The following is a 144,179-nucleotide window of genomic DNA, read 5'->3' as shown; positions in this document are numbered from 1 at the left end:
TCACCCCCGTCCATAGGAAGGAATTCAGCAGAATGAGGAATATGTGTTGCATCTGGGAAAATGGAATGTGAAAAGCAATGAACTAAAGGACAATGAGATGCTTATTCTCCAAAGCAACAGGAGCAGGAAAGCATTCCAAGTCCAAATAAATAATGACTATTTTAATGGAGTAGGTGACAGTAGTGTATTGCAATTTTTAAAGAACAAAGGACACAGCCCTGGAAGACCCAGAAGCATGGCTCACTCTACCATGACATAAGATACTGAGAGTCTCTGGAAGGATGCTTCCATCACATGTGTAAATCTAGCCCTAATGCAAATTCTCCGTACTTAAAGTGAATAATAGGTACTATATGGGCCAAATTTGGATAAAGCCAGGAATTGACACAAGGACATGTGCTTGGTGATGGCTCTATTTGATGGAACACAGCTCATTCCTCCTTCTGAGTTCGTGAAGGAAAACAATACAGTGCCTAAGCTTGCAGGCATAGATTCCAGAATGCCTAGGATCAAATCTCAGTCCTACCTTTTATTAGTTGTCTGACCTTAGGAAAGCTGTTTAGACATATTGTTCCTCACCATCTTACTGGAAAATGGTATGATGATAACAGTAAGTTGTTAAAGGGCTCCTATGAAGACTAACACTACTAATACACGCAAAGCTCACAGAAGGGCTAGGATTTATTAAATGAACATGTAACAAATGATAGAAATTCCTAGGACTGTAAGATTGAGGATTGGTTATTTACAGAGGAATTTCTAAAACTGTATGGACTAAATATTTTTGTATTAGAACAACAGAGTAAATACAGATCACAGACTCTTTCTACCCAAACACCTAACTCTGACATCCATGACCACAACAAAACATTAGCAGCAACTACAAAGAGAGGCACATTCATTCCATAAATGTTAAAAAAGATACACAAGATTCTAGATAATCAGGGCATGTCTCCTTTCTACCAGCGAGAAGCTGTTCTGGCAGAAAAGAAAAAAAAAATTACGTCCCAAAGTCTCACTAATATGCCCAAATGGGGTGAAAAGTCAATGTGATATGTGGGTCTTTTTTATCATCTAACTGTGGAGACAGTGAAATGATTTGCTGGGGGGGAAAAACCCACAAAAATGGAAGAATTGAACAAACAGGCTGACTTGGCTGTTGGGAATGAAAACTCTAGGTCATCTCACAAAATCAGGGAAAGGATCTTAAGTGTAAGTGTAACATTTCCCCTCTACGTGGCAAGAGACCCTTGACTAGAGATATTGTAAAACCCAGAATGGAAATGTCAGCAAAATTTCAGAAGAGAAAGAAGAGCCCAGATATTCCACCAAAGTCTTCACTCCCTTGAAATGTGCTCTTCTAATATGCCACAAATAAAGTAACTAGTTACCTGCTTTCAAGAGCCACGGAATGGTGATCCTCCTAAACAGCCTTTATGCCCAGATCTCATTTCTACTTTGTCATACCTATTATATTTAATTAGAAACACTGTTTGGTTGTTGTGGATAGATTTCCCCAGCAAATATAAGATGAACAGCACTGCAGAGCCCATCATGTTCAAAATCGTCCTTATGATATCTTAGGTGGAGAGCCTCCAGAGAAAAGAAAGGTAGGAAAGTTGTCTTAACTCTAATCCAGCTGGACTGTTTTTTTCTTTTTCTTTCTTTTTTTTTTTTTTTTTTTGCTAACACAATTGCTCCAGATGGTCTGGGCTTTTGTTTTAGTTGCTGTACCCAGTGACTGCTCCAAAGCCAGGGTATGGGGAGGAGTTAGCATCAGTACCTCCTAATTCTGCACCCTTGTAACAGCGAGGTAGAGAAGAAAGTGCAAGATCAATGAGTGACTACCTGTGAGGTCAAGGTACTTGGGGAAGATGGGAGGTCAGAGCATTAAGGATGAGGTACTTCGAGGAGTCAAGTGCAGCATGAGGCTTTGTGCCCCACGAGGGAAGCGGGGACATACTACTGAGCCTGGAATTCTGCTCCTGTCAGTCACGGACCTCCCACTCCATATGCCCAATTTAGAGTTACAAGAAGCTACAGGGAGTCTTGCTGTTCACAGAGGACTGGAGGCAAGCATGGGCCAGAAGTTTCATTGTGCAAGTTATTTTAGGTCACGGGCCACAATGATATAGCAAGGAGTTCAGAAGATATCCTGACAAGTCCAATCTGTTTCTTCATCAACTTTGATATTGGCTGTGTCCCTCAGGCACTAAAGGAAGCAGACTTTGTTCTCTGCCAGCACTTGCTTTGCCGAAAGCCAAGAGAGGAGATGAAAGTCAGACTCAGCAGAAACCGTGAGTCGATGCAACGTTTGAGCTTTCGATCATTCTCACCTTGACTCCTAGCACCCAGCCTGCCTCTCCAGGCCCGTTGCCACACCTTTCTTCATCAGGGCCAACCTTCCAGTGAGAAGCAAGGACCTGGACATCCCGTTCAGCCCTGAGAATAAGAGTCTGCTGATTGAAGCTCATGGACCTCTGCTCTTCAGAAAAGACTGCAGCTCATCCCCTCACCATTCCCAGGGCAGACACCCCCACAAAGCCTCCAGGTCTCCCACCTGCTGTCATTCGACTTACATATCCTTCAAGAACCAACTCACTTCAGGCATCTTCTGCACCTTGGAGGCAGGCAGCCATGTGTTCAGATTTTGGCTCCATCCACTTCTTCACTGTGAAACTTTGGGCAGGTCACTCAGCCTTTCTGAGCGCACTGTAAGACATGGACCCACAGTGTCGCCTCGTAAGGTTGCTCTGAGAATTACATATGAACATGTGTGCATGGTGCCCACAGGCTTGCTTCATCTTGATGTGTGTGATCCTTCAATTATTCATATCATCTGTTGTTAAAGGTGAAACCTGCAGGTCAGGAAGGATTTTAGTTCTTTAAATTATTCAAAAGAGGACAGTTTCTTATATCAGCCAAGGCGAGAGTATGTTCCTTTTTATTAGTAGTATCATCACTATTAAAATAGCCTTAAAACTATTTAATAAATGTTTTTATTATTACACTTAATCTTTTCAACAGCTTTGTAGTAGGTGTTTTGGTTATCTGTTGAAATTATCCCCAAACTTAGCAGCTTAACACAACAACTAATTTCATAGACCTTATGAATGTGTGGCCAAGGAATATGAACAGGGCTTAGCAGGGCAATTCTCCTGCTCCATGTGGCATCAGCTGAGGTCACTTGGGGTGGTGCCAGGATAATTTGAAGAATCCAAGATGGCTTCATTCACATGTCTGGTATGTTGGGATGGCTGAAAGAATGAGCTCTGCTGGGATAGTTGATTGAAACACCGACAGATGGCCTCTCCAGCTTGGTAGTTCCAGCACAGTTCGACTTCATAAATGGCAGCTCAGGACTCCCCGCAAGCCAGGAGGTAGAAGCTGCCAGTCCTCGAAGGCCTGTGCCCAGAAACTGGCAGAGAGTCACTTCTACCATATTTTATCAGTCAAAGCAGCCTCAGGGCCTACTTAGATTCAAGGGGAGGGGACAGAGACTTCACCTCTCGATGGGAGGAGTGTTAAAAGTATTTGTGGTCCTTTTTAATCTACTATTAGGTGGTATTATTAATTATTATCATAATTATTTTGCAAATACAGCCCCAGCCCAAGTATCATAGTAGCTGACTGACTTGCCCAAGACCACACACTACAGGTGAAAGAATGAATCAGGATGTCCAGCCCTCATGCCTGCTCTCAAGTCTTAACCAGTCATTTGCTTGCTCTCTTTCACACTCCCTCTTACACACACACACACACACACACACACACACACACTCCAGCAGAGCTGGAAATGAATGCTCATTCAAGCAGTTCTGTTACCTTCATGGAGGAGCGCTGTGGGAATTGTAATGGCAATCAGTTCCCCCGCTGCAATTGAAAAGTTGGTTAATGTATTGGCACTAATACAGCACCTCTTCCCATCACAGCAGAATTGGCTGTTACTGTTATAGTTGGATTATGGCCACTTCTCCCTCCTTTGCAAAATTTAAGTCTGTGATGTTCTCGTCAAGGGAAATGATGATGGAGTTACAGCAGGCCCGTGATTAAATTTGCTCGGCAACAATCCGTAAATAACCTACACATTCCATTTGCCGGCTTTGATTTGGTCCCTAACTTGTACAAAGGGCTGACTTCCAGGTATTGCAATGGAAAATGAGCTGGGGTGTGGGCAGGGAGCCATGGTGGCAGGGGGAGGAGAGGGAAAGTCTATGTGGGAGCCAAACTGGTGTGGAAACTTCAAAGCGAAGCGATAAGCAGACAGGCATCTTAAGAAACCTCAAGAAAAAAATTTGAAGCAGTCAGCCTCTCTCTTGCCCTTTTCAACTGTCTACTACAAATCTCTTCCCTCCTCTCGCCATGCTCCACCTGTGGCAGGTGGGCTGGGACAGCTCACTTCGATTCTGCTGGAGTCTGATCGTGGAATAAAGCTTCTGCTCTCCCTCACTGCAGGTGATTTCAGTGGAGGGAAGACAGGATGAAGGATGCCATTTTCTCTGGATAATAAGACTCCATTATTGTATGACAAGGAGTCTCCTCAATTTTGGTCCTCTCCTTGTATGGAGGCCCCAGACTGTTCAAACTTTAAGGAAATGCACTGTGCCCTTCCTCTAAATGCTACCAAATGGATACTGGTGATGAGATGGAGGGTGAGGGAACAAAAAAGCTAGACTAGAAAAAGCAATGTAGGCTCTCCAAAATGCATTGCCAGGAAAGGTCTACCAGGCAGCACAGGTTCAATTCTTTCTGTAAAATAACGGTGGAAAAAGAAACAAGGACTTCATGAAATCCCTCCATGCACAATCTCAAAAAAGCTCGTTGTCTTCTTCTGGCCCTTTGTCATTTCAAGGAAAGTAAATTGAGATGAGCATGCTTTAAAAAAAAAAAAAACAACAAAACAGCTTTATTGAGATATACTGTTCTATTCCATACCATAAGAGTCACCTGTTTAAGTACACAGTTTAACAATCTTTAATAAACTCACAGATTTGTGCAACCATCTAATTTTAGAACGTTGCTCTCACCTCAGAAAGGGCCCTTGTGTCTACTTGCAGTCACTCCCCATTCATACCTCTAGCTTCAGGCAGTAACTAATGTACTTTTTGTCTCTCTATATTTGGGTTTTCTGGACATTTCCTATAAATGATGTCATACAATGTGTGACATCTTGCAGCCGGCTTCTCTCACTTAGCTGTTTTTCAGATACAGTATCAGAGGATGTATTAGTATTTTATTCCTTTTTATTGCAGACAGTATTCCATTATATGGATAGACCACATTTTGTTTACCCGTTCACCAGCCGATGGACGTTTGGGTTGCTCCACTTTTGAGCTATTCTGAACAATGCTGCTATGAACATTCATGTGCAAGGCTTTGTGTAGACATGAGTTTTTATTTCTCTTGAGTAGATACCCAGGACCGGAACTGCTGGGTGATATAAAATATGTCTGTTTACATTTTAAGAAACTGCCAAACTATTTTCCAAAATGGCTGTACCATTTTACATTCCTAGTAGCAATATATGAGGGTTCAAATTTCTCTACATCCCTACCAATAACTGTTATCGTCTGACTTTTCTATTATGGCCACTTTTTTATATGTGAAGTGGCATTGCACTGTACAGTAAAGATTGTTAAGATTTTCAAGCAAATACTTCTAATAATACTGCCATAAATGAAGAAGATGGAAGATTTTCACATTTCAATGAAAACATCTGTCTCCACATTGCCTAATTTGTTGGCATATAATTGCCCATAATATTCTATAATTGTTTGTATTTCTTCAGTGTTGGTTGTGATCTCTCCTCTTTCATTTATGATTTTACTTATTTAGGTCCTTTCCCTTTTCTTTTTGATAAGTCTGGCTAGGGGTTTATTGATCTTATTCTTTCAACGAACCAGATTCTAGTTTTGTTGGTCTGTTCTACTGGGGTTTTTAAAATTTCTATGTCATTGATTTCTGCTCTAATCTTTATTATTTCTCTTCTTTGGGCTTTATTTGCTATTCTCTTTCCGGCTCCTTTTAGGTGTATTTACTTTATTTGGTATTTATTTGCTTTTCCCAACTCCTTTAGATGTAAGGTTATGTTGTGTATTTGAAACTTTTTTTCGTTCTTGAGAAAGGCCTGTATTGCTATATACCTCCTTCTTAGGACCACTTTTGCTGCATCCCAAAGGTTTTGATGGGTTAAGTAGGTGACGGGTATTAAGGAGGGCACTTGACAGAAGGAGTGTGGGGTGTTATATGTAACTGATGAATCACTAAATTCTACCTCTGAAACTAATACACCATATATTAAATTGAATTTAAATAAAAAATGTTTTAAAAACATCTGATCTCTTCTCTAGAAATTTAGAGACTCAAAGTAGAATTTCACTAACTTTGTCTGGGGGTTAATTCCGGTTTCATTAGCAAATAGGTCCAATCGTCTCAAAGACTTATGCTTATGAGTAGACTGAGATTTTATTTCTGGTGTTCATGGAACATGTTAAACAAATAACCTTTGTCCATTGTTGAAAAGATGTCTCATATATATGGGAGATGCTGCAATATCTCCTACTATTTCCTCTCAACATGTCCATGACCCCTTGATCTTATTTTCTCACATCTTATACAACTCTGACAGTAGGCAGAGTCCCATGCTGGGTAACCAGTGTTCGTTCAGAAAATATTGCAGCAGGCTGTAGAAATGCTATAAATTTGATACCCAAAGATAGGATCCTAATGAATAAAGACAGCATTCTCATAATAGGAAATCATTAATTAGGAAACTGACTGGGAAAGAGCGATAAAGCTGACCAGCAATAATGAAGATAGGAAGGGTTGATTTTGAGCAGACTCCTGAACAGAGGCACAAATTTAATCAGCTGACCTCACACTGGTAGGATGGAAACAAAAGCTCATTTTTGATGAACACACAGCAAGAAAACTAGTGAATGACATAAGAGTCTTATGATCAGCAATACTCATCTACATAACAAATATTTCAATGCATCTTGTCAATTTAGGGCAACCAACTGTCCCAGTTTGCCTCGGGCTATGGGGTTTTCCACAATGCAAGACATACAGTGCTAAACCAGAATTCCAGACAAGTTGTGGTGGCTGGTCACCCTACTTGTCATCAAACATGGAGATCTGTAAGGAAGGCAGATTAGAAATTTGGTAGAAAATTTTACTAGCTGGGAGTCAGGGTGTCTGAAGTTTAGTTTTTTGTTTTGTTTTGTTTTTGTTGTTTTTCTCTCCTAGTAATTGCCTCTGACTTACGAAGTAGCTTGGCCCCTCTGGCCTACGGGGTATGACATGGGAGATCTCAAAGATCTTTTCTAGCTCTGAGATTTTAAAATTCTTCAGATGTGTATGACTATAACTGTTTTCCTTTGCTGATCTGTAATCCACAGCCAGCAGAGTCAGGAAAAACGATAATTAGGTATAGGAATTGGACATTCGGAATCAGAATTTTGCCACTACTGGCACTTTAAGGATATTAATTAATAAATAGTCCGTGGTGTCCCATGGCTAATTCTACCTCTTATAACTCTATAAGAGTGAATAACATTATGCTATTAAGATATCAAATATGAACTTTTTTCTGGTTCTAGAATTTCTCAAAAAACCCAAGTTTTTTTCTAATCCTAAGAGACTAAAGCTTTCATCATATCTGGCTTTAATTCCAGAACACAGCACAGTACCTGGACTGGTGTAAGAGTCTAAAAAGTATTTGTTGAATTAAAATGGACAAATCTTTGATATTATTTTAAAGTTAATATGCCCCGAATAGCTGGGGAAGTTTTTCTTATTTTCTCATCTTTTCATTTTTACAAAGGTTAGGATAATAGTAACTGACACTGGACTTATAAGCATTAAATGGGAAAATGTATATAAAAACATTTTGTAAATAATAAAATATACAAATGTACCCCCTTAATATATCCTACTAAAAAAAGAGAGAGACACTGAGTTGGTAGACATTGGACTATGCAGTCATTCAAGACTCAATGATTTATATAGATGTTCAGTAGAGCTCTGAATTTCCATTCTGAGAACCACAGTTTTTAGAGTTTATAAAAATCTGATTATTTGAATGTATATGTGTGCAAAATTAAGATTAAAGAAATAAAATGCTGATATGGCTTAATTCCATCTAAACCCACAACTTTAAGACATAAAATGAAATTAATTCAAAACAATAATAACTCCAAGTAAAAACAAGAAGCAAACAAATACACATACAGGGACATACAGCCACTGTCACCACCACCCACCAATAATTGCGCAGGAAGGAATCGGATCCAAACTTGAAAATCAATTCAGGAGATTAGTTCTCTAATTTTTAAGGCAAATGTCACCTATTTTGTTATGAACCCAGAGTTTCTCAACCTCTGCACTACTGAGATTTCAGCTGGGTTATTCTGTGTTGAGGGGGCTGCCTGTGCATTTTAAGACATTTAGCAGCATCCACGATCCCCACGCACTACATGCCAGTGACAGCCACTCCCAAACCGCCTACACCACATCGTGATGAACACAAAACACCGCCGGCCCTTGCCAAATATCTCTTGTTGGGAGAGGAGGGTGGCAAAATCACCCCAGCTGAGAACCATAGATCTAACCCAAGGGTCTACGAACCAGCTTGGAGAAATATAATAGGTAAGACACTGAGATACTTATCTAAGAATTACATTGTGACCATTCTGTAACAGTTTACACACTTACCTACAATTATTACTCATCATAAAATAATGTCATTTTTGCCCTTAAACAAAATTGAGACTTTCTGCCTACCCTACTCCTATCCCTTGGAAATAATGTTGTTTCTTTGACCCTTCGTCTCTCTTGTAGTTCAAATGCAGCTTTGTTTACCAAAGTCACATTTGAAAAGGCATCCATCTGTAACAAGCAGTCAGGCCTTTTGGTAATGTTTGCTATTTCAAAAGGTTTAACTTGTCAAATCTTAAAAACATCTCTGATATGGAAACTCTCCATCATTGTGTGTTAGTTCATTCATTCCAATGAAGCTTCTACCAATAAGGTGACACGTGTTCCTTGCAATAAATGAAAAGCACATGTTTTTGTTTTCAGTGTGTTTGATAAAGTATATCATGAGAAACTGAGGCAAGCTTGTTTCAAGAGCTTCTCCAAAGCAATGAGAATTAGTGGAAGCAAACATTTCCTGAAACATCATGAAGATTTGTGGCTTCTCCTCCAATATACTCTCTCCTTCCAATGCATAATTGGTTGATGTCCATTTACCAGAAGGAGCTCAATGAACTTATTAGAGATAGGAGACCTCTGAAGTATCATAGAGCTTCATCTTCACCTAGCCAACTATATACTAGACAACTCCTCTTAAACATCTTGTTTCTACATCTCAACCCAACCAAAATGAAGTGATCATTTGCACCCTCCCCCAAAAAAAGCCTTGCCTCTTTCCTGAATTATCTGATTGTGCCCCTTATTTCTTCCCACCTAAGGTGGAAACCTTAGATTTGTACAGACCTAGTGTATTTCTCAGATGCATCTTTGTCTTCCCATTCCCTGCCATGAACTTAGTCCAGGCCTCATATTCAGTTTCTGTAATGTTGCAAAGAATTAACAGTGTCTTGTTATAAGCTGAGTTGTCTCCCTGATAAATTCATATGTGGAAGGCATTTAAAACCATGTGACCCAGAATGTGACTTTATTTGGAGACAGGGGCTTAAAAGAGGTGATTAAGTTGAAATGAGGCTGTTAGTAATGGCTCTAATTCAATAGGACGGGTGTCCTTATAAAAAGGGGCGAGGACACACAGAGGATAGGCCGTGTAAGGACACAGAGAGAAGGCAGCCCTCTATAAGCCAAGGAGAGGGGTCTCAGAAGAAACAAAACTTGCCAACACTTTGATCTTGGACATCTAGCCTCTAGAATGATGAAAAATAAATTTTGTGGTTTAAGCCATCTTTGGAAAATACAACTGAGAAGCATATGCAATCACATCTACCATCCACATCCATGGACAACTTAGAGGCACACCAACAACTCCACCATGTGGCCACGCTTCTCCGGGTATCAGCTCTTGTACACACTCTCCAACCACACTCATGGGTCTCCACGTGCTTCCATGACTCTAGAGTTCAGGTTCCATTTCACTTCCTGTGAGGGTATTCCCCATTGTTCACCTTTTGAACATTTATTTCTTTTTATTTATTTATTTGAGAGAGACAGAGAGAGCACTAGAGGGTGTAGGGTCAGAGAGAAAAGCAGACCCCCCCCCCGCCCCGAGTAGGAAGCCCAATGCGGGACTTGATCCTAGGACCCCAGGATCATGACCTGAGCCGAAGGCAGTCGCTTCACTGAGCCACCCAGGAGGCCTTGAACATTTACTTCTATTTCTAAGTCCAACCCCTGCCATTTTTTTGATGAAAAATTTTGAACGTTCCCCAATATGGAAAACCACTCCCACTCTTACATGTTTCCATCACTGTACTTCATTTGTCCCAGCACCCATGATACCTCACTGTACTTTGTTTTTATGTGACTGTACCACTGGCTGGTGAGCTCCTTAACATCAGGGGTTGTGTTTTATTCATCTCTACATTCTCTTGTGCTCACTTAATCTGTTTAAAGCACCAGAATGAATGAAAGAATGCATGAGTAAATGAACACATAGCCTTGGGCTAAGTGAGGGATAAAAGTATTTCTGGTAAATATCTACAGAAAATTATTCTGACACTGATCAGAAGGGTCTTCACACTTGTAAAGTACAAGAGGCTACAAGAAAGGCTATGTTAATAAGTGGGTTTAATCCATCACTAGGATAAAGGAAATACCAAAATTAGGAATGTCATCCCAGGTGCCTGATATATTCAGACATACTTTCATTCTTTGATCATAGCAAAATGGGAATTTCAAGACATCCAGAAAAAGTGACCAACTGAAGTGGTTTTTATTAGCCCTTCATTACAGCTCTCTGTCAAAGGAGAATTTCTTTTAACATCCAAGCAAACCTGGAAACCGAGGCTGATTTAACTTACTTGACCCTGGGTGTGAACAGAGAAGGGGCTATTTTTAAGATGAGCTTGCTGGGCATAACAGAGATTCTGCTTCAAAGTGGAGAGGGGAGGGTGCCTGGATGGCTCAGTCGTTAAGCGTCTGCCTTCAGCTCAGGGCGTGATCCCAGAGTCCTGGGATCGAGCCCCGCATCAGGCTCCTTGCTCTGCTGGGAGCCTGCTTCTTCCTCTCCCACTCTCCCTGCTTGTGTTCCCTCTCTCGCTGGCTGTATCTCTGTCAAATAAATAAATAAAATCTTAAAACAAAACAAAACAAAACAAACAAAAAAAAACAACGAAGTGGAGAGGGTATTCTCAACATTCTTAGTGCCCTCCCTTGGGCATGAACTGTAACATCCTGCCATAACATTATTACCTCACTGGGAGCTCTGATTTAAAAAAAAAAAAAAAAAAAAAAACTTTGTAAAATGGGATTTTTCATGGGAATTTCATAAACGTGGCATGTTCCTTTCTCCCTTCACTATTTATAATTTACATTCTTGGAACCAGGCCCACACGTCTTAGTGAACATAATACTCAGATTATTTTCATATTCTTAAGAAAAATGAAAAGTGATACTGTTACATGGCAAAGTTAAAAGGCCTCCTGGGCAAACAAATCCCCTGGTTTCCTGGTGTCTCACTTCCTGTGTACACGCTGAAGGCAGCTCCACCAGGTAGTGGGGTGATGACTTGACATAAAACTATGTGCTCCCGGGGCGCCTGGGTGGCACAGCGGTTAAGCATCTGCCTTCGGCTCAGGGCGTGATCCTGGCGTTATGGGATCGAGCCCCACATCAGGCTCCTCCGCTATGAGCCTGCTTCTTCCTCTCCCACTCCCCTGCTTGTGTTCCCTCTCTCGCTGGCTGTCTCTGTCTCTGTCAAATAAATAAATAAAATCTTAAAAAAAAAAAAAAAAACAAAAAAAAAACTATGTGCTCCCATTGCCCTCACCCCATCTTTCTCTCCACCATTCAAGCCGCAAAGGTAGCTTTATAGAGGGACTGCACTCTGAGGGAGAACACATATACCACCCAGGACCAAGAGTCAGTTAAATGACTGAATAGAGTTTTCAAAACCATAGCATATAAAGTCTGAAGGGTTTGTGCTTTAGATGGCCAACCACCTGGCTTTATTAAGAGAAAAGTGGAGTCATGGCTTCTCACAGTTTTCACAGGTTTCTTTTTTAAGGTGGGGAGAGGGAGAGAGAGAGAGGGAGAGAGGGAATCCTAAGCAGCTCCACACCCAGTGCAGAGCCTAATGCGAGGCTCGATCTCAGGACTCTGAGATCATGACTTGAGCTGAAATCAAGAGTCGGATGCTTAACCTACTGAGCCACACAGGTGCCCCCAAAAGTTTTAAATATTAATAACCAAGCTTAGAAGACTCAACAGGGTTCACGTTAAGAACTAGAGAGCCAAGGGGTGCCTGGGTGGCACAGCGGTTAAGCGTCTGCCTTCGGCTCAGGGCGTGATCCCGGCGCTGCGGGATCGAGCCCCACATCAGGCTCCTCTGCTATGAGCCTGCTTCTCCCTCTCCCACTCCCCCTGCTGTGTTCCTCTCTCGGTGGCTGTCTCTATCTCTGTTGAATAAATAAATAAAATCTTAAAAAAAAAAAAAAACTAGAGAGCCAAGAAGAATGCACCATGAATGAAGCAATTTACCTTCCCCCACCTCAAAAGGAAATAATGTGTAACCAGCAGGCAAGGAAGAAAAAAAAAAAAAAAAAGACTCAGATGGCGAGACCGGAACAAAGAGGCTGGTGCTTGTCTTAAGAGCTCCCCACCAACTCTACCCCAATTCTTCTTAGACATATAAACAAAGGATGGCAGAACTGGAGGGATATCCAGTGTGGGACTGGGGGAATCTCAGAGCAGCAGAGTTACTACTGTACCTCTGAGAATATCCCTGAGATGTGCATGCGGCCAGGGGCAACTGGGCACAGGGAGAGATGTGGTCATGGCTAAGGGAAGTGCTCCAGCAGATTAGCTTGAAGAAAAGCTCCACACAGTCCCTCACACCCCCACAGAGGCACAGAACAGCAGCTGAGTATCCCCCAGACTTCCAAAGGACTCATAAGGCAGACTCTGAGGATCACAAATAGAAACATTCTGGTTTTGAACTCAAGATGCAGAGCTTGTGGGCCTCATGACCAGAGACTATGGCAGGAACCTCAGTCAGAGTCCAGGGAGATCAAGCCACCTATTCTGGAAGCTAATGGGGTCAAAGCAGTGTGAGAAGCAACCAGACTCTAGTTTTTCAATGTCCCCTGGGAAAACTGAGCATTTCTTAAGAGACAGGAAACTGAGTAGAAGGGTAAACTTTCAATTTAACTAAATATTTGCATTAAAGATACAAGGTTTTAAAGCAAAACTATCTGAGTTTCCTTGAAAGGAATAGATGGTTTTCTAATAAGTATATACATGTTAACACTTGAAAGCAAATGTAGACTAGAAAAGAAATATGTGCCTGTTTGCACATATGGGTTGGTACCGTTAAAAAAAAAAAAGTCTGTATACATATGGGCAGTGAGAGGAAGTTATCATGATCTTAATCAATTTTCACCAAAAATGTCCTAATGAACGGACCCCTAGTATTGACATATCCTCAACAAAAGCCACTGCAAGGAAGCCTAACAGGTAGCCATCATGTTCTCTTGGGATCTGACTTCCTGACTCAGCGTAGACCCCAGTGTTGTTTCTACTACCCCTCTATCCATAAATCCATCTATTATTAGGGCTGAAAGTAATCTAGGAACCTAACCAAGTGCCATTATTGGGGCCAGTGCTCTAAACACTGAGATGAACGAGAAAACAACAATGTCCTCAGACACCTCAACAGTCCCTAGCAGCCACACACCCATACCAAGTGTTGACGATGTGGAGCAACTGGAACCCTCACTCACCACTGGCAGGAGTATAAATAGCAAGCACTCTGGATATCTGTTTGGCAATATTTACACAAGATGAGCTTATCGAAACCCTACGACCCAGCAGTATATACTCCCAAGTATATACCCAACAGAAATATGTATATATGTTTCTTCAAAAGATCCATACGAGAACGTTCAAAGTAGCCCTGCTTGTAGGAGCCAAAACAGCCTAATGACCCACTGAGAATGGATAATTACATAATCGCATAGTGGAAAAATATACAACAATGAAGATGAATACATAAATATGATAATTATGCATGGTTCTTACAATGTTGGGTATAAGAGGCCAGACTCATAAAAGGGCACGAGTATGAGTGCATTCTTAGAAAGTACACAAGAGGCAAAATGAAGCTAGAGACAGAAGAATGACTACTCTCGGTGGGGAGTAGAGATGTGAAGAGGTCATGAGAGTGGCTTCCGGGCAGTTATTTCTTGAACTTACAGTTTTACGTAGGTGTGTGTTCAGTCTGAAAAATTCGTGGGTTGTAGGTTTATGATATGCATACTTTTCTGTTTGTATGAGATAATATAATACTTTACATTGTGTCGTATATTTCATTGTGCTGTATATTAATACTTATTATATTCCAGCAAAAAGTTTATAAAAATTAAAATTCCCAAAACAAATTACAAATCAGCGGAGGATCCCAAATCCATTTCCATCATTTATTAATGCAGAAACCAAGTTTGCTTTTTCCTGAGATTTCCACAGCTTCCAACTGAAACTGTCAAAGTTCTCTACAGCCAGCTGCATGAATACACAAAGGTTCTCAGAAGCAAAAATAGGTAGGTGTTGTCAGAATACTCATAGCGCGCTTCCTACCATCCCTTTTACTGACAAAAAAAAAAGAAAAAAGAACATATTTTTGAGAACCCCACACTGAAATTTCCCCCTTTCCATCTTAACTGCTCCAAAATCACAATCTTAAAAAGCATCATTTCAGAGAGAGACAGTCGTACAAGCAGGTGCCATTTCTAATTCCTCATGGCTACCGTCGGCACTGAGGGCTGAGAGAGAAAAGCAGTGATGAGAGCATTCTTTCCACCATTTCATATTCATGGAATTTGTTGTTACTTAACTTTTCACAAATCATTAGGCTGAAGTACCTCTCCATTTTTCCCCCAAATAGTGTCATTTGACCTGGTATCCAGCTTAATACAGCCTCTGCTTTTGAATTGATTTCCTTACAAGTGGCAATCTCTAATAGGGTCATGTCGAGAAGCAGCCCTACTGCATGCTACCTACTGCACGTTACCGTGATGAGGGTAATTTCAAATGGCATTCAATCAAAAAATCTGAAAGTTTTATTAGTGAGGTTGGGGGCTTTCTCTTGTTCAGACGAGGCTCACTGCAGCTCGACTTCGATTTTCAACTGAGATTTCAAAGGATGGAATTTTTTAAACTGTGCACGTACTCAATGTCTACGTTGCCTTACAGATCAAAGAGTTGGCTGTGTTTTTAGAATATTGAATGCAAATTCCTTGTCTTCATCCAAATAAGTACAATAGCTCACTTGGCATTTAATCATCAATATGGAGGATCTCTAAATGTGTGAGAAAAATTACATATTAAACCATGAGGATCAGAATGTGTGTCTTGATGGAAAACAACACTATCCTTGGATTACTGTTAAAAATATGTGCCCGTATTTTAGTTACCGCACATCCCCTTTTTCCAGGATAGAACTACTTGTGTGAGACATGAGTCCCAGAAAAGAATGTTGGGGACTGGGATGGAATTGCTTGCCTTTTCCAACCTTTTGGCAGCTAAAAGGATGATGGGCAGACTCCTGGCTTAACAGGAGAATATGCTGAAATAAATAAACTACAATGCCTTGGTTGAGGTAGTGGGGGAGATGATGGCATATATCTGCTTTTTTTGAGTGCAAAAAAACACTCAACCAAGTACCGGCCGACACTTCTCAAAAAAAATATTCATGACCCTGAATATTCCAGACAAAAACAAAAAGGATATAAAATTGGGATTAAGTCATTTTTCTGGAATGAGGTATTTTAAAGGACCCTCTGAGAAGTGGGAGTCATTCTGACGGAAGTGTCACGGTATTAGATTTAGTCTCTTTGTGTCTTTACCACTCAGGTGAGCCAACACCAAGCCAGGCTGAGAATTCCTACCAGAATTCAAGACAATAATCCAGATTTCTAATGGTCTTGCTTCTACCGTCAATTTTTTTTAGAGAAAGAGACAAGAAAGGAGGAGGGCATCATACAACCCCACTGTAACCTCTACTGGATTCCTACTACAGTTTTTATGCTCCTTGGAGAGTCTGCCAATCTTCCACTCTCCCTTCCTGTGAGCTAATCCACATACGGCCAAGGCTGTGGCTCATCTCAACTTTGGACTTCATTGCTCAGACATCCACACATATTTGTTGTTCTAGTTCTTTTTATTATAAAAGGTACTAAATGGAATCATTACAAGTTGAATAACTGGTGGAAGGAGAGAGATTTTCCCTATTTTCAACAAACAAAACACTGATTATTATTTTGGTACCTGCCTTTCCATTCTTCTTTCACAGGCATATATAATATAGCAATTATATAAATTATATAAAAATTTACCCAATAATCAAATATATTTGACAGCATTTCTAGACTATGCAATGATCTGGAAGATCAATACTGAAATCTCAATGATGACCTCTAAATTTTTTGGTATGGTATTATAATATATCCGAAACCCTTACTCTTTAATGAGCCTAGAGTCATTGGCTAGCATGTCTTGGTATAAAACATCTCCATGGACCTTTCCTATCAACTGAAATTCAAGAAACAGGTAGACACTAAAACAAAGGAGCTCTAAAAGGCAAGGTCAAGCAGTATGAGACAGCCTCTCCCTCTGTCCGCCCTGCCACTTTCCTCCCTTCCACAAAAAAGGATAATACTGGACCATGAATATTCAATTTTCCTTTCCAGGAAATTTATTCATTCCTGAATTTTGAGCACATACTGTTCTGATCCTGATTTCCTCGATCTTCCTAACCTACCTTTGCTTTTCCCACAAAGGCCCAAATCACAAAAATAAACGAGGGCGAGGACAGAAAAGAAAAAGGATAAAAAATACAAGAAGGTAAGGGGAAATGATCAATACTGAGAGAATCCAGCCTAGAATCTTCTGAGTCCTGGGGAAACCTTTCTGTGTGTTGAAGAATAAAATTACACTCATTTATCTAACTAGGTCGTGTATTAACGAAAAAGGAGTATATATCCTCAAACAACTGGACTGAGCCAGCAGCTCATTTTCTAGCTTGTGTTTTTTAATTGAAAATTATTATTAGTATCACTTGATTTACTTTTACTGTTCATAAACAACATCATGGAAAAGCTCAGATTTGAACAGTTAATGGAAATAATTAAAGAATGACTTCAGATTTTTTTTTAATTGCCTGCACCCTATTAAGCAAGTAGTGATATTATGAAATATTGGAGTCTATCACTGCTGTTTGTTTAATAGACCATGCCTCCATTTTGTTTTATTGTTAAACAGAACACTTTGACTTTCAGAGAGAAGAGATTTTCACAAATGCTATTACAAATGCTTTGTGAAGAGAGGTTATTTGCAGCTGCCAAACCAAAAGTTTGGCTCAGAGACTCAGTCAAACGTGCCTTAAAGAACTTAAGTACTGCCACTGCACAAGCATGGCACGAGTCTCTGGATGGAAATCCCTTCAAAAGATGAATTTTAAAATCAGTAAGTTTAGTTGTGTAGTGGAAATGAAGAAAATTTGTTCAGGGTCAAATATGAGTTTTTCAAAATGATATGTCATGAGTTAAATAACTCTAAGCCCAATTTTAACATATTCCTTATTCTCAGGGCACTTCCTCAATACAAAGATGCCAAGTTCTGAGACATGGGGGATCCAGTGCTTTGTTAAAATCGTGGCCTTGTCATGAACAGATGCCATGTGATTTTCACAGTACTGTGTAGAAGGAAAGATCACGATGCCTCTTGCAGGGAGTCCATCAGCCATTAATCTCTAGCCAAAGAGTCTCCCCCTCCCTTCTAAGCACCCACTGTAATATTCAAACACACTGCATAACAAATTTCACAATACACTGTTACTCAGATTACTTCTTTTCAAAGCACAAATACATGCTTATAAATACCCATTCATTATTTACATACATTTTTTACATCATGCCTTCTTCAATGTACAGACTATGTGAAAGCTCAACGTATCTAGATATTTCTTCACATATTCTTTCATAAAGCCAAGAAATAAATATCATGACCAACATGATGAAACCTTGAGGTCAACTGATTGTTTCCAGACTTCATAGCAAAACCATGACAGAACTGACCTTGCCTTAAATCTGCCAATCCTATGCCATCAGAGGGGGCCTACCACAAGAGCTTAGGTTAAGTGATAGGTTGTATTTCTCCTACATACTCGTCAGTGACTCCCCACCCTCCATAGCCCATTCTCATGCCCACAATAAAGAGAATGGGCAATATTATGTGCCCGTTGTGCACCAGGTATTTTTTCCATATTGTATCCCACTAAAACTTCAAAACAACTCCATGAGGTAGAAAGTATGATCCTCATCTTATAAGTGAAATAACTGAGCCTAAGTGTAATACGATTTAATATGATAAAAATTATTAGTCAAGGGCAAGCCTCTCAGGCCCCCTCCCTCTTTGGGAGCTTTGTACTATCACTTTACTATCACTCAATAAACCTTGTTTTGCTGCCCACCAAAAAAAAAAAAAAAAAAAAATACTAGGCAAGAACTCACATATTTATTAGCCTAAATTCAAAACCTGCATTCCTTCACCAGACTACAGAAAGAGATTTAATATCTCTATTTTTCCAAAGAAGTGTTTATAACACTTTCCAAATTACTCATGATAGATACCATGATGCCATATGGAAATTTCCTGTGAAGGTGCATTCACATTTGCTTTCATGGCCTCAAGCTTTAGGATACATTTGTTCTCATGAGAAAGAAAAGGTCTCTGTAGGTTGGTGTTAGGGATTTGGATATGTTAATCATAGAACTCTTATTCTTTCTCTTCTAAATATTCTAACCAATTAATAAGATGATTAAAATACAGTATATATTTTATATATAGTGCCATCTTGGTTATTCTTCTGTATACTCAAATAGTTGTCTATCCATCCTCCATTCTCCTCTCCTTTCTTCCTAACAGGACCCCCCAGTTTTGTTCATGACTCCTTTGCACTGCCTCAGAAGGAAAAGCAGACTCAACCATTCAAGGATTAGTTGTAAATCAGAGAGTTAAGTCACCCTTTGCTAATGATTGCTTAAGGAATGTTCATGAGGTACAACTACAGTCACTAAGACCTCTCTTGTGAAAGAAATATTTTCCACTGTAAGAACAAAGGCAGGAAAATAGGGAAAGCACAAATGGTTCCCCTGCTGCATACTTCACCAGGACATTAAGAAAAAACATTAGATGTACTCAATATTTTTATTTAACTATAATTACATGAGGAGAGAGAGAAAGAGAATGAGGAGAGCACATGTGCACACATGCTTGGCTTATTTATCAGTTAGAATCAATCACTCTCTTTAAGTGCTTTTCTTCCAAAGACATTTCCTTTAAATTAATGGCTCTTTGAGCATTGCTTGCATAAAGTCCGAGAGGAAAATTAGGGGCCCCTGAAAAATAAATCTCTTTCCTTCCACACATGATGAGCCTTCTATTGAAATCCACAGTCTTCACATCACCTGGCTGTATGGTCCCCTTCATTGAGGCTTCAGTACTTTGCAGAAGTCAGTTTTCTAAACTGACCTCTGCTGAGCCTGGTATTAAGGTAAACTAGGGCTCAGATAAGGCTCCAAATGCTTTTAGGGGTAAGTGCTGGTTATGAGCCATAAGAAATCAGAGATTGTTTCTTCCTACTCCAATGGGAATGTGTGACTGCTAATTAAATAGAGGTCAACAATTCAGGATATAGAGCTAAGGCACAAGAGGCCCAGAATGGGAACTTCCTGAGATAGGAAAGGAAACACTTCACAGGGTCAAGGAAACAGGAGATGCCTTTGGAAAAATCACTTGGGTTTGCCAACATCGAAGGCAGAAAAGGAGTATGCAAAATTAGACTTCAAATTACCTGAATCACAGTCCCAGGTCCACCATCTGCCGGCTGTAGAACTTGGGTACATTAATTTTTCTGACCCTTGGTTCTGCTCATGTTAATTAGGCTTATCAATATTCAGCAGAATTCTTGAAAGAGTCTCCTTCAAGTTCAGTTTCATCTTATCCTTTTCTTTCTCTGTCTCTATATCATTGGCCTTGTGCTTACGTTCTCTTCAAACTTGTCATCTGGACCAGGACTCCCATAGCTTTATGGGCCACTACCCACTGGCTGTCCCTAAGCCTTGGGAAGTCAGATATGGTAATAACAGTGCCACAAACAATATTCATGTTCTGCTTTAGTGTACAAAATGTATACATAGGCATTCTCATTTTGTCTTCATAAAAATCCCATCAGATGAATAGTGTTAAGACTCCCACTTAGCAGATGATGAAAAGGAGATTCAGAATGTTTAAGCTGAATTTAAGCTAATTTTCCCAAAACCACTAAGTTACGAAAAGGCCAATCTGATAAAAACCAAGTCTGTGTGACAAAACTCCTGTATGCTTCACGGGAGCCTCGAAGTTAAGAGAACCATTACCAGAGGAAGGTTCTGCAGTAGATGCTGCTGGTGTCCTGTCCGGATTTGCTCTCTGTAGCTGGCTGCTCTTGTGAGAACTGGCTGAAACAGCGCATAAACAAACTTGACCTGGGAACTGGCCTCTGCCAAAGCCAGGTACCTCCCACCACAACATACCTGCGAGGTTAGGTCTTCTTTCCCAGGGCCAGCCAATAGCCCATGAGAGACAGAGTCTGAGGTTCAAATTCCTGTCCCCATGTATGAAGAAGGGACTATTCTGTGGTGTTACTTATACTCCAGAGCTCCCTGTGCAATTACACTGAGGCTAGCCTTCAAGTGAACTCACATCTTTGCCTAGCTCCTTTCCCTACCCTATCCTGCTTGGCTCACTCCCTCACAGGCTTCCCCTGAGAGCACCCCCTCATAAGCCAAACTGCACAACTCAGGATCTGCTGTGAGGGAACCCAATCTCAGGCAAGAATGGTCTCTGTCTTGGGGCGCCTAGGTGATTTGGTCAGTTGGGCCTCTGACTCTTGATTTTGGCTCAGGTCATGATCTCAGGGTGGTGGGAGGGGGGCCTTTTCCTTCCCCGCTGCCCCTCCCTCCCCACTCTGTCTCTCTAAAAATAAAAATAAAAAAAAAGAGTGGCGTCCATCTTTACAGTACCTGGTATTATATCCTGACTCCACTACTTATTAACTGTGATCTTGGAAAAATTACGTAACTACCCTAAGCCTCAGTTTCCCATTTGAAAATAAAGATAATGGTAGGATCTACCTCATAGGATTACTGGCAGTCTACACTGTACTAACCAATGAAAAGAGCATCTCTCCACGCCTGGTAGGTAATAAGCACTTCATAAGTGTTTGCTGCTATTTACTGTGTTAATCGTCACTATTGTAATTTCTACACAATCCCCCATCCACACTAGCCCATCAGAAATAAAAGCTCCCCAGCTCAACCAGGCTGCTGACTGAAGAAAGAACATACACAGAAGAGCAGCACAGAAAATGGTGGCAGCCAGTGGATTGCAATAAAAAGGGGATAAAGAGAATTATACACTTGAAGAAACATCTAGACTTCCTAATTCTGCTCATTCGAATCCATTTAACAGACATCTATGGAGTGCAATGTGCCAGAAACTGTGGTAGGTTCTAGACATCCAAGAAGGGAATCTATTTCTCTCTTGACAAGCTGACACTAAAAAAGGTATCAAATGAAAGAAAGCCAACCACAAAGTAGGTGAGTAAAGCTGTATTTGTTGTCTTACTAAGGACTACAGCCTGGGAGCCAGTATTTCAGCTTGCTCTCAAAGAACGCCTGTAAAGCTTTTTAGCTATAGGAGATTACCTAAACAAAAATGGGGAAAGGGGTATACCTGCTTGCAAGCAGTTCTCCAAATACTTGCAGTCACGGGTGTAATTTGTTAGAGTTGTAAAAATTAGGGTTTACTGATTTCCACATAGATGTGAGAAAGGTCATCTGAATACATTATGTTTCTATCATATCTGATTGTTCAAAAATATCACCTGCAGGCCTCTGCTTAACTGGTTTTCTGGTTTTTCTTGTTTTTGATATGTCCTTGAGGTCACTTGAGACGATCACAGAAAGCTGACATCAGTCACCTACTGCAGTTTTAGAGCACAAAGGGGAGAAGGGTTTTCATTTTGTGATGCAACTGTAATCCCCTCAAGTGTCGGATACATGAATGTATAAATGTTGGCTATTAAGTCATAATACATTTGAAAGTCTCAGATAATCGTCTAAGAAGTGAAATAAACAGGCGTGGGGATAAATCTAGTTGTAATGTAATTACGTTAGTTACATAAGCTTTTAATGGATATTTTTAAGTACTAATACTTATAAAATTTTTGCTTTTAGCAAATTAGGTATCATTTGAACACACTGGCTGGTGCCTAATAAGAATTAGAATTATATTTGGCTTGCTATATAAGTAAATATCTTGTTACATGCCCGTTTAATGCTTGTGAAAACCATTCCAAACAATCTCTTTAGAATAAGAGTCTAATTACACATTTATCATTAAAATTACAATGAGCTAATTGCCTTAGAGATATCTTTATCTCTCTTGCAGCTTGCTTAATCCTAATGCATGTTTTCAATAATCATTTGTTACTTAACTAACTAATTAACAAACAATACCTGTTGTATGGAAAATCCTAAATTAAACACTGGAGGCTCTTTAATTGAATGCTCAATAACCCAATATAGTCCTTAATATTAGAACCTTTAAATATTGCAAAGATTCTATTGAATCACATATTAGTTTGCTCCTGTTATCTTTGGGGCTTAATTGGTAGAAACAGGGCAGTTGATAATACACAAGGGGCAGCCAGCACAGCAAGGCTCTGATGAAACAGAAAATAGCCATTAACAGCTGCTGAGCAGCTGCCAGAGTTGGCCAGCCACACCAAACAGCACCAAAGGCCGGCGTGCATTCAGATTACAAATGCCCTTGACTGTGAAATCAAGCAGCACAGCACAGTTTGGAAGATAAGCACATACAGGACCAAATGTTAACAATCCCTGACACAAAGCAGATACTCCTATATCTTGGGCCCCTATACTCCACTCTGCGGTGCTTTGAACTCACCTAGAGGGCAGTGTCCTCTTTTCTAGGTATAGTATTTGCGGATACACTCAAAAGTATCCTTTTGTGTCATACCCCCTCACAGTCTTTTCCAAGTCTCCAGTCTAGCCCGCTCTGATTTAACTTAAAAATGTTGCTGGTGGGGTGCCTGGGTGGCTCAGTCAGTTAGGTGTCTGACTCTCAGTTTCAGCTCAGGTCATGGTCTCAGGGTCGTGGGATCGAGCCCTGTGTTGGGATCCATGCTGGGCGTGGAGCCTGCTTAAGATTCTCTCCTTCTGGGGCGCCTGGGTAGCGCAGTCGTTAAAGCGTCTGCTTTCGGCTCAGGGCGTGATCCCGGCGTTTCGGGATCAAGTCCCACATCGGGCTCCTCTGCTAGGAGCCTGCTTCTTCCTCTCTCATTCGCCTGCTCTGTTCCCTCTCTCGCTGGCTGTCTCTCTTTCACATAAATAAATAAAATCTTTAAAAAAAAAAAAAAAAAGATTCTCTCCTTCTGCCCCTCCCCCCCCTCAAAAAAGAAAGGAAGGGAGGGAGGAAGGAAGAGAGAGAAAGAGGGCAGGGAGGAAGGGGAGGGAGGAAGGGAGGGAGGAAGAAAAAAAAGAAAGAAAAGATAAATGCTGCTAGAAAGAACTTTCTAAAATGCAAATCTAATTATTGACTTCCCATTAATGATTTCCCACATTTTCTAAGGATCACTTTCAAGCCTCCTTGATGTTTGTAGCGCTCTAAATTCTAATCCCTGGTTTCCTATTGATTCCCTGATATCTCCAGCTACCTCTCCCTATACCTTACGCTCCGTTAATATTTACTATGTACCATTACCTAAAGTTTTCATGCTCATCTACTCTGTACATTCTCTGCTCATCTCCCCAGCTGCCCTAGTCATCATTCAAGGGTGCATCTTTCAAAGAATTACCGGCTCTTGAAACCTGCAATCAGAATTAAAACTCTTTGCATGTTTCCTATATTATCTCCACTATATAGTGCATACTAAAGAATACTGTGATTATTTGTATGTGTTATCTCCTAACTTAGGCTATGGAGTAAGAATTAAATAATTAAAAGCATAGACTATAGGCCTAGGAAATATAGGCTCAAATTTCTGTTTCATTGTTGTGTAAATTTAGAGGCAATACTTAATTCCTCCTATCCTCAGTTTTCACATCTGTAATACAGAGAGAAAAACTGCTCCTCTTTTATAAGGTTATTGTGAGAATTACATGGCATAATCATATAAAGTGCCAATAGCAATGACAAATGATAAATCACTCTGAGTCCATGTTAATGTTATCATATACATTTAATATTATACTTCTTATGCCTAATATACCTTATGGCATATTCTATGTTTATGCATTCAGTATACATTGTATGTGTTGTTAAAAGACTAGATGTATAACTGATTGCATTAATAAATCATTGTATGGATGATTAAAATAGAGAAACACTTTGGGGTAATATAGAAATTTACCTTTTTTTTTGGTTTTTATTTTATGTGATGGTCTAAAATCCTCTTTATTCCTTCTTCATGGCCTTTAATTGATTATGCAACCTATAGTTTTTACTGTTATTGTGAATGAGATATTTTCCCCAGAATAAAGGGAATAAATTATAAAACATTATTGGTCTGGCATAAATTTATTTCTATTACATCTTCAAACCAATTACGAGACTAACTGGTAATAACACACTCCCACTGATGCTAATTTTCCTCAAATTCATCTATAAGTTCAATGTTCTTCCAATCAAAATCTCAACAGGGACTGACACGTTGATTTTATTTTTTCTATTGAGGTACAATTGACATGCAACATTATATTAGTTTCAGGTGTACAACATAATGATTTGATATTTGTATATACTGCAAAACCATCAACACAGTAAGTCTACAGATCCTCCTCGACTCATGATGGGGTTACATCCTCATAAATCCATTGTAAATTGAAAATATCATTAAGTTGAAAATGCATTTAATTCACCTAACCTACCAAATATCAGAGCTAAGCCTACCTTACCTTAAACATCCTCAGACTGCTTATATTAGCCTACAGTTGGATAAATCATCCAGCACAAAGCCTATTTCATAATAAAATGTGGACTATCTCATATAATTTACTGCATACTATAGAAAGTGAAAAACAGAATGGTTGTATGGGTACAGAATGGCAGTAGACATATCAGTTGTTTACACTCATGGTCCCCTGGTTGACTGGGAGCTGCAGCTGTCCCTGCCTAGGGTCAAGAGAGGATCAGAGGAGGACTTCTGGAGAAGATGGCAGAGTAGGAGGACCCTCAACTCAGCTCCTCCCATGGATACAACTCGATAACGCTCCCATCAGAGCGAACAACCTAGAAAAGGACCCGAAGCTTGGCTGAACAAACTTCACAACTAAATGTAGAGAAGAGGCCACATCAAAATGGGTAGGAAGGGTGAGGACTAGACGGGAACCTAAAACTAATCTCAGAGTGACCTGAGGGACTTCCCCAGGAACAAAGGAGCTGGCAGGCACCATTTCCCTCCCCCACCCCACATTAACACACAGCTACCTGCCGGAACTAGTGCGGTGCCGGCACTCACTACCTGACTTGCTTACACCACACCCCAGCCCCTTCTGCAGCCAGGCCTGCCTCAGTACCCTCAGTGCCATGCTGTGGAACCCTTCCCCCAAAAGACCCACTCAAACCTTCCCAACACTGTGTCTCCCAACCTCCTGCAGAGGACATGGGAGCTGCCTGTATGCCTGTATATGCTTTGTGGAGCAGCCCCTACCGGCCCTGATCTCCACAATGGCTGCAGGCCCCCTTTGGAGGAGGACCAGCACCACCTAGTTAAAAGTGCACAGCCTCCCATTAATTTCAAGAGCAAGAGATATAGCTGACTTCCCCAACACACAGAAACAGACACAGAGAATTAGGCAAAATGAGAAGACAGAGGAACTTGTCACAAATGAAAGAACAGGGCAAAACCATAGCAAGAGATCTAAAGGAAACAGATACAAACAACATGCCTGATAGAGAATTTAAAGTAATGATCATAAAGATACTCACTGGACTTGAGAAAAGAGTAGAGAACATCAGTGAGACCCTTAACACAGAGATAAGAAAGAACCAACCAGAGATGAAAAACACAATAAATCAAATTAAAAATACACTTGATGGAATAAATAGGAGGATGGAAGAAGCAGTGGAATAAATTAATGAACTAGAAGACAGAGTAATGGAAAGTAATCAAACTGAACAATTAGAAAAAAAAGAATTATGCAAAATGAGTAGAGAGTTAGGAAACTCAGATACTCGATCAAACACAATAGCATTTGCATTACAGAGATCCCAGAAGGAGAGAGAGAAAAAGGGGCAGAAGATTTATTTAAAAAAATAATAGCTGAAAACTTCCCTGATCTAGGGTAGGAAGCAGAAATCGTGATTCACGAAGCACAGAGATCCCCCAACAAAATCAACCAAAGTAGATCCACACGAAGACAGATAGCATTTAAAATGGCAAAAAGTAGTGATAACGAACAAACTCTAAAAACAACAAGAGAAAAGAAGACAGTTACATACAAGAGAAACTCCATAGGGCTATCAGTGGACTTTTGAGCAGAAACTTTGCAAGCCAGAAAGAAAAAGGCAGGCATGATATATACAAAGTGTTGAATGGGAAAAATCTGCAGCCAAGGATATTCTATCCAATAAGGCTATCATTCAGGATAGAAGGAGAGATAGAGTTTCTCAGACAAACGAAAAGTAAAGGAGTTCATGATTAATAATCTAGGAATATTAAAGGGAACTCTGAGTGGAAAGGAAAGACCATATGTGAAAGTATAAATAGTAAAAAAAACACAAAAGCACTAAAAGTAAGTATTTCTGTAAAAATCAGTCAAGGTATTCATGAAATAAAATATGACACCATACACCTAAAACATGGTGGGAAGGAGTAAAGAATGGGTTTGAATGTAAGCAACCATCAGCTTAATATAGACTGATTTACACAGAAGATGTTATATACAAACCGAACAGTACCACAAATCAAAACCACTAATAGATATACAAAGAATATAGAGAAAGGAGTCCAAGTATATCATTAAAGAAAACCAGCAAACCATGAGAGAGAGAAAGAAAAGGATCAGGAAAAAAAAAAAAACTACAAAAATAGCCATAAAACAAGTAATAAAATGGCAATAAATACTTATCTATCAATAATTATCCTGAATGTATGGGGCACCTGGGTGGCTCAGTTGGTTAAATGTCTGCCTTCGGCTCAGGTCATGATCCCAGGGTCCCGGGATCAAGTCCCAAGTTGGGCTCCAGCCCCAAGTCAAGCTCCCTGCTCAGTGGGGAGCCTGCTTCTCTCTTTGCCCCCTGCTCATGCTCTCTCTCTTGCTAGATCTCTGACGATAACATCACACCAACAAGAAAAAGATAAAAACCATGATTATTTCATTTTTCTCCAAAAAGCATTTGATATAGTACCACATCCTTTCACGATAAAAGCCCTCAACAAAGTAGGTTTAGAGGGAACATACCTCAACATAATAAAGGCCATATATGAAAAACCCACAGCGAGCATCACACTCAATGGGGAAAAACTGAAAGTTTTCCCCCTAAGGTCAAGAACAAGATAGGGATGTCCACTCTCACCACTTCTATTCAATATAGTACTCGTAGTCCTAGCCACAGCAATCAGCCATAGCAAAAGAAATAAAAGGCATCCAAATTGGTACAGAAGAAGTAAAACTTTTCACTATTTGCAGATGACATGATACTATACACAAAAAAACCTGAAAGACACCACCAAAAAAACTACTAGAACTGATAAATGAATTCAGTAAAGTCACAAGATATAAAATCAATGTGCAGAAATCTGTGCGTTTCTATACACTAATAATGAAGCAGCAGAAAGATAAATTAAGGAAACAATCCCATTTACAACTGCACCAAAAAGAATAAACTATCTAGGAATAAACCCAGCCAAAGAGGTGAAAGAAAACTGTAGGGGTGCCTGGGTGGCTCAGTCGTTAAGCATCTGCCTTCAGCTCAGGGCATGATCCTGGCATTATGGGATCGAGCCCCACATCAGGCTCCTCCACTGGGAGCCTGCTTCTTCCTCTCCCACTCCCCCTGCTTGTGTTCCCTCTCTCGCTGGCTGTCTCTCTGTCAAATAAACAAATAATATCTTTTAAAAAAAAAAAAAGAAAACTGTAAAACACTGATGAAAAAACAAATGTTGCTAAAATGTCTATACTACTCAGAGCAATCTACAGATATAATGCAATCCTTGTCAAAATACCAAGCATTTTTCACAGAACTAGAAAAAAAAATCTAAAATTTATATGGAACTACAGAAGACTCTGAATAGCCAAAGAAATTTTGAAAAAAGAAAAGCAAAGCTGGAGGTATCAGAATTCCAGACTTCAAGTTATATTACAAAGCTGTAGTAATCAAAATGGTATGGTACTGACTGGCACAAAAACAGACACATGGATCAAGAGAACAGAATAGAAAACCCAGAAATAAACCCATAGTTATATGGTCAAGTAATCTTCAACAAGGCAGGAAAGAATATCCAAGGGGAAAAAGACAGTCTCTTCAACACGTGGTGTTGGGAAAACTGGACAGCAATGGGCAAAAGAAACTGGACCACTTTCTTACACCACACACAAAAGGATTAAAGACCTTAATGCAAGACCTGAAACCATAAAAATCCTAGAAGAGAGCATAGACAGTATTTTCTCTGACATTGGCCATAGCAACATTTTTCTAGAAATGTCTCCTGGGGAAAGGGAAATAAAAACAGAAATAAGCTATTGAGACTACATTAAAATTAAAAGCTTCTGCACAATGAAGGAAGCCATCAACAAAACTAAAAGGCAACCTACTAAATGGAAGAAGATATTTGCAAATGACATATCTGATAAAGGGTTAGTATCCAAAATACATAAGGAACTTCTACAACTCAACACCCAAAAAACAAATATCCAGTTGAAAAATGGGCAGAAAACATGAACAGACATTCCTCCAAAGAAGACATCAGATGGCCAACAGATACATGAAAAGATGGTCAATATCTCTCGTCATCAGGGAAATGCAAATCAAAACTATGATGGGATATCACCTCACACCTGTCAGAATGACTGAAATCAACAAACGTTGCTGAGGATGTGGAGAAAAAGGAACCCTCATACACTGTTGGTGGGAATGCAAACTGGTGCAGCCACTGTGGAATGCAGTATGGTGGTTCCTCAAAATATTAAAAATAGAACTACGCTGTAATCCAGTAATCACACTACTGGATACTTACCCAAAAAATACAAAAACACTAATTCAAAGGGATACATGCACCACTATGTTTATAGCAACAGTATTCACAATATCTAAATTACAGAAGCAGCCCAAGCGTCCATTGACAGATGAATGGATGAAGAAGTGATATGGAATATTATTAAGACATTTTAAAAAAAGAATGAAATCTTGCCATCTGCATCAACATGAATGGAGCTAGAAAGTATTATGCTAAGCACAATAGGTCAGTCAGGGAAAGACCAATACTCTATGATTTCATTCGTATGTGGAGTTTAAGAAACAAAACAAATAAGCAGATGGGGAAAAAAGAGAGACAAATCAAAAAACAGACTCTTAAATCTAGGGAACTTAGGTTGGGGGCAGGGGGAGTCAGAGGATGGGAGAAATAGTGATGGGGATTAGGGAGTACACTTGTGATGAGCACTGGGTGATGTGCGAAATTGTTGAATCACTACATCGTACACCTGAAATTATTCAAAGAAACAAAAGTCTCAGTTATATCAATAAGATATACCATATCATACCAATGTCCATTATAGTGGTTATGTTAGCAGAAAAAAATGGAAATGATCTTGACTGGCAAAAATAAATCATGACAAATAATAGAAAATGGGATATTATGTAGCCATTAAAATACTGTAAACAGATTTGTTGCTGTGGGACAAAGCTCCAGATATGTTAACTAGAAAATCAGGTTGAAAAACAGTATTTTGATTAAAGACGTATATAATATGTGCACAGGAAAAGTGTCTAGAAAGCTATACCCCGAAATAGTAACAGTGAATATCTCTAGGTGATCTGGGTACTGAGATTGACAATTTCATTTCAACCTTTTGGTTATTTATAGTTTCTGTAGTAAACACACACTGCTCATGTAATTTAAAAAAAAAAAAGTGGGATCATTTGGCATATCATTAGCTCAGAAAAAGACCAAAATTCAAAATTCAAAGTACAGTTTTTACTGAACGTGTACTGCTTTCACACCATCATAAAGTCGAAAAATTGTAAGTTAAAGCATCTTTAAGTTGGGAAGTATCTGTAGTTAACATCCATCACCTTACATAGTTACAAATTTTTTTGTCTGTGATAATAAATTTTAAGAGCAACTATGTTAGCAACTTTCAAATATGCAACACTGTATTAGTAACTGTCATCACCATGTTCTACACAGCATTGCTAATACTTATTTATAATTTTTTTTCAGATTTTATTTACTTGAGAGAGAGCAAGTGAGAGAGCATGAGCAGGGGAGGAGGGAAGGAGCAGAGGGAGAGGAAGAAGCAGTTTCCCGCTGACCAGGAAACCCAATGCAGGGCTGGATTCCAAGATCCCTGATCATGACCTAAGCTGAAAGCAGATGTTTAACCGACTGAGCCATCCAGACGCCCCACGAATACTCATTTATAAATTTGTACCTTTCGACCCTCTTCATCCATTTCACCTCCCTCCATCAACTCCACCACCACCACCTCTGGCAACCACATACAGAAGTTTTTATGTATACTTGAAATTATGTCTTGCAGCAAAGGGATCAGAACGTTTCAATGTGGCCATAGTGAGAGATCCATAACCATAAAGGAAATCAATAGAGAGGAAGAGGGGAGTTCAATGTTAAAATTTTCTAAAAAATAGAATGTATTTAAAAATCAAATGGGTTTCCTACTCTTCCCTTTATTTCATGTTTAAGCACAGACTGAACAATAACGTTGGAGTAGTATAAAGTCTTAGGACTGGATTATGTGACACCAAATGTCCCTATGTCTTTATAATTCTGTGACTCAATTTAAAAGTTCCTAGGTACCCCATGTTTTACAATAGTGCCTGTGTTCACTCTTATATAGGAGGTAGCATTCACTCATCCCCTGCACCATTCAATGTCCAAATTTATTAAAACATGGCTAAGGTTCCAATGAACCTCTTTTTAAGTGTTGTCAGTGACTCATTTCAATGAGCAGTAGCTATTACAACAGTAAAGTTACACACCGTCCTCGCATTGTTGGTAAATAAGAAACCCTGGGGAACAGTCTGGACTTTTTGACTTTGTAAAACGAGCACAAGAAATGGTGTATATTAAGACAATGATTTAGGTCCATCTCTTTCCTTGCAAAACAATTTCAGTGTCCGTTTTCAAGTTTTGATATTGTTACTTACATTTTGGGGTTGGTTTTTTGTTTTTCTTCCAGGAAGTGAAACTCAGAGTTTCCCAAGTTTGGGACAACAATAATTGGATATAACTTCCCCATGGTTACACTGAAGCATTAGAAAGTTAATAGCTTAGAAAATATTATCAGTTGGGGTGCGCCTGGGTGGCACAGCGGTTAAGCGTCTGCCTTCGGCTCAGGGCGTGATCCCGGCATTATGGGATCGAGCCCCACATCAGGCTCCTCCGCTATGAGCCTGCTTCTTCTCCCACTCCCCCTGCTTGTGTTCCCTCTCTCGCTGGCTGTCTCTATCTCTGTCGAATAAATAAATAAAATCTTTAAAAAAAAAAAAAAAGAAAATATTATCAGTTGGAAATATCATACTTGGAAAGTGATATACACAGTAAATGAAAATCATCTACCCCACCTTAAAAGCTTTAGGGAAGACAGAGTTCTGAGAAATGGCTGTCCTTAGGGGCTCCTCCCAGGAAGCTCCATGTCTCAATCTGACGCTCACTACTTTGTATTTATTCTATCTATAAGACAAATGCTGAAGTCATCAACTTTCGAAGGAAAGAAGCACCAGCTTCCCTCCCTCCCAATAGCTCAACACTCATTTATAAAAATAAAAGCTCCATAGATAGTCTGAACTTGCTTCAAATGTACATTGTGCTCCGAAGTTTTGCTGCAAATGTTCATAATTTATCTGTCAGAAGTTGTGAAAGACATCACTATGATTCCAATCAAAGAATTTCCTTTTGCTTGTGTTTAGAATGATTTCCCCTAGTTTCAATAATGTTTTTGTTAAATCACATAGGGTGAGAAATAATAATAGGATATCGCTTAATTGAATATGTCATTGTGACAGGAGGTACAATACTCCATTTAAAACACAACGGTGCTTGCCGGCTACCAAGCTAGATTGATTGTCCTCATTATGTACGTAGTCTCCACTTCCCTTTGCCCGCTCCACCCTCGCCAGCACCCCAGCTTCACTGAGCTGCTGAAATCCTGTGTTTCAAATTAGCCGTGAACTTCCCATTCTTCAGCCTTGCTGCACTCAAACTGTTGGTACTATTTCAAACACCAAGAGACTGGACAGAATTCTGAAAACTCACATTGAAAGCTATTTTTTTAAATAATTTAGCATAAGGATCACAGCCTTTTCACCAAAGTAGCAATTAAGTCATCACTACTGCTGGCCCCATAAAAATTGATTGGGCCTGTTTTTATCACCCAAACCTTCTAAACTGCTTTCCTGTACAATCTGACACCAAAGTCAGAAATCACACAGTGAAAACTAGTACCAAGAAAAGAGAAAAGGTGTCATTAAGTAAGAGTCGTATTTTTTAATATGTTCCACTGATATTAACCCTGCAGAAAATGACCAGGCGTGAAATGTTTCAGGTACCGATGTAATTATCATTGCTAAAGATCTTTGTCCAATCAAACCATCTTTTTCCTATTTAACTGAGAAAGATATACTAACTTGTACCTCAGGGACATCTCATTTTTCAGGACAGCTCAGCTGGAAAGACCTTTCCTTGCCTATTTTTAAAAATCCTTAATTTGCTTATGAGCAATATTTATATACACCAGCCTCTCCAACATGTCATATCTCCCATCTCCCAATGCTTCCCTTTCCTCCTCTCCCATGAATGTCTCTGTCCCATCATGTAACAAACTTCCCCTGGAAAACCTGCTTATTATCCTGGCAGGTATTTTGCTCTTTTTATTTCATGGCTGCAGCTCTCTGGGGGGTTTTTTGTTTGGGTTTTTTTTGTTGTTGTTGTTTTTCCGTTCCATGGTTTTCAAAGAGCAGTCAGCAAAGAACATCAGCTGAGGCAGGCCTCAGCTGGCCCTCACGCTTGGGTAACTTCCAGGGACAGCTCCAAGTCTGGCCTGACATTTACAGACACTTAATTCTCTTGCAGGGCTAATGCAGGTAGGGGAAGATGAGGTGCTGGGTACGAGACTGTTTACAATAGTTAAAGACTTGCATTTTGCCCCTGAGAAAGTCAGACAGGCCCACCTTGGTTGAGGAGACCTCCAAAAAGAGCAGCTATCACTTAGTTGAGCACCAAGATACGTCAGGTATTGTTGTTGCTTTTTTACCTCTGTTTTATCTTTTGGTCCTTATTACAACCCTGCAAAGTATCTATCGTTAGCCCCATATTTCAGATCGGGATGCTGAGACTCACATTCCCAAAGACTCCAAAACAGGAGGAAGTGATTTCTAATCATCTATACACATCAGCGTTTTCAAAGTTTGATGACCATAGGAACCCCTGGGGAATCTTGTTGAACTGCATTTGAAGGACTGACGTGGAGCCTGAGATCGCGCATCTCTAACAAGCTCCCATTGATGCCTTGCTGCTGGTCCCTGGGCCACGCTGTGGCTTAGCAAGTGTAGGTTTTATTTTTTTTAATGAAGGGAAGCCTTCAGAGATGAATACGAGAAGACCCGTGCAAGGATGCCATGCACTGGCTCTGTGGGCACATAAAATCTTGAATCTATGATGCCAAACAAGGTATAGGCAGGTTGTGCCGGGAATGATGCCAGCATCCATGTCCGACAGGCAATTTGCTCTCTGCCAGCAAGTTCTTTGGCAGAAGTATGAAATGCACATTTTTTTCTGGCCAGAATTTGAGATTTTTTTTTCTCCCTATTTTGTCCCAGTGAATGTCTTACAAGTGCCTTTTCTGCTTATAGATAACTCAATGTCTTTAAAGGAGTTGTTATATAAAGATGCTACAACAGAGAGAGAGCTGCCCTTGAATTCAAAAGACCTGGTGTCACTCCCATTTATGGCATTTTCTAGTTAGTGATACGTATGAGCACTAAACCCCTCTTGAATCAGTTTCTTCATTTATAAAGTAGGGAATAAAACCCTTATTTCACTCAGTGGTGGGGTTAAGGACACTTTTGGAATTGTTACAAAGTAGTGAGTAACGAGCAGTGGGCCACACCGGCACAACCCCCTCAGAAAACAGTTCGGCAGGATCTACTAAAGCTAAACCTATGCCCCGTGCCTGAGGGATGCCCCAAGAGCCTCCCCCCATGTCTGTTCTCAAAGAAAATGGGAAGCTAATACCTACGAGAACCTTCACAGATGCTTCTCTCGCAGCAGCCAAAATGACAGAAACAACCCCAAGTCCACCAGGATCTGAACGTGTGGATAAATGGTCACATGGTCCCTTAACTGCCCCCCAGCAGTAAGACAGAGCACTCTGCCTCTATGAGCAGCAACGTGGATAAATTTCGTGCAAAAACTCAAGCAAAAGAAGCCTTGCACAGAAGAGTACATACTCTTTGACTCCATTTATAGAAAGTTTAAGAACACACAGGGCCAATCCATGTTGATAGAAGTCATCTGAATTGGAAATGGGGGTGAGTATGGATGGAGAAGGACACAGAAAACCCTGTGAGGTGTTGGAAACGTTCTCCATCTTGATTTGCACGGTGGTTACCAGGGTGCACACCTGTGTCAAGTCAACTGAGTGGATGTTTATGATTTGTACATGCTAGTGTACATTCACCACCAAGGGGAGGGCCCAGGCTCACACAACGCTGTCTACAGAGAATTTATAATAGTGACACTGTAGGTCTTCTTTTCATTAATCATCATGTCCCTGGAATTCTAAACATTGCCAGGGATAAAATACTTCTTCTTATTGGGGCCAGACAGCTCTCACTGCCCTGTTTCGACACATCGCTGGGCTCCTTACCACAGGCAGGCAACTTTAACAATGAGTTGGGGGGGGGGGAGGCCAAACATGTATGGACTGACGATGAATGTGTCATCAGCCACACTAACTTTGCACATGTGAAGTGCAATGAAAAAAAGAGTAAGTAACACTGACTTACAGAGTTATAATCATTGGAAGAGATTAGATGTGCTTTTAAACAATGGAATGTTTAGGGGCGCCTGGGTGGCTCAGTCGGTTAAGTGTCTGCCTTTGGCTTAGGTCATGATCTCAGGGTCCTGGGATCGAGCCCCAGGTCGGGCTCCCTGCTCAGCGGGGAGTCTGCTTCTCTCCCTCTTCCTCTGCCCCCTCCCCTGCTTGTGCTCTCTCTTTCAAATAAATAAAATCTTTTAAAAACATGAAATATTTATAGATGTTCCAAAAACCAGGGAATTAAAGTTGCACTGGCATTTTATAAATGCCTCATAAACCAGCCACTTTCTGTTGTTACTGTTGTTGTTTTTTTAAATTCTGGGCACAATGAGCAGATTCGGGAAGGACTGTGTCCAGTGAAAGCCTTCACCCAAATGCCCTGCTTCATCTACACGTCCGGTCTCATGTGAGGGACAAGCCATGGAGCCCCAACCCCTAAATACTTCACCTTTACTGTACAAACAACTCCAACAGATGCTCTGGGGACACAAAAGCAAAAGAGATTTGGGGAAGAGGAGGTAGGCGATTTGGTTTCTGGGGTGCTACTGGCAGACTAACAAAAGCAGACACGTACTGAGGGCTAATTGTGAGTGTGGGTTGACCCAAACCTTGAAGCACCCTCTATGCCAAGGATCCTTCTTAGCCCCATTTACAGCTGAGGAAATTGCAAGAGGTAAAGTAATGAGTAACCTTCCCAAAGTCTCATGACTGGTGAGTGGGGAAGGCGGGGCTCGCATGCGGACAGTCTGACTCCAGAATCTCTTCCACTTCACTACTAGGTAGATCCCAAGTCTTCAGGCAGATGCAACACACACTTGCACAAACCGACTACTTTTGGAGTCGGACCTAATTTCACAGATCCACTCACACTCCATGTTCTTGCATCGAATTCCTGTATTCTGGGGGAGCGAGAAGGTGTTCAATTCTGGGACAAAATCAGTGAAAGTTTTGACTAAGGGTCCTCAATACTTTGCATTTGCAAAAAGATTAAACATTTTGTCAGCACAAGTGAATGAACTGGAAGACTGGACAACACCAAACATAGCCTCAATAGTTATAACATAATGAATTATTTAACACTGTCTCCATGTTTATGGAACTATTCACAGCCGTGACATCATTTGTATGTGGTTACTCTATAGGCCTGGCCACTCAACGCTTCCTAAATTGGTCATCATCCACACAGGACACAGTTTAACAAGAGAAGCCCGTCCACTGGAGTGGGTAGGTGTAGTGACTTTGAGAGAATGCTGGATTTAAATCTGGCCTCTTCTACTTACTAGCTGTATGACCTCACAGGAACTTAACCTCTCTGTTCTTCAATTTCCATATCTGCACAACACACGTAATTTTGACAATGTCTCCATGGGGACATGAGAATTAAGTAACTGATATTTTTTTTCAGTAACTGGTATTTTTAAAACATTTCCAAATGCCTGGCACATGGTAAGCAATATCTTTTTTTCAATAAATGCTGTACTATATGTACCATTTTCACTGGTACCAGCTCTGATATGATGCTATTCATCTACTACTTTTAATAAATTATGCCCCATTCCACATAATCGACGTAATCCAATGACAATCTCCTCAAATCAACATTTTCATGTGACAGAATAGATACCACAGCAACAGTATTAAAACTTAGGAAAAAATAATTTTATACACTTATCAAAATTTCATAGCATACCAGTGAAGGTTGTGGTGCCCAGCTGAGAGGACGATTCACAGGCCCACAGGCCCACACTGGAGCATGTAGGGAAGATGCTGGTGATACGTCGCACTGGCACCTCCCCTCCCCATGTCTGGTGGCCTGTCTGCACTGTGTTAACTGCTCAGTCCTACTGAATTTCAGCTCTTTCTTACAAATGCCATATATCTGTGCAATACTATTTCTACTTTACCCAAGACACACACCCTAGAGGTTTCTCAGTCCTTCTCAACATATCCCCCCGTCCTACTGAACACCATGGGTTCATCCGAGAAATGTCTCCTGAGTCTGAGCCCTCCCCTGCATTCCTGAAGGTACGTTTTGCTTTCGTCATGCCTCTCTCTCTTTTCCTTGTCTATTTTACCTCATTGCCTCACTATTAACCATGTGAGGACGGTTAATAAGGATGTGGACCATCCTCCACATTATCCACCAGTTAATTCCTTGTTTCAAAAAAATCTTATCACCAGACTCCCTATTAATGTCCAGTTTCCTCATTCACTAGTTCTTCCATTCATTCATTAAGTAAACATTTATTGAGTACCTACTGTGTGCCAGATATTACACAAGCCTTGGTGGTAAAATGGATGCAGACATGGCTTTGAGGTCACCCAAGGCCTCTCATAATCTGTGTGCCTCACTGGTGGTGTTCCTGAGGATGCCCAGGCCACAGCCAAGTCCTCACTGGAAACTTCACGCATCTTCTTTCCTCTGCTCAGAATTCACTTCCATTTCATCTTTATCTGGTGAACTCCTACTCTTCCTTCGGGAACAAAATTTTCTCTGAAGCATTCCTCAGCTAATGAGGCAGAAATCAGATCCTCTTCTTCTTTCTCCCCATAGCATACCTGGGCGATCTTACTACTGATTTTGCCTGAAGCACTGTAATCATTCGTCTGGGCGTTGGGAGAGCCCATCGTCCAGGTACTGTCATCTTTCATTTTTCTCCCCGTCATTCTGAATGGCAGTTCCCAACTAACATATGGAAAAGAGAAAGCAAATTACCACGTCGTTACTGTAGGCAATATGAGTACTATGTTGAAGATGGTGGATACCCATCTCCTAGAGAATGGGACTTCTGAAGCTAGATGTCATTTCAGATATGGGAACATGTGGCCCCTCCCCTTCCAGCTTCCTGAGGAGCCCTTAGTCTGGTAACTGGAAAATATTCCCGAGGCTTCACTTAAAGTAGCCAGTCTCTATGGAGAATGGGGTGGGGAGCAACCCAGAAGTCAGAAAGGGGTAGCCACTCTACGTAATATTCTGTGGTATAAACAGGGAGACTCGGGGAAATGAGCAACAGTATGAAGCCATGTCCATTTTCTCCAACCAGGCAGCCACATGTGGTACAAGCCAGGGAGACTCCCATTGGCCAAGCCACATAGCAAATAGTCACGGATCAACACATTCAAAGAATGTAATTAGGTCCTCTAACAACCAGGCCTCATTTTTATGTGGGGGAAAAAATGCCACAGAAAGAAAGCAGAGCAAAGCACAGAAAAAGACAACTCTAACTATAGGCTTCTCTGAAACCACAAGCTGTCACTATAAACATCAACCATCCTGGTTCTGGAAATCTTTCCAGGTCCAGGTGACTAATATATTTAAAAAAGAGAAACTAGTAAGCTCTCAGCTAAGGAGGAGAAGGAGAAGGAGAGGAGGAGGGAGAATAAACACTAATTCATCAACTCGAAAAGAACAGAGCCTGTACACCAGGCCCCTAGCTGCTCGTCACCTAGCTCTCTCCAATCTTGGTTCTTCGCATCTAGCCTCCTTTTCCCTCAAAAAACAACATAATAAAGGCGGGGGGACAATGTGTTGGTGGCTAATGCAGCCTTGGGGGGGGGGAATAAAAGTTTACCCTTCTAAATGCAGTTTAAGTCCCCACACAGCAATAAAAAAGCCCTACTTTGACAAAATGCAATGAATGCATGTGTGCTCCGGTGGCATTTTCTACCAGCCACGAAAGGCAAGTGGAGGGGCTCAACTGGGCTGCCTCTGAGTTCTTCCTCGTGCAACCAAAAGGAAGAAGGTGGACAGCACCTGCTACCCACCCCAGCTTTGCCCTGTGGTATAAAAAAGCTGGGGACTAGAGAAAGGCATTCCTGAGAATAGCAAATCCTCTTCTGGGTTCACCTCTGCCCCAACCGCCACTCCCCTTCCCCTTGATTCCCAAACATGGGCTCATGCCCCTGAGCCGCGCCCTGACCCTGCTCCCCAAAGGAACAGCCGAACTGCCCTGACCCAGTCTCTTCGCAGAAGCCATCAGAGGGAGCACGCCTAAGTATGAGTGGGCTACGGAGGGCTGGGGGCGAGAAAGGGCGACCGGGTTCAAAAGTAAAGTCATGGGAAATAATGAGACTGTTCCGCCCAGCTCCCAGCCAGCCAGGGGAGCAGACTGCCCTTTCAAATTGGGTGTCCCAGCTCAGGCAGCCGAAATAACTGGTCACGGAGCGCTGCAAGCAAATTGCTTTGACAAGGCTGTTACTGTTGTAAGGGTTCAAGGGTGCCGGCCACTAGGTCAGCGGCTGCCAATCAAGCGGACAGAAAAAGCCGCTCATTGAGCCTGTGATTTCCACCTAGGCCGCAATTATCCCTGACTATTCCTGTACCTCAGCAGCGCCTCTGATTAAACCTGCCTCCCTTTTACATCTCTTTCAGAGTGCGCTTCACACACTAATTAGTTGCCGGCTCTCCACTGAGATGTCAGACCCTCCGTCAATTTATCTCTATTTCAGCCTGCTCAGAGTGACTTCCCCAGTTATCAAAATTTAATCATGCCTTCAAAAATGTTGAAAAGTGGTCATTAGAGGCAAAAGGCCACAGGATACAATATTCATTTTTCTCTATCTTCCAGCCATCCAGCTGGCATCTATAATGGATATCCTGGGGGCTGTGAGAACACGTTGATTTATGCAACCCCGGCCCTGCTCTCACCGTGCTCCAGCAGGCTGTGTGAGAGAACAGGTTTTAACAAGGTCTGAGGTGGGAGGACATTAATCACGGCGGCATTGTATGTGGAAAAGGGTGCTGTGTAGTCGAAGAACCCCCTACAGTAGGGCAGTTAGATTTTTTTTCTTACCACCTTCTCAGTGATAAAAGAGAGTTTGACAATTGATTAGACCTTTCTGTAACCTTGCAGCCCTGGGAAATGATGAGAGAGAGAAAAGAGGAAGAGAATGATTCTCATACCGACGGTTTTAAATGTGCAATAACTTTATGATTCTTGACTGAGACTGGCTATCAAAATCAGTCCCAACTCAATACCATCTAAAAAAGAAGATCATTCTTGGAATAAGAGCCCTTTTGGCCGGATGTGTCAGAGCCAATCACAGGCACTGGGGTCCCGCGGTGACTGCTGGCCGCCTCATACGGTGGTTCTGATAAAAATCACATCTGATAAATTCACCTCTGCCTGCCTGCTTGGCTGGAAAGAAGGTTTTAGTCCAAAATCAACAGTGATGAACTGAAATCTATCAGCAACTGGGAAGTGCTTTCCACCCTCCCTCCATCTTGTTTCAGAGCTACGCACTTCATTCTGTGGCTTCTCCTTTCTCCTTCCCGTGTTGTTCCCCAGCCCAAGGAAGGGTAGGGGGGACACTGGGCCGCGTCCCTCTGGCTGCAGTGACAGCAGAACACATCTTTGCCCGGTGTCCCTGCTCCCCCGATACCTTCTGATCTTTAATACCCACAGCCCCTCTCCGGGCTTGTCCCGGCCCCTGCTGCTGAAAGCAACGTCTCCTGTCACACAGAACATGCAAGGTGATTTTTCTTTTTATTCATTGCTGAAATGTCTTATGTTAACACTTCTTTTGATCTTCATTCCAGTCATTCTTTGATGCATGTGGCGGAGGGAGAAATGGTCAAATAAAAAGCCTTTAGATAAGAAACTCACCAAGGTCCCTTGTTGCATGATAGAAATGGGCCAGAGTGAGGATTTCACTGTAAGCCTTTCATACCCACCTTTATGTTCTTACCCTCTCTCCTAAGGCCCACTCTTCCATGTTCTGAAGCCCAAAATGACCTTCTTTCTTACTTCTCTGGGAATTCAGCCTACGTCTAGAACCGAGAGGGGGCAGCCACATTGAGAATATCAGAGGTGTGCCCTGACCTCAGCGTTAAACCCAGAGAAGCAAGGGAATTTCTTCTGTTTATGTTGGAGTGACAGGGAAGGTGATTCATCTGAAATGATACATAATTGCAAAGCTCATGCCCCAGCCAGATTTCTCCCACCGCCATTCTCCTCCGGAGGAGGATCGGGCTTATGGTCAAACCCAGAAACAGGCCAGACGAGGAAAGAGGGAGGCAAAAAGGAAGGAAGTGAGGTGTTGTTTCACTTAGTTTGCTGATTTCCCACCCCCAATATCGGCTGTCCCATTATGGAATACACTCCAGATACAAGGTCAAGAACACAGACCTGGTAACAATCGCTTAGAATACAGGAAGTGGCAAGAAAGGATTGCACATATTACCTTGAAATGGCACTTTTATCGACAGTGGATCCTGGCACCATTGTTTTCTGAACGCAATCACGATGAGCCCTATGCCACTCCAGCCAGATAATGTTAGCAAGCTTGGAGCCTATCCTGCGTTAGACTTCACTTTCCAAACTACAACTGCATCCCTCCAGGCACTCTATCTTACATTTTTAATCCTGTATCAACATGGACCCATTGGCCGTAACACAAGGTATCTGTCCTTGCTACTTGTGTTTCTCCCAGACCTTGAGAACATACCCCAGTGCTGGATAGTGTGGCAAGCACTTGATCTGGACACACCCCTAACACTAAGAAAGGGAAACATACAAATAAAGTTATAAACACCTATGCCCCCCACCCATCGATAAATGACCAGAATGATTGGCTGAATGACGTACTACGTTACTATGTGAAAGTACAGATTCTCTCAAGCTTGTGAATCCAATGAGACCTGAATGGACAGAATGGCATCATGGAGTAAAATGGAACGATGTTGCCATCACAGTCCTATAGAAAAATGGAGAACATTTTACCTTGTCTGCAGTGTTTGCCATAAGAAAGCACAAATTTGTAAATTCAAATGCATATAAAGGGAAGTTTTTTGGTAACAGTATCTGATTCTATATACTTTACCAAGAAGCATGTTTCTTGGACTATTTTACTGCCTCAGCACTTTAAAGATATGAAAAATAACCTACCTTCCCCAAATTTGTTTAATATTATTTAGAGCAGGAGTACTTAACCTAAGGTCCACAGATGCCCTCTCTCCTGCCAAGAGGTCCTTGGATATAATTCAGAGGGTCTGAGAATTTGGGTGAAAAAGTATTACTTCATTTTCAGTACCCTCCAGCTCTAAGTGTTTCATTCAATTATAAATATAGACCACAGAGCACACTAGTATTGGCAGAATGTGAGTGTGTGTTTATTTTTTTGCATCTCATGGTGCACATCGGTGCGAGAATGATCAGAAGCTCATTATAAGTCTCATTATCCAAATATTGAATGTTTTTCATGAGATCTATGGTATGGCTGGCAAAAACAAAACAAAAAAACAAACACACACAAAGCATAATAACTAGGTGGCCACATAATTTATCGTCTAAGCCAGGACACTTTGAAAGTGACAGAGACACTATTAATAACTATGACGGACAACAGTTGTAAACTGGAATTGTCCCCCAATGAGCCACATTAACATTAATTTAATTTCATGTAATATTAATAACATTTTGCCTATTTCCATCTTTAAGCCATTCAGACAAGTCTACGCAACCTAAAATATATTATGAGAAGTGAAAAAAGTCCACTGATGAGCCCTGCAGAGCTCACATGTGAATAAGTCTTGTTGCAGAATTCCAGATCTGAGTTATGTGGAGTCAAGAATACAGAGCACAGTATCTATGTCTCAGGCTTCAGTAGCTGAACTTTAATCTACACCAGCTTAACAAATCTAAGCCCTCGATTGAGAGGAAGGTACACAGGATATTTTTTAATACCTGGCAACAATGATTCTTTAATAATGGCTTACATAAAATAATTCTGGTATGCCATTTTTGATCACCATTATGCATATAAACAAGTAAGACTCTTTAAGATTTCACGGCTATTACATTAACATCCTTCTTCCATCAGCTCACTGTTAGCAAGAAATATTCCCCAATAAGTCATATAATTAATCAAATAGGACAAAGCTATTTTTATGTCATAAATTTGATGTTCCATTACTCTCGATTCTGGGTATGAAAAAGGCTAAGAAAAAAGTAGGCAACACTGGGGAATAGAGTTACAATATACTCAGCCCACCAGCCAACAAATCGTTTTATAACACACAAATAATTTAATAGTAGAATAGCAAAGGGATTTTCACTGCATATTCTTTATCCCTACCCAGTTTGCTGGGTAGCTCCATTCCCAGCTCACCACTTCTGGCCTACATGCATTCCTGTATGCCTTTGGCTACTCCATGTCAGCACCTAAGGAATCACTAGAAGTGCTTATGCAATACATACGTTGTCACCTGCCAAGGATGTAAAAGAAATGGAAAATCCAGCTAGATGACTGCTAAGGTTCCTTGAAATTTGAAGATTTCATAATTTTGAATTCAATATAACAAATATGGCCATAAAAATATCTTAATGTTTCAATATCCAATTCCAGACTGTTAGATTAGCCATGACATTGGGTTAACTATGTCAATGCTTCCACCTAACAGTGGTTTTTATTAGGTGTATCTCTCTTATGGAATCTGTAAGTTGAAGGGGATACATCAGAAGACTCCTGACACCATCCCAAGCAGTACTTACTCTACAATCTAAAAATACTGAGCTTTCAAAATAAAAGAGGAATAAGTCATTGAAAAAAAAAGTATGCAGTAAAAGCCATGATTCTGTATTAATTACAGGAAGGTGAAAACAGAATGTTTTCCAGAGTTTTAGGAATGTCCACATCCAGAAAGATGCAATACGTACACTTTTCCATATGATCCCAACAAGTACAACTAAGAACACTGGACAGTATATATAAAACAAACATAGAAAGACTCTGGAAATTGGAGAGAAGAAAATAAACTGGCCAGGAACCTCAGTGTCCCAATAACAACATGATGGTGAGTTCCCTGGGTTTTCTTTTGCCTCATATATTTTAGACTTGGGGCAGAAGTCAGCAACCAGAAATGCCAAAGAGATCAAACAAAAAAGTCCCAATGAGAACCAGCTGTCTCCATCCAAAAGACCAGAAAAAGGGCATCCTAATGAGACAAACACATTTTTAGACAAGAATCATTTTGCATCAGCCAAACAACAAAGAAAAAACTGTACTTCCATCCTCACCCACACTCCAAATGAGAAGCTACATTTCCACCCTCAAGAGGCTGGGTGTCCCAACACTCCCACCAGGATAGTTTCAGAGAAGATAAGTAGGGAGCTGGGACTTTCATCCCTGCCAACTGGTAACAAGCTCCTCCCTCCCCACCATAGTCCTGGTGCAGACCACATGGAGATCCTGAAGTCCACCTCCATCAAGACTCCTGACCACTTCTCCATTGAGGTGGTATCAGAAGAGGCCTACCAGAGAACTAGAACTTTCCCCACCTCAAGACAGTAAAGAGACCAGCTTCCATCACAGTATCTCTAGAGACCACATGAGACACTGAATCCCATTCCTGCCTAGCAGAAACAAGGACACCCCTCTTCTGAATTAAGGGACAATGAGTAGGGAATTTAGACTTCTATCTCCACCTAGAAGTAACAAAGTGGTGCCTCTGTTTCCTCTGCCAAAGCAGTGTCAGAGAAAACTAACTCAAACAAAAGGCTTAAAAAATAAGATCCCAAGTTCTCATAATGTGAAACTATCCAGATTTTAATAAAAAACTACTGACTATACCAAAAAGATCTCAAACTGAATGAAAAAACGATGAATGCATCCCAACACTGAGAAGACAGAGATGGTACAATTATTGAATAAAAATTCTACAGTAACCATGATAAAATGGTCTAACAAGAAATTACAAGGAAAAAAATAGAAAGTCTCAACAAAGAAATAGAAACTATCAGCAAAGAAGTAAAAGATATAAAGAACCAAATGGAAATTTTAATTATTTATTTATTTTTTACCAAATGGAAATTTTAGAACTAAAAAATACAATAATCAAAATAAAAATCTCGGTGGATGGGCTGAAGGACAGAATTCAGGGGATGAGAAGAAAACTGTTGAACTGGAAGATAGAAAACAAGAAACTGCCCAATCTAAACAGCAGACAATACACTGGAAAAAAGTGAATAGAGCCTCAGGTACCTGTAGGACGTTAGCAAAAGATCTAATATTTATGTCACCAAGTCTCAGGAGAGTAAAAAAGGGGCAAGACTGAAAAAGTACTCAAATAAATAATAGCTAAAAACTTCCCAAATCTGGCAAAAAACATAAATCTAGATTCTAGAAGGTGACTGAACCTAAACAGGGTAAATCCAAAGAAAGCCATGCCAAGATATCATAATTAAACTTCTGAAAACTAAAGAGAGTGAAAAAAGTCGTGAAAGTAGCCAGCGAAAACCGACTTCTTACATACAAGGGAAACAATTTTTTTTAAAGATTTATTTATTTATTTTGAAGAAAGAGAAAGCATGTGATCAGGGGGAGGGGCAGAGGGAGGGGGAAAGGAAAAGAATATCAAGCAGACTGCCTGCTGAGCATGGATCCCAACACAGGGCTCGAACTTATGACCTGAGATCATGACCTGAGCTGAAATCAAGAGCCAGACACTCAACCAACTGAGCCACCCAGGCACTCTGGTGAAACAATTTTAGCATAATATCTGACCACAGAGGCCAGAAGGAAGGGGCATGATATTTTCCGAGTACTAAAAGAACAAAAACTGTCAACCCAGAACCTCATACTAGCAAAAATTTCAACAAATTGACCAACCTCTAGCAAGACTGACCAAAAAAAGAGAAGACACAAATTAACAGTATCAAGAATGAAACAGGGATATCACTAACAGACCCTCCAGACATCAAAAAGATACAAGAATGCTATGAATTACTCTACATACATAAACTTGATAATTAAGATAAAATGGACAAACCTTTTATAAAATATAATTTTTTACAACTCACCCAAAATGAAATAATTTGAATAGCACTACAGCTATTAAAATTTTAATAATTCAGAATTTTAAAACTCCCAAAACAGAAATCCCAAGCCCAGATGGCTTCACTAGAGTTTTCTACCAAACATTTAAAGAAGAATGAACACCAATTATTAAATTTATCTTTCTGAAATTAGAAGAGGAGGGAACGCATTCCAATTAATTTTATGAAGGTAAAAATATCCCGATATCAAAACTACATAGAGTACAAAAAAGAAAGCTATAGGTCAATATCCCTCATCAATAAACACATAAGAATTGGTAACAAAGTACTAGCAAATTGCATTCTACAAAACACAAAAATAATTATATACCATGACCAAGTCGCATTCATTCCAGGAATGTGAAGTTGATTCAATATTCAAAAATCAACCAATATAATGCATCACACTAAGAGGTTAAAGAAAAAAAATCACATGATCATAATCATTAACGCAGATAAAGCACTTGGCAAAATTTCAGTCATGATAAAAACCCAGAAAAATAGGTAGAAGAGAATTTCCTACAATTTGATAAAAGAGCATCTACTAGGGGCGCCTGGGTGGCCTAGTCGTTAAGCGTCTGCCTTCGGCTCAGGGCGTGATCCCAGCGTTCTGGGATCGAGCCCCACATCAGGCTCCTCCGCTAGGAGCCTGCTTCTTCCTCTCCCACTCCCCCTGCCTGTGTTCCCTCTCTCCCTGGCTGTCTCTCTCTCTGTCAAATAAATAAATAAAATCTTTAAAAAAAAAAAAAAGAGCATCTACTAACACCTACAACTAACATTTGACTTCATGGTGAAAGACTGAATGATTTCTCCCTAAGGCCAAGAACAAGGCTTATTTAACATATGCTGGGAGTTTTAGCCAGTGACATAAAGCAAAAAAGGAAATAAATGACAAAAAGATGACAAAGGAAGAAGTAAAACTGTCCTAATTTCCAGATGACATGATCGTGTAGGTAGAGAATCCCAAGGAATACAATAAACAATACAAGTAAAACAACAAACAATAAAACTCTTAAAACTAATAAGTGAGTTCAGCAGGGTCACAGAACACAAGATAAACATGCAAAAATCAATTTCATTTCTATATACTAAAAATGAGCATATCGACAGTGAAATTAAAAATTCAATACCATTTATAATCACTCACAAAAATAAAATATTAAGGTGTAAATCTAATGCAACATGTACAGAACTTATACACTAAAAACTACGTAATACAGCTGAAAGAAATCAAACCAATAAAATGGAGAAACAGCATGTTCATGGATTGGAAGAATCCACAAAGTAAAGATGTCGATTTGCCTCAAAATGACATTGAAGCAATGCCTATTAAAACCCCAGTAAGACTGTTATATGTGTGTGCATACATATATACATATATGTATATGATACGTGTATGTATTTATGATATACACACACATACACACATAATTATCCTAAAATTTATGTGGAAAGGCAATTTAAATATAAAAAAACGATTTTGAAAAAGAAGAACAAGAAGGGGAGGTGGGGGAAATCAGTCTACCTGATTTCAAGACTTATGATACAACTACAGTGATCAAGACTATGTAGTACCAGCAGAGGGACAGACAAAAACTCAATGGAAAAGAACAGAGAACCTAGAAATACACTCACACAAATATGCTCAACTGATTTTGACAAAGGTGCAAAACCATACAATAGAGAAAAAAACAGCCTTTTCAACAAATGGTACTGGCCCAATTGGACATCCACAGGCAAAAGAAATGAACCTCTATCTAAGCCTCACATCTTATTAAATATTAAGTTAAAATAAGTCATAAACTTAAATGTAAAACTGTAAAACTTTTTTAAGAATAGGAGAAAATTTTCAGGATACAAGGCTAGGCAAAGAGTTCTCAGACTTCACACCAAAAACACAAAAGGAAAATTTGATAAATAGATATCACTATCAATATTTTCATTGTAATATTGAACTATATTTTGTGAAATGTTACCATTGGGGGAAACTGGGTAAAAATTACATGGGATTACTCTGTATTATGTCTTTCAACTGCATGTGAATCTACAATTATCTCAAAATAAAAAATAAATTTTAAAACTGTCAGCCAGAAAAATAAACAAAGACTATCATTTAAGCTATAATTAGATTTTTAAAAATAGCTTCAAATCAATTAGAAGAAATGGTTATGACATTAAATTTACTTTAAAACTTGTTTCTATGTAATTTCTCTTAAATTGAATGAGCTAAACCTCTAATCCTAGCTACAAGAGAATAGCTTATAGCAGACCAACAATCCTGCTGAAATATAGACAATTTAGATTTTTTTTAAAAAATCTATTTGAAATAATTATAGAGCCTCTGAAAAAGCCAGAATTTATGGCATCAAATCCTAGGGATAGAGAATTATTAATAGAGAAAAGTCAAATTTTCTGCATACCCCTTTTCTTTTTGGAGTATCTGCTCATTTTTGGGTCAGTCAAGGTGTTGAGAAGCCAGGTGAACCTTATGCCATCTCATACAGCAAAGAGACAAAAAATGGAGTTCAGAAATACCAAGGTAGGAAGGGTTTCAGCACCCAAGATCTTGAAAAGAAGGCAAATGCAGAAATGTGAGCTGGACACTCAAGTTTCCCCTTGAGATACTAGTCTAATAAGCTACACAAAGCCAGAGGCTAAGAACCCGAGTAGAAATTAGTTTAAAAACACTGCAGAGTTTGAGGCAGTCTTATAGTATTTAGGATACAAAATTAGAAGCCCAAGATCTATTAAAGAGATGAAGATGTTATCCCGGTTGGGAAGCCAGGAGAGCTCTACCATAGAGGTGATGACAAACTCAAAATAGATTGAGTCTTAAAAAGACTGAAAATCACCCTCAGGTCAGCTCAGTTTCTACTTTGACCAAGATGGTCTGCCCTCTACTGCTTACAGGAAGACTGAATAAATCTTACTCAAAGGAAAGAATATTACCCAGACCTTCCACATTTTTCATAAGTGATGCCATGTATTCAATTAAAAACACTTATTGGCATAGCAAGAAAGAAAATAGAGGGAAAAACAGAAATGGGCTTACAAGTAATGGGTATACTGGAGTTATCAGATAAAGATGTTAAAATAATTATTGTCAAAGAAAAAAATGGCAAAATGGAAAATCAGAAAACCAAAATCCATAAGAAAAAGTTAAATGGAATTCCCCAATTTAAAAATACAATAATTGGAATTAAGGAGATCACAAAAGATAGCTTGAAAAGCAGGACTGGACCCAGCAGAAGAGAAAATAGTTAATTGGAATGATTTGAGCAAATAATATTCAGACTGAAGCATTAAGAATCACAAGAATGGGAAGTACAGAAAAGAGTATATGTATGACACTGTGTTAAAAATCTCACATATGTATAATTAGAGTCCCAAAAGCAGAGGAAAGAGAGAATACTGTCTTTTTTTTTTATTTAAGATTTTATTTATTTGAGAGAGAGAGAGAGAGAGCACAAGCAAGGGGCAGAAGGAGAGGGAGAAGCAGGCTCCCCGCCGAGCACACAGCCCGATGTGGGGCTCGATCCCAGGACTCTGGGATCATGACCTGAGCTGAAGGCAGACACTTAGCCAACTGAGCCACCCAGGCACCCCCAGAATAAAATATAAAGAGATTAAAATTTGAGTAATTTCCAAAACCGATGAAAGACATCAAGCCACATGTTTAAGAAATGCTAGCAGGATAAATACAAAGAACACCTTATCTGGGCTCATCATAATCAAACAGCTAAAAACTAAACTAAACTAAAGACAAAAGCAAAAGGAAGCAGAAAAGAAGACATTATCACTAAAAAAATAAGAATTCTGCCACCCTAGAATTTTAAACTCAGTAAAAAATTCTTCAGAGGTGAAAGACAAAGACATTTCCAGACCAAAAGAAACCAGGAGATTCACATTAAAGGAAATGTAAAGGAAACTGTTCTAGTAGAAGGGAAATTAGACAAAGAGATGCAGTAAGAAATAAGATACAAAAGAGTATGTTATGTGGATGAATCTAAATATTTTTTAAATCAATAATATCTTGAAGGATTTAAAATGTAAGCAAAATTTAAAAGTATGACAACAGTAAGTCAGGAAGGGGGTTAACTGAGGCGTATTATTTTTAAAACAGGGCCACAAATCTTCTGATGCTCCTTCATCAAGAGCTATCCACTATCCCCTTATTTTGAGTCTGAATGGACTTGAGGTTTCTTAAACCACTAGGAGTGTGGCCAAAGAGACAATATGTGACTTTCAAGGCTAGGTCATAAATGGCCATGCAACTTCCACCTTGCCGTCTTGTTCTTTAAGCCCTGAGTCACCATATAAAAAGTTAACTCTTTGGCCACCATGCTGAAGAGACCGCATAGAGGGCCTATGATGAATAATCGCAGCAAGTCCATCCTTCAGCCTTCTCAGCCCAGACACCAAACTTGTGAGTGAAGAAGCCATCTGTTCAGGTCACCCCAGCCATTCAAGTCATCCCAGGTGAGGATCCAGATATCACGGAGCAGAGACAAGCCATCCTCACTGTGCCTTTTCAAAATTCCTAACTCAGAGAATCCAGGAACCTAGCCAATTGGTTATTGTTTAATGCTACTAAATTTTAGGGTACTTTGTTACAGGGCAAAGATAACAAGAACAGAGAGATCAAGTCATGTAATGTCCTAGAACTGTATGAGAAATAGTAAGAGAACTAACTTATATTAGATTCTGATAAATTAAGGATGCATCTTGGAGTTTTTAGGTAATCTTTAAAAATATGGGGAAAGTATGTATAATTAAGTCACATACGCAAATATTGCTCATTCACTCAACATAAACTGCATATGCTACTTAGGTTTGGGTTTTCAAGTTTCTTGGGAGAAAGGAGTGCAATATTTTAGAGAAACTGTCAGTATCTTTACCTGTACTACATCCATATCTGTCACCATCACCCGGCACACACACTCTTTCACCCTGCAAACTGTAACAGGCATGGGTGACAGAAGGGGGGTGGAAAGCCCCAATGGCCAATGCATTTTTGTTTAGATCCTATAGAAACATAAGATCCTAAAATAAATACTGGAAAATCTCTTTCCAGTTTTAACTCTAACAAAGGAGAAAGCTTCACATATTGAAACCGAGTTCTAGTGTCATCTCTGCCACTATTCAGCTATGTGACCTGGAATTGGAGAAAAAAAAAAAATCACTTAAAATGTAAGATTTGGCTTTCAAGAAAGGAGAATTTTAAAACTAAAAGAGATGAACTTTTCCAACCCATTATACAATGCAAACCATAAAATAAAGGGGTTGCACAAGATCATCTTTAAACCTCTCCAGATTTTAAAATTCAGTAGGAAAACATTTGCCTTTGCAACGAATATAGGTTCTAGTCCATAGACATAAAGCCCTGAGAATAGTTAAGTACTTAAACAAAAAGAGCTTTTTTCCCCTTCTACCAATTACTCTCTTATTCCTCTACATTTCTCTCCTCTACCCCACAACTACAGATATGTATGAAAGCTATAATTTTCATTAAAAGACTCATGCAGATTCATAGCCGAAGTTACACAGATTCCAAAATTAAAGTGCAAACAGACAATTAACCCACAAAATAGAGCTCATACAGTATTTGTTTCTAGTTTCTAGTTATATGTCAGCAAAATGAAAATGTGGCAATGCTGCATAGTATCTGCTTGAAAGAAATTTGGTACAAGAAAGAGCACTCCTACATCTCATTCGTTTCACCCAAAGCACAGAAGATATGCAGATTCAAAGCTATAAAATATCCAGGGTAGACTAAGGGCAGGTGGGCACTATGAATACTGAAGAAAGAGTACAACCATCTGGATAAGTGACATTCTTTGAAAATGTGCAACTCAACATAACAAAACATCAAAGGGTCTCCTGGTCTCTGTTTCCTACAATGTGTGAAAATAATCGCAGACGGCAACAGGAGCTGTGAGGCAGGAGGACCTTGCGTGGAAGACAGACTGAGGACCTACTGGATGATTCTTGAACCTCCTGCCCATAAGGAGGGTATAAAAATCGTCAGGATATGTAGAGAGGGTGAGTGGTTCTGTGACAAGTGAACTCCATGAGCAAATACTGAATTAGGGAACAGCCTTATTTTCATCGGTTGTTGGGGACAGAACCAAAACAACAACAACAACAAAAACAAAAATGAGACTTCCTCATGGACTAGATGTGGGTCCCTGAATGGAATAAAGTTGGGTTGGGTTGTTTTAGAGTCAGTACAAAGAAGACTGCTTAAGTGGAATCTCAGAGGATGGAAGCCAAAGAATTTCTAAGGGCTATGGCAAGAGCAGGCAGCCAGAGAGAAGAGAGATAGAGCAATAAAACAGTGATAACATACCTCAGCAACTGGGACCAGGATGTCCCTCACTATACTCAGGAAAGCAAAGATTTCACTGTTTCATTTTTTAGTTCCAGGGAATTTTTATTATGAATATTATAAATAACTTGGTGTATATGAATAATATGAAAAAGTAGAAGAAACTAGTCTTAGACATGTTTTTTCTTTAAGGATTGGTGACTTCTTAATAATTTTCTTCAATGTATGTCAGTGAATCAATTGACAGTACCATGTACACCAACCATAGGTCGAAAGTTACGTAGGCTTTGAAGATGCTACAAGGGAAGTACGGGATATTTGTTGTGCTCAAAGAGCTGTTCATCTATTTCAGAAATCATTGCTTAACAATATGCTGGTCTTGCCACGTGAGGATAAGGCACTGACCACTCAGTGTCCTTTCTCCAGTTGCTACAATGGCTTTGTCTTTAGACGTCCTCTGTGGATCATCTGGTCCACCCTAGGAATCAGAAGGATGCACTGTACAAAGATGAGCTGGAATTGGCCAAACCCTGTGGCCACAGGTTCAAATAGGACAGGAACCCTTCACCCACACAGGGGTAATATGCTATAGAGAAATCAGGATCCATGAAAGTCTGCCCTTGAATTCTTCCTGAGAGGAAGGATCATGTGTATTGATAACATGATCTGTTCTGACTATACACATATTTTATTAAAAGACCATTTTATCTACAGGGTATCAATTTTAGCTACAGAAAAATAAGTCAGTTGGAGCACTGCCTACCTACGTAACTCCTCAGTGCTAGTATGCAGTGTTTCCCAGTTTGCGGCTTCTGCATTTATTGTCTCCAAATAAGGGAACTGTGTCAATACTTTCATTTTCATTAAGTGAATGGGCTAGAATTCACTGGTCAAACACGGTGACACCTGGTTACGATCACTGTGTTTTATATCTATACAATGGAAAATGTGTCTCAGTTTCAATATTAGTTCCACTGCTTATATTTCTCGGACCCAATGGTCTGGACTATTTTTCCTCTTCTCTCCACCACAAGAAATAGAGTTCAAAAAAGCAGGTGAACACAAAAGTCCACTGTGGAGTGCACATAGTGGGTATTCAGTTAATGCTTGCTGAACTGTGAGAAGCACCGTATTAGCATACAAACTCAATCCATATAGTAAATGTGATTTACACCCTACACCTAGGAGTGAACAAATTCATTTTTGATTCTCCATTTGCTTGTGATGAGCAAGTGATTCTACGTGTATTTTTATCAGGCTGATGGTTTCCTGTCAGAGGTACAAAAGAACGGCCTACGTGGACGTAGCCCACAGTTTACTGAGGTCCTAGATATGCCGTGGGTGACCAAAAACAAAGCAGTCTTCCCTATTTAGAAACCCTGTGCACCTGTAAAATAAGGTCAGTTTGTAGAAGTGGAAGGCTTTTTTGAAAGGACCTCAATAAGCCACAACATCAGTTACAGCACGAGTCAGATTGTGCTCTTCACACACACAGTGACGTTACAACAGGAAACTTGCGACTTGAGCTTACCTAGAATAAAAACATTTTATTTGGGCTTGGGTTACGATTGGTTTTGAGCTACGACCCCGCAGACAGAAACGGCCAGGTGCACAGGTCAGACACACGGCACTCCCGTCCTCCTCTACGGGGTTGGAAATTGGTGGAGTATCTTCTGGGTAAACAGAAAGAGAAGGATGCCGCTTTGACGCCTATCCGTTTCCCAAGGGACATCAAAAGACACTCGAGTCATGGCCAGAGAGACAGGATAACCGTGTCACCTGCCACAAAGGATACTCTTGAGAAAGAGTGAAAATAAGCCACGTGCTCTGAAGTAATCCGCAGACGGCAGAATTACAGCCCTGCTATATTTATACACATGGGTACAGTTTTCATACACTATTATGGTCTCATATTATATATCTTTAAATCATCCTGCAAAAGTTTCTGCCTCGGCCTAATGCTGGCTCTAATTTAGGATGAACAACTACTCTCATAAAGAAAAACTGCGGCCGCTGCTGTTTATTAGGCTGCAGAAAGGTCTCGCTGACTAATGTCCCAGGATTAAATGAATGTGGAATAATAAGAGCTGATTTATTTGTGCTCTGCTAGGATAAAGCTGCCACTGATTTTACAAGAAACGATTCATCTGAGGCCCGCTATAGCTGGTAAATTGTGCCTGTTGCTGAAATTAGTCTCCAGGCCTTCGCGTAATCTACAGTGTGAAGTAGCAGGGTGGTAATAAAGCCATTGTGGGCACTTGGTTTATTTAAAAGGTCCCCCCCTTTTATCCGTATCTTCGGGGATTCTAAAAGTCAACCTTCTGAGATCACTTTTGGAAATTCACCTGTCCCTTACCCACACACTGCACTTCTAAGCTGCGGAATTTAAAGCCAGAATTAAAAGTATATAGCCCCCAATAAATAAACACCGGAGCAGTTCTATCTCTCACTGCAGATTTTTCTTTCTGGCCCAGCACACAAGGACAGCATTTCTCAGGCTCTGAGCAAGTACATGGTGGCCATCGAAGGCGGCAGGCCCAGGACGAAAAGGGACTACTGTTACCTCTCTAAAATGTGTTTGGATTTTCTGCAGTCCAAGACCATAACCCCCCCCCCCAAATTTGCTGATGGCAATTTTATGCAGGGCCTTGGTGTGGGCACCTCCGTGAAAGGAAGCATTAAAACAAACCAATGGAAAAGTCTAGCAAAACAAGGTGCAGTTGCTGGAGCCACAGCACCACGAATGCTAGAGAGGTGTTTGGAGAGAATAGTGACAACCCTAGGTCCCCTCTCGAATAAAAGCTTTACATATTTTGTATGAAATGAAGAAAAAAATCGTATTTTAGACACTGCTGTATAACTTCTTCTGGCTCACTGTAGTTATTCAATTGTCCAACTGAAAAATCAAGCAGTATATTAACTTAAGAACCAATCAAAACAGCAATTGCTTCCCTGGAGAACAGCTTCCTCTGTGTTATAATTAACAGTACTATCAGAAATCATCTTCGAGTTGCTCTTCATTCTATCTGACTTTGTCAGATTGTTTATGGCAGCATGACACTCTGCACGCTTTATCATCAAGATGATGAAAACAATAATAAAAACAACACCAATAATAAGAGTGACCCTAAGAGTGCCTACTCAGTGCCTGGCATTTTCCCAAGCACTCTGTGCAAGCCCAGCTCCTTAGACCTTCGTAACAATCTTATTGGAAGAGGGATTATTCCCATTTGCAAAGGAAGAGATTGAGGCACAAGAAGCTAGGAAATGTGTCCATGGTTTCCCAGCTGGTAAGTGGCAGGAACAGGATTTGAACCTGGTGGGCCTGACTCTCAAGTCAGTGCTTCTAACCATTAGGCTACAAAAAACCCCAAAGTATGGAAAACATAAGCATGTGTGGCTTAATGGGGTTTCTGAAGACTTGTTTATTCTGGCAAGGGCCAGGAAATCTCATGGTCTTTATGCAATGCCAACAGAATATGGAACAGAGTGTATTTTAATACTCACCCTACCAAAGTGAGTACCATTGTATCTAATTCTGATTCTCCTGATTTCACTTTCTCTGGTTGCCAAATTGTCCTCTGGCTTTCCCTCTCTACTTCCTTTCTCCAAAATCTTCTTTGATGAGAAACGGGATTCTCGCCTGTCTTAACTTCCCCACCATCTTTCCTAACTGACCTTTCTCTTCCCACAATTGCTCACTTGATGCCATAATCCAGAACCCAGTCGTGTGAGGTTTTCATAATTACTGAAAGGCACTGGCTCAGTAATGCACTGAATGACTTGCCTGAGGAGAATGAGGAGGTTGGAAAAAAACCCGCAGGCCAATCCTGGTTTGTGGGTACATCCGCTCACCTGTTCTGATGCCTTGACTCAAGTTGCCATGTTCCAGCAAAGAAAGATCAGCCAATATCTCCTCTAGCTACAGAGTTTTCCCTTCTTGGATTAGCATGCACATTGGCCTCAAAGTAATTTTCTCCAAGGCACAGAATAAATTTATCCTTATCCTTCATGGGTGAGATAGTCTATTAATTTTATGGTGCTTCATTCTGGTTTGTGTGAAACGCTGCAATTTCATTACCAGCTTTGGAAGGATGGGATCAGGGGAACAAGTGGAATCCACTTAAAGGTGGCTCGGAAGTTTGGCCTGGGATTTACTTGTCACTAGTGTGGGTGCAGAGTGTTTGCTGTGCTTGGTGACATTCTCCCTAACACCAGCTCAGACTTCCGTGGATAACACTTCCCACCCACTGCAGAACTGGTCTCCTGGCTTTGGTTACTGTGACCAAGCTAGAAGTTAGTAGGACTTTTGTATCCACTGTTGCCTTTTTTGTCACCAACTCTCTGTACTTATTCATAAACAAAGGTTGTGTTTCCAAGACCCAGTTTCCCCCTAACCCTTCTCCTGAATTTCAGATTCTCAATATAAACATTTCAGTCTTAGGTGACGGCTACTGCCTAGGTCCTTGCTACTCAAAATGTGGCCCTCAAATTAGCAGCACTGGCATGGACTTTGTTAGAAATGCCCAATCCAAGGCCCCATCTTACCCCTGGTAACTCAGAAGATGCATTTTTTTTTAAGGTTTTATTTATTTATTTGAGACAGAGGAAAAGAGTACAAGTGGGGGAAGGGGCAGAGGGAGAGAGAGAAGCACATTCCCTGCTGAGCAGGGAGCCCAATGCCGGGCTCAATCCCAGGACCCTGGGATCGTGACCTGAGCCGAAGGCAGATACTTAACGACTGAGCCACCCAGGCGCCCCAGAAGATGCATTTTAACAAGATCTCCAGGTGATGCATAGGCACAGAGTTTGAGAAGCACAGGTGGAAGTAACAGGAAGTTTTAGGTCCCTAATAAGAGATGGAGCAAGCCAGAGCTTTAGATAAGCAACAATGACCCTGTTTTGTAGGACCAAGCCTTTGACTTGGAAATATTCAGGTTTTCCCAACGCTGCAGGCAGCACAGAAAGAGCAGACTGCTTTCAGAAGTGTTATCACCAGAATTTCAGGAAGTCTGCCATGGAAGAAGGAAAAGGAAAGAAAGGGGGTATTATACTCTATAAAAATCTCTTCTAAGGGTACCAACTTCCACTTCACAAAGCTGTTTTTTAAATCAATGGGGATAATAATTTAAAAGAGCAAGACAACCCCTCAGTTTTCTCCCTTGCATCACTGCAAGTATGTAACATGTGAGTTCTCTGAAGCCCGCCTCCATCCTAGTGAGGAGGGGGGGGCATGCACTCCAACCACACAACCCACCACTCATGAGATTGTGAAGAGTTCCTGAGATTCTGGCCACTTCACCAAAAGAAAAATCTATGAACACAGTCCTTTCTCCCTCTCTTTCTCTCCCTCTCTCTCTCTCTCTCTCTCTCTCAAAAGAAAAATCTATGAACACAGTCCTTTCTCCCTCTCTTTCTCTCCCTCTCTCTCTCTCTCTCTCTTTTAAAAGAGCCATAGGCACAATTGCTTAAATTTCTCTTAATTTTGTATTTCTTCTGGATCTTTCATCTTGTTATAATTTGACCATCTTTCTTAAAAGATGACTTTTTAAAAGTCTTTTTAAAAAAGACTTCTTAAAAGTCTAAAAGACTAACTTTAAGCTAGTGCACTTCTAAGTTTCTCACTTAGCTATTCCAGTCTTTTAAGCAAAACCTCCTAAAGATGTTATGCAAAAAAAAAATATGCTATGATTCAAGAAAGTCACAAGGCTTTCATACAGTCAGAACTAAGCAAAAGATGAGTGCTTTCTTTAAGGTTGGTTCTAGGGTCAATCTATTGAGTCACAGTATGCTACAGTATAAAAGTTTGTCTTGACGCCTACAAGCCAGAAAATATATTAGATAACCATACTTATTCAGGATTTTTATAACCCGTCTTGAAAACTAATCCAGAGCTAAGATGTAATCCTAATATAGTCGACATTCAATTTATTTTAAAAGTTTACCGAGTGTTACACATGGATGGCTCTATACTTATTTTGTTCTTAATAATAAAGCATAGCTGTTACAATATTTGCAATAAGACAGACCTCCTCTCTCACTCCCACCCTTCCAACGTACCACCTCCCTGACTCTGAGCCAGTTACAGGAGAAGCTTGTTTGCCAACAAAATAAGGGCTGGGCGTTGATCAGTTAAATAAAAGAAAACTTGGATTCAAGCAGGAAATATATTTTGAAATTATAACTTAAGTGTTTTCTTCCATCTTATCTCAAATAAATAAATGAAAATTCAGTTTGTCTTTATCATAGAGCAAAGCCCCATTTCTTGGAATAAGAATCCACAGACTGGAATTAGTCACTGATTTTCCTGCATAAATCATATCCATAGTGCATAATCTATAATTTTCAACTCCCGAATTTGGTACAGAACTTAACATTTGGTAATCAAGCTGAATGCAGGAAATTTCTATATTTTAATATAGTTTTTAACATATTTTCTCACATCTAACATAATAATGATGTTTTAGCTGCTCATATGTAGACACTCTAAAGTTTCCAAAGAAATAATAGCCATATCTTTGCATGCTAACAGTTCATCCTTCTGAATATTACTTAATTGAATGATAATCACTATCAATACCGCCTCTAGACACATGAATGGGGACCCATGTTCTGGGCCAAACTTCAGAAGTCCACATTTTGGTCCTATTCTTGCCATGTTCCCCTCAATGACGCCAAAGTGACATACCCATTCAAAGACTACTTTCCCCTTTCAAAACCATGTTCCGGGGCACCTGGGTAGTTCAGTGGGTTAAGCGTCCAACTCTTGATCTCAGCTCAGGTCTTGATCTCAGGGTCATGAGTTCAAGCCCCACATGTGGCTCCATGACCAGCATGGAGTCTACTTAAAACAACAACAACAAAACAACAATTATAAAAACATGTTCCGGGTACAAGATCCCTGAAATTCCCTGGCCCCTCAATAGCACGAACAAAGTTTAGATGTAAACGAAGTGTGGAAACACTGGGTAAGGTGTTCATGTACTACATGAGATCGCTTGTGGTAGGAGACCAATTTGAGGTTAGAAGAAATGGTGAAAGGCTGCAGGGCAAGCTGGAGAGGATGGGACCTCTTTGCACTGCCACGTTTTGCATGGAACACCAAAGATTTTGAGAACTGGAAATTTAAACTTGGCCTTCCAAATCATTATCAAGATTTATTCATTGCAGAAAGAGGACAGAACATACTTTAAGAGTCTGTTAACCTAAATTATCTCTAAATATTCAGACCCAAGGGATATGGGCCTCCACTGAGAATCCTGTTCATGAACCCATCGATGTTAGGGTCAGGCCTAATTACAAGAAGATACATAAATAATTTGGAAAGCATACACAGCTGACTCTTGGCAGACCCACACTCAGCTGGTGGGAGCATGGTGACCAGAGCACATCCTACAGCATCCTCCTTGCCACAGACGTTTGGAAGCATTTGGCACCTCTGTGTGCTCTACAGATAAAAGAGAGAGTACAGACTGATCCAGAAAGGATGTTAGTGGCAGTTGTTTAAAAGCGTTTCTACCATACTGAACTTCACTAAGCCTTAGTCTTGGATCTGTGAAATAAGAATCATCATGTCTAACACATAGGCTTTCCATGAGGAATAAGTATGTCAATCTATAGAGTGCTTAAAATGAGGGCCACACACATAATACCCAGTAACAAGCACACTTTTCCTAGTTATAGTATTAATGGTAATATCAAATAATTACATAACACTTAGTACGTGCCCTTGAGATTCCCCTACCATCCCAGTTGAAGCACAGAGAAGGTTATGTAACTTGCTCTAAGTACACAGAATAGGTAAATGGTGGAGCCGGAACCCAAGCCAAGGTATTCTGGCTCCAGAATGTGCTCTTTGGTGAATTTCTATGTTACTTGGAAAGGATCATCTTCTCTATATTTACACATCCTTAAAAGGGTATTGTATTTTAGCTGAGCCTATTAGAAAAACATGCTGCCTATATCAAACGGATCAGTTATGTGGAGTAAGTGCTTCATAAACTTTCAAGTGTTACAGCATACATGGTGAAGATAAAGACATTTCCCAACCTCTTCCTAGACCGCAACCTTCTGTGGGTCATACAATTTATAAAAGATGACATTTAACTTCTAAGTCATTATGACATCAGGGATATTTCTGGCCATTGTTTTTACATACATCAGTTATTTTACGTTTACATTATGGGTGTGTGTTTCTTTTTCAATTCCTAAGTGAGCAATTCTACTTCTATCACTGGAATTCTAACTTGTTCATTTCTGCCATCTTTTCACATTTATTATGGAAATTTTTGAGTTGCTTACTACCCCCCACCTAAGTCAAGGTTATCAAAGAATTTACAGGGCATCCTGATATTCCCAAATATAAGAGAACTCCGAATAACTCACAGATTTCCCAAGACACTGTAGCTCACGTACGTACCCCCAAACTAGGCATGGACTGAGACAATAATGAAAAAATCTTCACCCCACTGAAAGGTAAGTGACAAGAAAACAGCAGCATCATTAAATGAATTTTCACTATAAATATCGAAATCAGAGATTTCAAATTTATCGCTCCGGAGATGAAATCAGTATAGGCTAGCTAGCCCACACTGTTTCAAACTCTCGCCATCATTTAAAAATCAGCACATTTTACATAAAAACCCAGATTTCCAATTTCTCTTTAAAACTGGAAAATCTGTTCACACCCAACCCAGATTTCCACATGGCAAGCAAGGCTAGAGTGGAATGGTCACATGAATCCTCCTGTTCCCCACAGTCACCACCATTCCCTATATAGAGTCTTATGCCTTCTGGTTCAGTTATTTAATTCTCTACCCGGACCGTAGGGATTTGAGCATAAAACTCCTAATCTTGATGGTCTGGTGCAGGACAGATAAAATTAAAGTTTGATGTTTCAAGAAACTCTTCATCACCTCAATGTAGAGGCTAGCCAAGATTTACTGATGATCAAATTATGATCAAATTATGGGAGTTAAAGTCAGATTTAATTGCACCAACCTCACTGCCCTTTCTCCTTCTTAAGTCACAGGGTTTTTCTACTAGATCATGGCAATAAGTTATATGAATCTGGCAAGATTTATTCTTAACATTGATTGTTTCAATACAACTCATTCTTGCGGAGCTCCCAAGCCATTACTGTATTTTTCCAATTCAGTAAGTTAAGGTGATGTGTGATGATTTTAAGAGTTGCCCAGAGCCGTCAGAGTGAACACACTCTTCCTTTGCATGATCCTAGTAATTCAAGTGAGTTACTTCCATCATTATTCCAGTGTTTGAAACAGATTTTACACAAGTGAACAAAACTCAACCAAATTTTTCATGACTAAGGTTTATTTGCATTGTAAATTATTTAAGAGACTACAAAATCTGAACAAATGGGAGCTGTGTCTTTATAATAGCAATACAGAGCTAATGTAAAACATGGTATTTTATTCTATGTTCATTAGTCAGATTCATAAACCTATTAATAATGTAAATCCTTAGAATCACGAGGTTCTAGTCCCAGCTCTAAAATTATATTTAAGTCACTTAACAGAACAAAGTCTTGGGTGGGAATTCTCTGACAGGAATTTTAGCCTGTGGAATGGACTCCTTTTATAACTACATGATATAATACATGGTACTCTATATTGAGATACAATGTACTATAATTTCTTGGGGTATAAAAATAAAGAGAATATAAAAGAGTGAGACAAAGTTGTATAAGAAAGCATTTTAAGGTTTTTCTCCTCTAAACAGCCTTCTCTTTGGTCAAGAGACAATTAAAAACCCATCTCTCAGGTTTTCACGAAATCATTTAAATAGGCCACTTATTACTATCACTAATTCCGGTCAAAGTCTGCCCCAAATGCTGAGCAAAACATGTTACCAGTGATATGCTTTTAGTCTTGAAGATGTCAAAACAACTAATGCATTCAGTTCTCTGATTCAGTTTGGTTTCATCGAAACGGCTGTCAACAGAGCCCAGCCTGACCTTCTGCGGAAAGAGCAAGGTGACTAGCTGCATTCCCTATCATTTTACCAAGGAAATGGATGGGGGCAGGGGGGGTGGGGGTGGGATTAGATCTGCTTTACCATTAGGAAGTGAGTTTGGCAAGGGAAGGTTGAAAAACAACCCACTAATTTTCACTCCATTTCAAGACACTAAATAAACCATCAAATGACCAAGTAGGAAGGTAAAAGCCTCAGTCACACCCAGAGAACACCTGCTGCTTATCCACCTTGTCCCAGCTACAGTTGATTTTGTATCTCTTTCCTGTGCACACCTACCCACCCTGCAGGGCATCAGCTCCTTAGAAAAGGTCCATCTGCCTTGAGAATATGCCAGAGTAACAATTTCTAAAAATGCAGACCTTCACTCCAGGCTTATATTCAACTATGAAGTGGAACCAAATGAAGAAAATAGGGCTCTGCCAAGGCCAATTGGGCTTATTTTCATACCTAAATATGCCTCCAGAGTTCTTCTCATAACACACATGGCCATTAAGCCCTGGGAGTCTTTTACTGCACTTTAGAATGTTGATCACACAGCCTTTGGTTTTGTGTAAGGTAAAATAACCTGCCTGGATGGATAAAATAGACCTGATGACCTAAGGGAGAATATTCATTTGGAAGAAGGGACAGCCTGGAATTCAACGACCCTTGTGCTCACTGTTGCCTGATGAACTTAAGAGAGTAAAAATGCAAAAATAAGTATAAATAAATACAAATCTACATCTCGCACTCAGCAAAGGACCAGCCTCCCCCATGCCTTCCAATGTACGACAATAAATGGTAACAAAGAGATGAAATCAATTAAAACATGATGCTGGAAATAAAATTAGGTCTGGAAAGAGGAAAGTTGCTAGGTACAGGGCAGGCTACACTGCTACAGTAAAAAGATCCCCAAAATACAATGGCTTAATCAATAAGAAGGCTTCTTTCTTTCTCATACAGCAGTTCAGAGGTGGGCAGTCAGCCTTAGGTAGCAAGAGTCATCCTCAATACATAGCTTCTATTCCTGGGTCCATAGTGACTGTTTCGGAAAGTTGTCATCTTTTCCAATTTGCATGACAGAAAGGGAAGCAGACGTTAGAGAACTTCCTAGTAACATGACTAGAAGTTGCACCCATCACTTCTGCTCACATCCCATCTGCTCACTTCTGCTAGAGCTTAATACGTGGTATTATACCTAGCTGCAAGAGACACATGCCACCACTGGTAGTCATTAACTCTTAATTATATCCAAAAATAACTTTGTGAGGGAGGATCTGTATCCATCAGTCTAGGCGGGGCTTTAGTCTCTAGCTGAGCCAAGATAGGATGGTGGGAATTCTACTACCAAAAGTTTAAAGGGAAAATGGTTATTGGGAGTTATTATCGGTGCCTGTTATACCAATAAAGACTCCGATTCCTACAGTCCCTTCTCTAATTTCCTAAAGGCTTACTGATATGTTAGCATACAGTCAATAGTCAAGAGCAATAAAGATTCCCAAAAGGGCGGGGGTGGGGGGGAGAGAAAGGTGAAACTAGGCAGGGCTCCCATATCAAGTAAGATAAAGCCCAATTTCCACTCCATGAAAATACAAGGTTTTATTATTTATTAAAAATAAATAAAGAGAAAACAAGTCAGCAAGACCAAAATTTCAACAAAAGACAATGATTAGATATCATAATGAAGAGGGGAGAAAATTTACAGCAGCACTTTGACATGCAGAAGAGACATACGCTAACAGAGCCTGCTCAGTGGACCCTGCAGAAGTCATGAGTGTTACTTGCCAATTATTCTCAATTCCCCCATTTGGAGCAAAAGTAGATTTACCCAGTGGCTCCTTAGCAATTGGGAGGAACCACGTGACCACTTTTGGCCAGTGAGACCTAAGCAGAAAGGACAGGCCTCATAGGAATATGAGATCGTGGTTCTTCAACGGGACCCAGACTCAGGACCATGTAGAGCTTGCCCGTGGCAGCAGGACAGCTGACCTCAGCGGGCATGAAGTAAGACAGACAGAGATATAAACCCGTGCCGCTTAAGACACTGGGATTTGGGGCTTGTACGTTACCTGCGAGAAACCTCCCCCATCCTGGAGGGGGGAAAGCCCTCCCTCACACAGATCCTTTTTGCATTTAATGAATATTTAAGAACTGCCCACAGTGGTGCCAGGTGCTCCACTCACTTCATCTCCTGCACAGATGAGGAACCTGAGGCAGCAGGTGGATGGTGAATCTGAGATCTGAACTCTGACTCCATGCCTAGCTCTCATTCCACTACACCCACAACTTCACTTATTCAACCGCCAAATCCTTTTTAATCAATCTTGGACCACCACATTTAGGCTCCAGGAAGGAAAAAAAAAATCTCCGCTTCCCAGTATTCCTGTGCATTAGAGACATTTCCTTCTCCAAATTGGCACATACTAGCAACATCTAACCTTTTAAAATCGCTCTCCTCAGAGAGCACAGGAAGAGTTCAAAAGTAGGAGTTAAAAGAACAATTTTCCTTTTAGTAATGTCTTTTCCTCCCAGACAAGAGCAACAAAGGCGGCAATCTGAATGATCGGCCCTCCTGGACTCCTTATTAGCTGTCCTGGCACAGGCTTGCCGCGCCTTGCCACTGTCACTATAGAAGCACTCGTTTCTCCATTATGTGGCTGAGCAGGTGCCGGATGCAAAGCTGGACGGTGACCCAATTTACTGTGCTGCAACAACAGAACAGCACCCCAGCTGGAGAGAAGACATTTCAGCCTTGCTCTTTTCAAAGATATTTGTATAGATAAATGGAAGTTTATGCGGGCACAAAGAGAATATATTGTCCTCCCGACGCACATGTGTAACTTCGATTCTGCCAGCAGTCATCATCATAATAACTGGGGTTTATAGGAGGTTCTTTATCCAGAAGGATCGCAAAGAGCTTCACAAAAACTTCACAAATTGTAGGTAAAAAGCCTTCTTTCAGATCCGCGTGGAGAATCTCATCGCTAATATTCTGCTTTTCCAGCACGACGCCTCCAGATGTCAATGAGAGATTACCCACACGTCAGGAGAATGGAATAATGGAGTCAAAACCGGCCATGGTGCCAAGAAGAGGGGGAATTTTGCCCCCAAGACATAAACTAACAATGTCCCTGCCCACCTTGGGGACTGGAAATGACAGCTGCTTAACAGCCACCCACAAGCATGGCACACACGGCTCAACGTTGAGTCAAAAACAACATTGCTGCACCCACCGGAAAACTTCACAGGGAGTTTAGGACAAAGAATTGGAATTTGGCCTCCCTCCTCTTGCTAGATGTGCCACAAGCTCACTCATTCCAGATTTAATAACGTGTACAGACTGAGCTGGGATAAAAACCAACAACTCGACTATGAAGCAATTCCTGAAACAAAACAGCTTCAGTAATGACTGAATGGGGGGCTTCTTGGTGGATGGTTATGATCTGACTTCTGGTTTCCTGCAAGCCCAACAACTCTGGCTTAAGTTGGAGGGAATTCAAATTAAATCTGGAATTTCTGCCTAAAGAATGGTCACTTTCTTCTGATGCGCTTTGAAGAAACTCAGATTGAGTTGGATCATGCCTTTGTTCAACTTTATGAGGAAGCTAATATATTATCCCCATTTTCTAGACGCAGAAACCGAGGCTCATGCTCACACGGCTGGTAAATGACAGAGTCAAGATTCAAACTGAGTTCCTCTGACCCAAGCCTAGGATATTGATGACTTTAAGTGTCATGGCAAAATATATGTATCATGATACATACTAAATATGCATATTTTTTGTGAAAGTGATATGAAAGATTTGGTATATATTTTTAAAACCATGCAGTCCCTTTGAGGTACAACTATATTTTATTAGGTACATGTTTGTAGTCTTTATAGGTTTTATTTCATACCATGTGAGTCTCCATGTTTAACCACAAATTGGCAAGTCTTTACAAAAAGACTGATATGGTCTGGGTTATGACAAAATTACATCAGGAAATTTTAAATCTTGTAAGTAAAGCTATTTAAGTTCTACATTAAATAATATAAAAACGAGATAGTAAAAACTGTATATCAGAGCCTATACGAAAAGAAATAAATTGGATGGACTGTAATGAAAATACTAACATCCTTAGCCACTTAGAGGATCAAGCAATCAGCCTAGAATGGAAAAGTTGGGATGTAAAACTTGAGCTGGACCTTGAAGAATGAATAAAAGGTAGAGCTGTTGTTGCTTAGGCTATGCTGCTGGCTCTGGCTCCCTGGCCGGTCTACCTGTATGTCCATCTGGCTGTCACCTGGCTTCCCCCTTCTGTCTTCTCACCAAGCCCTGCTCTTGCCTGCAAAGACCAACCAACGCTGCTGTGAGCAGGGGACAATCCAGAGCAGCACAAAGGTAACCTAAATGCCTTTTTCTAATCATGTTTAATTAAATATAATTAACTCTTTCTATCTAAAAGAGAAAGATCCAAGCATTTAAAATGCTCTGTTAAAACCCTGCACTGACTTCCATTTCAAGATGGCCACCTGACAATCCTTGGCTGAAATGCTTGCCTACCCCCTTATAAATTATCAATGAGGTGACCAAAGAGATACAAATATAATGGAAGATAACCTGCTTCTGTTTTGAAACCCATATGGCAGATATTTGAACTGGAAGAAGGCTTCTTAATCACAGCACCAATGACAAAAATACAGAGACAAAGAAAGAGAGATACACGCACAACTCTCTTAGAAGTAAAGGGTCAGCTACACACTTGCTCCAAACATGCGCACTGAAATTTTGTGAGGGCATTACTCTCACAAAACAGCAGGCCTGAATCTCCAAAGCAAATAACCACTGAGAGAAAATCCAAATCTTTATAGAAAACTAGTGTTCAAGAACAGTACTATTCCTACATCCAAACCTTTTGATGTGAACCAAGCCCAAACTAGGTAAGAGGGATTGTTTGTTCAACATTATCTAAGAGCGTTGTCCCTTTGGACCTTCAGCCTGATCCGTTCTTCTCAGCCAACCTCGGAAGAGATTTGAGCTATACAGTTATTAGGCTGTGGAATCAGTCTTGCTGTTTTAAGCGATTAATGTCCTCTTTGCCTGAGAGAATCTGGAACCCTTGGAGGACACAGAGCTCTAACCTATTCCCACTGTCTGTCCAGTTGTCCAGTTAGGACGACTGCCATTATTGCTATGGTCCAACAGATCTCCACAGAAATGTTAGTTCTCCCATTACAGACTGAAGATTTGTGCCTCACTTGCCACCCCACCAAATTCATATATTCAAGCCCTAACCCTCCTGTGTGGTGGGCTATATTTGGAGATTGGGGCCTGAAAGGAGGTAACTGAAGTTAAATGAGGTCATGTGGGTGGGGCCCTAATCTGATAGGATTAGTGTCCTTATAAGAAGAAACACCAGATCACTCACTCTCGCTCCCTTCTCCATCAGGTGAGGAAAAGGGGAGAAGAAGGCCATCTGCAAGCCAGAAAGAGAGCTCTCAGCATGAAATGAATCAGCCATAACCTTGACCTTGGACTTTCCTAACTCCAGAACTTCATGAAAAGTTTCTGTTATTGAGCCACTTCGTCTACCATATTTTGTTATGGCAGACTGAGCTAAGACATCTTCTTGAAACTTGTTTTAGTATAGTTGACACGAAATGCTACTTTCATTTCAGGTATTGCCTTGAAACCTAACTCCTGGTAGGTTGTCCCAAAGCCTGATCCTTGTGCCCCATGTCCCCAGCTGTATGGTTATAGAGAATTTGCTGGACACACTGGAACCATAAATTTCCTTAAGCCTCTCTTATTGTACTGTCACCATCTGAAACACATGCAGACATGGCCTCCCAGCCAAACAGTCCCATTTACACCATTCCCATCACCATCACCTTCGAAACCATCTGTTTGGGTTCCAAACCAAGTATGGGTTTTCTAGGCCCTCAAACTCTGCAACCAGAACTTCTGGACTCTCAACCCTGAAGCCTAATCCTACAGTTTTGTCTGTTTCTCTAAACCTCAACTGTAAAACCCATGTCCTCTGATTTTCTTCCTCCTCTAGCCTGGGGCACTGAGGCCCAAGCATGGATTGAATCAAAATGTTCAAGTTTGGAAAATTATCCCCTTTTTTAGCCTTGATATAAGAACTAATCTGATTATCAAACCTTATTTCACTTCTCCATGGATGAGACTGAGAATTTTATCTCTTTGGTTGGAGAAAAAAAGGAAGGGGTATGCAGTGGATACTTTGGTGGACACCCTTGGAGTACTCCTTCCAGATAACTCGTGGCCAGGCACTACTTCCAGAACACTTGGGAATGCTGGTCCTAATGGCCCCCAGCTGAGCCACCTTCTGAGAACTGTCCTTCCCTGAAGAAAATCCCCACATTCAAGGTCAATGCCCTCCCTGGGGAAGCCTGCATTTACAGGTGGATAAGGTTCGTCTCCTTGCCTTAAAGTGGCATAAATCTGAAGAGCCATCCCAGCTCCACAGCTCCTTGTGGGATTGGCTTAAGTCTTTGTTGAGACTGCATCTCATTTCAACTCTTCCCTCTGCCCAATCTTATTTTTTTCACTCACCCACAACTGTAATCCTGAAGGTGTCCCCAGCAAACCTCTGCAGAAAATTGGATATTAGAGTGTTTCCTATGGAATCCAACCTAAGCAAGGTAAGTGAACAATTAACACATTCCTGGTGGTATAAATTTTCATTTAGGATATTCCAAAGCAGAGTTCTCAAAATTCTTTCCTCTTTGCTCAACAGTTCATTGATAAGAATTGCATTCCATGCCCTTCTTTACACGAATCTCTGGCACTAGATCTGCAGAGTTCAGAATTAAACTCCAATTCTTCATGGTCAGCTGAGGTCAACTGAACTTATGGGTGGCCCTTAAGTAAGTCTATTATGAAATGCACTGCCTTGTACAAAGCACTCAATAAGTATTCTCTTTTCTCACACACACACAATTAGGATATGTTTGTTTCTTTCTTTCTCTTTCTTTCTTTCTATCCATCCACCCATCCATCCATCCATCTAGCAATCTCTACACCCAACATGGGGCTTGAACTCACAACCCTGAGATCAAGAGTCACATGCTCTACTGACTAAACCAGACAGGTGCCCCCAAGGTTATGTATTTCTTGTTCCACCAGCCTTCTGCTTCATTTATTCATTCAACAATAATATGACACCTACTATGTGCGAGGAACTACATTTGTCAGAAACCATGGAAGTACCAAAAATCTGTCACAAACCAGAGCACTCTCTCCAGAAGACTCAATGCCATCCTGGACCAATGTAGAAATATTCTGTGTCCATTTAGGATGAGACCGGCTCCAGGTTGGATACTACGTGAGAGGTAAAGGAGTGTAAGACAGAATATGCCCTCAGAGTACCAGCTGGCTGGGGAGAGAAGGTATTCAGAAGGCGATGTACGCCCAGCACTAGATGAATGCTTGGTCAATAAGTGCGACGGTATTCAAAGGGTGGTTGGAATAACAAGAGGACAGTCCTGGGAAGTCTGCAGTGATAAAATGTCACTTCTCAAAAGTGGTCTGGGCACAAACTGAACATTTCAGGGCTAACTTCTCACTCAGCGTCTCTCTTTTATTTTCTGCAAAGAAATCTCTTTTTTAAAATCTTCCACGCAGAAGTAACTTTTGTATTTTTCCCATTAGGAAGACCGTGCAGACTTCAGATATTAAACATTAACCTCACACATAATGAAACCTCAAAATTGGATCTCTAGGAAATTTCTCACATTTGCAAGTCTTGTGAAGGAAACGTTCATTTGCATGGCAGGACTGTCAACTTATGCTCTAGGAAATTTTTGTTTTTAATCATAATTTTGTTAGACTTGAAAAGAAATCAGCTCGACTGGTGAAGTGATACTCTGATTATTATACACATGCACAAAACAATCACTATTAGAAACTCCTTACCTGAAAAGTTGGGGTTCAAATTAAAATCATTTGACCCACTTGAGAAATATATTAAATGGGCTTTGATTGTCTGCATTATACAGTGGGCAAAGTTCTCATGATGCCCAAACGAGTAAGAAATGACTGCAGCCCTTTCCACGGCCAAAACTACTGATAGGAGACACCTACTGGTGGTTTCTAGAAATTACAACTGCTGGATTACAACAAAAATCTCAGGATGACTGGCTTGCTCTAGGTCAACAGGCAATGGTGAGTTTTCCGTGGATGCAGAGTTTGAATTGATTCCTCGGTTAAAAAAGCTAGGGTACAGGGGCGCCTGGGTGGGCGGTTAAGCGTCTGCCTTCGGCTCAGGGCATGATCCCAGCGTTATGGGATCGAGCCCCGCATCAGGCTCCTCCGCTATGAGCCTGCTTCTTCCTCTCCCACTCCCCCTGCTTGTGTTCCCTCTCTCGCTGGCTGCCTCTATCTGTGTTAAATAAATAAATAAAATCTTAAAAAAAAAAAAGTTAGGGTACAATCTTGTCCATTTCTCTAAAACTGGAAGTGTAATGTAACAATTTCAATTTCTCCACCATTTGAATAAAAGGAAAAATAAAGTAGACATTTCAAAATACATTCCATTGCTCAGGACTAACAAAAAAAATTGTTCAGCAATGATGTTACTCTTCCTGAGGATCAGCATTTGGGTTAGGTTCACCATAAAAATGTAAATTCGAGACTTGGAACCAGCTGTAAGAATATCCTCACTAGAACTATCGTAAACTTTCATTTTCCACCTGTGATTTGTGAAAGATATCCATTCTCTTTGCACCTGATTTTCACGTTGGGTTGTGCCTCTGCACAGCTTTAAAGTCATATGTGGCACTGGTGGTTGGTCATCTGCTGCACTTTTCATCAACGGTAATCTCATTTTTTTCCCATTCCTGAGTGTTTTCCATTTCAGCGTCCTATTAAAACTCATGCTTTATTGAGTTTATTGGAATATCTGAAACTACACCGAAGATACTCATTCGAATATCTAAACCCCATCTCTCATGAATAGCTCCTCTAAAGAAAATGGAGTCAACCAAGTGAAACATGTGGCATATCCAGACAGGAATGCTCTAGAACACCAGAATCTTGACTTCAATTTTCAGGTGAGATGGTCTGAACTAAGCTCATGCTAGAGAATAAACAGTTTGCAGTTGGCTAAGATAGTTAGCTTAAGTTCAGATACTTAGTGAAGCTTGTGTTTATCTGCCTGTGAACCATATAAATAAGTAAGCATGGGTCTCACTCTGTTCTCACCAAGAAATTAGAAAACCTCCTTATATGGTCTTAATGAGATCCAGGTCATCTTCTAGAAACATCTTCCAGGTTCGGTATCATCTACTGATTCCCTTCTGTACCTGGTACTCTACACTAGAATAATGGCTTCCTTATATTAAGGATTACATTCATGCCAGGGAAATTACTAGTATTTGTCTTCGATTGTCATAAGTCGGGATTTAAGTGTGGACTCTACCTGCTTTGGTACTGTGGTTAAGTCATTAATGTTTCTAATTTGCGAACACACAGTTGTATGTAATATATAAACTGACTGCCTTTTCTTCAGTACAATACTCTACAAAGACACTTGCAACATTTGTCTCATTATCCCTGGCAGCTTTTCCCACCACTGGGCCTACATATGTACTGCAGTCAGAAAGGAGGCACCTTCTAAATGGACTCCATCAGCACCTGTCAAAGTCTCCCTCACTGTGCAGATACCAAGTCTCCGTTCTGTCTTCTCTTGTCACATGACAGGGGCATCCCCTTGGCATGTGAAAGTGAGCAGAAGTGTGACAGCCACTTTAAGCCTAATTACAACTACGCATGTGTCAAAGAATCATAGAAGGACTTACAGTTAATGGATACCAATCCTCCAATTCTAGAGAGCACAACGACCCAGAGAAGATAGGCTATTTTCCTCAACAGATGTTTCTTTTAGTGCCTGTCCTATGCAGGGGGATAGAAAGGTAGTCTCTTTAAGAAGATCACATTCTAAAGAAGGAACTAGTAAGTAATGTGGTAATTGTGATGTGACTCGGGAACATTTCCCTGAGAAAGAGATATTTGCAAAGTGAAATCACTGTATAAAAGATACAAATCCAGTAAATGACAAAGTGGGAATAAAGACTGGGTCTTTACATTTGCATTCCACTGTGCCTCCCACAACACCAAAAAGACAACCCCGGAGAAGCTGCGCGTTTTGTGACAGACAAGCATGCGCAGGGCTCGGGGCCCTGAGGCGTCCATAAATGCTGAAAAGCACTGACAGGAGAACAGCTTGCCTGCCATCAATTGCAACAGACTCTCCTAAGACAAGATGAAGCCCCAGCCTGAAGACATTATCTCCTTCTCATCCATCCTGCCCCAGGGTTCTCGTAGCCGTGGCCTTAAGCAATGTGCTCTGACATAAGGCACGGCAACAACAGCAGATGAAAAGAAAAAAGTGGGGCAACGTGACTTTTTTGCTATCATTCCTCTCCCTGGCTATGAAGAACCCATTTATTAGTTTCTCCTCAGATGCAGGGAAAAGACAGGTAGTGCATTTGTGTGACCAAATTACGTAAGGGCAGTCTGTGCACGTGCTTTCCAGAGCACACATATTTGCATTAACCAAGAACAGAGCTGTTGGAAACACATATACCACCAAGATGTTAAATGAAAGCTGAATAAATAAACCCCCTGGGCCAAGATACAGGGATCTATCATGTCCTCTCTTTACAAGGTTCCCATTCTTTCCCCTCATCTCCATAAAAAAATCTTATTATTCCCTCTTAAATTTTTCACACACTACCTTCGAGTTTCTTGCAGCTACCAACTAATAAACTGTATAATCAGCAAGGGTGGTAAAATTAATACCAATCATCTGGTAAATCCTATATAATACACAGACCCAAAAGACATTTCAGAACAAGACAACTTTTAACATCATGACACCTCAAGGATCACCATTTAAAGAAAACTCTCTCACTGGTTGAACCAATCTGCCCAAGTGACACTATTCCCTGGAAATACAGTTGAGAGTTTTGGAGTTTCAGTTCCTTTGCCCAGTGATTTGTCTAGCATTTCATAAATCTGTACGCTGCCCCTAACTATCAGTCTCAAGAAAATATAAGAAACTGACAATCTGTTCTGTTTTAATAAGTAGAAATTATCAATTCATTGAAAATGCAGTTCTAAAAATATCAAGAATACTATAGATCATTCCTCCATTTAAGGTGAAGACTCTGAATTTTATATCAGGGAAGTATTTCTTAAAAAGGACACAAAACCTGCAATTTGTAAAAGAAAAATCACATGTCTGTGCATATGCATGCATGTGTGACATATACATCTATGATCAAAACAAAGTATGAAAATTCTTCTACTGACATCTAAACCAAGGAAAAAGAGAAGGCAAATATCTGGACATGATTTCACAACATACAGCAGGAAAATATTAATGCTCATATTAATGTTAATATTAATACACAAAGAGCTCCTAAAAATAAATATGACCAAAGACAACAGAATAATAGACAAAGAAAACAGTCAATATAGGGAAAAGAATGCCAAAGTAGCCAAGAAAATGTTTCCAAAAGAGACTCAACCTCACACACTACAAGAGAAGTAGAAATTAAAGTAACCTACACTAATGATGTCATTTTGGCAACAATTAAAACTAGTAGGTTGCCAGTGAGAGTTAAGAGTGGCAGGAGTCTCTGCACAACCCTTGTGAGATTAGTGAAAAGAGGATGAAAGGGACTTGACAATTTGGCTACATCAGTAAAATCAAAAGTATGCATATCATTAAAAAAAGGAGTATGCATATCCTATGACCCAATGAATACAGTTTAGAAAAAGTCTGAGCTTGTCCATGAGAAAAATACAAAAACATGTTTATTATGGCATTATTTATAATTGCAACAAAACTATAAACAACCCAAAAGTTCATGGTTAAGGGAATTTATACATAAAATATAGTACTGTTACATGTTAGACTAATATGCACCAATCACGATGAATAATTTATCTACAAATAGAAACATGGATATATCTCAAAAGTATGCTGAGTCAAAAAAGAAATTACAGAATATTAAGTACAATAGCATTTATGTAAATATTTAAAACACAAAAAGAATACATTATCTTTATCATATAACTGTTCCCATTAAATAAATAATTGCTACAGAATCTACCTCAAAGCTCAGATGGCTTAAAACAGTACCATTTACTTTGCTCATGAAATGGACCAAAATGTGTTCCCCTAAAAATCATATGTTGAAGCCCTAAGCCTCCGTGGGACTGTATTTAGAGTAAGGAAATAACTATGGTTAAACAAGAACATAGGGTAGGAGCTTCATCTGATAGGATTCCAGAGACTCCCAAGCTCTCTCTGCATGTGAGCACACAACAAGCCTCAAAGAGAGCTCTCGCCAGAACCCAGCCATGCTGGTACCTTGATCTTGGAATTTCAGCCTCAGAACTATGAGAAATAAATTTCTGTTGTTTAAGCCAGGCAGTCTATGGCATGTTGTTATGGCAGCCCGAGCCATATCGGTCAGCTGTCACAAAATAACAGGTACAGCTTGGTGCAGACATCTCATTTCTGCTCCACCCAGCATCGACTGGGGGGACTCAAATGTTGGAGACTCAATCATCTCAAGGCTCACTCATCTCAAGGCTCAATCATCCCAAGTCTCAATCCAGTATCTGTCTGCCACCTGGGGGCTGGAAACGCTGGGTCTCCTGGAATATCTCTCTCTCCTTCTACAGTCTCTCCATGTGGGCTCTCCAGCTCGGCCTGGTGGCTTTAGCTAAACTACTCTTTCTTTCTTAGCTTAAACAACACAGATTTATTATCTTACAGTTCTGTAGTTCAGAAGTCTGACAGAGGGCACACTGGGATTTACTTAGGAAGAAAGCAGGGCTGATTCCTTCTAGAGACTCTGTGGGACAATCCGTTTCCTTGCCCTTCTAGCTTCTGAAGGTCACCTACACTCCTTCGCTCACGACCTCTTCCTCCTATCATTCCAACTTCATGTTTTCATCATTACATCTCTTCTTTCCTGCCTTGACTTTGGCTGGAGGAGGGCCACTGTGACTACACTGGGTGCACCCAGATCATCCAGGATAATCTCTCCTAACCTAATGATCCTTAACTTAAAATTGTATCTGCAAAATCTCTTTTGAGATTTTGAAACATTCCCAGGTTTGGGGGATTAGGACATGGACATATTTGGGAAGCCGTTATTCTTCAAATCCTTCAACTCCTTACACATCAGCCCGGGGTTCAAAGGTGGGTATCCCAGAAGGGAGAAGGCCCGGTAGAAACTATATCTACTCTTTGTTGATTTTGACATGCAAATCATGCAGTGTCCCTCCCACTGTATTCTAATTGTTAGCAGTGAGTTACCAAAGTCAGCCTATATTCAATGGGAAGGGCTATTAAACACTACATCTTTATGGAAGAAATGTCAAAAAATGTGCATATGTTTTAAAACCACAACACAGCATAGGGTCTATATGTGTCTATGTGCACACATACACAAGAGTATTTTTAAAAACAGCCTTTTCACATACCAAATTCAGAATAATGATTGCCCCAGTTGGGGAGATGAATGGGACCTACAAAAATTACCCCAATTTTTTTCACATTTATCTTTAATATTTTATTAATACTTTAATTGAGAATTGAGAATTTTAATAGGACAAAATGTTAATAAGTATCAAACTCAGTAGGTCTGAAATAACATGTATGGTAGGTTCACTGCATCGATTGCTCCAATTTAGGCCTTTTTATATCCATACCTTTTAAAATACCACTTCATAGCTCCTTCCATCAAGAGGAAGAATCTTGAACCGGATGCCCTTATGACTTGCTTTGGTCAACAGAAAGCCGTGGGTCTAACAGTATGCCAGTTCTGAGACTAGGTTTCAAGAGATCTTGAACACTTCTGCTTTCTCTTTCAGCTCCCTACCTTTACTATGCAAAAGGCCCTGAACTAGCATACTGGAGAGTGAGAGACCGTGCAGAGCAGAGCTGAGTCAACCTGGCTATGGTCATCACAGACCAGCAGCCCCTACCCTCTACCAAGCTGACCTACCAGCTGACCACTGTTAATAGCAAGACAACAGGGCCCAAATGGCATTGCGTATGCTAAACACCATACATCACTAAATTTAGTTACAGTTTCAGCTCTCCCAGAAATGGAATCCTTGGCAGCAGGGATTTGGTAATGGATTTTTTTTTCTATTGAAGTATAATTAGCTACAGTGTTATATTAGTTTCAGGTGTACAATATAACGATTCAATAATTCTATGCACTACTCAGCTCAACAAGAAAAGTGTACTCTTAATCCCCTTTATCTATGTCACCCATCCCTCGAACCACCTCCCCTCTGGCAACCACCAGTTTGTTCTCTGTATATAAGAGTCTGGTTGGGTTTTTTGTTGTTGTTGTTAGTTTGTTTTTTTTGTCTCTTAACATCTACAAATGGAATCTGAAACCAGTCAATCTGGAATCACCTGATCAGCACCAGCTAGATCATGTGCCTGCGAGACCCCTGCCATCCCCTAAAGGGGAGTGACCTTGTATAACCAACCTGCTTTTCTTGTCTATTATAACTTCCTTGTTCCTGCTCCCTTCTGCCTATAAAAGTCTTTCATTTTGTCCAGCTCTTCAGAAGACCCTTCTATCTGCTAGAATGGATACTGCCTGATTTGAATTGATTTTTGTTCAAATAAACTCTCAAATGTTTTACTATGCCTCAGTTTATCTTTTAATAGTTCTGCTATCAGAAGAGGGAACAGAAGGAACCACACAGAACTTGTGAGAAAGATAACTTAAGATGGTTAGCTCTTTAATGTCTCATGAAATTTTCATCAGTAATCTATATATAATTAAGAATAAGTTAAACAGATATAAAACAAAAGTCTATAAATAAACTTTTCAACAATAATTATGTTGTATGGCATGCCCACTTAAAAATAGTTTCAAAAATCTTTTTGGTAACTAGAAACCTTAAAGTTATACCAAGGTAAGTTAAATAATGAATACTCATTGGATGCTTAGATCATTCTCAAATAAAATACTGAAATATTAATTTCTGAACATAGGTTTATCTACTTTGGGCTTCCCTTTACAGAGGAACTAAAGATATTTGGGTCTGTTAGTTACGCATGTTTTCTGCCACACTGAAAAATTTTCTATAAGGAAGAATATACTTATAGAAATAGGAGATGTATTCATAAACTTGCCAAGCCACAGAAGGCTATTGTAAGGAATAGTACACAAATGCTTACTTTTTAGTTTTCACTAGGAATAAAGGAGTCTAAGGATTAAGAATTGTAATCAATGTACATAATAAAACTATTTAGAAATAATAAAAGTGGGGGCGCCTGGGTGGCACAGCGGTTAAGCGTCTGCCTTCGGCTCAGGGCGTGATCCCCGCGTTATGGGATCGAGCATCACATCAGGCTCCTCCGCTATGAGCCTGCTTCTTCCTCTCCCACTCCCCCTGCTTGTGTTCCCTCTCTCCCTGGCTGTCTCTCTCTAATAGATAGATAAAATCTTAAAAAAAAAAAAAAGAAAGAAAGAAAAGAAATAATAAAAGTGAAAGAAAACAACTGCATGAAAAGTAGACAAGTAAAATGGTTGTTCCAAAATGAGATTTAAAAAAGGACAAAATCTGAATAGATATAAGAGAAGTTATTAAAGGTTTGTGGAAGAGCAATCTTGGGAAAGGCATTTTATGCATGGTCAAGCTGGCTAAGATTGAAAGATTTAAGGTTTTTTTTATGAGTTTTAATATCAAAAGTACCTGGTGCTTGGGGCGCCTGAGTGGATCAGTCATTAAGCATTTGCCTTCGGCTCAAGGCATGATCCCGGCGTTATGGGATCGAGCCCCACGTCAGGCTCTTCCGCTGGGAGCCTGCTTCTTCCTCTCCCACTCCCCCTGCTTGTGTTCCCTCTCTCGCTGGCTGTCTCTATCTCTGTCAACTAAATAAATAAAATCTTTAAAAAACAAAAAAACAAAAACACAAAAGTACCTGGTGCAAAATTAGAATTTGGTTTTCTCTCTGTTACAGGACAAAGTTTTCTTGGACTATTAGTCTGCTCTTAATCAGAGACTGTAAAAGGTTTTTTTTTTTTTTTTTTTTTTTTTTTTTTGCTTATTTTGTTTTCTTTACTTTCTGGGTAATCTTCCTAGAAAGCAAAAATTTTGTCTTACCAAAAAAATTCACTATGCTTGGCATTGTATCAGGTCTTTAAGATAACACAATCTTGTCAATATTAGAAGAGTTAAGTTTTGTTCACAACTTTGGAACCTTCTGTATTGGACTTTAAAATCTTACATTATCACACTTTGGCTAAATAATTAAATATTATTCCATAATGATCTGTGATCCCATTTAGTCAAATGTTCAAACCTTTTGACGTTTTGACAACTTGCCCAAATCAAATTCTAAGTGGAATCTTTTCAACCTCAAAGTAACCTTGAGATTTCCCAGAGAGTCCCTAGAAAATCTCAAAGAATTCATCATTCACCTTGTAAAAGAGAGATAGTAAACTAATTAGGTTTACTTGGTATGTTCAATTACATGGGAAGCTTTATCAAGTAAGTGATAAACCTTCTTAGGTTATATTTGTATGGATGCATGTTATCAATATAAGTGTTTCAGAAATTGCATGAAATTCATAAAAATCTGATATGTCCTGGTATAATGTTATCAGTCATAATCCCAGTTATTATCTTAAAATGTTGTGTGTCACAGAAATAACCAAATTTCCTATCAATTCCATTACAAAAAATTCTCATCAGATATTTAACCATGGGCATTTTTAAACCTTTTGTCATTTACAGACAATTATTGTTTTATTCTAAAACTTTTGCAAAAGTGAGATTCCTGGAAAGGACCCTCCTCAGGACTCTTGACCACTGACACCATTGACAAATTACAAGGTGTCAAAAGTTGGGTGCCTATTTCACAAGTGAAGAAGGTTCCACCTGACATCTGGTCTTTCGTAAACCCCCAAGACCTAAAAATCAAACTAACTAGGAAAAGGAGTAGTCAACATCAAGGTAGACAGTTTCCTCCCATGACAGAGGATCAAGAACATTTCTTTTGTGACATTGCAGAATCCACTGCTAAAGCAATAGTTGCCCAATAAAAATCCCTAGACTCTCCAGGCAAAGTTATTCTTGACTACAAGACAGTCCTTGATAATCTTTTAGGTGACCAAGGAAGTGTTTCTCCTATGGCCAACACCACTTGCTGCACTCAGATGGACACTTCTGAGGAAGCTGAGACTCAGCTACATAAGATCACTGAACAAGCCAGCTGGCTTAAAAAAGTGACTCCTTCGGGGTGCCTGGGTAGCACAGTCGTTAGGCGTCTGCCTTCGGCTCAGGGCGTGATCCTGGCATTCCGGGATCGAGTCCCACATCGGGCTCCTTGGCTGGGAGCCTGCTTCTTCCTCTCCCTCTCCCCTGCTGTGTTCCCTCTCTCGCTGGCTGTCTCTCTGTCACATAAACAAATAAAATCTTAAAAAAGGAAGAAAAAAAAAAGAAAGTGACTCCTTCAACCAGAGTCTTTAACTTATTTGATTCTGATTGGTTTGGGTCTTAGGGGACATGGCTCCAAAATACACTCCAGACATTGGGAATTATTCAACCTGTAATAAACACAGTAGTCTCCCTGGTACTCTGGATTCTCTCAAAAGCTCTAAATGCATGTTTGCAGTTACTAACCACTAAGCCAATGATCTCCTTAAGAACACCGTGTTGGAAAAGGAACAAAGAGAATAACTAAAAGAATGTGAACCCAACATTGGAACCTGTGAATAACACAGAGATTCAGCAAAAACAACTCAAAAACTCTAGAGCAGTAGATGAGAGTAGCAATACCTTTTTTAAAAAGATTTTATTTATTTATTTGAGAGATAGAGAACAAGTGATGGGGAGGGGGGGAGAGAGAGAAAGAGAGAGAGAGAAGCAGACTCCCTGCTCAGCAGGAAGCCTGATGTGGGACTCGATCCCAGGACCTGGAGATACTGACCTGAGCCAAAGGCAGACACCTAACCAACTGAGCCACCCAGGTGCCCCCAATACTTTTAATTTTTTATCAGCTAGACTGAGTCTAATCAAAAGGGGGAAATTGTTAAAACCAACACAGCAGATCCAAAATGGAGTTGCTTATGCTAAGCCCATGTCACCAAACAAAAACTTAATCACAGTTTCAGCTCTCCCAGAAATGGAATCTTAAACCACTCTCTCGGAAACTGCAGGATTGGCACTAGTTAGGTGATCCACCTGATAAGCCCCCACTATCCCCTAATGGAAAGTAACTTTAAAGTAACCAACCTAACTTTTTTGTTCCTGCTCCTTCCCTTCTGCCTATAAAAATCTTTCATTTTGTACAGCTTCTCAGAGATCCTTTCTATCTATAAGATTGGATGCTGCCTGATTCAAATTAATTTTTGCTCAAACTCTTAAATTTTTAACATGCTGCAGTTTATCTTTTAACACCACCCCTCACACCTGGGAAATAATGATTAATGTTTTAAGCCACAAAATTTTGAGCTGGTATGTCACACAACAGTACAAACAAATACAGAATGCTTGTTATATTATTCTCTAAACTTTTCTGTATTTTACAATATTTAAGGTGATATAGAAAGGAAGGGAGCAAAGGAAAGTGGAACAGAAAGAAAAATTAAAGCCATTATTACAGAAGGTTCAAAACCTAAAATGGCAGTTGGTTTCTTATTTTGACCACCATGAATAACAAAAATCTACAGGTACTTTTTAAACTTTTTGTACTTGGAAGGAAGGCTCTTATTATGATTCAAATACTACTGTTAAACATAACAAAAAACGAAAACACATTGATTACATGCAGAAATTGCACACTGGAATATGCCTACCTGCTGATATGTTGCTTTGATCCAAGGACACAAAACACTTACAGTACTTAATCTTCATTTATTCCCTGGCATGAAATGGGCATGACATAGACAATTCCTATTTTTATTTTGTATATGAAATAATGGCAGTTAAAGATAACAAATAACAATGCCAAGATCAATGAATAGGGGCTTAGTAAACTGAGTTTTCTTTGCTCAAATTTTCTAGGTGCATCCAAAGACATTCAATAATGGGAATCTTCCTACTCATTGTGTGAACTGAATGTGTCCCACCCAAATCACACCCAGGTCCTACAAATTAATATGTTTAAATCTTAATCCCTAATGTGATGGTCTATGGTCCTTTGAAAGATAATGAGGTCATGAGGGAGGAGCCCTCATGAATGGGATTAGTTCTCTTATAAGAAGGGGAAGAGGCCAAACAATTATCATATGGTTTCACTTATTTATGGAACATAAGAAGTAGGAATATCGGTAGGAGAAGAAAGGGAAGAAGAAAGGGGGGGTAATCAGAAGGGGGAATGAACCATGAGAGACTATGGACTCTGGGAAACAAACTGAGGGCTTCAGAGGGGAGGGGGGTGGGGGAATGGGATAGGCTGGCGATGGGTATTAAGGAGGGCACGTATTGCATGGTGCACTGGGTGTTATACGCAAGTGATGAATCATGGAACATTGCATCAAAAACTAGGGATATACTGTATGGTGACAAACATAATATAATAAAAAAATATATTAAAAAGAAAAAAAGAGAAGAAGGGGAAGAGGCCAGAGCCCTCCATCTCTCTGCCATAGGAGGAGACAGAAAGAAGGCTGCCATCTGCAAAGCAGAAAGTAGTTTTCTCATCAGAATTCCCAATTAAGCTGGCAGCCAGATCTTGGACTTTCCAGTCTCTACAACTGTGAGAAATTTTCTGTTATTAAAGCCACCCCATCTATAGTATTCTGTTATGCAGCCCAAACTGGCTAGGACACTCGTCCTGTAACGTCCTTAATGTACTAATCTTTAATAGATAGATAATAAATTTATATAGTATCTATGAAGTTCATTAATTAAAAAAAAACAATATGGAAGCTTTCATACTGAGAGAGAGTTGCACTGCATCATTTTGCTACCAGTGAGAAGAAGCATTTCAATTTTTCACCACCGCAATTTCATTTACATTTATTCTTCTCAATAAAGACATCTCACTGGATAACTAAAAATAGTTTTATTGCTTTACTTGTGCCACTCTTTCCATGTCCAAGAGAGATTCACAAACAAGGAGAAAAATCCTTCATCAGGCCAGGTAACCTAATCTGGGGGTTGAAAATAACGTGACGTGTGCGTGCACACCCACATGCACGTGCTGACTCGGGAGTCGTTCTTTCAAGGGCTTCTGTAAGGCTCATCACGTAGAGCAGATCAAAATTAATTGTTGAGGGAGACGGCTATTATGTTGTGTCCTCTTGGACCAATACATATAAAGACAATGGTGGAAAGTCAATAATGTCAGTAGGTCAAGGGCACTTGGTAGTACAGAGCCAATAAATGCTCTTTGTCCGTATTTACACAGAGCTGATCTTAAAAAAAGAAAAGAAAAGAAAAGAAAAGAAAAGAAAGAAAGAAAGAAAGAAAGAAAGAAAGAAAGAAAGAAAGAAAGAAAGAAAGAAAGAAAGAAAAAAGGTGATTTCCAAAGCCATAAGCTCTACTCATGTGAAAATCTCAAGGCTTTTGTGGAAGTTCCTATCCAGTACATATTTCTGCTGTCAGACTACTTCTGTCACTGCATTTAAACCATGAAGTGCATTTTGCTGCTGATTCGACTATTATGGCAGGAAAATGACCTGTAAAGTTCTTTTGAGGAGCCTGGCATTTTGCATATATTATAGAAATACAAGAGGAGAAAAAATGTGTTAAAAATGAAGTTTATGAAAAGTCATCCAACTAAACTTTACATTTCATAGAATACAGAGCCTGCCTGATTTGTGAGACTAAAGAGGGGAAAAAAAGAAACCTGTCAAGGCAGAAAATCTCCATATTCTCATGTTTTCAAGGGCAGTTGTCAACTTTTTCCTATCTTCAAAATCGCGACGGTAAGTGACAAAGTAAAAAAATGTGCCAAAATGTATTATTTGACCTCTTTTGGGTGGCTCTCATGTGCAAAGAACTTAATAGATTGGAACATATGCTTTATTTAAGGGGAGGAGGGTGGAGGAGTGACAAATGAGTGGGGCTAAGATTTGAGAGCGCTGTGTGACTGAAAGCAGCGACAAGGACCTCAGATTTTACAAGCTTCCCAAAGGAAGAGACCTTGGTTTCACATGGGAAAGAGTCCCAGTTATGTCCCTCAGAGGTAAGAGTGAATATCTCTGCTTAATTTGTAGCAATCCAGTAGCTAAGAGACAAAATTTCCGAATCTGTACGCCCTGGTGCCAGAACATTTATCAACACTCAGTCTCTCTCATCACTGCAACTATAAAACAACAACAACAAAAAATCACTCGGGAAGCTCTGAAGGGTGCTGGTATTTTGCACATCAAGACATGTTGCCAAGAGGAGCTCCCATCTTGGAGGTTAGGGAGAGCCTAGTCCTGCTCTCTGTTATCCCCAGTTGGAGGTGGAGACAAAGAGGACGCATTAACCATTTCACTGCTGATCAGGGATAACTGGGCCATGAATAGGGTTGTTTCTTTATTTTGTCCCAGCTGAACACTCAGAAATCAAACCTACAGTTTGTGTTCTCTGACCCAGAATGGGAATTTTATTCCTTAATCATATCTCCCAGGCTGCCTCACTGACCAGCTTCAGTGAGAAAGGCTAGCACATTATTTATAAGAATTAAAGAGCCTGGGGAGGGAGTCCAGTGGGGGAAGGAGGACATTTTGATCATAGCAGCACTCACAAGCATCAAAACAGCTTAAAAGTCGCTCCGCATTTCCATCAAAACCTCCTGATTTCCAGCCATCTATAACTCGGCTATAAAAATCACTCCTGGACTGCAATTCGGCAATTCGTGCCTCAGCTGAGGGGAAAATTGTCCCCTCTTGGTAGCTGTCGGTTTGTTTTGGTTTGCCTTTGTTTTACTGATTTGAGGAAAATACAGTTGAAAGATACTCCTTAAGTATAACCCCCAGAATGAGAAAATATTCGCACTTTAAGGCAATTGTATGTGTTTCCACCTTCAGGGGGACCGGTGACTTTCACTCCACAGCTAATCCTGTCCTGGTCCCCATTACTTTTGGCATTTTCAGGAAACAAAGGCAATGGGCAAAGCCTTTCATTCAAAGGCAGGTAGTCAGCAGAAAGGCTCGAAATGTTTGTGAAGTTTGTATTCCCGGAGCCACCTGGAAGGACAGGCTGTTGACTGTTGTCTCAGAACTAAAGACCGAATTGGTGTGATAGCACCGCAGAGCTCAGCATTTTTAATTGCCTCAAGGTGCTGATGGAGGGAGGGGATAAACTCCAGAGGACCCGGTAAGGGAGGGAGGAAAACTGGACTCAGTCTCTAAAATGAACCCAGTCAGTGCTCTCTTCAACACTTCCTCATCTGTGATTTTCTCCCTTCCTCACAAGGAGACAGCTTTTCTCTACTATTAGGGAGAGATGATTACGAGGGCCCTGTTTTGGGAGCCCCAGGGGCCCTCGCCTTTGCACTTACAAGCCGGGCAGCCAGCAGAACCTTCTGCAGCCCCAGTGCAAAGCCACCTGGCTGGCTGGGGCATCTGGGCAGAAAAACAGAGGCTGAAAGCTCACTGGGGGAAAATAAGCCCTCGCTCTCTGAGCCTTGGGAGGAAGAACGTGACAGTCAGAGCTAGCTAGCATCCTGGCTCTAAAGAGCAACTGGGTTTGCCTCTGGGAGACCTGTGGACCCAAAGGAAGGGAGTCCTGGAGCTCCACTTGCTGTGAGTGGAGGAAAGACATCAGTGTTATTCCTTCGCATCCATCAACTCAGGGTACATTCCTTTGGATTCTTGAAACTCAACATTTATCTTTTTTAAATGTCCCCGAGAGAAGGAAATAACTCCCATTTCACCAATGAGGAAAACACAAATAGAAAAGCCAGCTGATGTGTTATCTGAGCCAAACTGGAATTTCGTCTCATATGTCCCCATTGAGACGTTAGCCCTCCTGGCCTGGAGGATGGGGAAGGAGACCAAATAGTCTTTCAATCTTTTGTGAGTTCCAATAAAGTGGGGGGAGGAGACATTTTAAGCTCTTTCACTTGAAATACTGCACTTAAGAGTTTGGCCAAGGCCCCTGCCCAGGACACACACATTCGGGAGCCTCCCATGGTTGGGTGCCTACCACAGAGACAACTCTGCAAGGCCAGAAGCACATGCCCACCCAGAGCCTCTGCCCTGGCCCCTTCAAGACCATGAACCCAGTATCTCCTGCCCAAACAAGCCCCAACTCCTCTAGACCTTCCTTTATCTGCCTCACTGAGAGCAGATGAAGCCAACAGGCACATCCTTGGGCCCCAGCTGAGGAAAAGGAGCAGATGTTTCCTGGGGATGGATGTGTACAGAGCTTGGACATGCAGGCTGGAATGCCCGTGTGTGTGTGTGTGTGTGTGTGTGTGTGCGCGCGCGCACGCATGAAGCCCCTTGCATTACAGCACAAGGCAGTGTAGGAAAGGAAAAAGGGCTGGTACGGACAAGGCCGCTTCTCCCCACGTTGCTATGTTCTGGCTCAGAAGTCCAACGATTCTAATTTGAAGCAGGTCTTCCAAAGGTGTTATGAAAATATTTGTGCCAGGGTGCCTGGATGGCTCAGTAGGTTAAGCATCTGACTTGATTTTGGGTCAGGTCATGATCTCAGGGTTGTGAGATCGAGCCCCATGTCAAACTCTGCGCCAGCCCGTAGGCATAGAGCCTGCTTAAGATCTGCTCTCTCCTTCTCCCTCTGCCCCTCCCCACTGCCCCACTCTTCCTGTGTCTAAAAGAAAGAAAAGAAAGTATTTGTGCTGAAGTAAAAAAAAAAAAAAAAAAAAAAAGGATAGAAAGATAGACTAATATTTTATTTATCAGTTTGTGAGTTAGATGTAAGACTTTTGGAATAATTAGGTAGACCTATGGTATGTGGGCCTGCATTTGAACTCTTGGGTTCTTCAGTGGTTCAGGGTGGACTTGTCGTAAAGCCACACCAAGGATAAGCTGAGCTGTGCCCACTTTCCACGAGCATACCTATAGAAGTCTGATTTTATTTCATTCCTTGTTTTCCTCAATTGAAATCATATGTGTAATCCATACTTCAGTTACTGCCCAAAAGCCTACCTCCCGGCTTATTTTGCTTTTCCTGTTGATTTAGTTGCTAGTTCTCTTTTTCTCTTTCCTTTCCTGGCCTGCTCAAATTTCTATTTATCCCGACTACACTCCCTCTGGTTTATTCTGAAATTCTGATATTCTCCTTAATTTCCTAATGGTATTTTTCTAGTCATACAAATCATAATAAAATGGATGTTGTTCTATTATATGAAAATTAAAAATTAACCATAAGCACACACAATGACATGAAGACTTTAAAAGGCTTTTGCTTCTTTACTCTCTTTTCCTCATTGGCCCATTTCCAAATTCAGGGTCTAAGCTAGTTTAATTTCAGGCTACTTTTAATTACTGTATGTCTCTCCCTTCCAAACTAAGAATCCTTACAGAAAACTTATAGGATCCCATCCGGAAGACAAAAATCTAGTTTCCTAACCCTGACCACATGCAAAATCAAATCCCTCTTAAATTAAAGACAAAGTGTAGCATGAAATGCATATCTAACCACCTGAAAATGTTCTTGAAACATTTTGTCAGGTGGAACTTTGGCTACCTCAGGAAAAGGGAAGCTTCAGGGCAGTGAGCTGGGATGAGGGAACACAGAATGGAGACCAAGAACACACCAGAAAGCAAAGGAGGCAGAGAGTCAAGCCTAAGGGTAGACACAGAAGCCAAACAGAGCAAAAGGGACATGTCCAGCCAGAGCCAAGGGTCCTGGCAAACTCAGAGGTCAGGGAAATGCAGTAGAACAAGGTAAACAAGCAAGCAGGACCACAGACACACCCACGGGAACCTATGTACTTTGACTCTGAGCCCCAAGAAGGAAGCAATACCTCAATTTCCAGACAGAAGACACTCAATCCTCATAGTCCTACAGCACCTCTTAGGTTACAAAGCATTTTCATTTACAATATGGGATTTAATCCTCACGAATGGTGAGTTACATGTCACTAACACTATTTACAGGTGAAGAACCTAAAGCTCAAAGAGGTTCTTCATCTGACTCCGTGTAAACCTGAAAGAGAGGGGGCGGTTCTTGAACCCAGATCTTCTGAGGCTCACCCCAAACCCACGTTCTTCTGTTGCACCACCAGGCTTCAGACTCAGCACACACAGGAAATGAGGATAGCTCTCAGCTCCCACAGTGAGGCCCAGACTTCCTGGATTCCCTTTTGTCACCCACTGTGATTGAGGTGGGAGGGGCAAGAAGAACCTTTGTATGATTTCTGGTTGTCATTTCTCAGACAGCCCTTTATGGTAGCTCTGTGAGTCTGACCACTGGCAGCACCCCAGACACATCATGCCAGCATCGGATTTATGACAATCCTAACTACTGCCACCCAATCTGCTAACCTGTGCAGGGCACAGACATCAGGAAATATGTCTTTCCGTAAATACAATACAGGGGAACTTATTTGTTGTGGCAGCAAGGAGCAGAAAGGACACTGCTCTCGGGGCCCCAAAGGGGAAAAAAGATGATGTACGATATAAGGTAGGGTATTAATCATGCCTGACACCTCTAGATAATCAACTGGAGTCATCCTTGGGAACAGTTGCTTTTCAAGGTTGGAATGGGAGAATAACGAACAGGGAGGAGCTTATGAAATGGGACAGCAGAACCTGGTAAGATACTGAACTACAGCTCAGCATCCTTACTAGAAAGCTGGCTGGCAATGAGATTCAAGAGTTTTTGAGGGTTGTCAAAACAGCTGCTAAATGTTTTGTTTTCCACTCATCCAATCCTCACCAAGAGTCATGCCAGTAGAAGTCCAAAGTCTAGGTTGAGGAGGCCGACCATAGGTCAAAGCCATTAACCTTAGGATTCCCAACATTGTGAAGCATTGCCTAGATCTCCCAGAGAAGGCTGGCATCATCTACAAGTCTCCAGGTCAGCTCAGGCAGAGAGGTGGATCTTGCTTCTACCTGGGTGGAGATAACCGTACTGTGGGCTGCCTGATAAAACATGCAACACAAGCGTCTAGATGGGAACCTAGTGCCACACAAAGGATGCGAAGGGACACTCACTTCAGTGCTGAGTATGACTCAAATTAACTTCAAGCCAGGGGAAAACACCAATCCTCTCTCCACTAGAGCACAAAGGGATGAAGAAAAGCCACCCATGGAAGTCACTGAAGAAAGATTGGGGATGAATTCTAGTATTTTCATGCCAAAAATCTACCACCAGGCAAGAGGCAATGTAAACCTGTCATATACATGAACAGTGAACATAATCCCTAAATACTCCAATCCCTAAATACTCCAATCAAATTACTGTAGCTATTTCTATTGCTTAGAATTCATGCCAACTTGTACCTATACTCACACAACAGAGAACACGTCAATATGCAACTCTTATGAACTGGAAAGGATTAAAACACAAAGTTGAGCGATATCTTGTATCAAATTTTTCATTTCTTTTGTTACAACTCAGTTCTCCAATTTTTAGTTTTAATAGTCTGCAGTGGTACAGTCCTCCACATTTCACAAAGAACTTTCCTTTGCTGCCATCTTAACTTTTACAACAAGTCTGCATTTTATTCAACAAACTGTAATTGATTATCTGTTTTGTGTCCGTCTCTTCCCAGCACTAGGAATGGCAAAGATGAATAAGTTAAGGAAGCTGTCTTTAATATCCAGTCTAAGAAGGGTCACAGATGCATGAATGGTTCACAAAAATACACTGTAATAATTCCTGTGATAGAGATATGTGCAAAATAGTATATGAACACAGATGGGGCCAAGTAACTTTCCCAAGGTCATACTGTTGACATACAGTGGAGGAAGGAACTCCGCGGCTGCTAATTCAAATCTGGAATGTTTTGTACTGTCCGAAAGCTACTTTCTTATGTCAACCACACTCCTAGCCCTTCATCAAATTTCTTTTCAATGATTTAAAAATCATGTTTTATGAAATTAATTTGCTCTCTTTTGTACCTGTCCCTCGGATTCCTTTTTCCACTTAAGCCCACACACTGATTTCATTTTTCAATCTCAGCCGCTAAGTCACAGTGACCACTCTTGACCTTCCTAGCCCTATAGGTTGCAACATGAGTCACCAGTCTGACCCAACCAGGAAATCCTTTCCTTCTTGCTCACTCTCCATCTTCCCTACCCTGCAGTCTGTTCTGAATCTACCAGGCATGACTCTTCTTGAACAAGCATATCACAACTTAGACAGCCACAGGAACATGGAACTCTTCAAGGAAATCACCATAAAGGAGGTTATACATTTATTCTAATGATGCTGTGATTGTCCCTAGTCATATCATATTAGAAACTTCTCTTTTGGAACTGCATTTGACATTTGCAATACCTTTTGCTTTGAATAGCTGTAATAGTGGCAAAACTTCATCCTTTTGATGTTTGTGTTGATTTTTTGGAAACAGTCAAAAGATCCATCCAGTGTTGGTAATTCCACTTGTGTTCAAAACAAGTTATTACTTTAATCTATCGATACTTGTTTTCTATAATGGCTCATAAAGGGACTCAATGAGTAATCCAAATATATTTTGAGCAATGTTACTATGATTGGAATAAAAATAATAGCTTCCTATGGTGATTTCTTTAAGTAGGTACAAAAGTCTAGGTATTGTTATTAGTGGAAATAGAAATTCTAAATTATTTTCACTTCTTGCTTATTTATATTGTTTTGAACTATAAGAATGTACTGTAAAAATGTGTAATTCTCAAATTTTAAAAGCAATGCTGATTTAAATGTACAAAATCTGTAATACTTGTCAAAAAACACATATAATTATCTAGAAAGGGCCTCAGAGACAATGCTTTGTGACATCCGAAGGACTTCTCAGAGCCAAGAAGGGTAAAAATGTGGGAGTTATCTATTAAAAAAGAACCCAGGTCCCCGTCTCACTCTGCCCACCATGCAGCCATCAAGACAAGATGCTGTTTTATCTATTTTTGACGTTGGCATTCTGGTTATATTTTGTTTGAAGATACAGTTTGCCGCAAAATCAATTTTGAAAGGCACTACTACTTTGAGTACAAATACAGCTCTTTCCACCACCCACGAATCTCATGTATTCACACATTTTACTTATTTATTTCATTTTATTTTACTTTGCTAAGTTACTTTCCTGGGGCTAAAACTGATTTAAAAGTGATAAGAATGTTCTGAGTTTCAACTGATTAAATATGTAAAGATTCAAATGCATTTAAAAATGTCTGTTCTGACACTGAGGAATGACAGAAATCAGTTTACCATCACTGTAAAGATTAAGAATTTCAGGAAAAAGCATTCAGGCTACATGATAAAAGTAGAGCAAAACTATTTAGAGATTAAGAGATGTGACTCAGGTCCAAATACTAACGAGACTAGCAGTGAGATTCCTAAAACCTTCTGGATACGACCAACACGTAACGTATAAGAATGGCCAAAATCCAGGACACTGACAACACCAAATATTGGCAAGGCTGTGGAGCAACAGGAGCTCTCACTCAGTGCTGGCGGGAATGCAAAATGGTACTTTGCCACTTTGGAAGACAATTGCCTTTCTTTCGAAAGAGACAAGCTCTTACCATATGATCTAGCAATCACGCTCTTTGATATTTACCCAAAGGAGATAAAAACTTATGTCCACATAAAAACCTTCATATAGATGTTTATAGCAGCTTTACTCATAATGGCCAAAACTTGGAGGCAACCAAAATGCCCTTCAGGAGGTGAATGGATGCATTAACTGTGGTCCATCCAGGCAATGGAATATCATTCCACACTGAAAAGGAAATGAGCTATCAAGTCAGAAAAAGACATAGAGGAAATTTAAGTGCATATTACTAAATGAAAGAAGCCATTCAGAAAAGGCTACGTACTGTATGATTCCAACTATATGATGTTCTGGGAAATGCAAAACTATGGAGACAGTTAAAAAAAATATATCAGCTGTTGCCAGGAGTTGGAGGAGCAGGGGAACAATGAATATGTGGAGCATGGAGGATATACAGGGCAATGAAAATACTCTGCATGATGCTAAATGATAGATATATGTCATTATACATTCATCCAAACCCATGGAATCTACACCAAAATGAAACTATGTACTTTGAGTGTTGATGATGTGTCAATGTAAGTTCATCTTGTAACAAACTGTACCACACTGTTGGGGATATTTATAACAGGGAAGCAGTGTCTATGTGGGAATAGAGAACATGTAGGAAATCTTTATACCCTCCCCTCAAATTTGCTATATACCTAAAACTGCTCTAAAAAGATAAAGCCAATAAAAAACATCATACTAACTGTTCCATCTCTGGAAGAATATAAAATATGTGATAAAATTCAACACCTCTTCCTTGGGGCAGGGGATGGGGAGAAGGGAATATTTAGAGCATCGGAAATAGGAGGAAACATCCTTAATCTGGTCAAATGAATCTCCTTAAACTCGACAGCAAACCTAATGATAAAACACCTGAATCACTCTTTTTTAAAAAAAGCAGATTTCTATTCAACATCATATAGAAGATACTAGCCAGCTCAAGGACATGACAAAAAGAAATAAAGGAATAGCAACTGAAAAGAAACAAAGCTATCATCATTCACTGATCAAGTTCATTAATTATATATGGTTCAGATCCTAGATATCCCTTCTGAAGTAAATATTAAAAATCATCACCTATTTAATTCCAATGGTGAGTACACAGAAGTTCATTACATGATTTTCTATATTTTTTGTGTCAAACAATTTGTAACTTAAAATTTAGTGTTTTTTTTAACTTAAATGAAGTTTAGGATAAATACTTGCACCTTGTTAAAGTAAAAATACCCTCCAGAGCCATATCTTTAATATATCCAAATCAACTAAGGGAGAGAAGTAATTTCCAATCATTAATTCCTTAAGTGAATACTGAGTAAAAGAAATAAAAATCAATTAAAGTAACATGTACCATAGATGAAAACAATGCCTAAGAAAACATTCCCAAGAAAAAGATTAATTTCATACTTGGTAAACTGTCCCTTTGGTCTAAGGCTTAAGACAGGAAAGTCTCAAAAAAAAAAAAAAAAGTCTGTAACAGATGTGTCCACATTCAAACACATGCCCTTAACTGGCTTCAAGATATAAAAAGCAAGATTTGGGGGGGCGCCTGGGTGGCTCAGTTGTTGAGCGTCTGCCCTCAGCTCAGGGCGTGATCCTGGCGTTCTGGGATCGAGCCCCACATCAGGCTCCTCCACTGGGAGCCTGCTTCTTCCTCTCCCACTCCCCCTGCTTGTGTTTCCTCTCTCGCTTCCTGTCTCTATCTCTGTCAAATAAATAAATAAAATCCTTAAAAAAAAAAAAAAAAAGCAAGATTTGGGAGACTGAAAACATTTATTTATTGACACTAAAAATTGCAAACAAGACTAAATCTCTTATAAAGTACTGGGCAAACAGAATTCAGATATGAAAAATAGTTTATGACTTGGTTAATTGTTTTTAGTCCTTAGTCTTAGATAAATTTATATACATATATATACACATACATATATACATACATATATATAGGAAACCTTAACTCATATAGGAGATGCCTTACAAATATATAATCTCATTAGTTTCCAGAGCTGTGGTTCTCAGCTAAACTGGAGTGGCTTCTCTAGCTTCTCTAGTATGTATGGCAGATCCGTGAGAGCAGGCTGGACGCTGGCTGGTTCCCCATAGGCCATCAAGGCTATCATCACTGAAGGCAGTGTTACCTTAGTGACAGAATCCTAAAGGAACGGGAATATTAACCTCCAGTTTGAGGACTGGTTGAACCTTCATATTTGAAAGATTATCTAAGTATCAAATAATTATTGTTAGAAACGTAGCCTTCTGTTCCTTTGAACCACAGATGATTAGAATGGGGTAGACATCAGAGTGAATGCTACTATAACCACGTTTTACACAACTTGGTTTGCTGCCAGTGTTTGCAGTAGTCAAATTTAATTTTAGTGACACAGTGAAATGTAGTGTGCCGCACGTAAAATATTAATGTAGCACATAATTGGGTAGTCCAAAATAACTGAGTTTACGCACACTGATAAATGCTTGGTGAAATGCTCTGTCATTTATAGACCCCTCAAAAAAGTAAATTATAATATCCATTCTAAATCAACTTTGCATATCTTTCCTCTGATAGCTCTTTCCTGTGGATGTACATTAGAAGGACCCAATCAGTTTATAAGAACAAGCCCTGTTCTTTGGGGTAATGAGACAGGATCTTACAGAATTAGACAAATTAATATAACCTATCAGAGAATGGCAAAAAAGCCTTCCCCATAGTTCTTTCATCCATAGGTCAGCTCGCTAAGGGAGACTACTCTCATCACCTGATCTGTGTGGATTTACCACTGACCTGTGAGTTTACTCTGGACTTTTTCAAATTTTCTAATAAATAACTACTTTATGGAGCCAGAAGAAAGAGCTGGACCATAAATAACAGGGTGGTAGCAAGAAACTTTCAACAAGCAAGTATATTTTTCAACCCACTTCTCACTCTCTGTTCTGAGGACAGGAGAGCATAGAAGAGTCATTTTCATGATCCTAAAATCTAAAAAAAAAAAAAAAAAAAAAAAGGATGATATTGTGGGGAGGCCCTGACAATTGCTGAGATTTTTCACTTGAAATTTTCTCATTCATCCCTGGTTTGATTCTTTATGGTTTATCTTTGTTTTTGTGGGTTGTTTTTTTTTTTTTCTACTATCCTCTATACTTAAACTTGGAGCAATGCCTTAGTAGGCTGCTTACTTACGAATGGAAAAAGTACATGTTGAAATGTTTCCCCATCCAGGGGCGCCTGGGTGGTTCAGTTGGTTAAGCATCTACCTTCAGCTCAGGTCATGACCCCAAGGTCTGGGGATCAGCCCCACAGAGGCAGGCTCCCTGCTCAGCAGGGAGTCTGCCTGTCCCTCTTCCTCTCCCCCTCCCTCTGCTCATGCTCTCTTTCTCTCAAATAAACCAAAAAAAAAAAAAAATTTCCCCATCCAGTCTGTTGTCCTCACAGCACAAAGTGATATATGGAAGTCACTATATACACAGTACTTTTTAAACAAGACTCCATTAGTGCTTCACAAATGCTTTGTAAGAAAAACTAGAACAAAGGACTGAATCCTCAGAAATAGATGTCTTTGGTCCCTTGGAACTAGTTAGTTCCATATAAACATAAAACCGCGTAAGTTCTCCCTGTCAGCATGGTATAATGGACAAAACAGTGGTTCTAGACTTACGGAGGTAAGAATGCCATTATCAGATTTGCCATGTATGAGCTGAAGACCTGCCAAAAACATTTTATGTTCCGTGTTAGCTTTTCAAAGAGGGAAATCTTTCAATCTTTTCCACATCTTTGAAGCTTCCAAACACCAAAAAAAAACCAAACCAACAAACAAAAAATAACAAACCCTTCCCTCTTAGCAAAGACCCTGCCTCAAACTTCTTGGAGTAAAGAGACTTCTCTCTGCTTCCTGCCCAACCCCCTACCTATTAACTCACTAAAATAGGTACTTCTCCTGCTTCCTGCTTCCAGCTTCCCTGCCCCAATGAAAGAAGCTGTGACCTTTCTCCTGCAGATGGTAAGCCTGCAACCTAGGCCCTGGAGCCAATTTCTGTCCACTTCACGTGAGAACTTCCTCCATCAACTACCCCCCTTTTATGCATCTTCAATACTTTCTCTCAAGTATTTTCCCATCAGAAAAGTAAATATCATCCAGTCTCTCCCCTCATTATTAAAACGCATCACACACCCCCATCTATTTCTTTTCTCCATTTCACAATTATCGTTCTCAGAAGGGATGTCCATACCTTGAACCATACTCCTCAGTTCATTACAAACAGGGTTGACTCCCCATCACTCCTCTGACAGTGTGTCACCCAAAGCCATTAGCCAAAAATGAACAGACACAGTATTAGGTACCATTAATTTTGTCTTTTCCTTATCTATTCGTCTTCCATGAGGACACTTCTTCTGGTTCCTACATACCTCTCTGGGACTCCTCTTCAGCTCTCTTCAGGGAAACCACTTCTTCTGTCTGTACCTGAGGTATCGTGGTCCCCTGCAATGCCATTCACAGTCCTCCGCTCTTCTTCTCCCACTTCCTCATAGATTTCTCCTGCTCTCCTCCCTTCAATTATACTTCAAATACGTCAATGACAATCAAATCTTTGTGGCTTAGTCTAGACTGCTCCCCCGAGTACCGAAATTTACTATGTCCAACTGCCCACCGAAATCTTCACCTGAATGTTGACACATATTTTATCCTCAATTTATCTAAATAGAACTTTTCTTCCCACCTCACTTCCTCAGCCAGCTGTTTTCAGTTGAAGCAGTCATCTACACCAAGGTCTATACCAGTCCTCAAAGAATCATTTTACCCCACCTTCTACTCACAGATCAAATCAATCTATAAGTTACAGTGAAACTATTTCCTTGTATCTTGTAAATCTGCCTACTTCTTTCGACTTGCATTATCTCTTTAAGACCTTGGTTGGATTACCATAACTTCCTATCTCCTGATTTTTGCTTGTTTCTAAACCAGGGTTCAGCAAAGAACAGCCTACTGGCCAAATCGGATGCCCTGCCTGGTTTTGTAAATGAAGTTTATTAGAATACAGCCATATTCAATCATTTGCACATGAATGTACTGTCTATTGCTGCTTTGGGATGATGCTAACATACAAGAGAGATACCATGACCCACAAAGCTGAAATTATTCACTATGTGGTCCTTTATAGAAAAGCTTTACCATACCCTCCACTAAACCAGTCTCTGCCCTTACCAAAACAGAAATAAACCATTCCTCTACCCAAGGGCCCCAAATGGCTCCGCAATTCTTACAAGGCAAAATTCAACTTTCTTAGCACATCAATTGAGGCAATTCAAAAATCAGACTTGCTGTTCCTGCCTCTTCTCCCACCATCTCCAACAAACCCCATTCTCTAACATCACAGAATATGTTGTGCTCACAATATGCCTCGGAGTCTTGTACACGGGAGCCTTCTCCCTTGAAGTCGTGGCTAATCCCCCTGGACTACACTTAGACCAATCTAAGTCTAGATTTACCTGGCCAGCTCTTACCTTCTCTTTGGGATTCAAATCAGATACTGCTTCCTTAAGGAAACCCTCCCTAATATCCACATTTTAGTCAGGTGTGTCTCTTTCTTGCTCCCATAATTCCCTGGGCTTCCTTCTCGATCTCACTCTACAATAACTGCCTCTTTACTTCTTTGTCTTTGTCCTTTAACTACAAAATTATCGTAGACAGGAACCATAACTTGTTCACCACTGCATCTGTAAAAACTATGAGAATGTCTGACAGGTCGACTGTGCTTAAGAAATATTTGCTAACTGAATAAATGAATGGATGGTAATTATCACCTCTGAACTTTTTCTCAACTGTGCCGTGAAATGAAGATAATAAAATCTAACCTATAGGTTATTTGGTGGTTATGTATCATTTATACACCCTTAGAATATGCCTATTAACCTACCATTATTTAACACTCAGTTAATGTAAGTATACTACCCATACCTCCTATAAATGGACCAGATTTCTATTCACCTAGCTTGAAAGAACAAAAATATAAGGATATACAGTCTCTGCATTCAAGAAACTTACAAACTGATAGGTAGCAGGAAAAGAAGTCACCACAAGTTAAAGTGCAGAAAGACAGACACTCTGAGATGTCCAAATAAAAGGACTATATTGCCAGATGGTTTAATTTCAATACTAAGTTATAACCGGTTCATCATGTTTTTGGGGGTTTTTTAAAGATTTTATTTATTTTTGAGAGAGAGAGCATGAGAGAGAGAGAGAGAGAGAGAGAGAACAAGCAGAGGGGAGGGGCAGAGGCAGAGGGAGAAGCAGACTCCCCGCTGAGCAGGGAGCCCAGTGCGGGGCTTGATCCCAGGACACTGGGATCATGACCAGAGCCAAAGGCAGACACTTAGCCAATGAGCCACCCAGGTGCCTTTGTCATATTTTAGAATGTGTTGGACTGATACTGAAATGCAACCTTGTAGAGTTAGAGCAACAAAAATAACAAACATCAATAGCGAGGTTAATTTAGAAATAAAAATAAGTACAAGAAATTTGTCAGAAACTTTCCACCAATGTCTTATCTGAAATTATAGAAAACAAAATATATATCGGACTTAAACTGTGCCTTTCCAAAGGACACGAACAGTGGGTTCACCAAAAAAGAAATACCAGTGACTTATAAGTAAAAAAAATTTCAAGCATATGAGTGGAGATTCTGGACTCAGATAAAACCAAGATGGAGTCTGTCTTACTAATTTGGGCAATAGCTGAACTTCAATTTCATCATCTGTAGAAATGAGATAACAACACTATATTAGGATGCTTGCAGCCTCAAGAAACAGAAACACTAATTCAAAGTAGATTAAACAATAAGAGACAGGACATTATACTCAGCTATAGCTAAAAGAAAAAAAAAGAAGAAGAAATAGCCTCTTCTTGGGTTTCTTTGCTTATGGTCATGGATTCATCTCCAGAAATACCCAGCCAACTCTCCACATCTCCTTGTCCAGAACTGAGTAACTGATTGGCTGAATGAACCACTACCTGTTGAAATGGAATCACTCCTGTATCAATTAGGCCCATCCGGAAAGTTAGAGGTGGGATAGGTTACAAAGGAAAAGAATAGATTATTGGAGGGGGAGGGGGAGTGAACTTCTGTTAAGAAGTGGGGAAGCAAGAGGAAGACTTTCTAAATGACCATCTGTATCTACCATGAATGTTAACCTCATGATTTGATACAAAGATTAAATAAAAAGATGCATTTCAAGGGTTTTGCATAAGGGTTGGTATATGAATATGATAAATCCTCAATAAATATAGCTACTTAAAATATCTCATTATTCAAAGTCTGGGGCTCTGTATTAATCATAAATTAGATTTTCCTCATGCCTCTTATGTCTTAGCAAACAAACAAATGTTAGCTACATTTACTAATAGCAATAGTACACATGCATAGAGAAAGTATGAAAGTATATACACCAAAATATTAAAAGTAGAAATCTCTAAGAGGTTGGATCATAAATGGCTTAAATACATAATTTCATTTTTGCTTATATTGATTTTAAGCATTCTATAGTAAAAGTATGTTATGTGTGGAATAAAAAAAGTGCTTTGAACATTTTATCTTTCTCCTTCATAGATTATAAAGTTGTATGTGTTACCACCTGGTCAGTATAATTTATCGAAATGTTAATTTATGTTTGTCTCCCCATGTTTCTCATTTTTTATGTTTTATGCAGATAGACAGGCACTTAGTATTTCCTTGATTTGGGGATTTTTTTCAATATAAAGGAGAAGTTACTTGAAGATAAAAGTTACTCCTATCTTTTGCAAAATATAAAATTAGATTCAAGACTGTTTATCTTCTGGATAAACCTCTGGGAAGAGTGGAGAGAAATAAGAATATCTTTGGGGAATACTAGAAAAATGAATTTTATTCTCTCAGTTTGTCAAAAAAGACAAAAATCTAGAGGTCCCAAGACACAGAGATGCTCTATGGTAGCTTCTGGGAAGTGGCCAAGAAATGGCTTCATTACCCACTAGGGAAGGAGGATTTTAGACATAAGCTCTTAGTGTCAACATAAAGATCTATGCCTTCAGCGGAATACAGGAGCAGTGTGCCCTGAAGCCACAGGGCATCATGCCATCAGGCCCAAGGGTGCAGTGGCATCTCAATGTAGGCCAGGGTGGTTCTATAACTGATGACTGAAGGGTTTGCTGATGTTCTAGCACTGAGTCAGACATTAAAATATTAACCAAATCTCTGTGGAGGAAGTGCTAATGCCAAAAATGTCTGGCATTGAACTTTACCTTGAGAGCTCAGGGTCACATATGAGTTGATTTAAATAAAATAATAAAGTCATCTCTTATTTATCTGATTTTGGGAACTAAAAGGAATTCCTTTTATTGAAAATAAAAGTTCATGGTTATAGTGCTATAGAGGTAGGATTAAAACTGAGAGATGATTTGCTTTAAGGATAAAGATTCTGATTCAGGAGAAGGCAATGTTTTATTCAGGCACACACAGTTTATTAGTGGCACAGCTAGGGCTGGAGTTCAGGTATCCTGACTCCTTTCCAGTATTCTTTGCATTACATCCATAAAGCCTCATGTTTTGCAAAGATAAGTGAGAAGAGTAAATGTGTTTTTTGCAGAAGGATTACTCACTACTCAAAATGCTCAAAGTAGATCTATAATTGCCCTATGCTTTTGATGACAGAAGCAATTTCTCACTGCATTACATAACTAATGTGGATTTGGAGACATCAGAAGATCTCATCACAAAGATGTCATAGGAGGGAAAGGGTATCACTGAAACCTTTTCATTCTGTCGCCAGGTCATTTTCCTCACCCAGCATCAAATGACCTCTTCGGAGATGTGGTGTGCTCACAGGCAGAGACCACAGGAGCCAGACACCTTCACCTTCTATTCTGGGAGGTGACACACAGAATCCCTCAGTGGCCTTGGTCAATCCCTTCATTTTCCTGCCTTGTGCATCTTGAACCCTGAAGTTATATTGGCTGTGTAAGGGTGATGGAGTGGAGAGAGGCATTAAAACCACTCTAGAAAGATGACACACAATCTCCGTTTTGTCCTTTAAAATACATTCCTCAGTGTTTGAATTAGAAATATCAGAAAGGGATATTTGCCCCATTTTCTGATTTGGGGATAATCAATTTATATGCACAACAGGGATCAAACACTCTGGTATTGAAAGGTTTTGTACACCACAACAACCGTTCAGGTGTATCTCACTTTCTGCCAGACCACGTGTCTGAAGCATACATCGATTCTAGGCAATCTGTTTGTGGAAAATAGTGCAAACTTATTTCTGCTGTTCCAGGGAAACAGAGATAAGAGGAAGAGTTTCAAGTTATTAGACAGAATTCTCTTCCATGTAAAGACGAGATGTTTAATACTGATATCAACATTTATGCTTCCCCAACCACTTGTCCCCTAAGTCTTACTTGGAACATGCTGTATAATGCAGCAATTTTTTCAGAAAATCACAATTATTCACGAAAATACAAAGGGCTCTAAAATGTTGTGTATAATAAAGAAATGTGTATTAATTTGTGGAACCCAGAACTTTGCAAACGTCCTTGACCACCGAACACATTTTTTCCTCGAGCATGAATTAACCATATCCATCCACTGGCCCTCTGAAAATACAATTCTGAATTGAAAAGTACTTTCTCAAAAAGAGAGGAGTTTTTATCACTAGAATTTTAAGTATGATTATAAGACCAACTGCCAGGAAGTTTCTGAGGATTTCTGCAGTGGACAGGATAATGGACTAAAAGACTTCAAAGAGCCCTTTCAATTCCCAAGATTCAATGATTCTATTCCGCTCTAAATCAGTAACATTATTTAGTATCTTTTGTGGCTACTGTTAGACACAAAGAGTAGCATCTCTTGTGTCTACGATTAGACACAAATGCCACAATTTGTCACAGAAAAGCCCTTTAGATTCCTTATCTCATTACATCTGTGTAATAACCCTGCAAGGAAGATATTCTAACCCCCAATTTATAGATGAAAAAGAAACTAAGCGCCAAAGAGCTTTAATGAATTGCCCAAGCAGCATAGTAAGGACTGGAACCAAGGTCCAAGCATTTTCTGCTTCTGATTTTCCTAAAATCACCCTAGTCTCAATGGAGACCGTGTAGGGTTGGACCTGGAACACGGGTGATTCGAAGGTATGAAATGCTTTGTTTCGTCATCAGTAATAGTATAGAAATAATGACTGCTGCTTCTTTGGGATCCTAGCATCAACTACCTTTTACTTCCACTTCTTTCTCATCTCCGAATATTAGCAAAGAGCAGACAGTTACTTATTTCTGATTCATGGCCTTTGTCCTTGCTGTTACCTGCTTCTGGAATGTTTTTCACGGGGCTGGCTCCTGCTCATCCATCAAGTCAACTCTCATGATGTCACCTCAGGCCATCTTCTCCTGCTCCCCTGTGGTGCTGCTCCTGGGCCCCTTGCAACTGGATGCAACCATCGGCCCAGTGCTTGCCAATCGCTTGTGCACACAAAGTGGTACGTGTCGCCTCCTGATTCGAGCATCTAACTGCAAGACACACATACACATGCGCGTGTGTGCACACCCGAAAGCTTTCTCATGCTTCTCATGACAACCAGTGATGTCTGAGACAATGGCAAGTGCTGCAGCCTGCACCCCTGAAAGACTAGAAGCGGCAGAGCCCCCTGCTGACCCATAGGCGGCATGCAACAGGAAGCTGCTTTTAGGTCTGGGTTTTGGATCTGCATTCCCTAACCCAATGTTGCTCAAAATTTACCTGCATAAAAATCACCTGGAGCACCCTTCCCCAGAGATAATTACTCAATAGATCTTGTATCTTTAGGTCAAATTTCTAGTAAATCTTTGGAAATTTGGATTTCTAAGAAGTTTCTAGATCATGCTGATGCTCCCAGACCACACTGCGAGCTGCACTGACCCTGCCACTCCTGACTCTGATGGATCCTCTGATCTGCTCTCCAGTCAGGTGCTACCTGAGCACCACTTTCATTTGCTCCATATGACTTAACACAACTACTGCCATTATTTGTTTGCATACTCATCATCTATCTCCTCCATTATAGCATAAACTCCATGTATTTTGAGACTTTTTTTATTACAGCACCCCCAAAATGCTGAATGAGAGCTAGAATCACAAAGTGAATAAAGGAATGAATGAATCATCAAGAAGTGTGTTCTGAATGTCTGCTATGGGTCTTAATTTCTGTCCAGGCCCTAATCTCTTAAATATCTTCTTTGAATAATGAGACACTGAGAGGAACAAACAGATAAACAGACCTAGCTAAAGGAGACCTCAGCTCCACCCAGCAACCCCCTTTGTGGGTGCAGAGCCAGCTGATGTGGCCAACAGTCAAGGTGGCTGAAACACTAAGTGTAAAATGTCTTTCTCTCTGTCCTGCCTCCAGAGCTTTGAGGGCAAGCGGAGACATGGGAGCCAGGTCTGCAGGACAAAGTTGGATTTTTCTTTTCCTATTTTGCTTCCTCCCATCTCCATGAGAGAGACAAGCCTTTGAAGACACAATGCCTAGACTCAGCATGAAAGTGTTTCTCAGTGAACCATGTCCCTGGCAGCCCAATCTGTATTTAAATTACATGAAAAATTCATGAGTTTCGTAGAAACAACTTCAACCCATTATCATCACATACTCCTTTGTCTGGGAAATAGATCCCTACTGGGCACTGGGGAAGATGGTAGAGAAGAGGCCAGTGTTAGGAAGAATAGCCAGCACATGGCCAGGCCATCAGTCACTACCACTTATGGTCCACCTAGTTCACAAATGGGATTTCTAGTGACGTCTGGGGGAGACAGAAAAAACACAGAGGAGCCAACAGCATCCTCAATGCATCTGCAGGTCTCTCCATCATTTCTTAGAATGGGGGGAAAATAATTTGCATGTCTACTACATATAAAAACAATTTGGAAAAATTAGAATTGATTTAAAGATACTTAAAATAGATTCAGATTTACATACAAAAATATGTTTGGACTTGGCTTTACATTCCCCTTTCACGCCCCCTCCCCCCAAAGAAAAACCCCTAAGAAGCAACAGTGATAGAAGGAACAGGACGGGCCATGAGTTAGTAAATGTTGAAGTGAAGTGGATACCTAAGGGTTAATTATAAAATTCTCTCTACACCTGCATATGCTTGAGCATTTTCAGAACAAAAAGTTTTTTTAAAAAAATGAGATTTTTCATCCAGTGGATCATACAGGAAAAAAAAAAAAAAATCCCAGTGCAACTTGCTAGGTAGGAAAACAAGCAGATACTACGTGGCAAAAGCAGCCTCCTGTGGTTCCTGGGATGGAGGCACCCGGGTACACTTTAACATCGTTTACACTGTCTATGAGAACACAGTGCAATGGAGCAAAGTATACTCTCAACAATTGTCAGTGTGGGAAGAAATGCATTTGTAAAGATTTATTGTCACTGTTGTTTTTTAATGCTTGATGTTTTGGAGTTATTCTTCGAGTAAAATAAAAGGTGTTTCCTGTGCTGGAGGTATTTTACATGCTTCTCTTGTTAAGCAAGACTTTCTTTTTTTCTCTTCTGCAACAAGTTTGGTGGGGAAATTTTGCACTTGAACCTGGGAGACATGCATGGAAAGTGTGTTGCCCCTGAATTCTCACTTAAAAAAATTAATAAACATTATTTCAAAAATGTAGTATCACTGCAACTTATACTAGAACTAACTTAAACCTACGTGATGATTTTATATTTTTAATAAAAAAAATGTTCCCAAAAAAAAAAGCAGTTCTGAGAAAAAACATAAAGATATTGCAAATCTTCATTATACTAAATGCTTGTTCAATTCATGCCCCCCAATTGTCCAGCCTATGCCCCTGGTGGAAACGAGAGGGTTGCCAGTAAAGAAAGCCAGAATGGGAAAGAAAGATGCTGTTCTTGGGAGCCAGTCAGACCCAGGTTGGAATTCTAGCTCTATCTGTTCCTAGCTGTGTGACCTTGAATGGCTTACTTTACCTCCCTAAATCTCATCTGTAAAACAGGGAATGATATTACCTCTTCATATCATTGAATCACAGTAAAGTATCGATCAGAGCAGAATCTATGGTTTGGGAGGAAAGGAGATTATTCATGAGAAATTTCGCAGGGCAGCGTGTCCTTGGGCGTAGGGATGGTAGGGGGGAGGAGGCAGGGAAGAAGACAAAATAAAGAGAGAAAACAGGAAAGCATAGGGATAGTTTGCATTCTTTTATATCCAGAGGGAGATTAACCAAGAGCAAAGACAGATGAGACCCACTCAAGCTCATGTTCTTGGTTTAATCTGTACTGAGCATATTCCAATACCCAGGTGCCCTGGCAAGATGCCTCTGATGTCTGATAACTGCATTATAATGAGGCACCACATGAAATAAAATAAGCCATAATTAGGGGTGGCATCAGAGTCTACTTAGCTCCACCTGGGAAAGAACCTGGGGAGAAGTCTGTGAATTTTGTAAAAGGGAAGAAAATGAGGCATCTAGAAAGAGGTTAACCCGAGTCTATGCATCCAGGAGAGAGCTTTATACACCATTTACCCGTAACTACTTCAACTGACAGTGTTTAGTCAGCATTGGGTAATAAATTTGTGTTCTAGTGTCAAGTCTGTGCCACGATCATTGCTTAGAAGGAAATGCCAAAAACAAGCAACCCAGAGCTGGGGAAAAAAGGATTCACCTTCTCCTGTGGCTCTGTGAAGGATTCAGAACAAGGCAGAGAGGTGGGTGAAGACAGGGATAGAACAGGGAGCCCACAGTTGCAGGGCTGTAGTGAAAATTAAATTCTAGGATAATGTATGTGAGGTATCTAAAATGTAGTAGGCCCTCAGCAAATAACTCCTACAACTATCTCCATCATGGTCGTCGTCGTTGGGGTTGTGACTGGTACTGTTACTACCCCCTCAATCCAGGTTGGCTTCGTCCTGCTTAGAGACTAGACTCTTGCCTTCGACTTTAATGCCAATCTCAGCACCCCCTCACAGGCTACAAAAGTAATCCATATGCGCCCAGAGCATTCAGGAACAACAGAGAATTACCAAAGACATGGCAAATGAATCACACTGCTGAGAATGAAGTCTAGAAAATTCCATTCGGACACACCAGAAATCAGATTAGGTTCCTCCTGGCCATTCAGCCGTCTTTTCCTCAACCTTTCACTGAGCCTGGTCCAGCCTCACCAATTGTCTTCCCATTCCCCGGACCCCTTTGGTATTTTCCTGCCCTTCCATGCTCTGAGAAACCTCAACTGCTTCCTCCCTCTGCTATGCAGAGCAAGTTCTCATCCGCTTAACCTTTTGACCTCTAAGTTATATATCTCATCCAGCAGCAGAGAAAGGGTCTTCAGCTGTAATAGACCCTCTCCAAAGAAATTTAAAACAGTGCATTTAGTGGCATCACAACCACGATCATCAATCCCACTTGGCTCACTCAATCTCACAGTGATTCTTTGTCTCTTTTGTCCTCTCCTCAAAACTACTTATTAGCAAAATTGTGCCTCCCAATCCAATTGCAAGCACAGCTCTAGGCCTGTTAGGGCATTTTCATGCTGTCTGGGTCAGTGTTCAACTGTCAATCCTGTTGATCAACTTCCCCTCCATCAATGCCCAGGATGTCAATTATTTCATCTGGAAGTTCCACCTGTGCTCAGTTGCTATGAGAGGAGAAAAGACAAGGCAAGAAAATTTGGTGAAGGAATTAAGATTCCGCCAAACTTAAAACCAGACATCAAGCAAACACCTATCATATTTCCGGTTTCTCAATGATGACACGTCCAAGGTGGGCTGCAACGAAATCGTGGTACGCCAACAGCTCGTGCACGCCAGTGCACACGCGCACTTGAAAGTGCAAAACAGAAAAGCAATCTTGAGAGCCAAAGCTGCCCTCACAGTCTGAAAGGCTTAGAAGGGTTGGCTCATTGGAATAAATACACAGCAGCCTGTAATATAGTCTTTTCCAATCTATGCTAACTCCGCATTTATTAATTGAGATTCTTCAAACACAATATTCTCTCTCATCGAGTTCCTGTGTCTTCTTCCCTTTCCCACAAAAGAAGATTTAATTCTAAACACAAGAAGAAGAAAAGGAAAAATGAGAGCAGACATAACCCAGTCAAAAAACTTGGATTTACGGAGTTCAACCTTGAAAATATTTTTTTTTTTTTAAACATCAAGCATGTGAATTAAAGCTCCCACCAGGCAGCTGTAATTTATACAGCAAGCACTTGGCAGGTAATCTGAGCACACTGTGATACGGGTAGCAAGGGGATCGTCTTTGCAGAAAACCAGACCCTCTTTGTGACAGGCCAGGGGGTAAGAAGCACACTCACTTTGCAGCTATAATAGGGTGTTTCCTACTTAATGGACCTTTGAGACTAAAAAGAACAAGAAAATACCTAAGAAGGGAAGGTAGTTCCCAACCAGAGTGTAAGCAGGAGCCCACGAAAAGCAAAGGCAATGAAGCAAAGGGAGGTGGCCCGACACAGTGATTCCCTTAATGGTTGCAAAATTACAGGCAAACCAAGTACAAGAGAATGAAAATACAATCCATTCAGTACATATCATCAGCTGTATATCAATACAATAGAAGGCTCTTGATATTCTTCAAGCTGATTATTTCGCTCATTTAGATATTTTTTCATTTAGATATTTTTCAAACAGTTCATTATTTTTAGAGACAGACTAAATCTGTTATCTCCAGAATAATATTTTTGATTTCTTGTTTGTTTCCAGACAATATGGCTTCATACTTCAGTCTCTGAAGACTTAACACTGTATTTCACAGCTAGTCTGAGTCAAACCACACTGTCCTAAAAAAAATCTACTGCACACCTGAGGTCAGGGGAAAAGGTGAAGATATGCCATATTTGCTTATGACAGACCACAGAATAAGGTCTCTCTCTCACCTTTCTCCTTAACATGTAAAGACAGGCATCCCATACAGGAGTGGTGGGGCATCCCTGAAATTAGAGAGGGGACCCAAATGCTACCAACTGATTTCATGCAGAATAATAATAATAAGCAGCATTCCCTGAACCTATGTTCTGATTCTATGATTAACTGGCTTGATAATGAATTCTTCGTGGAGTGGCGTTCATCCTATTTGTAAACATGATCTCCAAGAGAATGAAATTATTCACTCTTGTTCTGTTCTGATCAATTGTTCTCTCACTGAAGAGGAGCTCTTTGGAACAGGGTCACATTATTCTCTACCTTGGGTTTGTGCTTTTCTATTCCCTTCTGCTTGATGCTTCTCTCTGAGGAAGAGCCAGCTGAAATTTCTAAAGAATCAACAGGCAAGAATCACCCACGAAGATGAGGAAAGAGCACTAAATCAGGCATCAAAGCCCTGGATTCTGGGCTATGTTCTGACATTGACTCAACTGCATTATTGCAACGTGCAATTTGCATCACGGAAGGGGCGAAGGCTCTCCGCCATTAAAAAAAATAACAGCAACCACAATAACAGGGAAGTTATTATCACAAATCAGATGTCATAAACCGGCAGCCCCTGTACTCTTCCTGCTCTGTTGCATTTGGCCAACAAATATGCTAATTTCTTTAATCAGGAGATTTCAGGTAACAATGCAGATTTACAGATTCTCTTGAAAATTTGTCAGACCTTATGAAATAAACCTACATTTATGCTTGTCGAGAATTGTTGCTTGTCAAGAGAGCATGGGCTCTCCAATTTGCCGCGTCCTCATCACTCACAGTGATTCATATACACTTATCCCAAGTCACTTCCCTCCAGTAGGTTACCTGACTGGAAGGTGAATTAAGGCATTTGCGTTTGCTGCCTCTAGTCAAGAAGAGGCAAAGGCAGGTTAGATGGGATTGCAAGGTAACAAAGAGCACGGAGAAGCCACAGACACACATCACAAATAGAGGCTTGAATGTGCAGGCACATTTACAAACAGATCACAGCCTCCTATTAGTTAGGCAGTCTCCCCCTTCACTGCTGGATATACAATAGATAAATAAATAGCAAGAATACATGTGATATATATTTAGATTGCACATTAGACTTTAAAATCGGTGCCTAACTGAATGCATTAGACCGTGTTTTCTGTTTATGTCTCCACAATGCCATGGAAACACAGTGCGGCATTCTAATGGGTCTCTCCTGGCAATAAATAAAGTCTTTGTCTATTCATGTTTCAATTTCTTTTTTTTATGTAATTTACAATTTCAAAAAAGAAAACAGATAGGTGCATTTTTTTCCTCCCTGCCCCTTCCCCGTTTCCTCTCTGGCAAAGTACATCTGCAAGAAATGCAAAATGCACCTTCTAGTGGTTACTGAAATCCAAACCAGCGCCATCAGCACTCAGAGGGCAGGATTCTCCCAGCCAGACTCCTCTCTTTCGCCTTTTACGAAATGCCATGATAATTAAACTCGGTAATGAGGTTCTTCAAGCATTTCAGTCTAACCCAAAGAGCACTTAATATAGTTGTTTAAGGTTGAAAGCTGATCTAAAACAGACATAAAATCTGGTGGGTTTTGCTCCCCTCCTTCAGTCTAAAAGCCAATAGCCAGTCCATTTTTACAGAGATAGCAACAACAGTCGCAGCCCTTAAATGGCTCTGTGATACCAGCGACACACTCTCGCCTCCCCGGCTCCACAGCATGCAGGAGCAGACAGGCTGCTTACCACACGGTCGCTGTAATGTGCAGGGGCAAGGTGAAACCCAACGCTCAAAGTGCTGGGGGTACAGTGTCTCACAGGGCAGCTCTCTCCTGTCTGGCACCTGCTGTCCCCTGCTGCACAGTAACTCAAAACTTCAAAAGACTGATTATTATCTATGTGGAGGAGTGGGCAGATTTAACCAGGTTGTGCAAACCCAAAGTCTCCTGAACCCAAGTTCAGTGGCCTCAGTCAAAGCGGGAAGGAGAGGTGGGCAAGTCAGGTACTGCTCTGGTGAGCCGGCACGGCGAGTACCTGCAGGGACCTTTGCTAACTGACCTGCCAGCCTCCCATCACAGGCCCTGGCAATCCAGCCGCGTCCCAACCACAGACTGCGTGCGGTCAACCTCAGGGCCAGAATCTAGCCGGCAACATCTATTTTTATTAGTCATGAAAAGCGGTGTGTGGACCAGATTTCAAAGCATTCAGACAAGAGATCTCTCCCAGCATCTGCCCAAGGAGAGACATTTTTTCCATCAGTAATTGTCAAGTGCTGGACCTGTAGTGAGAAAACAAAGTGTCCACCGAAATGCTTTCCTTAGATAATAATCCAATGTTATGTCCTTGATTTTCCTAAAGTGGTATGTAATAATCTATACATCTCAGCTACATTTCCACAGCTTCTGTAAAATAATAGTATTAAAATATAACATCGTTAGGTACTTACTCTGTGCTTCTGAGATAGTTGCTATTATTATCCCCCTGTCACCACTGAAGCAAAGTTTAAAGAGGTAAATAACATGTTCAAGGTCAGAACGCTAACAAGTAGAGGAGCTTGTTATCACCTTGGATGAAAACCAGGTCATCTGACCGCAGAGCCATATTTCTCCCACCCACATCTTGCGAGCACTTACGCTGAGCCCCACACAGTGCTGAAATATTGTCTTCAAATGGTCTCAACTTTTGAATTTCTGTGACCCATTTCATCCCGAAATGAAAACGCCATTAAGATGCATTTTTTCCTTTCAATCTGGGATGCCAGGAAGAGTCAAAACAGTGCCCAGTTTTATTTATCGGTACTTCTTCCTTTGGGGACAATTTTTGGTCATTTTCTTATATTTGTTGTTTAGAACACTTCTGTGCTCTGCTCCCGTCAGATGACTGCTCCTCTTTTAAGCCCTGTTTTTGGTTTACATTGTGTTTATCTTAGAAGCTACTCCAAATCTTTTACAAATAGGCAACGTATAAATACAGGTGTTTCTGCTTTATTGTCATAAACAGGTCCTGGAGAAAGCTCACATTCGACAGAATCATGCACTGAAAATAATAAGGTTTAGCGGGAAAATGGGAGTGGGGCAGATGGCTCAAAAGCTGTGACGCATTATAACAAGTGCCCCATCCCAAACAATAGCGATATTAACACAATTCTAACCCAGTTAACTGTCCTCAGGAACCCTGGGGCGTGTGCACTTAGAATCTCATTCTCCCTTTATACTCTGGCCTTCTCTTCTCTCTTTTGAGATGCCAGCCGTAGGGAACACTATATTCTAGAAGAGACCAATTTCACCAAGATATGATCCAAGGGTAACCATCTTCATAAATCCTTTTAATTTTTTTTTTTTTTTGAGGGTGGTGACACAGGGAGGATTGTTTATGGCTTTGCCATCTGCACTTAGAGCCTCCCCAGGTAGCTTCACATGGGAAAATGTAACGGGTTCTGGATGACACAAAATCAGCCACTTTCACACTAAAGGAAGGTGTGCCTATTTTTTTAGTTTTTTTTTTTTTTTTTTCCTGAACTTCTTCACACATTCCTAAAGCTTTCCCTTTGGTTGTGAAAAGACCCTTTTTCCTTTTATTGTGAAAATGTCAAAATATTAGCATGCTGGGAAACATCCCATGTGCGGTATCTAGACTTTTAAGTCATTCCAGTTATCGGGGACATACCCACGTTTAGCGGGACACGAACCTGCTATGCTTTTGAAGTTCTTCTTTGAGAAAAAGAATGCAAAATACAAATGTAAACTTTGGTTGAAAAGTGACCATTTAGAATGCCAGGCAAATAAATTACAATGGACAAATTTTGAAATACTGATAATTGTCAAGAACTTCAGAAGATTCAGAAAAATTATGTATTTTTATTAATTAACTGGCCTGCCTCTATAATACTTTGATATTTTCATTTGTATCTGCTTTCTCTTTGTATGACAATAAAATTGTAAAATTGGGGGAAACTATCAAGTGCCCTTCATATATGATTTGTAGGAATGCAAGGCTCTTCAAGATTCCCTGTGCAGTGGCTGACCTTAAGAATTCCTGGACTTTTCAATAGCCATTAACAAATTAACTGTCTTTGCTCTGGTGGCTTATTATGAGTTTTACATTATCTTTGTCAATGACAATTGTTTTGTGTCCCATCCGCAGGAAATGTAAATAATTCTCCAATGTGTTCATATTATCCCCTCCTTTCATTAGCTGGATTATCAAACAACCCAAGAGCCTACTCATTAATTCTTTTAAAAATGTATCTCTAGCTCTCACTGAATTGCTGTTAATAGTATCTTCTGGATATCATCCACCAGGCCCCGAATCTCACTGGTTGCTCATTACAAAAGCATCAACTCACGGACCTCAGCTATTGAATACTTTGCAGAGAAATCTTACAGGAGAAGGGGAGGTGGAGAGAAAGAGAGGGAACACTTAATTTATGGAGGTTAAATTACCTTATCCAAGTAAATTTTGCAAAGACACACCATCATGTGAATACAACGCTTTTTTAGCTTTAGGGTAAATCTGCCTCTCCTGAAATAATCTGCATTAAAGAAACCCAAGGTCCAGCAGAACAGACCATATCAAATAAATGAATTACCAATAAATAAATAAATGGCATATTGCCACAGTCGTGCCCTTTGCTAATACTAAAATTAGACATTCAAAAGTACTGTTCATACCAACTGCTCTACTAGTCAGCTCATTAACAAGAACAATATAAAAGGAATTTTGATTGATGAGTCAAGCAGGCTGACAGGATTAGTTTGGCATTTTTGGTTCTTCTTCTCTTTTTCTTTTAATTGTATTAGCCCCTTAACTGACTTGCTACAACTTCTGTTGGCTTAATAATCTAAATTAGAACAGGGAAGGGGCGCCTGGGTGGCACAGCGGTTAAGCGCCTGCCTTCGGCTCAGGGCGTGATCCCGGCGTTATGGGATCGAGCCCCACATCAGGCTCTTCAGCTATGAGCCTGCTTCTTCCTCTCCCACTCCCCCTGCTTGTGTTCCCTCTCTCACTGGCTGTCTCTATCTCTGTCAAATAAATAAATAAAATCTTAAAAAAATAAAAAATAAATTAGAACAGGGAAGAACTACAACTAAAGCCTGAGTAGAGAGCTATGTTGGTAGTAGAGTCAGACACACTTTGGAAAACGCCTTCTTTTTTTGATCCTGTCTGGACTGAATTTGCTGCTTTATTTTTTTATTTTTATTTTTTTTAGAATTAATAACCAGTAGACATGTCAAAATGTTAAAGCAATTTGGAAAAGGCCAAAAAGTCAAAGTATTTATATTTAAGCACTGATTATTTTATCAGAGAAAATCACCAATATAATATTCTAAAGAAAAGAAATTTATGAGTGGCGAGCTTCACCTGGAGATGGTTACTCAAGCTCTGTTTTTGAGAGGAAGGCCCTCCCCTGAGATTAGGAGGCCCAGGACAGCCATGAATTCTGGAGGGTATCTTGAATCTCTGGACAAGATGGAGACGGAATCCACTCATTCTAGTAGTTAAGAGAGCCACTGAGCGATAAAAGCTATTCCTGTTTTGTTTTCCAAAAGTCCTTGATTATTCCATGCATGTTTCTGCCTGGAATAAAACAGGCACAACAAAAGCAATGAAATCTTGCAACACAGGCTTTTTGTAGGTTATTGGGATTTTGCTATTCAAACTGTGGTCCACAACCAGCACCACTGGCCATACCTGGGTGCTTGTGAGCAATGCAGAATGCCAGGTGCCACCTTAGACCTGCTGAATCCTATGCATTTCCAAGGTGGCAAAGCACTAGTCTCTTTCCACTTGCAGGGCCAATGTAACCTCCAAGTCAACGACACAATAACTCGAAGTGTTTTTATCAGATTTCGAAAATAATACATACCAATTGTAAAAACAACAAAAACACACATTACGAAATGCTATAAAATTATTAAGTGAAAAGTGAAAATCATCTAGCAATGATTCACCAGGGATGAATTCAGCTAACATTTTGATGTAGATCTTTCCAGCCTCTTTCTATATGTATATTAAAAACAGGGTGACTTACAGAGGTCGTTTACAATCTCCTTTTACCCGTTAACAATGAGGACATCCTTACATGTCAATAAATGTATTTCTGGCTCATCATTTTTTTTCAATGGAATATTCTATTGTATAATGAAACATAATTCATTTAAATAATCTTCTCTTACTGGACAAAGAATGAATATACAGTATTTCTTTAAAATAAATTCCTGAAAGTAGAATTTCAGTGTCGGAGGAAGGCACATTTAAATTTTCATGTACTTTGCAAGACGCCCTTCTAAACATGTGAGCACCATCAATCTCTATAATCTTTGCCAGTCTGATAGCTAATTGTGTCTTATTGTTGTCAAATGCCTTTATATCTTATCTTAAATTTAAATGTTTTTAGGTGTTTTTGTGTGTGTGCCGCTGATATTAATTTAAATAAAGTAGTGTTTAGTAATTCATATCCCTTATGTATTTTCATATTAATAATCCACTCTATTCAGGAAACTAGTAACCTAGAAGATAAAACCACAGGATGTGGCTTAGTCCAGATTCTTTGAAGTGAAAAGTTTGATTATTAAGCTCTGATATCATTCGGCATGCTCTACTTCTCTGTACATACTGTTGGAGTTTTCCCTGTGAGCCCTCTCCATGCCCACTTGTTACTCCCCCCCACCCCCCGCTTGCTGAGCCCTCATGTCCTCACCTCGTACCACACACCCTCCTGCGTCATTGCACGGTCTACACACTGGTGGTGCCTGCATCTCTCTCTAGCCCAGATCTGAAATGTTCTCCTTGACTGTGCACAGTTATTTCTCTTAACTAGCAACAATCTTCTCCCTATTTTAACAGTGTGCAAACATTTTTCAAGATGTAGCTCCACTATCACATCTTCTGTGAGGCCTGTCTGGAGAGTCTGGCAGCGCTAAGGCTCTCTCTGACCCCACTCTGCACTGTCTGTGTCTCCAATGCTGCCCCATCCCAGGGCATCACCACATATGTGTGTCCTTGTTTGGTCACGTGCCTTGTTTGGTCACGTGCCTCATAGGCAGCTCTTACTCTCCCATCTGTTTCTTCAAGCATCAACACTGAACCTGGCATTAGGTAAATAATCAGAACTACTGATGAATGACTCCACAAATGAAACTAGAAACTACTTACTGGTCCCCTTCGCCCTAAGTTAGGAAAAACTGAGATCAAACAAGTTAAATACAAACAAAAAGAAAGAGAGAATGAAAACTCTGGATAAAAACATTTTAGAGGGTTATATTATTTACTAACTTAATATATTTCCTTAATGAAAGTGCTTAATTTCCAATAAAGAAAATAAATAAAGACAATGTTTTCAGAGAGAAGAAAAACAAAATTCTCTGCCTACAGTCCCCCATAGCTAATACTGGGTGAAAATCATGCATTTTTCTTTCTTGTTTTTTCCCCATTCACCAACGATTATTTAAAATTCTGTGCCCATCACTCAAAGAAACAGAGACAGTTGTTCATTCTGAGTTAAGTTTTTGCTTATCTGACCAGCAGGGTCAGGATAATAAATCACTCAACCCCTAGGGAATAACAAAACGCTTAATGGATTTGTGCAGTTACCAGGGGAAAAAAAATAAAGAGGAAAACTTTCAGGATTCAATTCATTTTCGAATACTGCACAGTACTTGAGAAAAGACTGCATGAAGATCATATATAGCCGAAGCAGATGGAGGGAAAAAAAAATTCGAGAAGTGGCATTTCCATTGGAGAAAAAGATACGGTCACTAAGCTTTGCTTCAAAGGGCCCTTCTCAATACAAGGAGAAAAAGCCAAAAGAAAAAAGAATCAAGGTGATGCTCCTCAATCGTTTACAGGCCCTTATCTGAGGGGGTAAGAACTGTTTTCCTGAATATTCATCACACAGATCAATCTACATCGTAATATTGCTTAAAAGTCAGATATAAATTGTCCATGAAACTTCCAGAAACAGCTGACACTTCGATGAAAGCTTCTATCTCGAATAAGAGTAAAATAATTTCCTTGCCCTACTCTGGCCCTGCTGTACTGTTTTAAGCAAAACACTTAACAATTCTGTGTCTCAGGTAACCTGCCTGAGGAAACTGAGTCTCCACTTCACCCTAAGAAACAGTGAGAATATCTGACTCCAAAATACTCTAGTCTTTAAAAATGGTTACACACAAGATACAAATTTATATTAGAGCTAGAAAACATATGTGAGTCTCCTAGCATTGTGCCTGGCACATCAGAGTTATTTAACAAGTGTTATTTACATCCCTTTTCTTCCCCAGATAAAATGAAACATTTTTTCTCTTCACTTAAGACAAAATAAGTTAGAATAAAATGAAGATTTTTTTTTAATTTTTCTAAAGACATGGTATCATTCTTCCCCTTATTTTTGCCCTTTTGTAATATATACCTGTGAACAGAGTCCTACATAACACTCAATGTTACAAAAGTATCTATACATGTACACGTCTGGAGATTAGCAGCCTAATACAGAGTAGATTTTGAAATGATGTTAGAAATTCTGTCACCTCTGAGCAGCATCTTCTGATGGAAACCCCAGAATTACCATACTTGGTAAGACTTTGGTCTAGGTAGGCTGCAGTTTTGCCTCGGCTGATCTGACATCCAAGCATATGACAACATTTTTGCTTCTCTTACAAGATTTCCTGGAGTTTGCACTCGCTTCATGATCTTGGCAGAGACCGTGCTGCTGAAATAACATACAGAGTCCTCACCAAACCGGTGTGCTGCTGAAATGCCAGAAAACTGCTAGCGTGGGCAAAATCTGCGAGTGACAGTCACCACCTCCTACCTGGCCAACCTCGCCTTCCTATAGTTCCATAAAGTTTCCGTGGGGGGGGGGTATTTTTCCCCCTCAAATAAAAATAGTTCTAATATTCCCTGATTCTTTCTTACCTTTTATCTCTGAGCAAGCTCTGTAACTGACCTTGCTCAAAAATGGACTGCAAATCCTTACTGAATATTCCATACAAGTTAAAAACCCTGAATGTAACTAACTTCCATGTTTTCAATGTTTAAATTAAAATGCCCCCCCCACTCCCCCAAACTGGACTAATTTTAACCAATCGCTTTTATTCTTTAAAAGCCCATGACCAAAAGATTTTCCTATTTGGCCAACACTGACTTCTTATGAACAGAAAGTTGAGCCTTTTTTTTTTTTTTTTTTTTTTTTACTTTTTACCAACAGTCAGCATTGAATACCTGACTCACACTTAATACACTCAAGGCCTAACAAGGCCATATTCTTTCCAAAGACATTGAACTCATGTTTTCAGCAATGGATATTTAGTACTATCTTTCTGTGCGCTTTCTGGTGCCAGGTGCTATACCTAATGTTAGAAATCCAGCCATGGAAAGGACAGTGCCTGCTTTTCAGAGCATTTCCATTCTACTGAGCAGAGACAGGTGATAAATGCATAAGTATATAACATGCCCGACAGTGGGCACAAAGATCAAGAATAAGTTCAAAGAACAGGACAGAAAGCAATGGAGTGGGAGTTATTATTCCAGATGGGGCCAGGGAAAGTGGTAACGTGAGCAGATTCCCAAAGGCATTAAGGAAGCAAAACTTGCAGTTACCTGGCAAGAGAGCATTCCAAGGAGAGTGTCTTCCGTAGAAGCATACCTGGTGTACTTATGGAAAGCAAGGAGGACAGGTGGGTAATGTGGAGCAACAGGGGAGCAAGTGACAGGGAGTGAGACATGAGCAATGGTTGGGGCTAGGACACAGAGGGCCAACTAGGCCATGATAGTGACCTTGCAAGGACCTCTGAGTGAGCTGAAGGCTTAAGGGAAGAAGAGTCATATGATGTGACTTTTATTCTAAAGGCTAATCCACCTGGTACATGGATGGAATAGATCTCAGAAGTAGGAGTGGAATATATTAAAAAAAAAAAAAAAAAAGAGCACCTAAGGAGTGCTTTGGGGAGGAGATGAGAAATGGTCAGATTAAGGATGTATTTCAATGTATTTCATATCCCACTAGATAAGTAAGAACTCAAAGATGATGCCAAAGGCCTTGGTCTGAGTAGCAGATAGAACAGAGCGGCCATTACCCGGAAGTGGAGTAGGTTGTGCTTGGGGCAGGAAGGGGGAGAATCAAGAGTTCAGGTTTGAATATGCTACATTTGAGCTGCCCATTAGTGATCAAAAGTTCAAATGTCAGGTAGGTAGTTGAATTCATGAGAAGGGTATGCAGAAGAGGTTTCCAGGATGGAGAGGTAAACTGAATGCCATTCGTTGACCATGGAATGTGTCATAATCCAATGTGTAAAGAAACTGTGTAAAAAAACCATCTCAAAATTAGGTGGCCTGCAACAATAAACAGTTATTTTTCTAGCTTACAGGTCTGTGAGTTGGCAGGGATCACTCTACCTCAGGCTGCAGTGTGGCTGGCTTGGCTCTAAGCCGTGGGTCAGGTCGAGCTGTGATCCGTTTCTCATTCCAGGACCCACGCTGAAGAAGTGGCAGAGAGCTGGCAGCGTACCCTTGCCAAGACGGTCACATAAACCAGCGAGGGTCAGAGGAAGTAGACAATGCCTATGAAGGCTTTGTCTCAGAACCTGGGTACACTGGCACTTCTGCTCATATTCCACAGGCCAATTCACCCAGTGAAACCCAGTATCAATGCGGCAGAGTAAGAGACTTGACACATAGTCACAGGAAATGCAAAATCGCATAGCAAAGGACACATGTATTTTTTTTTTTTAAAGATTTTATTTATTCGACAGAGATAGAGACAGCCAGCGAGAGAGGGAACACAAGCAGGAGGAGTGGGAGAGGAAGAAGCAGGCTCATAGCAGAAGAGCCTGATGTGGGGCTCGATCCCATAACACCGGGATCACACCCTGAGCCGAAGGCAGACGCTTAACCGCTGTGCCACCCAGGCGCCCCAGGACATATGTATTTCTAACACAGGGAAGGCCTGAAGAATCAGAACAGTTATCCAATCTACCTTTCCACTTACTGTAGTTTTAGCTGCAGCTACAAAAGACTTCTCCCAACCCTATAATATTTTAACCCAAAGAGTTTCTTCAATTTTTTTTTTTTTTTGAGAGGGAGAGAGGAGAATCTTAAGCAAACTACACGCCCAGCACAGAGGCCAATGTGAGGCTCGAACTCATGCCCCTGAGATCATGACCTGAGCTGAAATCGAGAGTTGGACTCTTACCAACTGAACCACCCAGGAGCCCCTGAAATATCTATTTTTGAAAGCCATTTACAAATGTATTTGAGGTAATTATGCTTGGATGTTTTTCACTACAGGAAAAATAGGTTGGTATTTCCTAATAACATGGTACACATCATACTTTAAATGCCATTTCTTTAAAAAAAGGTCTTCATCAGTGCTTCTCAAACTATTTGCGGGGGAGGGCTTTTTTTTTTATTTCAACAAGGCATAGACCCATAATTTTATAAAATGCAATAAAATTAATTGCTATGACTGACTGCCTTTAAAAAGTAAAGATATATAAAATTCAAGTCCATTTTTTTAGGAAAGTACTTGGTCACACTGCTATAAAAGTTTCTAAATACTCTCAATGTCTGTACTTACCTTGCCAAAGATAATAGTCATAGAATGGCATCAGCCCACAGACTACACTTTGAAAAGCACCGTGCTAAATGATTCTACCATAACCAGATCCCTTTACCCCCAAAATCTTACTATCACTGAATAATAGCAGTTGGAACACAAAACTAAGTTGCCAAGGATTTAAAATTGAAATTCACTTATACCCAAGTTTACTAAACTATTAATTCAATTTGCCAGGCTCTTTTGGTCCCCAGGATTCCATGCTTCAGTTATTAAGTAAAAAGGAAAAAAAAGGGGGGGGGGGCTTTGTCAAATAGCCATATCCCGCTTTATGATTTTTACTCTGTTTTTCTTGATTCTTATGGCAATGCCTTTCAGATATTCCACCCATGCTGTACACACACAAATTACTAAAATCTCCTGGCCACATCCTGAGGCTACCTTAATTGACTGTTATCAAGCTGTGCTTTTTAAATGTTCCAGCATTTGATCTTTTTAAAATGCTTCTGAGACTTAACTGATGTCAAACTGGCTGGTCTAATTTCCTGCTATGTCTTTAGATCCTTTTTTAAAAAATAATTGGGTGTTGAATTAGGATTTTTTTTTTCTTTCTTCCTCAAGGGATCACTACTAAATTTAGTTAAGCTCTGATCAACAACAAAAAAATTCCATTCTGTCCTATTAATTTCCTATATTTGGGCTTACTGTCTCTCAAGTCATAAGCTACCCTAGAGTCCAGAAAAAATTAAGCCATGCTTACTCAGCCCTAGTGAAGGGACCTTTATGGACATGGAAGTATCTAGATGACCTAGACACCAGATTTGAGAAAGGGATTTGCTAAACTTTAGACAAAAAACAGCATCTAGGAGTCCTTTGTGCAGTGAAAGAAGAAAACCAAAGAGTGAAGAGATGGATACTAATGCAGAAACAATGACTTCTTTCCAGAAATGTCCTCAGCATAACATGCATTAAGCACGTCCAAGGCTCACAACTGGGAACCAAGCCTTCTGCACCATTCACAGTTCTGAGGGGCACTAAGAAATATTCAAGAGTGGAGCCGTATCTCCCAATTGCTCCTAAGCTTCCTTGTTTTTATCATAATTGCTGATTTAAAGCAAAATAAAATTCATAAATGCTGAATCTTTCTATTCGCTTTTGGAAACTCTTTCTAAATGGTAATGAACAGCCTAAGCTCAATTCCTCCAGAGTGAGAAATTTATTTGGGTCCATATCTACATAACGCTGACAAATCAATGGATTATTCAATCAAAGCTATTGAAGAAAAAATAAAATCAGTCTGCTATTGAGCTTAATTGTTCACTCAATTCAGACAAAAGAGTTGATCCTATGGACAACTGAGACACAATTTTCAAGGCAACATCAAATTCACGTTTTATCTCCCAGAGAACCTTGCATTAATAAGAACTCAGGTAATTGCTAAACAAATTATTAAAAGTCATTGGCATGTTTTTAAAATGGTGTTGAAAATATTTACCCAAATACTGTACTCATGGGTGGAACTTATAGTAAGAAAATATTCAGGTGGGGGCACCTGGGTGGCACAGCGGTTAAGCGTCTGCCTTCAGCTCAGGGCGTGATCCCGGCGTTCTGGGATCGAGCCCCACATCAGGCTCTTCCGCTATGAGCCTGCTTCTTCCTCTCCCACTCCCCCTGCTTGTGTTCCCTCTCTCGCTGACTGTCTCTATCTCTGTGGAATAAATAAATAAAATCTTTAAAAAAAAAAAAAAGAAAATATTCAGGTGTATTATAGAATCAAAATGCTAAGTAGCTGTCTTTTGTTCTCAACTGTATTTAGAATAACTGCAAATGCCAACTCAGCCTAGTCAGATCTGCCCCCAGACAGACCCTAGGGAATTCTACCTCCCCTCCTCATCCACCCTCGTTCACATTTTCTATCTCCTACTGCAAGGAAGACATGCTGGAGCCATATGGGCCCCTAACACTAGATGAACCAAGAAAGTCTGGTTTATAAGCTCTACTCGATGAGGCTTTGTGCTAGATACTACAGAGAAACTCAGAAGAACAGACAGACCATATTTTAAAGTATACTTTTATATCCAGCATACATTTAATATCCAATATTATATAAAGGGCAGACTACAAAATACAAAAATAATCAAAATTTGTTGTGATGGTACTCTATATTTACATGTATGTTTATATAAATTGATATTTCTATTACTAGAATATATTAACAGAAGCAACAGTAGCTCTCAAGAAAAGATCCCAATAAATCCAAGAATGCTATTGTATTAGTCTGCTCCGGCTGCCGTAGAAAAACTACAGACTGGGTGGCTTATACATCAGAAGTTTATTTTCTCACAGGTCTGGGGACTAGAAATCCAAGATCAAGGTACAGTCAGGGTTGGTTTCTATTGGCACCTGTCTTCCTACCTTAGAGCCTGCCACCTTCTCTCTGTGTCTCATCTGGCCTCTCCTCTGTATGAAAAAACAGATCTATGGTGTTTCTTCCTCTTATAAGGATACCAGTCCTATCAGATGAGGGCCCCACCCTGATCTTATTTAACTTTAATTACCTCCCAAAAGGCCCTATCCCCATAAATAGTTACATTGAAGGTTAGGGCTTCAGCGTATGAATTTGGAGGGGCAGGGCTGCACAATTCAGTCCGTAACATTTATAAATCATAAAATAAGCATATAAAAACGATGAAAGTCTTCCTTTAAGAAATGACATTAAGAAAACAATGCTGCACTCAACAAATTCTAAGCAGATTAAAATTAAATCACAAGGAAAAGTATTTATCATAAGAGGATTAAAATAAAAGGGTAAATTATAAAGCAAAAGATCAAAATGGGTAAGATTAAGAAAATTAAAACACCTGTGTACAAAAAAAAAAGTAAGAACATTTAAATAAAAAGGAAAGCAAGAGGGATTCTTGGGGGGGGGGGGGGCTCAGTCAGTTAAATGTCTGCCTTCGGCTCAGGTCATGATCCCAGGGACTTGGGATCAAGTTCCGAGTAGGGCTCACTGTTCAGCCGGGAGTCTGCTTCTCCCTCTCCCTCTGCCCCACCTCCCCCCAACCCCCATGCTAGTGCTCTGTCTCTCTCAAATAAATAAAATCTTAAAAAAAAAAAAAAAAAAGGAAAGCAAGAACTGATGGTAAAGACAAAGATAGTAAAAGAGATAATAGAGATAAATACATATTTTTATATGTTATATACTCATATATAATATACATAAGGTACCTATAAAATGTTTAAGTACTGCTATGATTCCATTAGAGAAATGCCTAATACAGGAAATACAAAAATTTATCCTATTTATCAAAAGAAGTGAAAATTAAAGCAATAATGAGTAATTCTTTACCTCTAATAACCAACTAATTTTTTTTTAAAAAACCTAAACCTGAGGCTAATGTAGGAAACATATTCTGAAGCACTGCTAGAGACTACACAAATTACAGAAGTATTTTAAGAAAGCAGTTGGAAAATACATATCAAAAAAATGTTAAAAATATTTCCCATCAGTTGAACACATTAATCCATTCTTTGAAACATACTGCTATTAAAAACACCAAAAAAGCTATATAATGATATTCTTTACCTCTGAAGCAGACTGTGTTGGCTGCCTACCTAACCACCTGTGATGGTTAATTTTATGTATCAGCTTGATTGGGCCATGGGGTGCCCAGATCTTTGGTCAAACATTACTCGGGCAGTTCTAGAAGGGTGCTTTGGGATAAGATTCACACTTAAATTGGTAGAGTAAATTGATTACCCTCCAAAATGTGGGTGGGCCTTTTTAATCAATTGAAGGCCTAAATGAAAACAGAAAGGCTGACCATTGTCCCTCGTAAGAGGGAATTCTCCTGCCTGATGGCCTTCATACTGGAACACCAGCTTTTTTCCTTACCTTCAGACTTGAACTGAAAAATCAGGTCTTCCTGGGTTTCAAGCCTGCGGGTCTTCAGAGTGGTATGACACCACCATCTCTCCTGGTTCATAACACTTTGGAGTCAGAACTAAATCATCAGCTCTCCTGAGTCTCCAGCTTGCTGACTCACCCTGCAGACCTTGGGACTTGTCCTCATCCATAATCAAGTGAGCCAATTCATTATAATAAATGATATAGATAGATAATACCTAGATCTTTAGATACGTATCTCCCATTGGTTCTGTTTTTCTGGAGAACCACAACTAATACACCACCATTTCCACTTCCTCTCTGCCAGGTGAAATCTACTGTGGTTTGGGGAGTGATGTGCACAGTCCTGGAAGAGAATAATTATCATGATAATCCTGTTCTTTGCAGAATTGAGGCTTGTTTGGACATATCACCTGATTCTGCCTACTAAAATCTAAAATGGACTACACGGTAAAGAGAGAGGTGTTCTCTCTGAAAAAGAGAGCCGTGAAGAAACAACCCTTTTACTCCCATCCTGTTCCATCTGGCTTGGAGGTTGCCCTGAGATGATGTGATGTGTGAAGCAGCTGCAGTCACCTTGTCAGCATGAGAAAAAGCCCACAAGAATTGCAAAGAAGCTGACTCTGATCCCAAGCATCGCTGTGTAGCCAAACAGGCATTGGTTTACATAAATAGCAAATAATCCAAGGCTTTCTCTTAATTTCAGATACAAATATCCTAAATTGTATTATTTACTTACTTCTTTACTTACTCATTTATAATGGCCAAAAATATATGGTAATTACCTAAATCACATGAGAACAGTAAAGCAAACTCTCATATGTCAACTCCGCGGGAGCTTACCCAAGCATAAAGGATAAACACTACAACCATGCAACAACTTGGCAAAATGTGTCTCAAGTAAAGGATAATGTTTACAAAATAAGGCTTAATCTTGCTTAATAAAAATAAAATAAAATAAATTACACATACATATGCAAGCATAATGTCAAACGTAAAAACACTATTGTATAGTATTATGAATTATATAATATCATTTAAATATACTTTGTTCAAACACACATATGTATTGAATAAAGATTCCTAAACCATAAAAAGAATAATAGTATGATTTGGAAACATACCAAATTCATACAAAGAGTCGCTTCTGTGGAGAGTTCAAAGGGACTGGATCAGAGGTCAGAAACAGAAAATTATCTATTGTTTATTTCTTTCAAAATGAACACATTTTAAGCAAACATCATGAGCACTAACATTTATTAATTTTAAATAGCAGACATGTGTTTTTATTTTGTCATTTTCTCTATTAAATTTTAACTAAACTAAATGCAATGCATATAGATAAATGAACATAAATAGCTTTTAATAATATTGCAATGGAAAAACTAATGATTTCATTTCCTAATATTAAAAAAATTTTAACTACAAGCTATTATTTGTAAAGTGTTACCCAAGAGTTGGACAAGACTTGTAATTGAAAAAGCACTGAGCTAACTGTGAAGTGACTTATTTCTAGGTCTTATTCTGCCATTAACTTGTGTGACTATAGTCATTATACCCCTTTTGGAGGGAACAGGAAATAATTCAACCTTAAGAGAAAAGGAATCCACCACAAAGGAAGGGATACAGCTGAACAAAGTGCAAAGGGGGCCTTAAAGCACTTTCAGAGCTCTCTCTTCCTCCTCCCTCCCTCTCCTGTCCACTCACCCCACCTCACCCCAACTTCCTCCCTGCTCTACCTAGCGCACAAGCTTGCACACTCCAACTTGTGTGTTTGCACCGTTCTTTTCCGTCTCCAGACAGGCTTTCTTTGCTTCTTTGATCCACATGGACTGAAAACATTATCACTTGCAGCTTAAATGGGAGGGAGGTTGGTGGGGAGAGTTTCCAAAATGGGGGGCGGGGCAAGAACTTGGTCTTGCTTAAAAAGAAAACATCAGTTGGACTCTATCCCTAATAATCTCATTAAAATAATTCCAAGACGTAATACTTCTGGAAATGCTGCTTCTATTCCTTCCTTAGCAGGGGTCCCAGGGCTCTATAAAGTCACTGAAAAGAACTGCAAAAAAAGAAACTTAAAGACTATGTTTCAAAGAACACCCCGAAATTCTCTGGCCACGGCAGAAGTTTTGGAGGAACGCCTACAACCTGAAGACACTCTGGGAAATCGCTGCACTTTAATATTTGTATGAGCCTACCCTTGAGATCACAAGCAGTATGCTTCTGTGGGAAATAGAATTCTTAAGAAAACAATAACTGTACCATAAATAATTTATGTTAATAATTGCTCTCTGTCATGGGCTGAGGTCGCCAAAAAACCAAATTGCCCAAATAACGGCTCTTCTGAATCTGGGGGAATTTAGAGGTAAACTTTTATTGGTATAAAGCTCCCCATATCTTACTACCTTTTTCTAATAACACTGGTCTCTTATTGTTGGTAAAATTATAAAGAACCCAGAGATGAATTTCCATCCACTGTACCAATAAAGAAGTCTCGGATAGGAACTAAATGCAAGAACTAGAAGCAGACTGCAGTTTCTTGGTGGGGTTGATGCACAATTTCGACTTTAGAGCACGCTATTGATATCGCTGCAGATTCCACGGTTAAATAACAATGTCCTTTTGGCTCTTTCATTTACGGTCAGGATTATATTTAAAACTTATATAGAGCATCCACATCTTGTACGTGATGAATCAACGTAGACTTTAGCTTTGCCTTGCACGAGTGTCCAACCAATACATTTCACTCTTTATTCCTAGGGGGAGTCTCCAGTCGCTAACTTTATTACAACGCTTTATTGAAAATGTGTAATTTCAGTTCCGAGTTTCAAATTGTGTTTTATTAGTAAGAATTATTTGCTGTTCCCCAGAAAGTGATTTGAAGCCCGAAATAATTATAGAATCACGGAACTATAAAGCGCATCCAGAGGTCACCCAGCCCACGTTCTACTCTCAGAGCAGCCCTATGCCTTAGCTAAGCAAAGCATTCTTCTAGTTGTTGTGCCCCCCAGAGAAAATAATTCTATATTTCCCAGATGTAGTTTAAACACATGGTTAAAAATCCTGACCAATACTTATGGCCCATCTTCATACTGAGAAGTAGAAAAAGAAACCTTACAATGGAATAGAATACCTCTTACCTGACCCCAATCTTCCCTTCCTACCGATCTAAGGGCTTGGGAGTCCATATTACTGATTCAGCACTTGTACTATCTGGACTTGTCCTTCAGGAGTCAAATTTGCTCATCTAAAATTTACTGTATTTTCGTGTATTTGCCACTCAAGCTCTCTCTTCCTACAACTACCTCTGGGTTGTAGACAATGTGACCATTTTCTTCATCACCCAAGCTTTAACTTTTGAGTCATACTGAATTCCTTCCTTTCCCTCCAGCCACACATCCAGTCTGTAATTGTAATTGTTTTAGGATGTCTATTTCCAGTGTGTCTCCTGGTTCCCACTCTTTTCCATTTCTACTGATGCTGCCACAACCATAGTCCAGCTCCCGATGGCTTCTCGTTTGCTCCTCACCTTGTAAAACTTCCTAATTGGTGCTTATATCAGTTGCAGATTGAATTCAGCTGCATGTAACACAAAATTTTGGTCATATATTCAGCATAGCAGCAGGCGGGGCGGGGGGAGACAGGGATTTTTTTTTTTTTTTTAAGGTAGACTCCATGCCCAGCGTGAAGCCCATCATGGAGCCCAACGTGCAGCACCACACAGGGCTTGTACTCAAGCCCTGAGATCAAGACGTGAGCCTAAGATCAAGAGTCAGACACTCAACCAACTAAGCCACCCAGGCACCCCATTTTTCTCTCGTGTAACAACAGGGCAAACAGTAGGCAGTGTGGGAGAGTCTAACAAGTCCACGGTATCATAAGAAGCCCAAGACATTGCTGGATTTCCATACTTATATTCTTAGGGCCCTTAGCAGTTTTATTGCCTAAGGCTACCTCCCACTCTTAAAACGCATTCTTAGAAGACTCACCCTATGACTTCAACTTATTTCACTGGCCAAAACTAAACAATGCCACCCTTTATTTCAAAGTAATATGTGGTAAATATGGTTGCGTTTTTTATTGTTTCTTCCTTTTCATGAGGTTACATCGCCAACCCCAACAAAACCAGAGTCCTGTAACAAAGAAGGGGGATGACTATTCAGCAGTAGATCAGAAGACTCTGCAACAGGATCCCAGCCTTCAGACTTGCCAGGGGCAACATGAACCCAACTGCCAGATAGATCTTTCCAAAGCACACCTCTGACTATGTCCGAGCTTGCTGAAACTGTTCAATGCTTCTTCCCATAGCATCCAAAATAAAGTCCAAGTTTCATGGACCAACAAGCCAAAGCTCTAACAATCAGGTCCCAAGCTATTTTTCCATTACTCCATTCCAGGAAGCACACACTGAAATTCAAGTGGGCCACTTGCTGGTACCAGCTCCATCACTTCGATGCACTTGGGAGTGCTCCCTCTGCTGCCATTTTCAGGTCTTAATGTCCTCTTCGTCAGTCAGTGCTGAGCTAAAATCTCACCTCTGCTGGGTTCCTGATCACTTCTCTTCTACTTGCTGCTGCTGAACCTCTAATCATAGTAACACAGGCAGAGGAGTTCTATTTCACACATCTCTATGCTAAACTCTTTATGTACATTACCTCATTGAATACTAACATTCCCTGGAAAGAAAGTTTTATTATCCCCAGTTTGCGGAGGAGACATCTAAGACTCACCTAAAAAGCTTGCTCAAGTTCACACTGCTAAGAAATAATAGTCAGTAGTCAAATTCAGTGCCATGTGGAGGCAAATCCTGTGTTCTTCCCACTGCATTGGGCTGACTGCCTCTACCGAGTTGTGGCCTGACGTTCTCTACAGTTCCTTTTAATTAGAAGGAGCACATTAAATTGATTTTCCTGGTTCCTATACCTAGAAAAGGCATCCTCATCATAAACTGAATGTCCTCTTTTAAAAATAAAAGACAACTATCTCTAACTATGTATTGGCATATCTTGGGGGTTCTGCTCTGAGGACACTTCTCCTTATATCAAACTTTGTTTAATCTATTGCAATAAGTCTGTATTTAATGCATTATGAATTCTCTTCTCAGAAAAAATTATAAATAGCACTCTTTGTGATTAAAAGGAAAAGGGAAAAGTACCATGAAGACTTTTTATTGAGAAAATTTCCAAACTTACAGAAAAATAGAGCATAAGTATAATGAATCCTATAAACTCAATACCCACATTTAACCATTTTTAGCATTTTGCAATATTTGCTTCATGTATTATTTTGCTGTTTATTTTTATTTTATGAATAATAGACATGATGGCATTTCTTCCTTATGTACTTCAGTATGCAGTCCTTAAAACAGATGGATATTTCTCCTCTATAACTACAATATCATTATCACATCTACTAAAATTCATAAGAATTCCTTCATAAATTTATACCGAGTTTGTACTGAATTTCCAGTTTCTTGAAAACAGTGGTTTGATCAAACCAGGGTCCAGAGAAGTACCATATATTTTTTTAAAATTTGGTTTTTATTCTTCCCCTCATTTTTCTCGTGACAATGACTTATTGAAGAGATCAGGCCAAATGTCCTTTAGAATGTCCCACTTTCTCCATACATCTGATTGCTTCCTCTTTTAAACTGTGTGTCCTATAAACCAGAATTTAGGTCTAAAGTCTTCATTCAATTCAGGTTACACATCTGTGGCAAGAATGCATGAATTCAGTCTTTATTAGAAAATGGGCCGAGAAAACCGCAGATCTGCCGCAAGCAAGGTAATATATTGAACAAAATTCTGTTATGTTCGTTCTTCCTCAAGAATCTATGAAGATAATAGTAGGGAACAAGTGGGAATGATGGCAAATGCTTTAATTCAATTAGGGCCCTGCCTTTATCTTTTTGCTGTGCGAACAGAATTTCTGAGAATGCATGTGTGTTTTCCAAGCATTGCACTATACCATAGATCTCAATCTTATCTGCTCTCTTCTCTAACAAGTTGCCTCCAAGAAAAATAAAAAGGAAAAAAAAGGGGGAAAGAAAACAAAATTCCCATCAAGTATTATCTTCCCATGTGATCATTTATGACAGCTTGAGAATGAAATTGAGCCTAAACTGCCAACAGCTATATTTTCATAAGTGAAGGCCCCACACTGATTGCCAGTGGTAAAACAGTACAATAAGAAAAGGAAAACAATGTGAACTGCTCACACAACACCAAGCAGCTTTTCCAGTTTGCTTTGTTTAGTCTCTCTTTCAGTGTTGTGGAAACAACACTTCGGTTCTGGTTGAGAGGGTTCTTTTATTACAATACAATGCAATTTTTTTCATAGTGACTTCTGCATAAATAGTAGTCTGCAATCTTTTAAAGATATACTACCCACACTCCAGATACAGCGTTAATAATATCCAAGTGAGAAACAACTGAATGGCTTAACACATAAAAGTCTGAGTTGTGATAATAAGCTGGCTGACCACAGTGGGGGCACGATGGGGTTCCGAGTACAGAAGGCCTTCTATTTCATAGAAGCAATGCTGGGGTTATTGTGTGACCTAACATATTATTTAATGTTCTGTTACATACTATTTATTTGGGATATCAATAGTACTAATGAATTATAATAGTTAACATTGCTCTAGAGATATCTCCTTAGTACTTTGTAACCATTACGTCACACCTCAGTCCTCAAACATGTCTCCAGCTATTGCTGATAAACTAGGACTTGTGAACTCACAGAAACAGAGAGAAGGATGGCTGCTAGGGCTGAGGGGTGGGGGAAATAGAAACAGTTGGTCAAAGAGTACAAACTTTCAGTTAGGAGTAAGGTCCAAAGTTCTAATGTAGAGCATGGTAACTAGCATTAATAATACTGTATTGTATACTTGAAAGTTGCTGAGAGACTAGATCTTAAGTGTTCTCACCAAAAAAAGTAGTAAATGCAAAGTCATGATTTGTAAATTTGATTACGATAAATATTTTATAATGTATATTAGATCATCAGATTGTATACTCAAAATACATACAATTTTGTCTGTCAATTATACCTCAATAAAGCTGGGGGTAAAAAAGAAACTAGGCCTTGGAAAGGTTAAGTTAATAGTCAAGCCAGTATGACCCCAAAGACTGTGCTATTAAAACTTCTCACAATCTCTCCCCTAAGTGGTATCATAGACAGAAAGGAGAATATGAACACTGCTCTGGGTCTAAAAAGGTATCAGCTATGGAGTCTCCTGAGACCAAAAAGAAAATGAGCCATCCTGCCTCCTTCCCATACTTACTTATTTGACCTTATCATTAACGGGTCATCATTTCCAGGGTTAGATATTAAAAATGGACAAAAAAGGAAATACTGCAGAGGTGGAATAACTGGGATATTTCTCTTCGGGGACTGTACCTGGGATATATCCTAAACCAGGAGAGCCCAGAATGAGCACATTCTCTTGATAGAATCACCACAGATTCTTACTTACCTGCTCCCATTGAGAGTCAACACCTAAATTTAGGAACCACAAAAGAGGAAAGGGAACATGGGGGGAGACAAACAGATGGTAGAGTACCCAAGCAAAAAGGTAACTTCCATTTCCAATAATATGATGATTGAAATAACCCAAAGCTTGACAGTTTTGGAAAAACTTGAAGTTTATAGATAAAACAAGACAAATACCTTTTTAAGTACATACTTGAATTCATGCATCTACACATAGGCACAAAAAGATATGCAAGAAAAATCTCCAGAAGAAACACATAGAGAGCACTAATTACCAGAGCCTAAGTCTGTGGATGTTTGGGGGTGGGAGACGAGATCAGATGTCAGTTTCAGTAAACAGCCTGAATTTTAGAAGCCACATAGAAACAGCATATAAGACTTTCGTCATCAAAAAGTAGGTGGTTGTAGCTGAGAACTTCATCTAAAGCCAGAAGCTCAGAACTCACAGAGTACACACTTTCACTTAAAAGATGAGCCTAGCAAAAGACTGTACACTGGAAGAAAAGGGATCAGCAAACTTGAAGACAGGTTATTATAACTGATTTAAACTGAATCATAGAGAAAAGATTTTAAACAATTGAACAGAGCATCGGCGAACTTTGAGAAGAATAATACCGATCTAGTATACATTTAATTGGAATTCCAGAGAAAAAGGAGAAAAAGAATAGAGCAGAAAAGTTATTTGAAGAAATGATGCAAATTTTCAGAAGGTGATTAAAAACAATAACCCACAGAGTTTAGAAGCTAAATTAATCCCAAGCAAAAATACGTACATTAAAAAACAAAAAAACAAAAGAAAAAAACAAAAAAAACGAGGCACATCATAGCCAAACTACAGGAAACAAACACTAAAAAGAAAAGCACTCAAAAAGACATCTTACATACAAGGGTACAATTATAAGAAGGACAGCTGACCACACATCAGAAAAAATTCCAGCCAGAAAATGAGTAGAGTAACAGACTTTAAAATCTGCAAAAATGAATGCTAACAATTTCCAGTAGAAATATCCTTTGAAAACTAAAGATGAATTAAAGAAAATTTCAGGCAAGCAAAAGGTGAGAGAATTTGTTGCCAGCATACTGTCAATAAAAGAAATGCTAAAAGGTGAGGCTTCAGGCATTAGAGAAATTATGCCAGATGTAAATTTGGATATGCAGAAAGGAATGAAGAATGCTATAAAATGGCAAAATGTTGATAAATATTTTTTATTTATTTTTATATTTATATAAATGTGTGTGTATATATATACATATATATACACATATATACATATGTATATATGTATATACATATGTATATATATATATATTTTTTTTTTAAAGACTTTCATTTATTTGTCAGAGAGACAGCACAGCAGGGGGAGTGGCAGGCAGAGGGAGAAGCAGGCTGCCCACTGAGCAAGGAGCCTGACATGGGGCTCGATCCCAGGACTCTGGGACCATGACCTGAGCTAAAGGCAGACACTTAACCAACTGAGCCACCCAAGCGTCCTGTAGATAAATATTTTTTAAATATCTTTTTGCCCTTCTTAATTTTTAAAAAATTATCTCTGAAGCAAAAATAAAAACTATGTGCTGTGGGGCTTATAAAAAATGTGGAAATACCCATACCAACAATTCCACAAAGTACTAGGGAGGGTGGAAGGAAATGCATTGTTATAAGATGCTGACATTGTACATGATATGGTCTCTAAATTTATGACAGACTGTGGTAGGTTAAAGATGCACATTGTAAACCCTAGAGCTACCACCCGAACATTGTTTCAAACCAATAAATCTTCATAGAGGTGATAAAAGGGAATACTAAATAAAATTTAATCCAAAAAGAAAAGAATGGAGAAACAAAAAGCAGATGAGAAAAAGTAGTAAGACAGCAGACATAAACATCATTTTAACAATTACCTTAAAAATAACTGAAACAAAAAATTTAATTAAAGGCAAAAATTACAGACTGGATAATTACTATAAATTAAAGACAAAATTTATCAGACTGGATAAAAAAGTAGCAAGAAATAACTATTGGTTGGGGTGCCTGGGTGGCTCAGTCAGTTAAGAGTCTGACTCTTGATTTTGGCTGAGGTCATGATCTCAGGGTCGTGAGATTGAGCCCGGCATGGAGCCCTGTGTCAGGCTCTGCTATGGGCACGGAGACTACTTAAGATTCTCTCTCCTTCTCCCTCTACCCCCTCGTCCTGCTCCTCTCTCTACCCGTCTCTAAAAAAAAAAAACAAAAAAACATACACACACAAAAAAAATCTCTTGGTAAATAATAGTTGTGTTGATCAATGGAACAGTACAGAGAATACAAAAATAGACCCACATTTGTATGATCAATGGATTTTTGACAAAGGTACCAAAACAATTCAATGACAACAGGTGTACCTTTTCAACAAAGATGCTGGAACATATATACATATGTAAAAAAAATTTACTGAACCTTAGCCCTTAAGTCACACTGGATCTCAAAGCTGGCCAAAAAATAAGTGGAACAATATATTTTAAAATCTGAAGAAAAAAAAGTTAATTATCTCCATAAAAATACCCTTTAGAGGTCCCTGGGTGCCTAAGTTGGTTAAGTGTCTGCCTTCAGCTCAGATCATGATCCCAGCGTGCTAGGATGGAGCCTGGCATCGGGCTCCCTGCTCAGGAGAGAGCCTGTTCTCCCTCTTACTCTGCCCCTCCTCCCTGCTTGTGCTCTTTCTCAAATAAATAAATAAAATATTTAAAAAAAATAATACTCTTTAAAAACTGAAGGTGAGGGCAACCTCATCAGGACCCCTCTCACTCTTGAGAGATTTTTCTGCCTCTTCACTTAATAAACTTCTATTGCTTTACTCAATAAATAAATAAATAAATAAATAAATAAATAAATAAATAAATCTGAAAGTGAATTAATGGTAATTTCAGATACACCAAAATGAATTTGAGAGGAATTGAAGGCTTAAACACAGAAGCTAAAATTATAAACATTCTAGAAAAAACAAAAGAAAATATCTTCATGACCTAAAGTTAGAGAAAAGTTTCTTAGAACACAAAAAGCAGAACCTTAAAAGAAAAGAAATACTACACTGGACTTCATCAAAATGAAACCAGAGAGCTGGTAGTTGCCAGAAGGGAGGTGGGTGGGGGAATGGGTGAAAGAGATAAAGGGGGTTAGGAGGTACAAAATTCCAGTTATAAAATAAATAAATCACAGAGATGGAAAGTACGGCATTGAGAATATAGTCAGTAATATTGGAATAACATTGTTTGGAGACAGGTGGTGACTACGATTATGATAAGCACTGAGTAATGTATAGAATTGGAACTAATATAACACTGTATGTTAATTATGCTTCAATAAAAAATTTTAATTTGTTAAATAAATAAAATTAAACAGTAAAAAATGAATTAAAAAGTCACAAATTGGGAGAGGTGGTGGTTGGGGGATACATATCTAGAGTATGAAAAGGATTCTTCAAAATTATGGATAAAAAGAAAAGGCAACAAAAATTTTTTAAATGGGCAGAAGCATGGATACGCACATCAGGAAGCACACACAAAGCTACTCAAAATAATTAGTCATCAAAGAAACTAAAATTAAAACCATAGCATATGTCCGTTAGAGTGGCAAAAATTAATTCTCATGCTTCAGTGGTGGAAATTTAAAATAGGACAACCACTGAAGAAAACTGAAAGTTCCATTTAAGTTAAACATAACTAACCATATGGCCCAACAGTTCTACTCCTATGTATTTTCCCAAAAGAAATAAAAACATATTGCCACACAAAGATTTGTACACAAATGTTCATATAAGCTTTATTCATAATGGGCAAAAACTGGTAATAATCCCAAAGTCCATGAACAGGTGAATGGATAAACAAACTGGGGCAGAAGTGATATCATCAAGAGGGCAACATAGGTTGTCCCCCACTTCAGTGCCCCCTCACAAGACCAATTAGCTACTATCCACAGACAAGACACCAAGTGAAAAATCCTAGAACCCAAGGGTGAGGATGAAGCTACCCCTGGACCACAGAGACAGAGAAGGACTGCGTTGATATATAAGAGGAGTGGTTTCACTTTGACCACACTGCCCCTCCCCCAGGACACACTGATAGGGCTCCACTGGGCCTATGGTTTCTTCAGCAGATCCAAGAGAACTCAGGGGGAACTTTCTGCTTCCCCAGCATTGCAGGCCACTTCCCAGGAGACCTGCTCAGGTCTCACCTCATAGGAATCACTGGAAGAAATCTATGGAGCTCAACCAATCTCTGTCCTGAGAGAGACAGAGAGAGGGGGAGAAAGGAGGCAGGACTTAAAGCAACCAGCACTCAGAATCTGGCAAACTACATTCCTGCTTACAGTGGCCACCCAAGCAGAGACTCGGCTGACAGCCCTGCAGACGGACAGAGCTGGTAGCCCCATCTAGCCAGGGAGCTCAATCGGCAGTTCTGCATGATATGTCCCTAGCCAACATGCCACACCAGCGTTGGAGCCCATTCCACAGACCTGCCTGGGCAAAAAAGCAAATTCATAGCCCCTCACCAGAAGGCCTGGACAGCTATCCTATAGCTCCACTCAGGCAGGAAGCCAAGCCAGTAGCCCTGACCTGCTGTTGGGCAGAGCCTGTGGCCCCAGATAACCGGGGAATTAGAAAAGTGACCCTGGGCAACCTCAAAGCCCACCCTACGGAACGGCTCAACTGCTGAACCCAACCTGATTAATGAACATAGTGTACAGCTTCACCCAAGCAGGAAGCCCCAAAAGAGACCTCCCCCATCCTGTAGCACAACCTACAGCCCCGCCCAACCAGAGTGTCCAGACAATAATCCCACTGACAGCATAGTATAGTTGCCAGCCCCACCGAAATGCACAATACAGTTGGAGGCCCACCCAAATGAGTGCTTGGCCAGCAAACTTGCCCAACAACAAAGCACAGCAGAGCCAGTGGCCTACCAAATCATGAAGCCCAATACAAGACCTACCGAACTTCAGGACACAGCTGGCAGCCCCACCTTAACATACAGTCCAGTCAGCTACGCCATCTGGAAGAAGTATAGCCAGAGGACCCACCTGATCAGGACAGACTGAAGACCCCAGCTCAGTCCAACCAGTGGCACCATCCTGCCAGGGAACACAGCCTGCAACCTCACCCAACCAGAGGTGATTGCAGAGCACTGATAATGGCCCCATCTAACCTCAGACCACAACTAACAGCACTGCACAACCAGGGAGCCCAGTGAGTGGTCCTGCTTACATGCAAAGCCCAGGGAGCAGACCTCTCCAACTGTGGAGTCCAGCCAACAGCATGCCCTCCTCAACCTCAGAGCACAGGCAGTGGCCTAGCCCAATTAGAGACAGCAAGCCCTGCCTGCCCACAAATGCCACCAAATGACCCATTCACTGCCTCAAGCTGACCTGATGGGTGAAGGTCTTTCACTGCCAAAACAAACACATAAAGTCTAGAAGAAGAGACTGCTTAATCAAATGTGCAGATACCAACAGAAGAACACCAAGATCATAAAAAACAAGGTAAACATGACACCACCGGAGGAAATTTAAAAAGCTCCAATAACTGACTCTAAAAAAACTGAGATCTATGAACTGTCTGACAAAGAAATAGGACCAATTTTCTTAAGGAAGTTCAGTGAACTACAAGAACACATGGACAGACAACTAACCAAAAGTAGGAAAACAATGCATGAACGAAAAGAAGTGGAAGAAAAAAAAATCCAAAAAAACCCCCCAAAAAACCCAAAACGGAATCCTAGAGCTGAAGAACACAATGACTAAACTAGAGAATTCAACAGAGAGCTTCAATAGCATGTTTAAGCAACCAGGACACCAAACAGGTTAAACTTGAAAAGGGTTACACCAAGACATATTATAATTAAACTCTCAAATGTCAGAAACAGAGAATGTTGAAAGTAGCAAAAGTAATTGGTTACCTACAAGGAAGGCTTCCCCTCCCTCCATAAGACTATGAGCAGATTTTTTAACAGAAACTTTCCAGACCTAGGAAGAGTAGGATGATATATTCAAAATACTAAAATAAAAAAAACTCAATGAAGAACATTATAACTGGCAAAGCTGCCCTTCATAAATAAAGGAAAAATAAACAAACAAATACAAGGAAGCCCATCAACACTAAACCTGCCTCACAAGAAATGGTAAAGGGCATTCTACAAGCTAAAATGAAAGAATGTTAATCAACACTGTAAGAATGTATAAATGTGCAAAACTCACCAATAAAGGTAAATATGTAGTCGAAATCAGATTCTCCATTACTGCAATGGCAATAGGCAAATCACTTACAACTCTAGTTTAAAAGTTTTTAAAAGTATTAAGATAAACATAACTACTGGGGCACCTGGGTGGCCCAGTCAGTTAAGCATCTGCCTTTCACTCAGGTCATAATTCCAGGGTCCTGGGATAAAGACCCACATTGGGCTCCCTGCTCATCAGGGAGCCTGCTTCTCCCACTCCCCACCCCCTGCTCATGCTCTCTCTCTCTCTCTCTCAAATAAATGAATAAAATCTTTAAAAATAAATAAATAAGATAAACATAACTACAATAATTTGTTATCATATGCACAATAAAATGTTAATTATAATATAAATAAACCACAATGTAGGGGATGCAGGTAGAGAAGTAAAAGTACACAGTTTCTGTATGTTATTAAAGTTGTTATCAGCTTAAAACAGGATGTTAAACTATAAAGTATTTTATGCAAGCCTCATGGTAACCATGAAGAAAAAAATCTATACTAGATACACAAAAGATTATGATAAAGGAGACAAAGCATACTACCACAAAAATCAACAAAATACAAAGGAAGACAGCAAAAGAGGAAGGAACACTAAATCTACAAAGCAATTAGAAAATAATTAACAAAATAGGAATAGTAAGGGGCAAATGGTGACACAGTCAGTTGAGCGTCAGACTCTTGATTTTGGTTCAGGTAGTGAGATTGAGCCCCATATCAGGCTCTGCTCTCAGTGCGGAGTCTGCTTGAGATTTCTCTCTCCCTCTCCCCCTACTGCTCGTGTTCTCTCCCTCTCTCTCTCTTTCTGAAATAAATACATCTTCAAGAAAATAGGAATAGCAAGTAAGTCCTTACCTATCAATAACTGTTTTAAACATAAATGGATTAAATTCCCCAACCAAAGACACAGAATGGTGGAATGGACTTAAAAAATATCCAGTAATATACTGTCTATAAGAGACTCAACTTAGCTTTAAGGGCACAGGTACGATGAGACTGAAGGGATAGAAAAAAAATATTCCAAGCATATGGTAACCAACAGAAAGCAAGGATAACTATACTTACGTTGGACAAAAGGACCTTAAGCTAAAATAGGATGGAAAACAGATGGAAAGAAAGGTTAAGAGACAAGGAGAACAAAATGAGAAGGTCCAATAAACATCTAAGGAGTAAAACTAAAACAGAGAGCTAACTGTTTTGCTTACGTTATGCCATTTAGTTGACATAAGTTGTTGAAGTCAATATTATTTTTCCCAATTTATACAAAGAGAGACACTGAGACTTAGTTGAATAATATGTCTAATTTATACATATGTTGGCACGTGATGGTTTAATTTACGTATTAATTTGACTGAGCCATGGAGTGCCCAGACATTTGGTCAAACATTATTCTGTGTGTTTCTGAGAGTGTGTTTCTGTGTGAGAGTAACATTTAAATGGGTAGACTGAGCAAAGATTGCCCTCCATAATATAGGTGGGCCTTATCCAATCAGTTGAAGGCCTGACTAGAAGAAAAAGGCTGACCCTCCTGCAAGCAGGGTAAATTCCTCCTGCTGGCCAGCCCTGAGCTGAGACATTGGATTTTTCCTGCCTTTGGACTGGAACTACAACATTGGCTCGCCTGAATTTCCAGCTTGTCAACTGCAGATGGTAGGACTTATCAGCTTTCATAATCACATAAGCCAATTCCTTATAATAAATCTCTTATATAGAATATATATATTCTATTTCTCTGGAGAACACTGAGTAATACAAACACCATTGCTTTTACGGTTAAAGCTGATGAGTGAATACACCTAGATGCCTGAAATCAAAAAAACAGGAGTAGAAAACAAAGAAGTAGACGTTAATTTCATATAAACATAAAGCTTCTATTCAAAGAACTAGTATCCACAAAGTGGGAAAAAACTGTCTGCAGCACTAAATTCACAGAAAACCTTGCTTTAATATAACAATACAGAGGACAAGCGAGACTCATACTGAAGACCCAGCAGCATGTTTCAACTCCGTAAGGCTCCATTAAATATTGTTCCAGTCTTCCATAAGAAGGAACACTTGCATTTCAGAGCTGGATAAACACAGAAGGTTAGATTAGGAGAGCCTTTCCCATCCATATTTAACATAAAGTGATAAGATGATAGGCTTTCCAAGAACAGAGGGCTGGTGAGGATTCCAATTCACCAGGCTCCCGGCAGCACTGGCTGCTGCCCAGTTCTGAATGGGAAACATACATATGGGGTAAAGCAGCAGGATTTACTCCTGACCCTCAGGAAGAGATAGCCTGGACTGACCACGACTGTAACAGCTACAAGATAAACGGATAAGCAATGAAAGTGCAAAAGATCTAATAGGAATTACAATCTGGAGCAAATCCTGTAGCATTTGGGATGCTTAGCAGAACAAATGGGTGACATTTAATCTGTGTCTATATTAGAAAGTCTTAACTTTAAAAAAAATATTTGACTTTTAACTTAATGCTGCATTTAAGCAATGCACACACAGAAAGTTTGGGGGCCGCAGTTTTTGTTTGAAACATTGTTTTTATTTCTGTTGTGATATGGTGAAAATAAAGAGCGATCTGACAATTAACACCAATTTCTGAATATGACTTGACTGAAAGAGAAATTTTTCCCAGACTGGAAAATAATACCTTTATGCTGTGGAGAATTATATAAAACAATAGACTTGCGAGAACTGGATTTGTATCCCTGCTTTGCCACCTCCTACTTGTATAACCATAGCCAACAACATACTAAAAAAAAAAAAGGTACCATTTATTGGGAACTGACTATGGGCGGTAGTTAGCTAAACACTGCACATTTATCACTGCATTTAATTCTTACGACAACCTCATGAGTTGGATATTATGAGTTCCGTTTTTTAGATGAGGAAATTGAAGTTCAAAAAGGCTGTTAAATGCATTTCCCAAGGTCATGTAACCTTTCAGACTTTAGAGTTCTTATCCATAAAGTTTGGGGATTAGACTGAAAGACTAAACTTCGGCTTTAACACCTAGGATCTTCTTTGAGAGGCTCCCAGAAAAGAAGGACTCTATTACGATAATATCCCCCATAAGGTTCAACACAGTATGTACATAGCAACCACCCCTAGATATTTGTTCAAAATTAGCTATCTTCATTTTTTTTTTAAGTCATCCCACAAGTTTTACAGTCTTTATTAAATCAACAAACAAAATGAGAGATTACGATCACGGACTTGAAACAGGCATGCACTTCAAAGTCAAAGGAAATCTTTGCAGCAAACCAAGGAAGATACAGGATGTAATAATGACTTTACAACATTCATATCTATTCTGGGTTACAGTGGTGACCCCAGTGGGGGATCCACTTAGGAAAAGAGTAGAGGAGTATTGTCTACATCTAATTTTTTTTAATGTTTTGCTTTGTGTATTCAGCAAACAGAATGAATGGGTTTGTTAGTATTTTTTTCTCAGTAGAGTTTAGGGACCTTCATTAGGACAGCTTTGGCCATGATTCATTCGTTGTGATTGTCATTCTCCACTCCATTTATGTCCACTAGGACCCAACTAACTCAAGAAACTGGATTTTATTTGGAAACAGAGGGCACTGAACAATGACCTAAATGTGATACATAATCCTTGAGGAATGGAGGATAAGCAATAGAGAGCCACTGAAAACCAAAAGCAATGTCAACATTCTGTGAAAGGAGTGATAAAAGTGCAAATCTGAAGCTGTCTGGAAAACCAAAAGGTGGAGTTAGAAAACCAAGAGGGACAACCAAACAGGTTTCCCAGAACTCAATGCCCACACAATGGAAAGGTAAGAAGCCCAAAACTTCAGGAAGTGATGAGAAATGATAGATACATAAAAAAATACACCAGAACAAAACTGTGAGTAAGAGAGAAGCTATAACTTCAGGTGGTGCTAAAGTACAGGGGAGCCATGACACATGACTTACTATGCAGCGAGAAAAAGAAAATTTGAAACTGGCATCTGAGTTAGATTTAGGACCTACTATATATTTTAAGGATATATGTTTAATAAAGAAAACATTAGTTAATCACAACTCTTGAATTATGACACGCATTTCCCTTTTTTTAGCTTTTAAAAATCTTCTATAAGAACGTAATTCTAACATTTTATTCACAAATACAACTTCTACAGTCACTCTGACCCACCTCCACTTTGCCCGAATAATGAAGAAAATACTGTCATTCGTTTTACAAATATATTGAACACCCTATTGCTAGGTACCTTGCTAAGCTGTGAGAATGAAAAGGTGAAGTTTCAAATTCCTGCTCTTAGGTAATTCACAGTCTAATAGGGAAGACAGGTGATTAAGCAGTTAATTCCAATACAATTTAAAAAGCGCTACGATGGGTGTGACATGGTGCTGTAAGCAACTCTGGTCCTAGGAAAAGTGAAGCCTGCATTGCTTAAGGTCAAGAAAATCTGCCAGCAATTTTCTTCATCGGCTTTGGTGACGGGAGGCTGCCCTTTTGGAGGATGTACATGTGGGGCTTTTTGGAGGGTGGGTGGGAATTTTGTTGGGAAGGAGACTATTGTTATGTCATTGGGCCATTTAGTCAAGGACAGCCATGACCCTCTTCAGGAGCAAAGGCACTGAGACATGAGTAGTGACACTACTCTGCCACTAACAACAGGTCATCTCTACAGCTCTCTGTTACGTACTGGGCTTTGTCCTATGTGCGCAAAGGATGCATTAACTTCCCGCACTCTTTAAGTAGGGATGAGTATTAGTTCTGTTTTTTAAATGAGGCAACTGTGGCATAGAGTGCAGAAATACCCCAAGGCATACAGCAAGCAAACAGTAGCGTCAGAATCTTAACTCATAAAATCACCAGAGACTAGATGTCTAACCACTGCTTCGTACTGCCTCTGCCTTCACTCTAAACAGAATGGCCTTCTGCAGAAGGTTCCTATGGTTGATCAGTGATATCCACTAACTACTTAACACTGCCTCCATCAGGAAGTAAGGGTCTATGACCCTTCCCTTTGAATCTGGACAGGCTCAATGACCCTTTGACCAACAGAATATGGCAAAAGTGACACGTGTCAGTTTCTAGGTCTTAAGACACCAGCAGCTTCCACTGCCTCCTCCTGGAACATTGACTACTTAGGTTTTTAAAGTCAAAAAGCAAACGTGCATCATAAAGAATATACTCAAGAGTAGCAAGCCTTAAGATGTCAGTAAAAGATTGGACTGCCCTACTGAAGAGACCACATGGAGAGGCCTTGAGGTTTTTATGACACTGCATGGAAAAGGGAAGGAAATGGCTGAATGCAACCTCCCAGCTAGCCCTCCAAGGTAGCAAGGGAAATGTTCTCAGTCCCCCCAGACCAGGCTTACCATCTGCAGGATATCATCTAACGATCCCAGTCAGTGCAAAGTGGAGCAGAAGGTGAGCACTATCCAAAATTCTACCCTCAAAATCATGTTAGATTAAAAAAATATGTGATTTTTAAATGAATGACGTTTGGGGTTGTTTGTTACTCAGCAGTAAGTAACCAGAACAGATAAACTAACTCAGAACCAGATATAAGACAGGGAATGGGGGAAATACAGATGCCAAAGAAAGGGAGGCTACTGGGACCTGCTAGGAGGTAGGAATCCTTGGAATGAGTCAGCTATTTAAAGAGAGAAAGAGTGAGAGTTCCCCCAAAGAAAGCACATCTTTGCATTCTAATGGTTATTTCACTCTAAATGTTTACCTCCTACATGAGTCCTTCCTGTTACCCTTATTCCTTCAGTCAACTTTTATTAAACCTCACAGCCTAGATTAGAGTGAAGGAAAAGATACAGCAAGTTAGGGAAGGGATAAGCAAAGAGTTACCATACTCTGTACGGCACAAAGGAAATGCCCTAGTTGTTTGGGCAGACTGCCTAGGTCCCAATCCCAGGTCTACAAGTTTCTTATTTTATCCCCTTGGACAAATTATTTAAACCCTTTGTGACTCAGATGCCCCATCTATAAAAATCAGAGCCAGCACTGACTCCCTATGCTTTCTATATCCATCATCAAGAAAAATAGGGAGCTTCAGAAACCTTCCTCAGTCTTCCCCTCAACACTCAGAGCCTTACTGCCAACATCTGCCTTGAGTCCAACGTGACTTCTAGAAGATGGGGTGAAAGGTCTAGAAACCTGGAGCGTGCCCAGAATGCCTCCAGACAGCAAGCATTTTAGGTAGAGAGGGCGAGATGAAAAAACACCCAGGAGTATGAGATAGAAGTATCTTTGGAAACCCTAAGTAGACCACAATGACCTTATATCTGGTGTGTAGAGTAGAAGGTATAGGCAGTGGGGGTGGATGGAAGGAGAGGAGTTGGACAGGAAAGCAAGATCAGACCACAGGAAGCCTTATTTCCCATGCCAAGTAGTCTGGGCTTCATTGTGCCAGCAAGTGGCGGGGGCGGGGTGGGAAGGGCAGCAATTACAAAGTCAGAAATTGTAGACACTTCATACTCAACAAATACTAACGTTTAATCTTCATGAGAACTTTGCTAGGCTGGTAGGGAATGTATTGTTATTCCATTGCTATTGAGGAAACGAGATCTAGAGGTTTAGGCACTAGGACTCGGCAGGTCTGTAGAGTCTTCTCAGACCCAAGCAACCTGAGGCAGAAAATGAAGTTGGTGGTAGAAGCCCACTCAGCACACACATGTGAAGAGAACTGTTACTTTATAAATCCTTCTCTCTGCTCTGGAATTTCACTGTATAGAAAAAGCAATAAATATATCCTAGACAATCTAGCTCATATCCTTAGGTTTACTTCTTATGCTATCATAATGAAACCAAATAGGAGCTGGTGGTCAACTATATATGCCAAGCTTTTCCAAATGATTCTTCTCAGCAAAGTGTTTCTGTCTTGAGTTATAAGGCAATGAGACACCTTTGTTCAACCGACAAGATTCCAATTGCCCATATAAAAAAATAACAAATGACTTTAACGGCCGTACTGCCCATCAGGGTTAACAGTGGGAAACCCACATCATATCCTGAAAAAGAGGTAGCACAAATTTGTTTAATAATCAGTTTATCTTGCCCTTTGCTAGCAATGTGAATGAAACTCACATTCTTTCCTGAGCAAAGAGACTTCTAAATCCAAGCCTGCCTGATTCGGTCTAAATTTTTTTTTTTTTTTTTTTTAGATTTTATTTATTTATTTAACAGAGATAGCCAGCGAGAGAGGGAACACAAGCAGGGGGAGTGGGAGAGGAAGAAGCAGGCTCACAGTGGAGGAGCCTGATGTGGGGCTCGATCCCAGAACGCCGGGATCACGCCCTGAGCCGAAGGCAGGCGCTTAACCGCTGTGCCACCCAGGCGCCCCTCGGTCTAAATTTTTATGTTTCAATTCCATCTATCATGATACATTCAAAACCATTAAGGAATAAAAGAACGATAGCCAGTCTCCCTCAATCATTAATCTTTAAAATTTCTAACCTAGAGAGAGTTCACTCTGAAGACTGAGAATGACTTACTAGGAATATTGGAATTTTTCCATAATATGAAACCTGTGTTTTCAACAATATCCCTTTACTTTTCAGTTATTAAACCTCCCCTCAACAACTAACACTTCTACTAACATGAACAACATAGAAGGGAACAGCGCTCTTCAGAGAGTCCCTCATCTAAGGAAGAAAGAACACACAGGCCTCTGTATTCACTGATGGCCGGAAATTCAGCAGATGAAAGGAAATGGAGTTTCAGACCTCTGCAAACTGTCTTTATTCTATGACCTCTTACTACGC

The sequence above is a fragment of the Ursus americanus genome, chromosome 34 (assembly GCF_024610735.1).
Source record: "Ursus americanus isolate L20-20 chromosome 34, mUrsAme1.1.p, whole genome shotgun sequence".
Taxonomy (NCBI): domain Eukaryota; kingdom Metazoa; phylum Chordata; class Mammalia; order Carnivora; family Ursidae; genus Ursus; species Ursus americanus.
The sequence above is the reverse complement of the archived record's forward strand: the minus strand, read 5'-3'. Positions refer to the sequence as shown.